This window comes from Diadema setosum, chromosome 6 (genome assembly GCF_964275005.1).
Source record: "Diadema setosum chromosome 6, eeDiaSeto1, whole genome shotgun sequence".
NCBI classification, from domain to species: Eukaryota; Metazoa; Echinodermata; class Echinoidea; order Diadematoida; family Diadematidae; genus Diadema; species Diadema setosum.
In genome coordinates, this window is record NC_092690.1 from 1,988,878 (window position 1) to 2,133,056 (window position 144,179).

The 144,179-nt window shown below is 37.6% G+C and overlaps 2 protein-coding genes across 2 annotated transcripts; one reads left to right on the forward strand and one right to left on the reverse strand.

Annotated features, from left to right (window-relative positions):
* Nucleotides 1-3,319: 3,319 nt before the first annotated feature.
* On the reverse strand, nucleotides 3,320-13,279 carry LOC140229960 (uncharacterized). The gene is made up of 10 exons (XM_072310160.1): nucleotides 13,037-13,279; nucleotides 12,401-12,567; nucleotides 10,515-10,584; nucleotides 8,579-8,619; nucleotides 7,560-7,650; nucleotides 6,799-7,145; nucleotides 6,233-6,249; nucleotides 5,556-5,770; nucleotides 4,238-4,351; nucleotides 3,320-3,440 (listed from the first exon to the last, which is right to left on the reverse strand). Exons 1-10 carry the CDS (start codon nucleotides 13,260-13,262, stop codon nucleotides 3,343-3,345), a joined length of 1,386 nt encoding a protein of 461 aa, XP_072166261.1. The 5' UTR covers nucleotides 13,263-13,279; the 3' UTR covers nucleotides 3,320-3,342.
* Nucleotides 13,280-53,568: 40,289 nt separating this feature from the next.
* LOC140229398 (uncharacterized) lies at nucleotides 53,569-54,605 on the forward strand. Its single transcript, XM_072309653.1, has one exon. It carries the CDS (start codon nucleotides 53,595-53,597, stop codon nucleotides 54,603-54,605), a length of 1,011 nt encoding a protein of 336 aa, XP_072165754.1. The 5' UTR covers nucleotides 53,569-53,594.
* The last annotated feature ends 89,574 nt before the right edge of the window (nucleotides 54,606-144,179 follow it).

Here is a 144,179-nt window from a genome sequence, read left to right on the forward strand (position 1 = left end):
GCTTCGTAGTTTCTTTCTTGTTTTTAGTCCGTGGGTCAAACTTTAATAAAGTAAAATGCATGTAACAAAGATTCCTTTGTGCACTAAAGTGTGTTGCACCATGCAGCTTAGATTGCTCTTCTATGCCTATTAGTCTCCTATAATATTTACGCATGTCATGTCACCGGAATATTAAGTTTTGACGAATGTCTCCTGGTTGTTTACTGAATAATCCGCTTAGTGTATCTCATCTCTTGCGTTGTTAGTATTTCCTCCTATGCAAAAATAAACAAAACATACGCACAGACAGACACACACACACAAACAAACAAGCAAACCAGTATATACATCTCATCAATACTTACTCGAAACAACTGGCTATATGTACGTAAAAAGTATAGACATGGGTATGAATGCATCACAATGAAAACGCATCCAATCATGATGATAAGAAAATTATACATAACAGATTTAGTATTGGAAATAATGATAGTACTGGTAGTACTATATTTCCTATCATTGTCATTAATATAATATAATTGTCATTATAATATAAGTAGTGCATAATATAATATAAGTAGTAAAATTTCATTTTACTACTACTACTACTACTACTCAAATACCAGTACTTTTATCATTATCATTATCAATCATCATCATTATCATATTGAAACAACAGTTATCAAGAACTACCATACAGCTGCACATAAACAAGTTTGTTGTACACAGAACATAAAGAGATCAAAAGTGCACTCTACGGACCAATGTGTGAACGATTGTGTGTGTTGTGTGTGTGTGAGTGTGTGTATGTGTGTGTGTGTTTCTGTGTCTGTGTAGAACTTTTCAATTATCCATCTGAAGTTAAAGGTAACAGAAGACAACTTATTTTGTTTTCCTGTTGTACGTACTTTATTAACATTATCAAAATGAAAGATCATTTCACTCTTGAATGCATAGATTGATTAGTAAGAAAATAAATATTCGATACGGTGAGTGTGAAAAAAATTGCAATTCATATGGTCACAGTTATTTATGATCTCCCAAACAAACTAAACAAATGGAATGCAATATAAAGCACGTCAACATTAAAGCCAAATGACGCCAAAAAAAAAAAAAAAGATTCACTATACAGTATTCATGGAGTTTGTGAGTTTAACGGTCTCTAACAGAGTAATGATATTGACATAACCTTACAAAAATGGATGCAAGAATGAACGAAATTCCTCAAAATTTTAGTTCTATTTGAAAATGCATTATCCCTTTAATTTGTTGTTGACATTTTGTTCTTAGTACATGTAATATAATTCCCCTTGCCAGCTGAATAATGAGAGTCAATGATCTTTAACTATATGCTAGAAAAATGACAATAGGTGACAATGCGATAACGGCATATGGATTTAACCAAAACGTTTAAACTTCATAATTTTTCAAACCTAATTATGGGATTTGTCCTCAAAACTTCATTTGTGTGTACTCATATTTTGACTTTCACTGAATCCAAACATAATTATTTTGTGGGCAAATATCCCTTAAACCTTGGTGTGTTTCTAGTGCCAATTGTAATTGAAAACCCCAAAGCATCGTACACACATTCCAATGTCTGTGGCACAGAAAGGGTTAAAGGAGAGAAAAGATGATCGACTTTCCAACTCAGAAGGGCATATACCTACTCATATAACAAGCTGCAATCCGTGCAGAGAGACATTACTATGGGTTACGAGTGCCTCGGAGCCGATTAAAAAAAAAATGATGTCAACTTCAACTGATCGACAACAAAGATTCAGAAGGCCAGTTACACCGTCGTTATTTAAAAGCCAGTTCGGAGTTAGCTCATGGGCACATTGGTCCAAATGACCTTCTTCTTTTTTTCAGTCGGTTAGGAGCACTTCACTCGTTTTTAAGCGTAGGCTAATGCATAAGCTTTACGTAACAAATATTAGGCCCTATGGATTATTCATTGAACATGTCCTGACAAACAATTAACTTGGGTAGACCAGATTGATCCGTCCATTAACACATGGGGAAAGCATCCCTTTCATTATCTTGCATTGAATATAAACATTCTCTTCCTATTGATATTGCCAAATACCACTTTTGCTGTCAGGTGGATGTGCTAGCAAGCAGCATTTATTATTAAGGATTACATGAATAATCATTACATCACAGATGCTCACCCCAGTGAATTGAAAAACCAACATGCTTATTGGTACGAATGACCGTTCTTCTGCTCATGCACAAAGTGGAACTGCGAACTGGCTTATACTGCGGCGCCTTCGCTGGCGAACATTCTTCCTTCTTTGTCAGATCCAAGAGCAAATCTCGCTACACTGTCAGAGTGTTGGCAACTTGAAAGCTTTCTTAATGTACCACGGCTACGAAAACCGTTTTGAGAAATTGAATAGAGGGTTGATGAACACGAGTGTACAAAATTGATGGTTAAGTTGTTAGTTAAAAAAAAAGAAAAAAAAAGATATACATAATGGTAGATCATATTACAAGGCTACAAACGATTATTATAAACCGATTTTATTACGAGCGTTTCCCTCCTATAAAATATACAATAATGATATCGTAAGTATAAATGACGTATATATCAAACACAGCCCCTCAACTTTTTGTGTCTTCCCTGAGGCGTGTTTATTGCTGAATCTCGATAATATCATATAGAATAATTACACCCTTGCTAACTTTTCATCTTCAGCTTACACAAAAGCTCACACGAATAAACATCGGAACCTATGGGCTCAATATTGTATTGCAACACAATCAACTGTGTGACAATCTGTTGCAGTAAGTCCCCTTGATTCTCAATACGATTCTCAATACCTTCGAATCCCAGCTCTTCACGGGACTCTACACGCGCCACTCATTGCACAGCGTCGTTATGGAGAGGATGGTTACCCGACTCGTCATACGTTACAAGACGAAGCTCAAAGTGTTTTAAACGAACTGAAAGTATTCATCTGGCATTTATTTTTTCTGTAATTGTCCCTCTTTAAGTATAGGACAATGCAGGAACGATTGAGTACGGTACACACACTTCACTTGTGTGGAGCGCACCCATAATCACAAGGTTAGACTTCTTTTCAGGCGACCGTTTTCTGTCGTGATATTCGTGGGATAATCAAAATCTTATGGAGTGCATCATATTATGTTATGGTTAAGGAGAATCGCCTTGAAGGAGGGGTAAAACAATATGACTAAAATAACGTTGAAACGATTATGCATATTCTCGGAATTTATTGTGATACTTCAGTGTAGCCAAAAGCGTTGTGTCTGAATCCCTCAGAGCATAATCATATCACACTGCAACAGAAATTGTTTATTACGTACATATCATTAAGTTCCTATTTCCCGCAGGAGCTATCTAGGTATCTCTAGCAAGCGTTGCCCGCTGGGTGGCCTCAGCGTCTCCTCCAACAGAGCCCCCGACTTGATGACTTGGTGCAGAGAGCCAAAGGCTGGTGGCGGGAAGAAAGAGAGAGGGAACATGGGGGAAGAGAGCCCTTGGTAAGGGGAAAGTTTGTCTTACATTTATGTTTAAAAAAATGCAGAAAGATTAATCAGGGAGGTATCACGTTACCTGCTTCGAAAGATAAAACAGTCTACTAGTATTCAGAATTTGCGGTCTTTTCAATGTGTCGTCCTCACAAGTTGAGAACTCTACAACAAGCTGCGATGTCATTATTTTAGAACAATTTTTTCAAAGAGCTCATATAAAGAATTTCATAACTTTTTCCGACAATATTGAAAGAGCGCTTGACTACATTGTATATGGGCCCCTCTATCAACAAAGCATAGAGAATGACACAATATTATTTGCTTCAATATAATCGTATCTCAGGAACCACCGAGAACAGTTCAAGGAAAGTAAATGCATTTTGTCATCCTTATAATCTATGTATCATTCTGGTTTTGTTTTGTTTGTGTGTTTGGTTTTTTTTTTGTGGTTTGACAATTCTATGTGTTCTTTTATGAAAGTAACTCTCAGTTTTTGTCGGTTAAACACTATGGACACACGGACACATAAGCGTAGGCCTAAATACAAAAAGCTTAAAAATTATGTAAAAATAATAACTCTGCGACGCAGATTACTTTGTTCGATGGAATTTCAACCCTTTTTACAACCCTGTCTAACCCGTCGTGTGATTTGAGTTCCTATTAGCACAGAAAACGCAAAGCATTGTACCCTGTCTGACCAACGTCTCTGGCACAGAAAGGGTTCAGATTTTTGGTATAATAGCGCCCTCTTTCTTACCTTTCTTTCCATTGACTGCACCCTTTCTAGGCCGTCGTGGACTGACGTCAGCTAGGGTAAAACTCCTCGTGATGTCATCTGCTGATTGTCGCGGACTCGTCGCTTCTTTAACGTCTAGAGTTGGAAGAGAAAGTAATGTCATGTATAAACAAGCGAGCTTACTGAAAGGGTTGCTGCAGAATTATACATTAGTTAGCTTTAGATTTTGACGCGCGGACGTTTGTGACGACGAGTGCGCTGGACGTTCTCCTCAGTCTCCCCTGCGTCGTGTAGAAAAGTAGCTTTAGATTACGCTGGGACGCAACGTATAAAGAATAAAATGGCGCCCCATATGATCGGTGCATGAAGTAGTTCTCTAAGTTGCAAACTGTGCGGACGTAAAAATAGCCCAGTACGCGTAGTGAAAAACTCTGCTTCAGAACCTTGTAGATGTAGATGCCGTAGCTCTCCTACGACGACGCAAGCTACAAATAGATCGACTTGATGCGCGCTTCTGCGCATGCTCAGAACATGTTTTTTTTTTTTACCCATCTGAACGTCCACGCGTCAAAATCTAAAGCCTTCTATTGTGCATTGGCAGACTTTTGATTCGCGACCCATCCAAAGAGTACTACACCCAAGAAAAATACACCAAAAAACAGCAATAACAACAACAGCAAGAACAAAAAACGATCAAAGGCTATGTGTACCTGTCAGCTGCAGCTATAGCATTCTGTGCCACTATTACATGTGCCTTACTGATAGTTCGAAAGGTATTAGTGGTGCTGCTAATCACCATAGCATCATTCCAGCATCATCTTTTCCATCCCAACATGAAGATCATTTACCGGTGACTGCTGTTCACTGCCCAGAACAATATAATAATGCAATCATTACATTGTATCGAAAATGACACAAAAGGGCAAAACGAATAAATTATGGACTTTTCAATTTCGTGCGAAGTCGGCCAAACATCAATTCTAACAGAAGGTACCACGATGGAACAGTAACGACACATACGAAGGCTACATGAAAACACAATGATGAGCAAAAATGACGCAGGATAAAGGAAATTTTATTCAAAATTGACTCTGATTATATAAACATAAAATCGGATCGGGCATCTAAAAGCCATCGCACAAACGTCGGGTTAAGTGGGAGGGCATGATATTCTCCAAGCCATCGAATAACCGCCTGTGGAGTTTCTCAGGTTTGTAACAAAATAATCGCAATTCTTTTGACTTTTTGGTTAACCTTTTGAAGTTCAAGGCTAGGTTGAATTGATGTTTATATGGTCACTTTGTCACGACAGCCTTAGGAAATAACACCATGGACATACTTGTGCAGAGAAGTTCGTGATGTATGATGACGTCACGACGTCGGATATTCTCTTTCCAGAAGCAGCTGTCGTGGTCGCGGACGGGGATAGCGTGAACGAAGGAGAGACAGTAACGACTCGGGTTGACCGAGCTGTAGCGGAGGAGAAATGTGCCTGAAGGGCGCCCCCTTAGGAGAGACTCCGCATCATCGCGGCTGATATCGCCGTGAAAGAATCTAGCAGCAGTGAAATAGACGGTAGAAAACTTTGATCGTGGATGGTTTGCATGTGAATTCCCTCTTGTGTTTTTCCCTTTCTTGTGTTCTGATACACCTTCATTTCTTTCTTTTCTTTCTCATTTTCTTCTTCTCTGAAGTGCCCTATATCAACTCCCCAATTATTTTTCATCGGCCTTTGCGTCAGAAGAGTAGAGTCAATGGCACATGGTTTGTTGTATATTTCAGCTCAGCTCTTGAAAACAAACATTCGGCGAATCAGTGTGGACAGTAGTTATTCAAAAGGTAGAATGCTTCGACTTTTACACCACGTATAAGAAAAAAAAAAGAACATTTTAGTAATGTTTTCGGTTTTAGAAATAGTCAACTGGTTTCTTCTAAGATTATACTAACGAACAGGAAATAGCGATTAAAGGTCGGGAAAAGAAATAGAAGGAAACAAAGTAAAAATCATTTTCTTACCTGTATATTCGATCCACCTGTCAAGGCAAAGGGTTAGAAAATAAGAAGGTTGTGAATGCAGAATGTAAAGAGCGCATGAATAATTGCAAGGGTTTTGTCTTTTGTCGGTTTTGTCAGTTGGATTTAATATTTTTCCTTTTTTTTTTTTTTTTTACGAAAGCAACCACGAAAGGGTTTCAAATAATGAAAACAAACTTTCACAATGTCGAGAGAGCTAGTTCATTGGTAACGCTAACTTTTTCTTGTATTTTCTTCTAGTCCATTGCAAAATATTTCTTCACTCCTTTAACCTGCCAGAGCGGTAATATCGTTAAATAGTCCATGGAGCTGATATCATCATAAATCCGTCGCCTTGTGACGAGAGAAGCGTAACTCAGATGGTGGGTAACATGTGTAAAGAAGAGCGTATGTGTGAAATGTAGAACCAATTATGGTTATACCTCTTTTGGAGTTTCGACTGAGTTTGCTAGTAGGTGTTGCTCCAAGGAGTGGACAGCGGTAGAAGACAAACATAAACTGTATGAGGTAAGATACTTGAAAGAGCGCTACTTTATCTGTCACCTCACCTCACGAAACCATGTGTCCATCTTTTTCTTGAGCCACAAAGTTCCTGATTGGTCACCCGTTCGTGAGGTCTTGCTTCCGTCAGAGCCGTCACCACGCGGGGAGAAGGGAGACCCAAGCTGCATTTCGACACTCACCGAGCGAGTTCGTGAGTCAAGCGGTCTGATTGGTTCATTTGAGTCCCCCTGAGGTATGGCGTCTCGCAAATGACCAATCCTGATTTGGCTTTTAAGGTACTGAGACACGGAGGCAGCGATTCCCGTGAGGAAATTTTCATCCGCTGCTTTCACGCGGTTTGTGTTTAGTAACGAGGAGAAACGATCGAAGTTTAATGGGTCTATCAGGTCACCTAACACAGAAAAAAGTAATGAAGATCGATAAAGAGAATAATAGTGATGATGATGATGATGATGACGATGATGATGCTAAGGATGATGACGATAATAGTAATAATAATAAAATAATGAAAATGATGATTATCATTATTCACATATAATTATTAGAGTCGTTTAATTCATACACACAGACAATAATACGTTCTACAAGTTTTGCATTGCACTGTAAGTTCCTGAGTTGTTTTTCCTTACCAAATGTTCATTTAGACTGTTGAATATATCTGATATTTGATTGCAGAAAGAACACATCCAGAAAAAAATAATAAGCAACATGAAAACACACTCAGACAAGAATCGAGATAGCACGTAGATGGTTAATATTGCTGGCAAATATTCGAGCGGCCTAGGTATAAGCCTGGCTTACTTACAGCCAAAAAAGGCGGAGAGCTTTTCGGGCGGACATCGCGGCTCTCGACCGAGCACTGTCGTAATGGTTTCGTAAAATTCCCCGAGCTCAACCTAAAAAGGACAAGAAACAACGAGTTGTGGAGAAAAAGAATTAAATTCTTTAAGCAGATATCACACTTGAATGAACTACAGTCGTAGATTTCTTGACACTGTTTGAGAAAGAATATACCAATAGACGTGTAAATTGTTACATTGTTTGAAGTTTTATCATAAAATGTGATTTTGCCTTCAAAATATCTGAATTATTAATATTTGGACACACTGTCGTTCATTTTTACAGCAAAAAAAAAAAATGAAAATTTAACTTTCTACCGAAAAAAAAAGTCAAATGAACAGAACAGAACAGCGGAAGAATAATATCTGACAAAATATTTGAAAAATACTTGAAATTCTACATTTTTTTTTTCGAGGAACCAGGAAGCAGGGGTATCAATCTTAATGTCCTAATTGACTTTGAATTCATTAATACTCTGGGTCTTACGTCAACTCTAAAATAAAAGGCTAAAATCCTTTGAAACTCTGTCACAAAGTTGTCCAGATATGCTGCTCCAGGCCAATTCGCTGTCAATACTATCTCAAAGTGGGCCTGATTTCTATACCGACACATTGGCGTGTTCCACTTATTTAAACTTATATACTTACAAAATATGTCAAAACTATAGTCATGATAGTGCATGGTAAGATTTACTAGACGGACATTGTGTTTATTGCCACGTGTTATCAATGATTCAAAGTTAGAATCTGAAAGAACAAATTGGGCAGTATTACTCTGCGATATTAATGTAATATATGATTATAAAAAAAAAAAAAAATCAACGTCATTTATGCACTATACATCGATAATTCATAATGCACATTGTAACTGCTTGAAACTTAAGCATGACTTTGAAGGTGCAGCCACCTCAGAAAGTGGACTTAATAAGAGAGAAAGACACACAGAAATATTAGAGGATTAAAGAAAAATGAAAACACTCCGTACTTCTTCCCGGCCTCCAAACAGCAGGTCCCAAAAGTTCTTGGCTGCAGACGATAACAAGAATATTGTTGTAAGATCATTATCAAAAGTAAAACCCGGCCATCCTTTTAAGGAAGAAATTATTGTGAACATTAAAGGGGCATTCCAGACGATTTTCATAATTCCACATCATGTAATAGGACATATACATAAATCAACAGCTCCATGCATAGATTTGTGGAAGTTATTGTGGTCTTTGAGCAGAGAAATCAATACTCTAAAAAAATCAAAAACAAAATTACACCGAAGAAAACGATGATATAGGAGCCTCACATATTTCAGAAATGTATAGCAATGCAATTCCTTGACAATGCTACGTGCTTAACAAGTTCACCTGTGTAGAATTTATGCATGCTTTCTTCTTTTGCTCTGCTTCCTGGAGCCCCCACTCATGCATTCTTATAGTGAGGCTGCCACGTCATCATCCTCGTTCATTGTGATTTGTTATAAATTTTGAAAACACTTTTTATACTCATCCGAATCACTACAAATTCTGAGACTCACTACCCAGTATAACCAATTTATAGTTGTTCGTATATAAAAGTCTGAAAATCATCCGGAGGTCTCCTTTATATAATCAAGCCAACACCTACAATGACCTTTAGTTTAAATAGAAGTGTAAAAGCTCCTGTTTGAGGAAGGCTACATGAGATGTAGATTAAGACAACAACTACAACTAACTATATTTTCGGTGCAGGTACAGCCTGCGAGTTATACAGCTCACAAGTCATACAGCTTATGAGTTCTACACTAAGCAAACAACGCTCACGAGACCGACACAATAAAACCCCGTGTTGTATCTGTCGAACTCGTGGGCTGTTCTAGTGTAGGTCTCATGGGCTTTACCTGACTAGTGTCGAACTCGTGGGCTGTAGTACTCATGGGCTATATGACTCGGTGTCGGTCTTGTGGGATGACCCCAAAGTGATAATATTCTCCTGTTGTTTACCCTGCGCTAATGACTGTAGGGCAGAGCGTTACACGCGAAATGTACATAGTAGGGAAATACAATTATGTATAGACATGTGCATAGGCATATTCATGATTATAGTATGTACTTTAACATCGCAATGATATCACTGTTTAGGTCATACTGCGTCGAGACTTAGCCTGTTCGCCCATTCAAGGTTGGACAATACAATGTAATGGATATGAGGATCCGAGCACCATGAATAATAGATCACTTAATTGAAGTTAATCATAATTGTAAGAAAGCAAACTTATGGACGACCAGTTACGTGCGCTCTGGATGAGTTGGCAGTGAGGACAAACGGCCCAAGGGCAGAACCACTTTATTATTATAGTTAATTAATCAATACTCCTTTATAGTCTATGGTAGTAACAATAACAATTACCGTATTTGCCGTCGATAAGGCCGCGTCATTTTTAACAAAAATCAAGCAGTAAAGTCGGGGCGAGGCCTATACGCCAGAACAAGCATATTACTGTATTGTCTTTCTATATAACTCAAGAGAATCACATTCCGGACCGACACTTATAATTATGTATGGGACTATGCAATGTGCAGATTGTTATTACATTACTATTATTATTATTGTTAGGAAACGTATGGAAACATGTACAAATAACAACGTTTCTTATTAAAAAAAAAATGACGTAAAAAAACAACTGAAGTTTTGATCAGAACAAAATCCCTCTGTTTTTGTTTTTTTCTGTCTTTCATCACCAATGACGGGATGCGGCTTATCCGTCGTTGCGGTTTTATAACCGGCATATACAGTATACAGCCTTATTTGTACAGGGTACTTCTAATGCCCGTTATCAATCTGTCTTGAGTGCTCACTTGAAATTCTGTCTAATGGACTAGAACTGCATTTTTTTTTATTATTATTCAGGTATTTATTTCAGGAGAATAAGGATAAACACATATCATTCTCACCATCATCTGTTTGAAGTTGTGACGTGCTGGAGCGACGTTCATCCTTTGACGAGAACTCGTCATGGAATCCCTAAAATGGTGCAAAATGTGACAGTTATTCAGGAAAAAGTCTCCAACTAGTTGTCACATTCATTGATGTGAATTGTTGATACTTCCATTCCATTTCGTGCTTAGTATAATCACATTATCTTTTAAATTAGTCGCTCATTTAATTATGGGTTCTGCAAGTAACAGCATCTTTTTTTTCTGTAGCTTCATTTCAGTTCCATTATCTTGTGATGAAAGAATAATTATGTCGTATAAGAATCTAAACATATTGACGGTACTTTATTGTATTACATACAATATACAATAATTGTCCAACGGGTACGTGTTTTGTGTTCATTCTTTTTTCCCTTCATTCTTTTCATCCCAGAGTTCCGATTCATGTTATTTGATACACATCATGCGTTCCAGCTTTATGTCATAATCAATCGTTGCTTATAAATATTGTTATATCTTTCTCCTTTCTGACGAGACTAGAATATGTGACCCTGCACCTCAAAACAAATTTTTAGTTAAGACCATATTCTGAAAGAGCAGACTTTAAGCTTTAAAATGATGTATAACTCAAATCAAATGGACTCTCCTAACCTATCTAAATATTGGAAAGAAAGCACAAACTCAGGAAAAGTGTGAACTGAGAAAAGAGGCTCTGAAGTACAATGTCTATTCAAGCGCTTAATCTTTACCAAATCGTGCTGGCTGTGCGATGAATGGGACAAAAAAAAACAGGAAGTAAACCACCAGAGTAACAACAATGAAAGGATTATCAGATTAAAGTGAAATTAAGCATGCCTTATTAACACATTCTGTCCACAATTAATGCCAAATTTCAAAGCAGTAGCACTATCCTTTCGAAAGTTATTAGAGTTGAAATTGAAGAGTGTGGACAAGGTTTTTCAGAAATGAAAAAGGGATTCTAAAGACACACCTAATCACACTATTCTACCAAAAATGTTCGAGATAAACTGCTAAAAAAAAACACACTTTCCTGCCCGTTTTATGATACCAAATTTTAGCATAATGTAAAAGAAGACCCACTCTTTCAGAAAATATGAAAAAGTCAAGTTCGGCTAGGTTGACCCATTTCACTTATTTTCAGTCCTCACGCAAAATCAGTGTGTGCGACTTTATGTTCGTTTTGAGGTGCACGGTCACATATACAAGCTTAGGAGTTCCCTCCGTTTCCAACAACCAACACATTTGATTTCCCCATTGTTTAAAGCAACAATAATGAATTCCATATGATTTTGTTTTAATGTTACTACCTTCATCATAATAGTTTATTTACAGATGTAAATATTTGAAATACCTTTACTCATAATGTCGCGTTTAAAATTGTACACAACGTTGTAAGGAATGAAACCTGAATAAAATTAGATAACAGGAAATAAAAAAATGAAATATGCGTGACATGAACTGTAAAAATATGGAATGGGATGTAATAAGGGAGTTCACGGTTGTGATTTGCGCATGCGCAAAACAAACGTCAAATGAAAATGTCTGTGTATTTGCCACTGACTTTAAAATGTAAAGAAGTCTCGAGCAACTATGAGAATCTGAATTATGTAAGTACAATGTATGTGTTTCGGACTTAGAATGTATAGGTGTATGTCATTTATCAACACTGTTTAGCAAAATCTCTCCATGCCTTTTATCACTATTAGTTTAATAGAAGATGCCATGCTTCAACAAGGAATTCTTGATCACAACACATGTCCATGTTATTTCAAAGTCTGTGGTGTAGGGGTCAAATGAGACATGCGCTAAGCATGAACTCCCTTATTGAGTAAGGACGACAAAACAATAAAACGAGAATGAACACAGAGATGGAGAAAGTCTACCTTGATAAGTTGGTCCAATTCCTCCAAACGCATTTTGACTCGTATCGACATGAGATTGTCTGGGAGCAGAAAACTTTCTAAGCTAGCGTCACTGGTTGCCATGGTGAATGTATGTCTGCTGACGTCAGACAAAGCGGTCGCGAGCTGTCCAAGCAGTTGCCGCGACTCTGTGTGAATGACGATGAACATTTACTTTTTAGTCATATTTGACATAGGGTCCTATATCATTACCTCTAACGAATTTCTTTAGTAGCCTCTCGGTGGGCAAGTTGAACGTACGTTGGAAATAATGCATTTTGCCGTGAATATTGTGCATCAATGCTTCGTTTACTCAATCTGTTCATTATTTTTAAGCATGGTACAAGCTTTAGCATGACCGTGTACATCCACATAAAGAAACATCAACAACATTAACATAAATCATTGATACAATAACATTTTGTAAAGTAATCCAAAATGACCATACACGCCCTGCGAATAGCATGTATCGACTATTTTCGAAAGTATTTTGGCCTCTATAGTTAAGCTGGAGATGAAAAAAAAACAACAACAACAACAACAACAGCAACCAGCACCCTGCTTGGAAATACCATTCTTAATCGATATTTTTGATGGTCTCATTGTATCCGGGTTTACCTTGCGATAGAACTTGACCGCCATTAACTTTCCTTCTCCCGTTCTCAATACTCTGACCTAAGACCCTCAGACTGGTATCGAGGGCAGTCGCGAAATCGGGTAGGGCCGAGTCGAGGTCGGCGTAGAGGGCCGAGGTCGATGCGACGAGATCCCCGGCAGCGCTCAGGATTGAGAGAGAACTTTCCCTCTCACTGCGAGTAGCGACCTCACGCAACCGGGACGCCATCTACGATGAGTAACGTCTCTGGTTTGTGACCTAATGTGTGTGTCTGCAGCATCAGCGAGAGATGAGGTCAAAGGTTAGGCCTATGACCCTGACATGCAGTGAAGATAATATTTATTTGATAACATAACAAAAGATATAATATTCTAAAGCATACAAATTGATTTTATTTCATTTATTTTATTTCATATCATTAGAAATACAATGACAGTAAAGATTTTTCATAATGAGTTGCCCACAAAGTTATTTAAAATCAGTACAGCATTTTGATAAAGGAAAATAGCGTGGACGGAAATACAATTTTATGTTGAAACTTTAAAGTTTGTACAGAAACAGACAAAGTTGTTGGAAATGATAATTGTTACAACATATATGTATGATCTGCAATACATAAGATATGTACATCATGACGTCATCCTCATAATACTACGTGCAATGCGTGGTGATTGTTGTACAGAAAGATCGCAATGTGAATGTATTATGCTATGGATCATAATGTTTGACAGAGTTTCCTAATCAATATAGCAAATGACGTGTATTTTGATACACAACTGACTCTCTAAACAAAATAGATATGACTTATAAACACAGCAGTGAATGTCACGTGATTAATGTTGATATAACAAGAGTTTTGAATTCAATCATTGTCTATCACCAATGTTCTTATCTTGTATGATTATCATTATTGAAACAATGCAGACAGCACCCCTGCCAGTTACTGGAGTAGGACAGAACTAAACCTTGTTGAATTATCATTTGTCAGAAATAAAATTAATCACGAAACTCAGTACAAAAGATTCAGAGCGTAACTTAATCTGTTTCGATTATGACATCACAATGAATGCCGACGTATTCAAATGTCAATTACTTTGTGTGCGTGTGTGTGTACACTGTGTGTCCGTGTGTCCGTGTGTCTGTGTGTATGTAAACGTTCTTGATTAATGTGTGCAATTTTCATTTACCCCTTAATCTTGCAACTACACGGTATCAACCCCTAGAGACCATAATGCATGAAAGCAAGGACAGAGTGAAGGAAATTAGAGAGAGAAAGAAAGAAGGCAGACAAACTGACAAAACAGACATACAGACAGAGGCTGTCACCACATGGACTCGCTCGAATACACACACACGCACGCGCACGCACACGCGCACACACACACACAAGTAATGCAAACATCACGCTACAAGTATCACCTTATAAGTGCGACAGAGGCACTGTGGCTGAGATGATCCTACACTAATTCATAACAGAAATATGGATACATAGATCATTATGTGTCACGCTTGATAAACATCAAGGTGTTTTTCATCCTCGTAGAGTGATTGTTGTACTCTCTTCGCTATCGCACTGCAGCAGCAAGTAACAATGTTTTGCCGTTGCTAAGACAACTACGCGAGTTGATGCCGGATATACGAGCACTTTGCTCATTATGCAAAGTGACAACACACAGTGTCAAAGGGGGAGGAAGCTTGGCATATTCTAAGCCCTCGGTAACAATGATCATCGGATGTATGAACATGAGGTGCAATTTTCATTTGACATAAAGACCTTGGAGGACATAAACTAATAAAACATTATTCCCGCTATCAATGCAACGACATATTTTTTTTTTTTTTTTCTAGGCGCGGGTGCCATTGTATGTCAGTTTTTCATTCGATGGTATGCCTGCTTGTCCGCGTTTCAGGTGCAGCGGCTGCGTGAGTGTGTATGAATAATAACATGTCTGTGCATGTGTCGTTTCCTTTACCGATGGTTTTCTATGATAGCATTGAAATGAAAATAAATATAGTTGAATGTAGCAGTTAGAATTACAACAACGATTAAGATACTGTTGATAGTATTGAAGAATCTTGAACATTGATTACTATTTTGATAATTGATATAAATGGCAATGAAGATGAGAAGGAAAATTAGGGGATGAAGAACAAGGGAAAATAAAAATGTTTGATTTTCGCTGGTTGAACAGCATCAGCCAGGGAACTAGCCTTCCAAAGGGCCCTCTTACAATCTTAACCCATCATTGCACCTGAGCAGCCGGTTGTACGCCTGGGTCCAAAGGGACCTCGAATTCGGTGTGATATCTTCTTCTACAAAGCGGGATATGCAGCCACTCTTGAACCTAGAGCCTCTGTAATGTGTACGTGCACAGACTCGAATATCCACAGCACCATAAAGCTATCATAATAGAGGAGAAAAGGTGATCTTTCACTTTTCTTAAGCTTGACTGGGTAAGATTGTGGTGATCTGGATAAAGATTAATGGCTAAAACTGAATGTAAGGTTTTCCTTAACCGAATCAAACTTTCATATGATATTGTTTAAATTTTGAGAAAGCTGGTAGACTAAATTGTTTCTTTTGACTTTGTGTAATTATTCATTACGCACAGACTGTGCATGGATTTTCATAGGATTGTTGTGATGTTCAAAACTTAATGAAGTTAAGGCTCTGGAATCCTAAATTGCAATTTCACAACATAAGCGAGCTGGCTTTAACGCATGTATACAGTGATTGCAAATGGAAAGATTGAACTGCAACATTTAGGTAGGAAAGTTTATAATACGGTGAATAGTGATATAAGGATATGTATTTCATAGCACCAGCCAAGACAACGAATACCATATCTACCACTCTGTTATTCACGCTATCAAATTTCACCTTTAAAGACTGAACACTACAGTTCGACCCCAGTGTGTCCCTTGAAAATCCGACGAGGTCCTGGTGAATAGGATATCAAATAAGTACATCCCTCAAAATCGGGATTAATATTGATAGCTATGCCATGGCCCTCTAAAGCGAATGACCATAGGCAAGTAAGTTCACAACCGTTCATAGAATGACACAAGGCAGCTGTTTCTCATTTTTTTTTTCACAAGAAAACCTTCCAAAATAAGGAATGAAACAGAAACAGACAAACAAAGACAGCCTGAAGAAGACTGAGTTTAGATTTTGCGGGAAGAATAAAAGCCACTTTGGACGGTACGAGATTCATGGGCCTAAACATCACTATATGAATGCGCTACAGAAATCATACAACAATTTGATTTCCCGCATGTTTGTCAAAAAGAATATGTACATATTATGTGTGTACTACGTTGAACAATGCTAGCCCGCAGAGAAAACGTGGGGCTTGACCTTTTCAGTCGGTGCGTGTGTGTATTGTTCGTCAACTCTAGACTAGTTCTAGTTCCAGTGGCTAGATACTGTAAATAGTGACTCCACAGAGACAAGCAATCGGAGGAAAAGAATGCAGACAATTCTGTTCTCGTCCGATTCATACTCATAGGGAACCCTGTTTACTCGTTTACATCAAAACTTACTGAGATTCCGAAATCGCTGGAAATTTACTCTAAATTTTTTTAGTGCGAGAAACTTTCGCAAATTCTGATATGGGGCCAAAATTCGGGGATGCAAAATGCACGCAAAAGTGTTTGTCTACGTACACAGTGCAATAAATCCAAGTACGTAGCAATTTTTGTAACATGGCGGGTTCTAGTTTTTAAGTAACCATGTTTACAATTCAGAAATCGTCTCCTTTCACATAGATTGATATACCGGTCAACCAATGCAGCCTACATCAATATTCCAGATAACGATAAAGGTATATGTGTTCTGATTATCAAAGTGACTAAAGCACAATGAGTAAACATGCAATTAATGCGTTGATCTGTTGAAATGAAAACTCGAACTAAAATCTTTATCAGTATGATGTTCAGTGTGATGATACAACAGGTCCTCTTCCAGTGGCATGAAATAGAGCCAGGACACTGATATCAATATCGCTGTTGACCTTTGGCGACACTTGTATATCTTCGGGACTTTGTAACGCACAGCAACAAGTCACAGAATCATATTGCACAAACCGACAAGATTTTTTTTTCCTCGCACACCCACTGACACATCCATTCACAACTCACGAGTACGACAATATGATCAGATTACATTCACAGCTGCAAATATGTGTATGAAATTTACGCTGTACAGCAGACGATAAAAATGAACCGCACATAAACGTACCGATAATACGGCTCCTATTCTTGTGCGGCGATGAGAGTGGGCGGGTGATGTATAATATCTGCACGGATGAATGTAGGTCGAACACTGCTGTCTGGCAGACGGATGCCTGACATCTGTCTCCTGCTCAACTTAGTTGCAATTTGTTCTGAATCATCGATCAAGTATTGTTATTGCTGGCGATGGACACTGCTCCAGATAGATAACAATTATCGCTATGGGATTGTGTGTGATGACCTCAAGCGAGTGAATACACAGCCCCCGAGATAGTAAACATACACTGAAATGGTAGGCTGAAACATTCGAGATGCAGTTGCCCTGTTATGTTTGAAACTTACCTTTGCTCCTAGTGTTACCATAGTCTCTTTCAAGTCATAATCTTCCATTAAATGTACTTCCCACTGGTATACCGCACTTAACGACTACACTGTGGGGCGCTTGTGAGCTTTTGAATGATGCAAATAGCAGAGACACATCTGACTCAGCATTACCCCCATTGACTTCGGAGCTAATTATAAAAATGAAAATAGGAAAAGAGAGGAACAGTATTCTCCTAAATGGGAGAAGTCTTGATTGAGGCTTGCTCCCTTCGCAGGGAGCAAGGTGTGACAATAGGGGGAAACAATAAAGCCCTGATCGTGTTCTATTCCATTCCTGTGTGTGGCGATTCAATATCGATCGCACGCCTGAATCGTATCGAAGGGATCCCAGCAGTCAATTCAGCGTATCGCGGAGGCTTTAAATAAAATGTCCATAGCTCACCGTTACATCGCAATGACTTCATTAGGCCTACAGCCGTCCTACTTTATCGATCAACTGTTTAATCGATTGCGTCACACTTTGTTAAAGCTATTCCTGCAAACACATTCCTGCGTATTGAAGAAAAAGTCTTGCCAACAATACACTGGGTGTTTTCAATAACAGAAAGCATAATCAGTAATATGTTAATATTGTCAGGTATGAAGTCAGACTTCCCTGGTTTCTATATGAAGTAACAACTAAAATCAGATAATGGCATGCTCCTGGGTAATCATGAGATAACGGACGGTAGGTAATGACATGGTCTGCACCAGCGAGACGAACAAATACAAAACACGAAAGAAAAAATTCCCGACAAATAAAACTAAGTTCATATTCTGGTTTCCCTGGTTACTCATGAAAAATGCTACGGTCATTCAATTGGATTTAATTAGTGAAACTTTGATTTAGCTCTCACTTTATTTCTAATCCCTCCCCCCCCCCCTCCACACACACACACACACACACACACACACACACACACACACAGAGAGAGATTCTCGTAAGATGCTTCAGCCCAGTGATATGATAGCTTACTCAAGGTAATTGGAAAATGTCGCACTATTTTTTTTTGTGCCTCTCAAAAAAGTCTTTTTTTTTTCAAGTCAGATTTATGCCTAATAACTAAAACTACACTTTTTTTCAAATTTCCCAGTTTGAAAAGTGTAAAAATTATTCGTCTGCAAACAGGACCTTAATAATTATACAGAACGGGCATGCGCATTATAATACCCCGTATGGTACCCCTAAGCTGGTCCTAATGAGGGCGCTTTTTCATAGTAATTTGCTCACGTGCACATATGGTACATTTAATGACCTTTTCTCTTTCTCAGTTGAATCTTCCCTTGTTTTAAAACTGACATAATGCATAAGCTTGCCCGACGTCACAATTTATAGAATTTATGTTCAAACAAAGAATGAGCTCTGAACTCATTTGTTTTGCATTGCATGCTACAACAATCTTTTTCTCTTCATCTTGTCAGATACCAGGCATGCTGTCAAGTGGAGTTGCTTTCGAGCAGTATTTATACGGATAACATGAATAATCATTACATCACAGAGGCTTATCTTGATGAATTAAAAAAAAAAAAAAACGATCATGCCTGTTGGCACAACTGTCCTTTACGTAATTTCCTGATCATGCGCAAAGTAGAACTACGCACTGGCTTATACTCGCAACAAACAGTTATATTCTCGGTGTGAAAAGCATCCCCGGTTGACTAGAGAGAAACACTAAAATATCCCCGATTGAAGCCGTTTGCGAGAACACACACACACGCACACACACACAAAGATCTTTCAAACAACTATTACAAAAGGTCAGTGAAATAAAATATTTTGATGGATGTATTGAGATTTCGGTCAGACCACAATGGTAATAATAGATACAAGTAGGATTCTGCTGTTTTGTATTCTATTTTGTTTAATTGCAATTAATTCTTCGCCATTTATTAAATATCACACTGTACATTGCTGTAAATCGAATCCATTTTACAAGAAATAAGATAACTTAACTGTATCTCTCTCTCTCTCTCTCTCTCTTTTTTTTTTTTTTTGGATATCATAAAAATCAAGAATGTATGCTGAATAATGAACTGTCGTAGAGTAGTCGTAGAGGTTTAAATCAGGTACCTTGCAGGGACTTGGCGTATTTGTAAGTAGTTGTTTGTGTAACGCCGTTGTTTATGAGGTTCAGCTGTTGGCATCACTTTTGCGAACCAAAGGAAAATAAAACATCCTAAACACTATGGACTCTTCTTTTTTTTTTCATTAAGCACACCAAAGCGTTGATATATAAGCAATTTTAGAACAACACTTATTTCATTAAAGTTAAAAGAAATAATCAAATAATAGTGTTAACACATATCACGTGTGACTAGCATAATTGAATTTAAAGAGAACAATAACAAATTCCAGCTTGAGTGTTTCTATTAAGCAATTATTAGCTAAACGCCCCGAAACCGCCCGTAAACTTTAACTTGTTTTTTGCTTCATTATTGTTATTATTTTTATATAATGTATAAATACGCAGTGTGAAAGAGGTCAGAGGTCAACAAAAGTTTGGCAGAATTATTTCTGTGACACACAAGTCTCTCAGTAAAGTCTTAAAAGCCTTTCCAATAAACATAACTTATGTATATAATATAAAAAAAAACACGCAGTGATCTGTTTCGCAAAATTTGTAGGAAGTTGTACTTTTACTTTGTTCTATGCATCGTTACGTCATAACACTCTAATAGCAGAGACTGCGCAGACACTTCAAGTATTCATAAATTTTGGGATAGATTTTCCGCTTTTTCTCAACTTTCACTAATGTGTTCTACTGATATTGCCGCATTCACTCAATCCACATGTCTATAAAGGTAGACTTGCCCTTTAATGTGAAATGAAAGTTATGTGGACATAAAGAACATTGTGAAGATATAGGCCCCACATAATCCCCCATACACTTATACACGATACAATCATTCATAAATTCAATGACGATTTGAAGGTATGTACATATCTAACAAATTGATTAGCATTATAGACGCAATAGATTCATCCACTTTCGACAAATAAACGATTCTAGATGATAATATGCATGTTCTTTTTCCTGGACTTACACTTAATAGTAGTAAAACACAGAGTGTCTTTACCCTCTTGTTTATATGAAACTGAAAATTTTGCCTTGAGAAAGTGAATCAGTTGGAGATTACCCAACTTTCAAGACAGGACACATCATTTACACGAAACGAATATGCGAGCCCAGAGGGGCAAGGAGTCAGTTCGAAGGCTCACATAGTCACCTTCCAAATCAGATAGTGGACTCGTCAAAATATCTACTCTCAACCGGCCTTTCTTGATACTAACAACGAATAGCGTGTGGCATGCGACAACCAAGTCGGTTGGATTAATGACGCGATTCCTGAGGTTCACATTCCTATCCCAGTCGAAGAAGGCTGTTGTTGTCACACGTCTGACAGTTTTGCCTTGGATTACGAAAAGGCGCTGCACTGTTTTGTGATGTCACAAAGAGGAATCAATCACAACGAATATATATATATATATATATATATATATATATATATATATATATATATAAAGAACATTCAGGGAAACTCTTACAGCACACATCATTTTGATTTGATCTTTCGCCGAGGGCCCGCTTCTGGATCTCGACATTCACAGCACTCTCATTCTTACTAACAAAGGGCATTTATATTGCGCATCTACTATAATTATTATACTCTACTATCCGTTTTTCTACACGAGACTTTACTGAAAATTGAATTATAACGGCGTGTTAAAGATGACAAAATTGCTATCGATGACAAGATAACATTTCCTTACACTTTAAAACTTAGTGTTAGTGTTATCATTACTCACTATTACGAGGCTCACATTATCTTCCTTGTGTGTTTATCCGTGGACACCATCAAGGGGTGGAAAAAGGAAAGGTCTTCCATCCTCTATATTCCTCCCAGCCAAAGCATGAGTGTTACAAGGTCATGGCAATTTTGGATTCACAGGATTCTTGTCATTTCATGTAAAGGCGTAATCTATTTCGCAAAGTAGAATTTACTAAATGAATAATTACTTATTAGTTGGGACACTTGGGTAACAATGTTTATATTTTTATTTTGGTTCGCTGTTCCTTTTTATAGGTTTATAGTGACCTCGTCTACAGCCACTCTGTCTATTTTCCAATTGGTCTACTGGTAAATCGTCTATTACCGATTCTTCTAATACCCATTTGGTCTACATTTTGTTTTGTCTAGTACACATATTGTCTAATAGTCACTTTGCCCACTACCCGTACTGTCTAATACCCAACTCATCTAAGGAGCATTTCGTCTACTGAGCAATTGATCTAATAGCCAAGTCGTCTATACTCACAATGTCTACTTGTCATGTCGTCTAATATCCATTTCGCCTACTGCCACTTTGTCTACTCCCACCTCGTCTACAAGTCGTCTTGTCTACATTTACTTTGTCTAGTTATCATATCGTCCAACCCTTAGTACGTCTATACCCAATATGGTCTATCCCCATCTTGTCTACACCCAACTATTCTACACCCAACTGGTCTACTCCCAACTGGTCTACACCCAACTGGTCTATACCCAATTGGTCTACTCCCATCTGGTGTACTCCCAACTCGTCTACTCCCAACTCGTCTACTCCCATCTGGTCTACTCCCAACTCGTCTACTCCAAACTCGTCTATACCCTATATTGGTCTACTCCCAACTGGTATACTGTCAACAATTTACCCAAACTGATCATTCCCATCTGGTCATGCTAACAATGAATACACCACTTTGTCTGGAGTCCAGTCCGTCTCACTGTCACGAACTATTCATAAACCTGCCCTGGTACAAAAATCAATAATAGTCTGTTTTTTAAAGTTGTTAATTATCCCGCACATGCTGAATATAGAGACATATTAATGGTGAGACACGACTATCCAGTCAATATCCTGGCCATAAAATAACTAAATAATAATAAACTAGCTCAGTTACAATCCTCCATCACATACGAATTGTCAGTCAAACGAAACAGAATTACATTTCGACCGCCAACCCCGTCCACCTCCGTCCATGCATGCAGCGGTCTTGGCGGGATCCCGAATGAGGAATTGTGCATTATTGTAAGACATGGCATTCAACCGTTTAAAGGCATCAGTACGTGGCAGACAGAATGAAGAATACTGATAATGTACGTCTAATGTGAGCCTTTTCATATTTACCATACTTATGATTGTGCATCAAAGGTGAATGGATGGAGTGTTGAAGTTTGGACATATAAATGCTGCATGATTGCTTCTGGTATAAATGACACATCCAGCACAAATGTAACACAGCAAGTTGTTCACACTGTGACATTATTTTTTTTTTTATAAAAAGAAATAAAATTGTCATAATTAGAACAAAAAATTTAAACCAAATGGGGCACCAAGAGTGTTCGACCTATTTCAATGGGAAAGGAAACTGGATGAAGTAGACTTTAGTAAGGAGTTTGGAGTAGACAAAAAAAAAACACCTATATAATAAGTAAACCAGTTGGGAGTAGACCAGTTGGGTGTAGACGAGTTGGGAGTAGACCAGTTGGGAGTAAACCAGTTGGGAGTATAGACCAGTTGGGAGTAGACCAGTTGGGTGTAGACCAGTTGGGAGTAGACCAGTTGGGAGTAGACCAGTTGGGAGTAGACCAGTTGGGGGTAGACGAGTTGGGTGTTGACCAGTTGGGAGTAGACTAACTGGTTATTAGACTAATTGAGTATTAGACAAAGTGGATGTAGACCAATTGGCTATTAGAGTAAATGAACTGTAGACTATTTCATTCATAGACCTAATGATTAATAGACGAAATGGTCAATAGACATAATGGGTAATAGACGAAATGTGACTTAGACAAATTAGAGATTAGATTAAATGGTTAGTAGACGAAATGGCAATTAGACTAATTGGCATTTAGACAAAATGGTTGGTAGACGAGTTGGTAGTACACGAAGCGAGTTTAGACGAGATGGTATTAGACTAGGTGAACAGTGGACAGTATGGTTGTATACGAGGGGCCAGTTTACCTTTTTATATGATTGTTACAAAACCATTTCAACGGCAAAAGAAAATACATGAATAAAAATAGCTACAAAATTTAACAAATTTTTTGTTGTCTTTTGTATTCTAATGTACTGGATTGAATTGAATGTTTTATTGTCCACAATGCGAATGTGGACATGTGTCTTCCATCAGCGTAAGATACAGGAGATACACACGGATAACAATTGTTCAAAGAACAATATATGCGTGACAAATTACAAATAACACTAAAAATATATATTTTGCAATAATTGTAAAAATGAAAGTGATATCCACTATATTCATAATACATATTACATAAATCCCATTTAATTTAATGGTTTAAAGAGATCTGTAATCATAATCATTATCAGTATCTTATTAAGTTTACACTGTACAAGATACAAGAATTTTCTCCGTACTTAAACAATTCTAGAGAAAAAAAAAATGCAAAGGTAAAATTTGACAGCCGGAAATTTCATTCGAAATTATCAAATGTGGATATACCAAATTTTCATTTTGTAAGAAAGAATAAATGAAGGATTCTGATGATTGAACATTTGTTTGTTCCTAAATAAAGCTATAATGTGGTATCAAAGAGCATTACAAAACTCTTTGGAGGCGGTATTAAAGTGAATCGTTTCTAAAAGTGAATAAGGAAATCAATGCTGAAAAAAAATAATTTTTTCAAAAATTAAACCAGAGAGGTGACAAAACTTCCGTAAGAAACGTTTCCCATTTCGTTAATTCATGGTTTAAATTAGTTCAAAATAAAACCTAGATTCTTTCTAGCAATGTCTAGTAAATATTATTTGCGTGTGTGTTTTGTTTCATGTAAATCGTTTTGAAAGCGCAGATCTTAACTGAGAGAAATGCAATAAAATCCTAATATTGTTAATACTCTTAAAAAACTTCTACCTCTTTGATATCATTTTATCCACACCGTCATACTGATTCTCAGTAGACAATGATAGGTTGGTGTGTCCGTGACATTAGACGAGTGACCATTTATTTTCCTTGCTGCTCCCCATAGACTATAGAGTAGAGTTGTATGACTTCTGTCTTGCATTGTACATCTACCCGATATTTCTGTCATCTTAATAACATCACATACCTTTACCGTCAAAGCCGATGCTTGAGAATTTAAATCCACTCGAGGATTGCAGAAGCATTTCCTTTCGTGAGTCGTAGGTATCAATAGCTTGACGAAATATTGAATAAGTGTTTGTCCAGTAAACGTATCTGTAAAGCGGTAGACGAAAATACACGTTTCTTATTTTTTCTACACGCTATAACTCATCAGCTTCTTTTAGCGCTGTGAGTGTAAATATAGTGTGTTGTTAATATCTGCTTTTAGTTATTCCTGAAATGTCATGTCCATACCCGCCCTTAAGTAAAATGATTGAGACATGAGAATTAATACTTCATGAAAGCCATGTTTTTGTTACACTTTCTTTGGGCAAGACAAATTCAGTCAACTAATAAATGAAAACTGATAACAAATTATACATAATTATTTCCACTGTTAGTATTAAAGAGAGAGTATAGTATTCATTAAGGAGATGATTTAGTCTTAAACTTTTTTACGTACTTAGAAACCATTTTATGAAATGGCAAATAGTATTCAATGGTAATAGGAATTTAAAGTTTATTTGATGAAAAGTGGTTTTGAGATAAATCAGATATAAAAACAGAAACAAAGTAAAACACAATGATCCTGATAAAAGGTACGTCCCCCCTTTAAATCTATTACAATTGCTCTGGTTTGGATATATCAGCAATTTCAAAACCAATTTTTGTCAAATACTAGTAAACGTTGAATCCCTCTTGGAATTACATGATCCTTCCTATTTCATAAGGTATTGCTCATTATCTCAGCAAAGTTTTTTTTTGTTTTTTTTTTTGTTTTTTTTTTGTGTGTTTTTTTTTTTGTTCAAAAACCTGAAATAAGGACTCAACCAAAACTTTATGATCCCTTCAACAATGATTCAGGAATATTACAACCTAAGAAAATCCCCCAATAGGCTAGAATGGGAGAGCTGTGCTCAAACCTTTCCATGTCATCAAGTACAATGCTCGTAATGTCGCCGACATCCTTGGCAAAGTCTTCCAGAATTGTGAAGTCCAGAAGAGAAACAACAATGATGTTCACTTGCACAATAAAAACTGATACAGAGCGAGTTGCAACGAAGAGGGCGCGCTTTGAGTCAGAAAGGGCCAGGTTCAGGCAGTTGAAAATCCCTGATGAGAAAGATGGAGGGAGAGAGAGTCCTCTCGTGTGAAATTGCCTCATGACATTGTGTTAACCAAAGTTCAATTCAACACTATAATGAAGTTGATCTCGATTCCCTACTTGTTAAAACTGAAGGAAATCGAACGGAATCAAGACTTTTCTCACTGTAAGTAGACCTGAATGGATTTTATTTCACTTGTTTTCACGAAAATGACATATCGGTCGTAACCAAATGTGCTTAAAATCTGAACTGAAGATTGTTTATTAGTTTTATACGAGTAGAGAGGACTACTTCCCTGCAGTTCCGTGTTTACCTGCATATGCGAGACTTATTTGCATCCTTTACTAGTGATTACATAACAATTATTATCAAAACTTGAACTTACGAAACACCGTTTCAGGCTGTTCATCGGTAATATGCAACCGACGGATAAAATAAGAAGTCCAATAGACTACTTGATCCTGTCGATCATATGTAAGATCTGTTGCTGCCTCGGGAATTGTACGGTAGATCGTGAAATTCACTTTCGTTCCTTTGGCTAAATAAACGTTTCCTTGATCACTCAAGATTACAAGGGTGTCTTCTGTAAACGTTATGAAAGACAAGAAAAGACAATGTATAACACAAGATTAGATCAACTTATCACAGTTGATAAAGTGTTTGTTTGTTTGTTTGTTTGTTTGTTTGTTTCGGGGGGGGGGGGGAGTAGAGGAGCTGGATGCTTTTGCCACCAATGGAAATGGCCAGCATAGTGACAAATGATATATAAAAAATGTTTTATTTTAATTTTATTTTTTTTTTTTTTGCATGAAGATCCTATAGTGCGGCAGTGGATCTATTTCACTCGACAAATCAAAAACACGAATCAATACCAGGTCACATTCGGTTGTAATTGAAATATCGGACAAAAACTTCATTGCACTTTCTATGTACTAGATGTAAGAGAAAAAAAAAAAAACTATAATATTTGGTTCAAAGGTTCTCATAAAAGTTGGTCAACTGCGAGAGTTGGGGGAACGTCCTGTTGATCAAATTTGTTATATTTGTCTCATTTTGTCCTTTCCTATAAACACGAAACAAGAGTTAACAAAGTTTTACAGAAATGCACTGTCCACTAAAGTAGAAAATTTGAAAATGTCTTTGTTCTGGTCGGTATGGCTTCTACTGTACTGCATGCAAATCACTTAAACAATCCAGTGAACGGCAGCAGTCGACATTGTGCAATAAGCCAGTTCGGGGTTCCAGTTTGAGCATGAGCAGAAAAAGGTCATGTGTACCTAGAGACAGGTTGGATTTTAATTTCACTGAGATTACAAGCCTCTGCAATGCTATGATTATTCATGTAATCCTTATAAATGGTACCTACCAGTACATCCACTGACAGCAAGCCTGGTATTTGGCAATGTTACCAGAAAATTTTGTTAATGTATTCAAAACAGCACAATGAAATGGACGCTTCCCAAAGTGTTTATTGATGAACCATTCTGGGTACGTCATCTACACAGGTTCATTCTTTGTGAGACCCCGTTTACAGTGCGGGGCCGGGCTCGGCCGCGGCTCGGTCGCGGCCGAGCCCGGCCTCAATTGCGCGGCAGAGCCTCGCAATTTTGTCCGTTTACACTGCTGGGCTCGGCCACGCTTTCAATTCAAACCTTTCAATATTTTGTCGTAGTGGCGCTCTGCTTGTAAACAAACGTAATTTGGTATTGTCTGGTTTTCAGACCCTTTGCCAACTGAATTCTGTGGCGACGAAGCCGCCGTTGGGGCAAAGGCCTTTGCTTAAGGAAAAAATCCTTTGCAGGACAAAACCACATTAAACTATACTAGTTTTCGACGTTTAGGGGGTTAATATCCTGAATAGCGGCCGAGCCTCGCACTGTAAACGGGGTCTTAGAGTACGAGTTCCATAAACTGCTATGTTGGGCAAGCTGCTGCATTTTGTCGCTTTATGATTGAAGTGCCTAACCAAATGGGAAAAATGAAAGGTCATTATTTTGTTGTTTTTTTTTTTGTGCCCATGTGCGCATGAGCTAACTCCGAACTGGCTTATTAAGAGGAGGAATGAATAAGCGGGGTCATCCACAAGACCGTCACCTACGTGTAACACAACCCATGTGACGGTCATTATATCTAATGAATCATACAGCAGACAAGTCAAGTCACGCACCCCATCATTTCTACACTAGGGAAATACGGTCCATGGGTTCAACTCGGGATAAAAACAGCTCGCGAGTTCGACAGGCACAACACAGGGATTAATGAGTCAGTCTCATGGGCCTTGTTTGCTCAGGGACGTATAAATCTGTATGACTCGTAGACTGTGTGATTGGTGGGGAGCCGCTGCCGGTCTCGTGATGTGCACCGGAATAGACAGGGTCATCCCACTAGACCGACAACCACGAGTCATACAGCCCACGACTTCGACACTGAAAACAGGTCCTAGGGTCATAGGCCTACAGCCCACAATGAGTTCGGCACAAGGTAAAACAGCCAAGGAGTTCGACAAATACGACACAGTATCCGTCTTGTGGGTCTTACTTGCTCATTGTTACTCTCATAAGTTGTGTGACTCGTGAACTTTATAACTCGATCGTGGGCATACAGCCCATGTTTGGCTCATGGGCTGTATGATTCGTGAGGGTCGGTCTCGTGACGTACACCCGGATAGACACCCTATAGTTTGTCCCAAATAATCAGCTAGCTTTCACTGGATATAAATTTAGATGTTTGACTATTTACCAGCAGACATGTACAGGTCCCCTGGAGTTATGCTTTCCGGGTCATGTCATGCCACGTTCTGGCATGTTCTGCCATGTTAAGGCCTGAGCACACCAAGCATGGTAACCGCATCAGTCCGGTTTATGGTGCGCTAAAAGGAACCATGTCTACTTCTGTCACAATATCACTTCCCCGCTTTAAAAAAAAAAAAAAAAAAAAAAAAAAAAAAAAAAAAAAAAATGGTACAAAAAAGAATCTTCATCTTCTCATTTGTGTGTGTGTGTGTGTGTGTGCGTTGCTCTTGATTCTTACACATGCCATCTACCTCATTATTGTTTTGTTTTTGGGGTTTTCTTTTGTTTGTTTGTTGGTTTGTTTTCAACAGAACCAAATATTGTACCTTTTGGCACTCCATAGCAAGCAAAAAAAAAAAAACCACAACAAAACAAACAAACAAACAAACAAAAAACAAACAAACAAAAACAAAACAAGAAACCGCACCGTTGCCGTTACCGTGCTCTGTGTGCCGAGGCCTCTTGATAGTTTAAGCGTACCTGCAGGTTTTTTTCGTCTTGGTCGACAGGAGACGAGCTCACGATATGGTGGACGATTCATACGCGTTACAACGGGTTCAAAATCACAATCACCACCGTCAGTGCAGGCGACAAGTTGGCATGAGGAGAGATCTGCAACGAGATACCGCACACCCACTGGGTGCCCGATAATGTAATTCATTGGGGAGGAAAACAAAACGACAATCGATCAAATTCACGGATGGTATCGGGCGCTTTCCTCTCACTTAATAAAGCTTCAGGATGGATGCAAAATTGATTCAAAACCCCTGTAGTTATCTTCAAAGGTATGAAGGTAAAATACCGTCTTCTCTATTATTACTAAGTATCTTAAACGTCTATACACGCTTATAATCATTTACCCCTTTATGTGTGTATATTACATGAGTTGCAGAATAGGCAGAGACAAGCCGAATAGAAATAGGAAAAGCTTTAAAAATCGAGGGAAATGTGTTACTGCCCGGTAAGTGTTCTTGTCATAAAAAGAGTCCTGACTGCCAATCCGAATACTTTCATGCACTCGAACAACCGAGACAGTTTCTTTCTATACCACTTTTATCTTCCATATGCTTTTGCTGAATTAGGTGATCCGAGAATTCTCTCGGATCACCTATTGTATCTGTACGGATTCTTTCTTTCTTTCTTTCTTTATTTCTGGACAAAAGTTGTGCGGAGGTTAGCTCAGAAAGTGCATTGCCTCTCAATGTCAAACTTATACCATATATGTATCATGTCGCAAAGACGACAGCGCAAGTAAAATCATAGTGATCAGTCGACCGTAACGTCACTATGACGTGATTATAAGCAAACACATTTTCATGCATATCTCATTAATGGAATGGAATATTTCAATGAAATTTACGTCACGTATATTTCAAGTCAAGCGGATTGTACTCATATTCTCAAAATTCATTTTTCTCTCAAAACGCGCGCGTACGCGCGCGTTGAAATATTTGTATGTTCAAATCGAGCTCAAAATTTTTTTGCACACGTTTCAGACCATTTAGAGCATTTTTTGAAAAATTGAAAAAATTGGACGGACGCGTACGCACGCGCACATATTCGCACGCACAGCTGATATGAAATAGAAATTTTCAATTTTTTCACACTAATCGGATGTCCGAAATGTCAAGGAATATTTCTACCAAGTTTCAAGTCGATCCGATTCAATATGACGTCATAAGGGCCCGTCAAAATTGAAATTCCGCGCGCGCGTCAATGGCGATACGTAGTGCAACTATGCCAAAAAACCGCCAATTTTAAATCGGATTTTACTCGTCAGGATGGACGGTGACCCCCCCCCCCCCCCCATTTTCTTTACATATTCTGAAAGCTGATGAGTTGTACATGTCATTTCATGGGCTGGCTATGCTGACAAAATGATTGAAAGATATCAAATTTCTTAATAAAGTAAAAAAGTAAATTTTCAAAATGACGTCATCAAATTTCAAGTTTACTCGAGCGTATCTCACTTTTCCTTTGCCAATTTTCACCCAAATTTCAATATGTTGTAGCTTATGAAATGTTCTTTCATAAGTGTAATTACGCAATTTTGATTAGATGACCACATCACCTCGAAAAAATGGATTGAAGGTAACCTTGTCAAATTTGACCAGTTTACGTGTAATCTCTATGGGAGTGCAATTTTTATGGAAATGAAAATTGACATGACTATCTTTATCGAGCACTAGCTCACTTATGCTTCGGTGAATTTCTCTGAGATTTTAATATGTTGTAGCTGAGACGTAGGGCTATCGAGAATGTGCCCTTCGTTTTTTCATACGATGTCGGGATCACGTCAAAAAACTTACTTGAAATTAAAGTTTATCTTCGATGTATTGAAATATTTCTTTCTTTTTGTAACTTCATGTGCAATAACTCAAGAAAAACATACCCTATCACCACCATATTTTGCACATGTTTAGTTAATGTCACGAGCATTATTTCATAAAATAACAACTACTTGATCAGACGCCATCTTGGGTATGTAAATTAGGGTCAAAGGTCATAGATGTTTCATCCTGTATCTTGGTGAATACATGTCCTATCTTTCCCATATTTTGCACACGTAAAGACCATGTTACAGGGATCATTTCATAAAATAACCACTTTTTGCTCAGAGGCCATCTTGTCTGTGCAAAGTGGGGTCAAAGGTCATATGTACTTCTTTTTCTATCTTCGCTATGACGTGTTATCTCTATGGGAGGGAATTTTGTAGATGTGAAAATTGACATGACTCTCTTTATCGAGCACTATCTTACTTATGCTTTGGTGAATTTCCCTCAGATTTTAATATGTTGTAGCTGAGACTTTGCAGTATTAGGACTCGAATCATTGATTTTTAAAAAAATTGGATCACCTTAATTTGTCAGTGATGACAAATTACAATCTCTAGTTTCTATTGGCGTTTAACAGAGAAAGGTGACGGGTAGGCCCCTATCTATACACAATCGAAACATATCGGCACAATCCATGAACTGGATTTGAATTTACTTTGTGATGTCTTGGCATATGTGTGTTGAGGTGAGGAGGAAGGGGGGGGGGGTAACAGGAGCAGCTCACCTGCGATGCTGACCATCACAAGAAAAATTGTCGATCTCATGATGGGATTGCTTTCAATTCGGAGGTACACTCTGTGAATTCAAGTGTATGAAAACTGCAACAATTAATTTTATGCTAATTTTCCGCCCTACTAATAAATGTGTACATGGCGTAAAGAATGGAATGTGTAAATATTATATAAATCCGACACAATGTTTTTAATTCTAAACAGTCACATCATTTCACTGATTGTGACAGACAAGATACTTGTCCTGCAAATTATTTGGACAGACACGAGGATTCTCGCTACGAATTTTTCTTGACTTTCCATATTTTTTTTTGTGGTGGTTTTTTTACGATTAGACGAAACGAAAGCAAAGAAGAATACAATTAAAAATTAGCTAACATATTATCCTTTCTGGCCTTAGAACAGGCTTGGCATAATGACACATCTGTTGTTGCCTATGGAGTTCGGAATGCAAGCGTATTTGAGTCTTTAAAGGGATGGTACAGTATTATTGGTGGAGATGGGAATTGGGCTTTTAACTTTTTTGCGAGATACCAAGGAAACACTACAGAGCATACCAATTTAAGAGGAATTAAACGTTTATTTGATGAAAATCGGGTTTGGAATGAATGAAACATCCAAAAGCAAAGTAAAACAAAGTTTCAAGTTTCAAGTTTCAAGTTTATTTTTCATATTTCCATTTCTAAGTGATGGGATTACAAAATGATTGACAATAAAACAAAAGTACAAAACATATACAACCATATCTTATGTTTGAAGAAAAAAAAAAGACAAACAAACATTACACACAAATATAAATGGTCATTTTCATCTGAGGATATCACAAATAAATGTCAGAAATATGATGGGGCCTACATAAAAGCAAAGATGCTTGTAAAAACTGTAGGTTCCCGAGTTTATAGGCGTGAAATTATACGGAGAACGGACATGTTTATCTCGACCAACTTAAATTGTACCAGTGCAAAATCAGTATTAAAAACGAACTATCGAACCACATGAATACTTAAGTATCGCTTAAACGAGACTGTACATATTTCGCCGTGTTTACACACACACACTCACACAAAAAGTGCTATAACGGTATCGTCAAATAACTTGGAGCTGCAGACAAAGACAAAAGACTGGGGGTATTAAAAAAAAAAAAAAAAATGTTGCTAAGAGCCGGGTAGTGTGTATCCACTAAGTAATAGCCGTTTTAGTTTGCGTTTGAAGGTGAATAAGGATAAGGAAGAAGTAATATCTTGAGGGAGGTCATTCCAGTATCTGGGTCCAGTAAACATAATTGTTTTCTTTGCAAAAATAGTGCGAGTACGGGGAAGGTGATAAGCGTCACTCTGACGAGTGGGGTAGCAATGAATAGAGCGATTTCTTTTGAACATGTGAATAAAAACGGATGGTAACTCATTAGTTGTTAGTTTATACATGAAAATTCCAAGATTATACTGAAATAGGTCTGGAATTTTCAGAATTCTGTTTTGATGAAAAAAACAGTTGGTATGAGCAAAATATCCGGCGTGGTTTATAATTCTTATTGCACGCTTTTGAATACGAAGAAGGGAATCTAATAGTAAATTGATTGCATTTCCCCACGCCAAAATTCCATAATTAAAGTGTGGAGATATTAAAGAAGAATATATACTCTGCAAAATATAAACAGGGAACAAATGTTTAAGCTTGTTTAAAATTCCAATATTTCTGGACAAAATTTTACTTACAAAATTAATATGAGTTTTCCAGGATAATTCTCGGTCAATCCAAAGCCCTAAAAACTTTGCGTTGTTGACCTGCGTTAAACATATATCATTTATTTTGATCTCATGTGGGACAACATTCAAAGAATTACTGAATACCATATAATAAGTTTTTTCTATATTCAGGGATAATTTGTTGGCATAAATCCAGGATTGCACAGACCTAAGCTCAGTATTCATCATATCAATTAATGTATTAGGGTCTCGATGAGAACAAAACAAACTTGTGTCATCAGCAAAACAAATAAATGATAAAATTGGCGATGATTTTTGAAGGTCATTTATGTATAAAATAAATAAAAGTGGGCCCAAGAGGGAGCCCTGTGGGACTCCACATGAAATATGTTTTAACTGCGAATCATAGCCGTTAATGTTAACAAATTGCTTTCTATCAGTTAAGTAGTAATAAAACGTGGGTCCCACACTTTATCCAATCGCTCTGTTTTGGATATCTCAGCCATTTCAAAACCAATTTTCATCAAGTTAACGTTGAATTCCTCATGGAATTACATGCTCTTTCACATTTCATAAGAATTTTTCATTATCTCACCCAAAAAAAATTAGAAACCTGATAATTAAGTCTCAACGAAAACTATACAATCTCTTTAACATGTAAAACTTAAAACTTACCCAATAGAGCTTTTGAGTTGGGTAAAAGAAAAAACAAAAACAAATCCACACCACTAGTAGGATTCAGATCTTTTGGACCTCTGTTAACGGCGTAAAGATTTTCCTTTGTCGGCTCAGGATTGGATTTTGAAAGGAAATGAGGACTGAATTTGTACTGTAATTAATGTTGTCAACGAATCTAATTCATAGCAAGTCTAGATTAAATTGTTTTTGTTGTTATTTTGCTTTAGATCAAATGTTATTTTCAAAGTACGTAGTTTCATAAGGAAAGGTTGGAAAAACAAGACTTCGAGGAACAGCAATGATTCATATAATAGTCAAACATATATTATATCAATCATAATTATGATTGTCAACAACGTGACATCATTATATCATACAGAACAATAGGATCGTGGAAAAGGGGGAAAATACGCTAACGTTTTAAGGCCAAATTTTCAAGCTATAAACGAAGCTATAATCTAACATCACGTCAGCTGTGACGGAGGATTCCTCCAGGGAGCGAACCTACCTTCGAGCTGACTCCCGTCATCGGCGATTTTCCCCTTACTGATCATGAAGCTCGAAGAGAGGCTATAAATGTTTTCTACGCTTCAAGTGCCTGTCAACAGTGCTTAAAGCGTGTTTACTTCTTGTTAAAGTTGTTGTTCTTTTTGTCATTTGTTTTAACTAATGTTAACGAGTGTTTGGATGCCGTTACATCAACATTCCCTTGTTCATAATTTACATTCATAGCCGACCTGCATAGGAGCCAGACATTTCTCGTTGCTATTCATGAGCGCGTTAAGTTGATAGAGTGACACGTTCCTTCATAAACATGGCACTTAGTGTATGTAACTTTTTTGGTGAAGCTCTCGAAAGGGGTTCATAACTATTTGTCACTGTAGATACCACTTTCAAGTGCATGTTGTTGTGTGTGTGTGTTTTTGTGGTCTTACATCAACTTCCCTTTTAGAGTGACACGTTTCTTCTTCAGCATGTCATACAGTTTTACTTTTTTTGGTAGATTTGTCAAAAGGATTCATTACTTATCGTCCCTGTAGACCGCATGGAGCCAAAACTTTACTCAACTTGGAGCTATATGATGAAACAAAGTGTGTTATTTCACACACTCCTTCCTCCTTTAAAAGCGAAAATGTATAGTGTAGCTTTGTTTACGCGTAAATCTAATGAATAGTCAAACAAAAACTAGTCTCATAATTCGGCAAAATACAGAGTTCAGCTCGTTACAACTCTTGTGGATACAAAGTACGTTATGCAGAAGTTGATAGATACAAGTTGTTCCTTTTCATATTATCGAGGTTTTTTATACTTGACAATTTCTATAAAAAATGAATTAAGATGAATGAATTAGTTTACGTCGAGAAAGCCGCCAGGGAACTTCATTATCGATCTATTATTATGATTATGATGATGATGATGATGATTATTATTATTATTATTATTGTTATTATCATTATTATTATTATTAGTAGTAGTAGTAGTTGTAGTAGTAGTAGTAGTAGTAGTAGTAGTAGTAGTAGTAGTAGTAGTAGTAGTAGTAGTATGGGGCTGGGGGTTCGCTTGGTAGGGATGTACCCTTTGTCTGGGCGTACCATTTCCTACCAGAAGTTTCAAGCTTGCGGCAGTGATTAATAACATAATTTTAGAATGATATAGGACATGCATTTTTAAGGGAAAACCCCACATTAGAGCACAATCAGCGTTGTCATTCTACACTGATCGGAATACTCACAGCAAAACACAAATGCATAATTATGCCATTAGCTCCCTGTCAAAAATACAACATACTGTTTTATTTGTGGTTATGGGTGCGTTTCACTGTTTATGTCTATGACTTACAACAACCATACTTAAGTAAACATATCAAAAATAATTTCGTATGATGTCTGTCAGTGTATGTTTGTAGGGAAATTACGCTAAAAGTATATACATTTCTTTCTCTTTTTTTTTTCGAGGGGTGGGGGTACCCGCATGGTAACGAAGAATATCAGAATGAAATTCTTCTTTTTGATCATAACAAATACAGTTTTGCGAACAAGACCAACATCGCACTGCTGATTCAAATTTTGAATCCAATTAAACGAGTAAACAAATTTCTATAATTCAGGGTGGTTTTGACACCAGTAAGAAGAAAATGCCATTGCAGTGGCGGATCCATGCAGGGAAGACCGCACCGGGCGCACGACCCACCCACCCCCATTTATTTTTCGTCGAAACAAAAGAAACAAAAAACAAAAATGAGGGAGGGGTGCTTGCGCCCCCCTCCCCCTCTTATTTTCGGTACATGCGCCCCTCTTTACAGAATTGCTGGATCCGCGCCTGCATTATAGCACACACTAATCTGTACACATTTTATATTGCAATCGCAAGGAACTACATTTGGATCAATTATGGTAACGAATAGAAAAAAAAAGCAAAATAAAATCTTAGTGGTCTTTCTTTCTTTTCTTAACTTTTTTTCTAGCATTTCTTCAATTCCTATATATAATTTTAATTTTGTTCTAATTTTGAAATCCTGATCTGCTCTCCATTTTGTCTATATGCAGGTACATATGATTTTTTTTTTTTAATATCATTATAGAGGTGGGTTTACAAATCATTTCTGTTTCCGTCAATCATGTTGTGTCATGCTTAATTTTTTCTTCAGAAAATAGTGAGAGAAATCCTTACGGAAAGAGCATCGTACAATGCCTTTTCTATGTATACTATTATAATTCTCTAATTCTCTGTTAACATGTATGATCTTTTCATAAAATTTCTATCGGCAATACCCTTTTCTTACAAGAGGCCAAGTTTCCACATAAAGTGAAATGATTATAATCTGTTTCACAATGTTGGGCATAAAACACGTCATTTTTTTGTTTTGCTTTGTTTTGTTTTAGCTTTCAACTGAAAACAGTACCTTCGATACCCGATCGGCGCCTTCTTTCTACTACACTGATTGCAGAACTCGAAGAGAGACGAAAATGCATCCGGTGTCATTATCTCTCTGCCGAAAGTTAAGACATGTTCTTGTCTTTCTTTTTTTTTTTTTTTTGCTTCGTTTTTACCATGTTTATTTGCGTGCCGTTACGATTTCTGTGTGTGTGTATGTGTGTGTGTGTATTCATATTTTACATTCACTTCCGACCTGATAGGCGCCAGACGACGCTTCTCAATAGCATTTCATGAGTCCGTGAAGTTGATAAGAACTTTCTCTGTCTAATGCCCTGGCATGAGTACGTGCAACTTTGTCGGTATAATGCACGAGAGGATTTGCCATTTTCTTTTTCATATTTGTACCTCCCAGATGGCGTCAGGATCTCTTTTAACGCGAATTCCGATTCTTGCCATAAACGCAATAGCAATTTTGGTTATAATACCAGGCAATAACTGACATTGAAATTTGGATATAACGTAAGAGAGTAGAGCAATTAGTTAAAACCATTATTTCATAATAAATCTAGATTCGTTTGCAAGAAACACAGCTGTCAGACACCGTTCTCATGGTGTCCGTTCTGCATAAACTATGCACGTGTTTCTCTTCGCGGCGTCCCGCTATACCTACTGCCTCCAAGTATTGCAACGGCCTTTCCATACGTTTATTGTCCCGTTTGCTGGAGCTCACTCCGTTTTGTGGCTCAGGCTGTAGGTTTCTAATTTTAAACAGTGACTGTCGTGGCAAATCTCTTGATAGTTTAAAGTTCCGACATCACCCAAGGTAGTCACGGCCTGCCATGTTTGCACATCTATTTCTTCCACGTTGTCTCACGTCAAGCCCGTTTTGTCGATATGAATAGCCTTGTGTGATTGTTGTAACAGCTCGGAAGACCGTATCAACGTAGCATTAGGAATGTAAAAAGATGAAAAAAAAAAACGGGTTTGTGTCACAGTGCTATGCAAAGTAGACAATGTGATAATGAAAAGGAGCCCTAAGTATCTGAATGACATACAGACTCTCTGTATACACTTTTTTTTTAATATTTTTTTTTTACTGTATAATGGCTATCAACCTGAATAAATACGATCGTGATCTATACTCTTGGATCCATTACGGCACACAATTATGGTGATCCATATCGCCCAGTCTACTCCGACCTGATAGATGTCACTTTTACGGAAAATCGAAAGTGTTGTTTGTTTGAAAAAGTGTTTTCTTGTTGTCAGTCACCTCACATCTCTTTAATCATATTATAGATAGGGCAGACAAATCTTTAAAAAATCTAAAAAATCTTCTTAAAAAAAAAATTGATGGCAAGACCAGCACCATGATATATGTTGATGTTAGGATTGAAATTAAGATTGTAGAGGTTTAACTGTTCATATGGCAAGTAATCATTACTATGGAGACGAATCGTCATTACAGAAATTAATAATTCAAATCCACAGTGATTCCATTTCACCTTCTCAAATCAAAAGACGAGAAAGAATGTGTGGTACGTGACAAGTACCTTCACTGTTAGATAAAGATTCTTTATTAAGTCTGCGTTCATCTACAGTGGATCTGCACTTTATCGTCGCACATTGGGAAGAAAATGGTATTCAAGACTTAAACATTCAGAGCCATACTCAATAAAGCTTTGATATATTATGATATGAACTCTCCCTCTGATTAAAATGTATAAAGCCGCCTGAGACTGATCACGATGTAACCCCCTCCATACCGAGATGTTTTAATGCTGAGCATCATTTCGCTTCTGTTTGAAACCATTACATAGCGGAGAAGGCAGACATTTCTATACCTCCGCGCGAGTTTGTATATGATATATGTTATGTATACAATTAACAATGTGTGTATAAGTATAATGCAAAAAGAAAATCCAAATTGCCTTACACACACACACACACACACACACACACACACACACACACATACACATGCACACGTATACAATAATCATCATAAACGTGTATATCGCTATGTTCAATGAAAAAGCACAAAAAAAAGGAAGAACCAAATCAAATATCCATAGGGAAATACGGCAGTCATCAATTCATGTTTTGACATTCATAAGAAGTGGTGTTTATGTCTGCATTTAAATTTCATTTCAATATGCAAAATTCACACTGTACTTTACTTTGATTATGTGCAAATGTCATATTGTATACTTTCGTCGGAAATGAAATAAATTGAAATTAACATGAGATGAAAATGTCTTCACATTTAAACTCTGCATAATATCTCTCTTTCTTCCTTTGTCCTCCTCCCTCTATCTACATGACTTATTGACTCAAACTTTATTTTTCAAGTCATGTAGTCATAACAACGGTTGCATACTGTGATCTAATGCCATTATTTAACTCTACTAGCTCTCTTCCTTTTTACCGAATCATAATAATATGTTTTTCATTCACTTTTTTGAGCATGCACCTCTGAAAGTTATGACTGGAAAGAAATCCTCTATGGATGCATAGAATTTGATTGATGTTATCTTTTAATTTCATCTGACATATACCCTAGTTTATCAGAAGCTCCATTGCAAATTGTTTATCAAATCACACATATTTCATTTCAATATTACAGAGGACTGTCATGGATGATCAGCGTGATGACATTAGCAAAAGAGAGCATTATTCACGAAATTACCTACATTACATTTCAAGTTATCAAACGAACTTCTTGATACGTACATTTCTTTTGTTTTGTTTTTGTACTAATCCAGCTATACTTGCGTTTAAGATACTACGCTTTGTGCTATAATATATGCAATAACTATTACCGCATTTGATTTATGTGTCATTTAAATGACGGCGATACTTACAATACCCGGCCTTGCCTATATTGTCATAATCTTTGAGGTTCATGAAAAAAAATCGTCTGCCGTGTGGCTGTATTGAAATCAATGCAGCTTCACAACATGCTAACGCAAGTATTATATCTTGGTAATAATGCTTTCACCTTCGTATTCATACAAAGAAAATTTTGAATGCAAAGCTAAATGCATTAGTACGCAAAGTTTCCATGATTGGCAACTACCTCCCTGTTACCAACATAGGTGAACAGAAATGTGGTGCGAAATAGGTAGCATCAGTGATATGCTCATTTATGCACAATGCTCTTGTTGTGTCTTATCTTAACAATGACATCGACTTCAATGTAAACCAGCATGCAGATCAAGCTTTCCCGAATAAAGATATATTAATAAATGAACGAACAGATACATAAAATATTCACACAATTAACAATAATAATATAATCTAATATTTTGCTATCATATGATTCTAATCTGTCCTTTCCAGGATCACACATTTCCAACAGGCTTCCACAACTTTTCCTATTCACTCTTTATGTGCCATGGTGGAAACCCCCTGTGTGCCACGTTATTCTGAGACACGAAGGTAGTCATGCTTTGAGAAAGAAGTCTGTTTTTCCGATTTGTATAACTTCTACAAATTTCTGTTAAGATGGGCATAATAGTAGGCAAAGTCAAAGAGGAATGCCAAGCTTTATTACGATATAAATAGTATGACGAATCTATTTTCAATTTTTCTTTTGAATGACCAGTTGCTACATTACTGTAAAGGCATGACTTTTGCACATAAAACCGTGACAGAAACGTAGAATGTACGAGCAAATTTAGTTGGGAACATCGCTTGATAGTCGACCACTACATAGAATGCAAGTCGTATATGAGAGGAACAAAAGCACGAGAAACGCTTTCATTGTGCCGCGGGATTAGCAGTAATTAGCGGTTTATTGATCGGTCTTGACGGCTTTGTTTGTTGAGCAGAATATGCGAAGTTGGCACGCCGTCGACTGAGTCGGACGTGCGAACGTTAAAAAGGAACTAATCTTCTACAAAATTGTAAATACATGTATTATTCAGGTGAATATAAGCTTAACACTGGTGGCTCCCCGGATCTATTACAGTAAGTTAAAACGAATTAATATCAAGACGTTCTCATAGAAAATCATATTACACATGTACAAATTATGTTGTGATGACAGCATGGCTTTATTAAATGTGTAGCTGAGCGTTTATAGAGATGAATGTCACTTCTACTTTTTTTTTTTCCTTTTGTGCGCATGACAGTTGTTATAAAGAAACGTTAATCGTTAACTATTTTGATTCTGCAGTTGGAGTTGATTGAAATTAAGAGTAGAATTTCTCTTTAATGTGCAACCAAATAGGTATTTTGTTACTCTATTGTATAGCTACTCATATTGTTTGGTATTGCATGGTTGAATTGTGTCCACTATAGTTAAAGGAATAATCAAAGTTCTAATTTTCTGGTGCTTTTGTTTAGGCTGCACGGCTCTCATTCATTTATTAATTCAAGCATTCAATGTTTCTTGCCACTCTTCCTGATTACTCTGAGAGATCGTAGTAATCTTTTAATGTGGCAAATGAAATGAAAGGAATGCCGCTAGGCAACGATGACAGTATTAGAGCTAACTACACAAAACTGGAAAAAAAAAATGTACCGAGCCATTCTAAGGCCGTCAACATGCAGAGACTTCCTCACGCTTTATTCTCAGACAATACTAGATTTTTGCGTGTGTTTACATTGACACGTCACCTATAGATTTTTCTTTTTCTCTGTTACAGCACGGTGGTACTTCCAGTTCCCCGAGAGTCCTGCATGTTCAATACACGGTCAAATATATAAATTCTACTACAGAGAAAAAAATATAATAAATATGATTCATCTACAGCGTAAATCACGACCATGTTTTAGACACGCCATATTTGAATATTCAGTGTTGTCCCTCCTTCATTTCATATCTATGTGTCCCCTTTCCGTTGTTGTTATTACAGTTGAGCATAAAATGAAACTAACTCATATTATTATAATCATCAGTATCTCTAGACTCCTGCGGAACACTGAAAACACTAGCCGTTATTATTCAATTGGTCGAAGGAGTTCTGTGACACATGAAGGACTGTTCCAATGGAAATGTTAATTTCAAGACAGAATCCAATGGAGAGCACTTAAGTCACTTTTGCTAACAACCTAACGACCCGGAGGGGTAGGGATAACATGCAATTGGAAGGCTGACCCACTCGGCTGTATCATTGGGGATGCGCGTAACAAATTGTTTACTAGTTTTATCATCGGTATCTGTATGAATAGAAAACATCCGAAAAATAAAAGAAATAACTCATCTGGAGTCGAACATTATCGATGAGCCTACTGTGCTTCAGTAAAATACATAATTTGCTAACGGGCAAATCTATTCCACTGAGCAGGCCAGCATTTTCATTGAAGCCAGGTGGACAAAAACTAAGGGGTGCTGTTCGTTATTCCGAAGGTTTGCTATTCCGAAGGTTCGTTATTCTGAATGTTCGTTAATCCGAAACACACAAATCCCCTATACCTAGAGGTTGGTTAATCCGAAAATGAAAAAGGGTTCGTTAATCCGAACATTTGTGGCATTATTTCGAAGGTTCGTTATTCCGAAGATTTGTTGATCTGAAAATGAAATTCGGAATTTGGAATACATGGCTTTAATGGAATTAAGTAATATAATAGCACAGTCTTTTGAAAATAAGAAGTTTTTGGTTGGATTATTTTTAGATTTATCTAAAGCTTTTGATTGTAAGGATCATAGTATTCTTATCAAAAAGATGGAAATATATGGTATCAGAGGTACTGCACTGAATTTGTTTCGGAGTTATTTATGTGATAGAGTGCAATATGTGTCCATAAAATGTCGTCTACATATCGTTGTGTAAATATTGGTGTTCCGTAGGGATCTGTTTTAGGGCCTTTATTATTCCTTATATATGTTAATGATTTGCATTTTTCAAGTAAGTTACTTCACACTATTGCTTTTGCAGATGACACTAGCTTATTTTTTTCTGGTAATGGTATGAATGTTCTTTTTTCAACTTTTAATCATGAACTTTGTTTAGTTAATGATTGGTTTCAAGCAAATAGACTTAAATTAAACGTGGATAAAACATGTTGTATGCTTTTTAAGCCTAGAAACAAATATATTGTAAATGAAGTTGATATATGTATTGATAATTGTAAGATTTCTTTTGTTAAGTCAGTGAAATTCTTGGGTGTAGTAATTGATGAAAAATTAATGTGGAAGGAACATATTGATATGGTGTGTGTGAAAATAAGGAAAACAATCGGTGTTATGAATAGGCTAAAACATATTTTACTGTTCAACATACTCGTTAGACTTTATCAAACCTTGATCTTGCCGCACCTTACCTACAGCAATATTATTTGGGGGAATAGTGCAATATGCCATTTGAATCGAATTTTAGTTCTTCAGAAGCGTGCAATAAGAATCATAACGAACTCGAAACCATATTCGCATTCCAGTCATCTGTTTGAAAATTAAATTTTCTGAAAATATTTGATATTAATAAGTCCCAAACTGTCTGTTTTATGTATCTGTTTAGAAATAATATGTTGCCATGTTAATATGATTTTGATTTTGTAAAGAATAATGAAGTATTAAGTAGATATCGTACAAGACGGGGGGGAGATTATAGTAATATTAAGCAGTGTGTCTCTATATCTGCATTCAAGAGAAAATATAAAGAATATGTTGTAAAATCATATACGTGCAATAATGTCTTCTTGTAATAATTCCCTTTATGTTAATATATATATATATATATCAGTAGTTTTCGTTTTGTCTTGTTTTGATTTGTTTTGATTTGTTTTGTTCTTTTTTGTATTTTGTCATAATTGTTACTGTTTACTAGGGAGAAGCCTTGACAGGTCAATGGCCTTTGCTTCTTCCTCCACACCCTGTATTGCATATGATTGACATGTTGTCCTGTATTGTTCATTCTTATTTTTTAACCAGTTGTGCAAGTTGGGGAAATAAAATGAAATGAAATGAAATGAAATGAAATGAAATGAAATGAAATGAAATGAAATGAAATGAAATGAAATGAAATAACGAATCTTCGGACTGAAGAGCTTTCGGAATAATGAACCTTCGGAATAACGAGCTGTAACTAAACTAAGATCCATTCAATCGAGTCAACCTTTTCGCCTTACGCTACTGGATCTTTTATCATCAATGTTTTTACCTGAATTCGTTTCAGCATCAAGAACGAGATAACCAGTTTCATCCACCTCACATTTTGTTTCAACATCAAGAACGAGATAGCCGGTTTCATCCACCTCACATTCTTGTCTTGGCCTGCTTACATAGATAGATTGAGAATAAAAGGATCATTCATGTCAAAGGGCGAAAGGCCAATATTATCATTGGTATCTTTATCCCTCTGGTGATATTGCGCTTCAGGAATGGATGGGGGCTGGTCAAAAGTGCATGGAATTTCTTGATAGTTTGACGATTGGAGGTTTCCAGAGGTACTAGCGTCACCTTTAGCAGCTCTTGATAATTCTACGCGGGTTGAGTTACCGCAGGATTGGACATTGTCACTGTCAATAGCTTTCATCGTAGCTCGTTTTGTTTGAGGTTGGCATCTCGTACCATCGGGCAGATTGACATTGGGAAGCGTGTAGCCATGTTCATCCTTATCCTCTTCATCTGTACTTGTATCCCTGGATTGAACAAATGTAACGCTCATCCGCATCTTCACAGCACCTGACATGTCCATGTAAAGTTCTTCCTCGTTACCTGCTTTCTCAGAAACGCCTTTATCTTCTTGGTGTATGACGTCGTAGAAGGATCGTGACCTGGTGTCCGCTGAACTTGTAGCATCTCTCTCGCTGCTCGCCTCCGTTTCATGATCATGGCTCTTTAAAGATAAAATTAAGAATTAAAGAAAGACTTGTAAAAGTCCAGAGTTGATAGCCCTCATAATGACACGAGTATCTTTTGGGACATACAGTGACAGCGAATTAAGAATAACTATTTGTGTGTTTGCCGATTTTATACCAAGTACTGCATAGTGTGTCTTAATATCGGGATATCCACATCCTGGTGTGAAAAGCAACATTGTTTGCGTTATTTATACATTGACGTAGTGTAACTTGAAGCAAATGGTTTAATTATTATTGCATGTTTTAAACTTGGCAAGTGTGGAAACTCTGAAATTGAACAGGCATTTCACCACTACATGTGATGTGTTCTGGAAGATGTGACGCGCGTATTCTGGTGAGGTTGTGACGTTGCCAAATTCGTTGCCCGGAACTTGAGGCACAGAGTTTCCGACTGCATGGGGATCAATGCTGGTGGAGTCTGATGACGTCACAGGATCCCTTGTGTCAGGTATAAAGTTGGTTGAAGTGTCTAGCGGGTATATTTGCAAGCGCCCTCTATCGGAGTCAACATTCGACTGACTTGAAGTTTCCATCCTAGGCCTACAGCAAAATCTATTAATTTACGAATGAGGTAAAATAACGGAAGTCAAAACATTTTGTCCAAAACATTGTGAAACATATTATTGTACGTCAACTTATGGAATAATGATAGGTAAAACGTAGTTAAAAAGAAAGAAAAAAAAACGTTTTACTTAAATGTTCCTTTCTGTATCGCTCAACACAAGTATAGGTAACGAAATGGCTGCTTGTTGGTTTTAAAAGTGCAACGTGTAAAGATCCAACACTTTGTAACTTTCTCTCTGTAATTACTTTTATCAGCTATTACATTTATATTTGTCAACATTGGAGATGATTATCTAAAAGTAAGTCTAAACTTGAATCCGTATACAAGCTGCTCATAAAACTATTATAACAATAGATGCTAATGCACTGTTTCCTCCAAATGCATAATTCATATATTGATAATAATGCGTTTAAAAGGAAATGGGATTTTTTTAGAAGGCTCACCTTTTCCCGACAACGGCCAGAACGACGAGCAGTGTAATAAAAGCAACAAGTACAAGAAATGTTCGTAGTATTATACCACCCGGTGGTTGAGCTTTTTGATAGAGAGAGATAATGACATTGCGTTAAATGCAGCAGGAATTCACGAAGATTTTTCACTGAAAATGTTGTAGCTGCAAGCATAACTTTACTTTGTTTTTAGAGAAGTGTTTGTCTTCTTCACACACACACACACACACACACACACACACACACAAGCACACGCACACAAGAAGGAAATTGCGATGCTTTAGAGACTTGGTATCATGGGGATATCATGGGGTGGGGAGGCTGGTTCGGCCCGGATAATTCGAGAATTCCTGTAACGAATTTCTATGAAAGTATATAATATGTTTGTGTAAGTACACCCACAGCCAGAGGATTCCTTACGCTTCGGTGCACAATATTCGCAGTGTGCTATTTGTGGTTTCCAACCTACCCGGGGGGGGGGGGGGGGCAGGGAATGAATCGGGTCACCCATGAGTCCACATGGTACCGAGTCTTAAAGTGGTGGAAAGTGGTCCAAAATGAGTTGTCTAGAATAGTAACAGAATTATGGTAAATGGCGTAATTACATTGTGCAGCTAATGATTATACTCTACTGAGCATTACAAACCCATTACATTATAATTCATACCCAAATAATTATCATCATTTGGTAGTTGCGTGTGCGTGTGGGTGTGTATGTTTGTTTTTATGTTGCGTAGACAACATGAATTAAGCAAATACAAGACACACACGTGCACACACACACACAAACACACACACACACAGAGCATTGTCTTTCGGCTTTAAAGGGGAAATCCAATCCAAATATAAGTAAGTCTTATTAAAAAAAAGACTAATATCTGACGAGTTCAACGGAAAAACTTTGATCGAAATTGGGTGAAAATTAGGAAGTTATGACATTTTGAAGTTTTGCTAATTTTTCAGGAAACAGATCATGAACGGTCAATATGGATATGCAAACGGCAAAGTGAGCATGTCATCCCCTCACAACTTGCCATATAGTTTGTTCATAAAATTTTGAGGCTCAAATCCTGGTATATCTAATAAATTACTACTCTGAATATTCAACCACGAATAGCATAATTTTTCAGTCTTCAATGACAGAAGCATTGAATTTTCGTATCTTTTGTTTGTTTGTTTTTTTATTGGGGGGAGGGGGGAGAGGAGGGTATGACATGGTTTGCTCACTCATTTGCATATTCATATCCACTGCACAATAACCGGTTTGCAAAAATAAAAATAAAAAACTCAAAATGTCATATCTACCTTAATTCTGATCCGATTTCAGACAAATTTTTACCGTTGAACTCGTAAGATTTTACTCTTTTTTTTTTATCAGACTAACTTGTATTTGGACTGCATCTCCCCTTTCCCATCCCCACACTCAAAAACAAAGAAACAAAAATTTGATGGCTCCTGTACTAGTAATAAGTGTGAATAATCATTTCAAATTCAGGACAGTATAGGCAAACCAGGCATGAACACTGACTACGCATGGACAATGAAAAGGATGTCAGAGAGAGAAAAAAAAAATAGGACTTAACATGCTGAAAGTTGTTTATCTGCTTAACTCACCTGGTTCAGGATAAAAAGATATTTCTGTTAAGAATAAGAACAGAATAAGAAAGACTGACGAAAGTTTTAATATTATTGTCGAAAGACTTGTCGATTTAAGCTCTGTACGAGAACTGAGGAGAAAGATATAAACAACTAAAGAGCAGTGCACTCCCATTATTGCGAAGTCATTGAGACCAACAGTTTCCTTTCGTTAGGTCGAAATTCCGTTACAACCAAACAAATTATGATAAAAACACTCAAACCATGCCTATATTGTTTGCTGTTTACCGAATACTCATCAAACTCTCAAAAGCAGTATTAAATGCTATTCTATCTCATCGATGCTGATTATATTTTATATTTTAGAGGGAGCGTAATGTAGTCTGTGCTTTCATGCTTAGTTTAAATAAACAATGTTTCAAAAGTGATGGTTTAGGATTCGGTTGCATTTCATTTTTCAAAAGATAAATAAATCGTTAATTCGAAAATGAAATAAGAGTCGTTATTCCGAAGTTTCGTTAATCCAATGACTTGTTAACTTGAAAATAATAGTGGGTTAGTGATTCAAATAGTTCTTTTTTTTTCAGTATGCTCACTTTTCTTTCACTTTCGGATTCAATCATGAAACTTGTTTATTTTATGATCAACGGATTATGCTCCGGAATAGCCATGATTCCTCTCATTTTCAAACTAACGAACCTTTGTCATAACAAACCGTCGCAATAACAGCACAAATGTTGTCATAACGAACCTTATTTAATATGCTGATCAATGAACATCTATTTAATTTGTGTGTTTGGGAATATCGAAACTTCAGAAGAACAAACCTTTTTTCATCTCGTATAAACATTATGATAACGCAAGTAAAACTCCTGGAAAAAGGTATCTGCCACAGGGAAATGAAAGCAAAGCGATTTATTTTTAAACAGGCTGAAGTGTGAAGCGTTGGATCTTTCCGTGCCTTTCAAGATTTGATAAAAGAAAGAAAATAAATCATGATACTTGCTGCAAGATGGGACTGTAGCGTTCCAAACGGGGAGGTAGGTCGACTTTCCAGGTAGTGCGACACACTGTAAAGTCTCGCTGAAATAAGTGCCGTAACCTTCGTCACAGTTGAGATTTATTTTTGACCCGAAGTTAGTGAAATTGGAGTCCAACTGGCTAAAGATTACGTTGTCAGGATGATCACAAAACCCGACTGACACTATAAAAGAAGAGAAAATCCGACGACAAACTGCAAGATATACGAATAGGGGAAGCAGGTATTATGGGGGGGGGGGGGGGCTACAAAATACGCATTGTGCATGTCATCTCTCATTGGGTCATCGAACCCTCCGTATACCGTTTTGGTATTGTGCAGTAATGTTTGTTGATGTTGAATCCGCAGACTTAAAAAAAAAAAAAAAAAAAAAAAAAATCTTTTCTGCCTCGAATATTGCGCATGGTCTAATTTTAGTATTACCAAGTGATTTATTACTGAGCAACCATAATATTTATATTGCAATCATAATCAACAATAATTGACACCTGACTTGCACATTTTAAGGACTACTATGATTGCTGTGACACGACATTTCACGAGATTGTTAATCACGATGCATCGGATACCGAACGAATTCATTGTAATCAGTAATAAATCTCAAGATTATGAAACAAATATCATCGTCAATACCTTACTTGCCACCCTCCCCCCCCCTTCAATTTTATGTACCTTTTTATTTTACATTTATATAAAAGTCATATTTTTTTTTAATCGGAAACTTACCATCAAATGCAGAAAAGAAAAGATATCTGGAGTCCTGTTGAGCGTGGATGATGGGACAGGTCCAAGTGTGAGAATAACTTCCAGCAGACATTATGCTTGCAAATGATTCTAATTGGAGACATGCGCACGATCTCCGATGTATAACAGCAATTTTAACGACTTGGTTTGAAGATTTGCTTTTACAGGTAGATACGCACTCATCATCAGAAAGAACGTCAACTCCATTGTCAATGTAAGACGAGAAAGGCTGAAGTGTTTGGTTTAAGCCTTGATAGCAACCAAGAAATCCAGGTTCTACATGTACATGAACACAGAATTGCAAACCAGCAGGGCGATATGACACTACGACCGGGAATGGGATATCATGATAACTAATAAACACACGTCACGTCCTCGTCCTCACGTACTACCAAATAATATGACGGATACCAACTGAAAGGCGATTCAGATGCACTCCATGAGCAACCATTTATTGTATTGCAATAAACAAAAACAACAGGGCATGCACATGCATGCACATTTTTATCTGTGGCCATGGATCACAAAATCCAAAAAAAAAAAAAAAAAAAAAAGAAATCAAGATTACAGTTCTTGGCGAAGTTTGGCTTCTTCAAGACAATTTATTGTTCATCAAGGTGTTTAACGAACGGAAATTTAAAATGAAAGAATTATCAGTTTTCCCGAAAAGTTGGTTGCATTCCTAAATAACATTCTAGTCATAATCATGTCCAAGTATGATAGCTAGTAGTAACTTTTTTAGTCTGTGTGTGTTTTTTTTTTCTTTTAGTGTTCTTTTTAAATGAGCCCCATGCGGTGATGGACAATTAAGAAGGACCACCTGCATCAGAAGTAAATTGGTCTATAAAAACTATTGAAAACACTAATTATTGTTCACGTTATGTTTCCAGACTTAGATACTTAGAGAGAAAAGCGGCACTAATTCAGGAAACACTTTGGTCTAATGGACCTAATTCGCATTTTGAAGCTCATCATAATTATACCTGTAAAGATATTAACAACACCTTTAGGGAATTTGATGTTACACACTCTTCAAAAAATAAAGCAAACACAAATTGACATAAAAATCAAAGAAGAATCAAGAAATAATGTATAAAAGATCAAACATAAATGGGGAAATGGTTAAAAAAGGCGGGGCTTTATAACTGATGAGTCTTTTAAAAAAAGATGCGCTAATACACACTTTATTTTGTATTAAAGAAAACGATCCTAACAGCGGCGAACGTACTATCAGATTAAACTTCAGTTAGAATAAAAATAAAAGTAAAAACATACTGCTATACAAATACTTCCTTTATTATGTCAGAGTAACAAAGTTACATCTGGTTGTTTTCAAGTTTCCGTTATAGGGTTCTTATAAACACTTTAAAAAACCTCAATGAAACAAGAGAAAACGAAATTGAGATTGAGTACAAACTTCAACAAAATACTCAGCAAACACTATCAATTTTTATTTGTGCTTCCAAATATTGGCGGGAAAAACTTTGTCGCCAAACACCAGGTCCTCTTGTGTAGAACATACTTAACTTCGGGGAAAGACTTACCTCGACACTTCAGCCTAACACCCTGGTCGAATGGACATCCAGAGGCTCTCACTGAACACTCCATATGGCGTTTGTCTTCATGGTCATCGATTTTGTAGAAAAAAAAATGTAGATAATTATATTGATATATAATGATAATTTGTAGCAGGTAAAAGAATAGAATGGGGAACAAAGATAATTTGGCGAACTACATAAGATGATTTTTCCCTACTTTTCTTTTGCTGTTTGAAGTCGATTGTAATGATCAATTGTGTCTCAATATCATACAATTCTATTTCATTCGCTCTTAAAGAAATCCAGGTCAAACATAAATAAACTGTAAATGAAAAAGAAAATAGTCCCTAAAGACTGATACAGTAATGGCAAAAATCGGATGAGAAATAATGAAAATATGACCTTTAGAAATTTCACATTTTTCGGGAAAGAATTCTTTACCAGTTCTTTATATGAATATTAAAATGAGCGATTTGATGATGTTTTATTATAGTACCCTCACATTTTTTTCATGTATGTCATACATGAAATTCGGAAAATTTTTATTTTTAGCTATGATACAAGTAAAAGCATGTTCCCATAAAAGATATGCCAGAGTTTACAATTGTTCTCTTATTTTTTTTTTATATAGTTAAGGCAATCTTTTTTTTATATACCATTGAGATGCGAGTCATTTATGCATGGTATTCAAAATGAATAAGAAATTGTGAGAGTATGACATCGTCAAGTTGCTGATGTGAAAAAAAAAATGTGAAATTTAAAAATGTCATACCTTCCTTATTTCTTATGCTACTTTTGTCATTTTTGTATCCTTCTGTAGGGAATATTGTTTGCTATGTTTTGAAGTTTTTTTTTTTTTTTGAGTGGATTTCCTCTTTAATTCTTTACATGCCAGGAAAAAATGCTGCTATATAGGATTAGGTGTGAAAAATGGCTACTTTGACAAGCTAAGAGTTAATTCCATTGGCTCTTACCGTGAGCACATGATAGCTGCCTAAGCCCGTTCCCTGTAACAATGGTAGGCAAAGTCTCATTCCAGTAGTGCTGTACCGCTGGAAAGCCGAGCTGTCCGCAGATCCAGTCAGCAGCTCTGTCGTTAAATCCATCAAAACACACATATGTGTCTGGCTGGAAGACTATTAACCCTTCCAGTGGCGAAGATCCATTGATCAGATTCACCGATGGATTTCCTCAGAGAAAAAAAAAAATATATGAAGACGCATATACACATAATGTGCGTTTGACTCCATGTTTATTCAAAATAAAAATGTATATTCATACCCCACTAGACAAACCAATGAATTCCATTTACCATTGTTTCGGACGATTTTTACAAAGTGTATATTCGCCTTCGCTGGACCTAAATTCTGGAATTCCCTTGACAGCAGCATAAAAGAATCTCTAAGTTTCAACACTTTTACTTTGAAATTAAAGAACATGTTTATTAATTCTTATATCAGTGGGGATTTGCATTTTGAAAACTGCTTACTGATTTCTTTCCTGCAAACGTCTTCACTTTGTTTAATTTATTTCATAACCGTTATAATATATCATTCATATATAGTCCACTTCTCGGTATTAAAGACCAATGTGCCCTGGAATCAACCCTTGAACGCTTCCTGTTTTGCCCTTTCCTCTGTCTTCCTGTCCCTTTCTGGCCTTTGACCTCCTGTTTATTCTTTCCACGCGTATGTAAGAGAGCTGCTTTGTTTCTGTCTGTGTGTGCGTTTGTGTTTGTACTCGTTTTATGTTATATATGTTTCCCAAGGATTATGTCAAAATGTCTCGTTGCATTATTACTATAATTTTCACGACTCACGAGGGGACTGCATTCTACTGCCTGGCTTTTTAGCAGTCCCCTCCATTTCCGACCTTTTCTTTGTTATGATTCAGTCACATTTTGTCCATGTATTTCTTCAACTAAAGTATTTTATTGTTTCATGTAAACAAATAACGTGTATTTAAATTTCATTTGGATATGTACAAGTTACCTTGTACTAATTTGTTTATATGCAATTGTCATATTATATGCTTTGGCCGGAAATGAAATAAAAATGAAATGAAATGAAATGAAAATGAGAGAGTGTGTGTGTGTTTGTGTGTGTACACACAAAATGTATGGTGCCTTATGAATAAATTTAATAACAATCACTGGATTTTGTACATCCTGCTCCCAAATGTATTTTCATATATTCTGTATTAAAATAATTTTGTGTGATTATTGTATTTCATCCCCCCCCCCCCCAAAAAAAGTGATATTTTCAAAATAGAATTTGAATGGCATAAGACTGAATTGAAAAAAAAATAACTCTCACTCTATTTGTGATGGTGTCGTAAATACACTTATTCTGGCCTCCTGATTTACAGCTGTATATGTTTATTTTGGGGGGCGGGAGGGGAGGTAGAGTACATTACAGGAACAAAATTTAAGGGAAAACCAAGAACGCTTACTAAAACTTTCCACGGGATGACTCAACGAAACTAAAAGTTATCGGAATGCATTTTTCACATTCACATGCGAACGTGCCAGATTTTAAATAGCAAGTGGGAAAGAAATATCCACATATTATTTTCTACGTTCTCATGGTAAAAAAAAAAAAAAAAAAAAAAAAAAAATATATATATATATATATATATATATACATATTTTCTAGTTTACAGTGTGCAGTTTGATAAATCTTACAAACAAAAGAAATTCAATTCAAACGGTGGTAAATAGAGAGATAGAGGGCGCTATGGACTGAGACGCACGCGGCAATTTCGTTTGTCTCGCAAAAGTAACAAAATTTCACCAAATTGGGACGTCTACTTCATTTTTTCGGGTCTCACATTCTAACAAAACGACAAAGTTAGAAACATCGCCTGAGGATGGACCAACAAAAATCTGCTCGGCCGCAACGGTTAGCCGCTACAAAGGCAAAAAACTATGGTCCTTCTGTGAGAAAACCCGCAACCCAGGTACGTGCAAACAGCCCGTCAAGTCCGAACCCGAAGGTCACTAACCCTGCGCCCATGACTCCGGCCGCTTCCCAGCGAGAGTCGTTGGAAGGCCAAACAGCCAGCGATGCGGAATCTGTTGAACTGGTGCCTGATGACGTCACAAATATGGCTGTCGCATCCACGACGGCAACCAACCCAACGCACCCAGATCGAGGCACCACTATGCCCGCCGATAAGGAAGCACTGGCCTCTGCACCTCCCAATGTGCAAACCCCTGGAAGCTTGGACGCATATTTCAAGGAAGCTACCAGCGGATTCAATAAAATGATCCAAGACGCTGTCGACAAGTTCCTTGGGAAGTTGAGCGATCTTGAGGCCAACATTGAAGCTTCTATCCAATTTGAGAGCAAACGGGTCGATGATCTCGAAGTCAAACAAAAGGAAATGGAAGGTAGAATGAAAAGAATGGAAAAAGAAATTGCCGAACTCCGCTCCGAAGTATTGAAGAACAAAGCGGAAACAAACAAAACCGAAAGAATATCTAGGAGGAATAACATCCGCATCGTGGGAATCCCTGAAACACCAAATGACCAGAGGGAAGACTGCGCCCACATCGTCGAAGACATCCTGCGGTCCAAATTCAAGATGACCACAAAGGTGGAGCGAGCTCATCGTGATGGTCGCAAGGTGGAAGGTCGTCCCAGGCACATCTTGATAAAGTTTCTCTCATACAGAGAAAAAGTAGATGTCATCCGTCGTGCCAGGGAAATCCTAAAGGACGAGCGATATTTCATGATCGACGACTTGACGCAGACTGACCTGGAAGAAAAACAGAAATGGAAGAAACAAGTCCAAGAAATGTACAGCAAAGGTACCAAGTTGAGATTCTATGCCGGAAAATGGCGCCAAACCGGAGGCGCTCCCTTTAATTTCGAGTGAGTAGTCATCTCCTATATACATTTCTTATAACTTCAACTGAAGTTTTGTGTACCCTACAGAGAAGATCAGTAACATTGGCCCAGTTGTACATGATTATGATATGATAGATACCTGTTGTCCTGCATGAGCAACTCAGAAATTATATTTTAGGTATATCTATTGCACTCAAAAATTCAATGATGTTGGTTTAATTAAAATCTGCGTATTGGTTTTTCATTAGGTATACCTATTGCGCTCAAAAATTCAATGATGTTGGTTTGGTTAAAATATGCGCACTGGTTTCCTTATAAAAACACACCGGTTTTGCATGATTACAAATATTCCGGTTTTTCATTACACTAAATTGAAGTGGTAGAAGTAAATGAATCCAAAGTTTACTAGAATTGTTGTCAACGTACTGTGCCAAAATTAAGATACTAAAGTGAAATGGTAGAAGACAATGAATCCAAAATTTACTAGAATTGCTGTCAACTTGCAGTGCCAAATGTATATCAAGATACTGTATTTTTCTTTTTTTTTTTCTCCTTTTGTTCAGGATGGCATCTGCAAATGGGTACCATCCGAACTGAATACAATATCAGCCGAGTATTATATTTTCTCTACTTATGCAATGAACCGGCTGCACAGTGTATTACAGCAGGTGTGACTTGCTCAAATTTGGTTTGTGTCTTGAACCAGCTGCACAGTGTATTACAACCCTTCAGCAGTTAACGTACGCAAGCTACATTTCACTATCATTAATGAAACACGCTTAAGCATGACTATTCAGTTTGTATAGTTGCCCAGGGTGAATTATACAGTCGGATCTTTTTGTTCAGTATGGCATCTGCAAATGGGTGCCATCTGAACTGAATTCAGTATCAGCCGAGTATCACATTTTTCTCCACTCACGCAATGAATCGGCTGCACAGTGTATTACAGCAGGTGTAACTTGCTCAAATTTGGTGTGTCTTGGTTACTAGTGTTGCCCCTGGCAACCTTGTTCTTATCCGAAATCATGTAAAGAGTTCCTCAGTGTTAGTCTTGTTGGGGCATAGGGATTGGGTGATGTTTTGCTCTCCAACTGTGGGAGAGGAGAAATCCGTATTGAATGAATGATAAAAAAACCCGGTTTACTTATAGATGTTCCTGGTAAACAAGTCCATTACTGGTTTCCTCCAAATGGATTCCTTAAGTATAGGTTTCTTTTTAGGCTGTAGGAGTTTTACCTGGCCGACATGACGGTTGTCAAGTCACTTCATTGTGATTAGAGTCTGCACGATGTCATGATCCATCCCAACCAAATCTAAATGTATGAAGTGATAAATACATATATATATATATGTATACACATATATATTTCAATCAATTGGTAGCTCAATTCAGAACCTTAACAGCCGATGTTTTGAAAATAGAGCTATTAGTATGCTCCCAAATTACCCAACCTTTTAGCAGTCAACGTACGCAAGCTATACACACTTCATTATCATTAATGCAAAACGCTTAAGCATTTTATGCAGATTGTTTAGTCAACTAGGGTGAATTGTCCAGTCTGTTTTTTTTTTTTTTTTCTATTCAGAATGGCATCTACAAAGGGTGCCATCTGAACTGAATACAGTATCAGCCGAGTGTTATATTCTTCTCCACTCATGCAGTGGACCGGCTGTCTGTACAATGTATTTATAATATGTTAACCTGTATTTTGTTGGAATTTGGTGTGTGCTTTGTTCGCTATAGAGTTATCTTTGGCAACCGTGTACTTGCACCATATAGTGATGGTTGGCGGTCCCAGGGTGTTGGCCTTCTTGGGGCATAGGGATGGGGTGATCTTTTGCTCCGTAGTTATGGAACAGGAGAAATCCGTATAAAAGATAAAAATGGTTTATTCATAGATGTTCCTTGTGAACAAGCCCGTTGCTGGTTCTTTCCAAATTGATTCCTCGGGCAAGGATTCCCTTACGCTGTAGCTGCCTGAGATCTGTACCCTGCAGGCATGATGGTTGTCAGATCAATTTATTGTAATCTAGAGCCCGCACGGGATTAGGATTCATTGTAGTCAAATTTATGGTTATATCATAGTGTATGTGATAAATATATTGATATGATTGCCTGAATTTTATTGCGATTAGATCCAGCACGGGATATGGTCCGTGACAACCAAATCCACGCCTACCGCATTATCCATGTGAGAGATATTTGTTATGATTCTCAATATTCATCAAACCCACCTGCAATTACAGTTTTTTTTTTTGTTGTTGTTGATAAATACCCTTATGATATAATGATAGTAAGTTATATCCTTTTGTTGAGATATAGTTTTTTTTTCTGATTAATTGACATCAGCCAAATGTTATATTTTTCTCCACTCACGCAGTGGACAGGCTGCACAGTGTATTATAATACAATTGGTGTGACAATAGGCCCTACATAATTCTGTTAACCTGCATTTCGTTCGAATTTGGCGTGTGCCTTGCGCTTTAGAGTTGCCCTTGGCAACCGTGTACTTGCCCTATGTAGTAACTATTGGCGGTCCCAGCGTGTGGATCTTGTTGGGGCATACTAGGGACGGGGTGATCTTTTGCCCTGCAGCTATGGGAGAAGAGAAATCCGTAAAATAATAAATGATAAAAATGGTTTATTTATAGATATCCCTTGTGTTCAAGCCCATTGCTGGTTCTCTCCAAATTGATTCCTCGGGTATGGGCTCCCCTAGACTGTAGCTGTTTGAGATCTGTACCCGGCAGGCATGATGATTGTCAGGTCACTTTTTGTAATCAAGAGCCTGCACAGGGTAATGGTTTATTGTAACCAAATCTGTGTTCATACCATAATTTATGTGATAAATACGCTGTTATGATTCTCGGTATTTTATTGTGATTTGAGTCTGCAAGGGGTTATGGTCCATGCAACCTAATCCACGTACACATTACAATACATGCGAGTTGTTATGATTTTAAATATTTACTAAACCTACCTGCAATCAATGTTTTGTTGTTGTTGTTGTTGATAAATACCCTTTATGATGTAATAATAACAAATAAAACATGAGTTTTGGGATTTTTTTTTTCTCTTTCTCTTCTGGTCGAAATATTTTTCTGATTAATTGGCATTCTCAGTCAAAACTCCAACAACTGATGTTTTTTTAAAATTAGAGGTATGCTCCCAAATTACTCATTTTTTTTAGCAGTAAACGTATGCAAGTTACATTCCATTATCATTAATGCAACACGCTTAAGCATTTGATGCAGGTTGTGTATGGTTACCCAGGGTGAATTGTACAGTCTCCTCTTTATTGTTCAGGATGGCATCTGCAACGGGTGCCATCTGAACTGCATACAGCATCAGCCGAATGCTATATTCTTCTCCACTTACGCATTGGACCGGCTGTACAGTGTATTACAATTCAGTAGGCCCTATGTTAACCCTCATCTTGTTCGAATTTGGCGTGTGCCTTGCGCTTTAGAGTTGCCCCTGGCAACCGTGTACTTGCCCAGCGTGTGGATCTTGTTGGGGCATACTAGGGACGGGGTCATCGTTTGCGCTGCAGCTATGCATGGGAGAAGAGAAATCCGTAAAATATTGAATGACAAAAATGGTTTATTTATAGATATTCCTTGTGTTCAAGCCCATTGCTGGCTCTCTCCAAATTGATTCCTCGGGCATGGGCTCCCTTAGACTGGGAGTAGCTGTTTGAGATCTGTACCCGGCAGGCATGATGATTGTCAGGTCACTTTTTGTAATCAAGAGCCTGCACAGGGTAATGGTTTATTGTAACCAAATCTGTGTTCATACCATAATTTATGTGATAAATACGCTGTTATGATTTTCGGTATTTTATTGTGATTTGAGTCTGCAAGGGGTTATGGTCCATGCAACCAAATCCACGTTCAGATCACAATACATGCGAGTTGTTATGATTCTAAATATTTACTAAACCTACCTGCAATCAATGTTTTGTTGTTGTTGTTGATAAATACCTTCATGATGTAATAATAATAAATAAAAAATGAGTTTGGGATTTTTTTTTCTCTCTCTCTTTTGGTCGATATATTTTTTTCTGATTAATTAGCATTCTCAGTCAGAACTCCAACAACTGATGTTTTTTTTTTTTTTTTTTTTTTTTTTTAAATGAGAGGTATGCTCCCAAATTACTCAAATTTATTTATTAGTAAACGTATGCAAGTTACATTTCATTATCATTAATGCAACACGCTTAAGCATTTGATGCAGGTGGTGTATGGTTACCCAGGGTGAATTGTACAGTCTGTTCCTTTTTTCTTTTTTTCTTTTTTTTTTTTTTTTTTTTTTTTTGTTTTTTTTGTTCAGGATGGCATCTACAAACGGGTGCCATCTGAACTGCATACAGTAACAGCCGAATGTTATACTCTTCTCCACTCACGCAGTGGACCGGCCGTATATACAGTGTATTACAGTACAATGATTATGTTAACCTGTCTCTTGTTCGAATTCGATGTGTGCCTTGCGCTTTGCAACTGTTACTTGTCCTATATAATACAATGGCGGTCCCAGCGTGTGGATCTTGTTTTGGCATAGGGATGAGGAGATCTATTGCTTTGCAGCTGTGGGAGAGGAGAAATCTGTATAAGAATGAATGATAAGCACGGTTTATTCGTAGACATTCCTTGTTTTCAAGCCCATTGCTGGTTCTCTCCCCTGTTCTCTCCAAATGGATTCCTCGGGCATGGGCTCCTTTAGATTGTAGCTGTTTGAGATCTGTACCCGGCAGGCATGATGGTTGTCAGGTCACTTTATTGTAATCTAGAGCCTGCACGGGGTAAGGGTTCGTTGTAACCAAATCTATGTTTGTATCATAATCCATGTGATAAATATGTTGTTATGATTTTCGGCATTTTATTGCGTTTAGAGCCTGCACGGGGTTATGATCCATCGCAACTAAATCCACGTCTTTGCCATAACCTATGCAATTTTTTTTTTCAATATTGACTAAAACTGACTGCAATTAATACTTTGTTGTTGTTGTTGACATATACCCTTTACGATAACGACAATAAGTTAATAAAATGTGTTTGGGTGTTTTTTTTCTCTCTCACTCTCTCTTGGTCGAAATATTTTTCTGATTAATTGGCATACCAATTCAGAACTCAATCAGCTGATGTTTTGAATTTCTAGGTATGCTCCCAAATTACTCAACCTTTTAGCAGTCAACGTACACAAGCTAAATTTCATTATCAATATTGAAACACGCTTAAGCATCTTATACAGGTTGTGTAGTTATCCAGGGTGAATTGTTGAGTTTGTTCTTCTTGTTCAGGGTGGCATCTGCCAACGGGTGCCGACAGTATCAGCCGAGTATTGTATTCTTCTCCACTCACGCAGTGGACCGGCTGCACAGTTTAATACAATTTATTACAACATACTATGTCAATTTGTAACTTGTTCGAATTTGGTGTGTGCTTTGTTCGCTATAGAGTTGCCCTTGGCAACCGTGTACTTGCCCTACATGTTCTTTTTGTCCAGGATGGCATCTGCCAACGGGTGCCATCAGAACTGACAGTATCAGCCGAGTATTGTATTCTTCTCCACTCACGCAGTGGACCGGCTGCACAGTTTAATACAGTTCATTACAATTTATGTCAACTTGTAACTTGCTCGAATTTGGTGTGTGCCTTGTTCGCTACAGAGTTGCCCTTGGCAACCATGTATTTGCCCTATATAATATACTGGCCGTCGGCGGTCCCAGCGTGTTGGTCTTTTTGGGGCATAGGGATGGGTGATCTTTTGCGCTGCAGTTATGGGAGAGGAGGAATCCGTATAGAATTAATGATAAAAACGGTTATTTCTTTTTTCTCATTTCTTGTAAAATTGATTCTTCGGGTAAGGATTTCCTTCCTAGAGTTGCCCTTGGCAACCTAGTATTTGCCCTATATAGTGGCGGTTGGCGGTTCCTATGAGACTTGAGATGTCTTCTCTTCTGTCATAACACAATACGTATTACATACATGTGTTCCTTCTATTGATCGGATAAAGAACAATTAACGCAGTTTTATTATAACTTATTTTGAATATTAGTATTCATGCTTATGACAAACTGTTCTCTTTATGTTTGTGCCTACTTAGATCGTATTAATGTTATGTATAGGACGATCCTATTTTCCTTTGTAGACAACGTTATATTAAGAGACAACGATAAAATGTGTAACTGCAATATTGCAACAATCTCCACAGTCAAATTGTTCTCTACTGCCCTCTACAGGTGCCCTCGTGGACTCGAGCAACGGACAACACGCTCACCCTTTAATACGCAATTCTATAGACACAGCATTCAATTCAATTAATGATGATGACTTTTTTGATTTGGCAGGACCTTCTTTTGAACAAAACGAATCAAATATCAATCAAAATGACAATTTTTTTGATAATTATGTTTCTGACAGTTTTAATTCATCGCCGCAAGAATTAGATTATGATTTTGACACAGAGAACCAATTGCAAAGTCCGTCTTCTGAATATCTTACTCAATCCCAATTTACCAATGTTGTCAAGGAATATGATAGTACTACTTTTTCTCTTTTACATTTTAATATTAGAAGTATTAATAAGCATTTTGAAGAATTGAGGTTATTTTTAAATAGTCCCATCATGCATAATATCTCGGCGGTAGGTTTAACCGAAACCTGGCTCTCTCATGACTCCAGTCTTCCCTTCGCTCTCGACGGGTACGATTTAGTGGTTAATAACAGACAAAATAGGGTAGGTGGAGGCGTTGCCATATATGTTAAACAAAATTATGATTATGTAGTCCGCGATGAGTTCACCAGTATGACTGATTTTTTTGAGTCTTTATTTATTGAAATCACAGTTCCAGGCAGCAAAAATATAATCATAGGTGTAGTATATAGACCACCAAACGCGAATACTAAATCATTTTTAGATTATTTTTCGGATCTGGTTAAAAACCCACTTTTTATCAATAAAAATTGTTTTATAATGGGTGATTTCAATATAGATTTACTAAAACAGAACAATATGTCGCAAGATTTTTTGGAAATATTTTTGTCTGCCTCTTTTTTACCCTTAATATCTAAACCCACACGTATAGTTAATGAATCTGTTTCTTTAATTGATAACATTTTTTGTAACATTCTTCCTCCTCCTGATTCTTTTGTAGTACTCTCAGATATCACCGATCATTTCCCCATCTCGACTGGTTTTTCTTTAAATGAAACAGTTAATAATAAAAACAACAATATATTTAAACGAAGAATTACTCATGAAAGTATAGCTAGGCTAGGTGCTAGCTTAGACACCGCAGACTGGTCCTGTATCTTTGATACAGATGATGTTAATTTGTCTTATGAATATTTTATGAAGATTTTTATCCAACATTTGGACATTTGTATTCCAAAACGTAGAGAAAAATCAGCTAATTACAAAAAAATACCCAGGCTCCCATGGATTTCAAAATCACTCCTGCGTTCAATAAATAGAAAGAATAATTTATATTACAGATTTAAAATGAAACGTACTGAGCAATCAAAGTTGAAATACACTAGTTACAAAAATACTTTGACGAAAATTATACGAATAGAAAAGAAAAAATATTATACTAATCAGTTACAATTTTACAGGCATGATATGCAAAATACATGGAAAGTTTTAAAGCAAGCCATGAATATATCAAATGTTAAGTCAAATATTACAAAAATTAGATTTGATGGTGAAATTGTTGAAGATTCTCAACAAATTTGTGATATTTTGAATAACCATTTTTCTTCAATTGGGGAAAGCCTGGCAAGTAATATTCCTCCCTCCACAAAACATTTTTCCGAATTTTTGGGTCCCCCAAATTCTAGTTCAATATTTTTTAATCCAACATACACTCAGGAGATAATTAATATTGTCTCTGATTTCAGTTCCAAAAAAAGTGCTGGACACGATGACATCAGCAATTTTCTTTTAAAGGGGGTAATATCGTCAATTGCGGATCCCTTAGCTCATATATTTAATCTATCCCTTTTTAATGGCACCTTCCCCGAAAGTATGAAAATAGCAAAAGTCATCCCCTTGTTTAAAAAAGGTGACAAATTAGATGTAAATAATTACCGACCAATTTCTTTGTTAAGTGCATTGTCAAAAATCCTTGAAAAAATTATTTATAAAAGAACTATTAATTTCTTTAAATTTAATAATATATTTACGAATTCTCAGTTTGGATTTAGGGAGAAACATAGCACCACACATGCATTATTGAGTTTTATAGAAAAAGTGGCACATGCTATCGATAAATCTTCTCATTTGATAGGTTTGTTCCTGGACTTCTCCAAGGCCTTCGACACCATCAATCATGATATTTTACTTAACAAATTACACCATTATGGAGTGCGTGGGAAGGCCTTGGAGTGGTTCAGGAGCTACCTCATGAACAGGAAACAATATGTTTCTTTAAATGGTTGTAATTCACAAATATTAAATATTAAATGTGGGGTGCCACAGGGAAGTTTATTAGGTCCACTGTTGTTTACTGTTTACATAAATGATTTTTGTAGATCATCAGATGTTCTTTCTTTTATTCTTTTTGCAGACGACTCAAATCTATTTTTTTCACACAATAATCTTTTTACCCTTGTTAATACAATAAATTTAGAATTAGAAAATGTTGCCCAGTGGATAAAAGCAAATAAGTTATCTCTTAATCTTCAAAAAACTAAATATATGCTTTTTAGCAATTCTACTGAGGCATTACCTGTTGATATTGTTTTAGATGGTACTCCACTCGAAAATGTTTCCCATATAAAATTTCTTGGAGTAACAGTTGACAATAAGCTGTCCTGGAAATTTCATATTGACAGTATATGTAAAATTATTTCACGTAATATTGGTATAATTAATAAGCTTAAGTTTTGTTTTCCTTTGTCGTCCCTGCTCGTATTATATTCATCCTTAATATTGCCATATTTAAGTTACGGTATTCTCGCGTGGGGAAATACATATAAAACATTCTTAGATAAATTACTTTTATTGCAAAAGAAATCACTCCGTGTTATATGTCATACTGCATTTTTGTCCCATACTGACCCACTATTTTATGAGCATAAAATATTGAAAATTAATGATTTGTATTTGTTTAATCTAGGACAATTTATGTATAATTATAATAAAAATAATCTCCCAAATATATTTGAAACAATGTTTCAAAGAAATCAATCCATTCATAATTATCCAACACGGCGATCAAATGATTTCCATTTGCCATTTCTGAGAACTTTGTTGGCTCAAAACACATTTATTTACGACGGGCCAAAGTACTGGAATTCACTTCCCAGTAACATTACTACAGCTCAATCTCTGAATTCCTTTAAGAATAAATTAAAATCATTTTTATTGAAACTTTATAACATCCAACAGAGTTAGTTTCCCTTTATCATCTCAGTCAAGTCATCATTCTTTTTTTGTCCCTGTTTGTGTTCTAAATATAACGATGTGGTTTTTTTTCTCCTGCATTCTTACCAACATAACTACGTATAAAAAATGTTTTGCATTACATTCAATCCAGCTTGTATTTTATCACTTATTTTACATTATGAAATCCAGATTGCTTGCGTCCACGATGGCACATGCTGTAGTTCCCTCTTTTTTCTCCCTTTTTTTCCTCTTTTTTTCCTCTTTTGTTTTCCTTTCCTTTTCTCTCTTTTTCCTCTTCCCAATCATTTTGATGTCAGTTGACATCGGTTCGTTTATTGTGTTTTATATTGATGTTTTGTGTATTTTTCTGAGGGTCCCATATCGTACAAGCTTTGCTTCTTAGTGGGACCCTCCACTTCCATCCTCATCCTTAGTTGACTTGTATTATACGCTTTATGTATTTAACAAAGATGTAATCACATCTACTTTTCATTTTCATAATTTTCTTATGTACCTTTTCAAATTTTGTTCTATATCACAAATATCCCGTGTATATGCAATGTAAATAAATTTCTTTGTTCATTTTGATGGAGGTGAAAATAAAGTTGAAATTGAAATTGAAAATTGAAATCACTTGTTTCTATATCTTTATCGCATATCAGTATATGAATATTTGTTTTGTCAACGCAGCACATTAAGCGAAAATCAAATTCAAATTAAATGGGAATTTTCGGAATTTTAAAACTCGAGGATAGCAAAGGGGAATTTTGTGATTCTTTAAACCTTCAACTACATGATAACAGCCCAAGAGAGTAGAAGTAAGAATGTGTGACTCCTTTTGCCTTTAGAGTTTGCTCTTTCAACTAAAAATTGAATTTTTGATCCATGTGAATAAGTATTCCCGCCGGAATAAGTTAGCAGTCCTGGCGAACTCATTTCTGCCTTTGGATTGTTTGAGGGATGTAGGCTTTTTATTCTCGTAATTTTTCATCCTGAGGTGTATGAAAAATAAAGTTCTTGAAAATTGATTCAAACTTTTCAAAGCAGTCATCTCAGGCGTTCCTACGCATAATATGATGTTTATGTGTATGAAGTTGTTCATGTAATCATTTTTTAACAGTGGTCTGGGTGAAATTTCAAACCTCCTATCATGTGCAACATGCAATGACGAGTAACAGAAAACAGTTGCTTTATCAAAAGTCACTAGAATTAAACTGCAAATCCTTAATCTTAATCTAAAGGGCAGCAATCTTACATGTTAACTTTCAACCTATCGACATTCAACTAAAGAAAATCGATGATACGAAATTGCAATAAAATAAACACATCCGTATTCAACATACTATACCCGGTATATAAAGCTGCGGCGATGATTGAAACCACCGGAACTATAGAACTTCATTTATTAAATCGTTATGAAATTACCGCATGATTATGTTTATGAAGTCAGATTATTTCTGCCTATCTCAATCTTGATGTTCAAGACACCGTTTAAGTAGCCGGCATGCTACTTACCCTCGTAGCACTTCACGTTCGTTGTGAACTTCACTGGGGTGTTATTTATCGTATACTTTATCCGTAGCTTCATCTGATGGGTCAGTGATAAAGTGGGGGATGTTTTGGCGTCCTGTATCATCACAGTCAAATACGATTTGTTTGATAGTTCATCCAGATATTCAAATCCAATCAGTGAGTGATTAACAGACTCAATTTCAGAGAGAATTCGGCGTCCGCGAGGTGCCTGGAAAACCCAACTATCGCCGTTGGCAAGACAGCTTTCATCACACAATAACTCCTGCTGTAGTGGATTTCCCGAACAGTTTACAGTGAAGTCTGCACGAGATTTGAGAAGCGAACAATACAAGTTAAGGGTGTGATTTCACGGAGCACGCAAACGATTTGCGAAGGAAGCGAATAGACAAATCTAATATTCGGAAAAGTTTTTCTCCGAATGTGTTCCGAAAATGAAGCTGAAAACCATTCTTGCGCAATTTGTGCCAAGTTCTCACGACGTATGTGCGAATGTCGTGTGTAAGGTGTGATTTCACGGAGCACGCGAACGATTTGCGAAGGACGCGAATGGCAAAATCCAGCATTCGTATTTTAGTCTGCAAAAGATCGTCAAACGAACGTGATAGTTCGGAAGCGTCGTCAATTGTTCGCGAATGTCGCTTTTACTTCGGCGAGAATTTCAAAATATTTTGAATTTTTTGCGAACCGTTTCTGCACACTTAGTCGTGATTTGCTCGCGATCTGTTCTCGAAAGTGTGTTTGAAGCCTCGTCATATGCGCAAGACCTTCGCAAGACACGCGCGATGTTCGCAAAATGTTCGTGAAACCCCAAACAGATTCCGAAACTTTGGAGAATGTCTCGCGTATGTTTCGCGAAATATGCGGAGTTTTTCAGATCATTTTACGACGTAACCGCAAACTGTTCGCGTACCTTTTGAGACATTCTCACGAACGTTTAGCGCATGTGTGGGGGATGTATGACCGACGTTTTCTACAAATCAAAATCGTAGCATACATCTAAACATCAAACATTATTATTAACAACTATTATAGTATAAATGAAATTAAACACTACCAAAAAGAAAAAAAAAAAATGATATGCAAAAAACAAAAACCGCAGAATACACTTAAATGAATCAAAAGTATGCCAAAATTGCATTTGAAACTAGAGATTATGTCTTGGAGAAACTGCAAAAAAAAAAATAACAATAAATAAAAAATAAAAAAAATAAATATGCCTTAATAATAGTAGAGATAGGACCTGGTTCTCCAAAAAAAAAAAAAAAACTGTAGGCACGCACACAATGAGAAATGAGAGAAAAAGACTGGAGAAATACAGGAAAGAAAAAAACAAAACAAAACACTTCAACTCAAGACATCTCCCACCTCTCCTTGGGTACATTTTCTCCCATGATTATTGAAAAAATTGCGTTGTTCACATTTCCGTCGCGTGTTCTTCGTGTACGTAATATGCTGTTCTTAAGGGTGGGATTTCACGGAGCACGCGAACGATTTGCGAAGGATGCGAATGACAAAATCCAACATTCGGAAAAGTTTTTCTCCGAATGTTTTTCCGACAATGAAGCCGAAAACTATTCTTGCGCAATTTGTGCGAAGTTTCCACGACGTATGTGCGAATGTCGTGTGTATCATTGCTAAAGTACAACATGTTACGTACACGAAGAACACGCGACAGAAATGCGAACAACGAAAAATCTTCAATAATCATGGGAGAAATATACCCAAGGAGAGGTGGAAGCTGTCTTGAGTTGAGTTTTTTTTTTTCTTTCCTCTATTTCTCCTTTCTTTTTCTCTGATTTCTCTATCGTGTGCTTGCCTACATTTTTTTTTTCCTAGGACATATCTCCACTAGTAAAGCCTCTGATCTTTTTTTTTTGCAGTTCCTCCAACACATAATCCCTATAGTTCAAATGAAATCTGACATACTTTAGATTAATTTTAAGTGTATTCTACCATTTTTTGTTTTTGTATATCAAACATTTATTTCTCCTTGCTAGTCTTTAATTTCTTTTGTTACTATGTCGTTAATAATTGTTTGATGTTTAGATGTATGTTACGATTTTTATTTGTAGAAAACGTATAGGTCATACATCCCCCAAACGTGCGCTAAACGTTCGCAAGAATATCTCAAAAGGTACGCGAACAGTTTGCGATTACGTCGTAAAATGATCGGAAAAACTTTGCAGATTTCGCGTAACATACGCGAGACATTCTCCAAAGTTTCGGAATCTGTTTGGGGTTTCACGAACATTTTGCGAACATCGCGCGTGTCTTGCGAAGGTCTTGCGCATATGACGAGGCTTTAAAGATACTTTCGAGAACAATTCACGAGCAAATCACGACCAAGTGTGCGGAAAAGGTTCGCAAAAAATTTCAAACTTTTTTGAAATTCTCGCCGAAGTAAAAACGACAATCGCGAACAATTGACGACGCTTCCGAACCCTCACGTTCGTTTGGCGATCTTTTGCAGACTGAAATACGAATGCTGGATTTTGCTATTCGCGTTCTTCGCAAATCGTTCGCGTGCTCCGTGAAATCCCACCCTTAGCAATGATACACACGACATTCGCACATTACGTCGTGAGAACTTCGCACAAATTGCGCAAGAATGGTTTTCGGCTTCATTGCCGGAACACATTTGGAGAAAAACTTTTCCGAATGTTGGATTTTGTCATTCGCGTCCTTCGCAAATCGCTCGCGTGCTCCGTGAAATCACACTTTTAAGTTCAGCATGTTATACGTACACGAAGATCACGCGACGGAAATGCGAACAACGCAAATTTTTAACAATCATGGTAGAAAATGTACCCAAGGAGAGGTCTGAGCTGTCTTGAGTTTTTTTTTTTTTTTGTCTTTCCTGTATTTCTCCTTTCTTTTTTCTCATTTCTCTATTGTTTTTCTTACGACCTATCTCCACTAGTTTGATTTTTTTTTCAGTTTCTCCAACACATAATCTCGAGTCTCAACATGTAATTTTGGCATGTTTTAGATTCATTTTAATTGCGACTTTTTGTACATCAAACATATATCTTTCTCTTTGCTAATCTTTAATTTCTTTTTTACTATATAGTTGTTAATAAATGTTTAATGTTAAGATGCATGCTGCGATTTTCATTTGTACAATTGTAGATCATACATCCCCCAAAACATGCGCTTAACGTTCGTGAGAATGTCTCGAAAGGTACGTGAACAGTTTGCGGTTACGTCGTAAAATGCTCGGAAAAAAAACTTTGCAGATTTCGCGATACATACGCAAAACATTGTCCGAAGTTTCGGGGTCTGTTTGGAGTTTCACGAACATTTTGAGAACATCGCGCGTGTCCTGCGAAGGTCTTCCGCATGTGACGAGGCTTTAAAGACACTTTCGAGAACAAATCACTAGCAAATCACGACTAAGTGTGCGGAAAAGGTTTCAGAATTTTTTGAAATTCTCACCGAAGTAAAAACGACGTTCGCGAACAATTGACGACGCTTCCGAACCCTCACGTTCGTTTGGCGATCTTTTGGAAACTGAAATATGAAAGCTGGATTTTGCCATTCGCCTCCTTCCCAAATCGTTCGCGTGCTCCGTGAAATCACACATTAAGTGATTATGTTTGAGTAAGAAAGAATAGTGTCAAGAAAAAGAGTGTTACAGTCCATATTATTTGGAAATCTCCCTTCTCGCTCAATACCAACAACAGATGCTTTTGGATTCAAGAATATTTTTCTTTTTATCTTTCACCATTGTTTTCACAATCTTTTTTTTAAGGATCTTCTTCCACAATCCGCCAGCTAATATGGAGTTTGCACTTTAATTTTGTTTAAAGTACTTGATCGAAGACGGCGTTATATCTTAATCCAACAGATATCGAATATTAACCCCTATCCCACTGTCAATTTGAAAATCATAAGATGAATTTGAAGTCTGATATTTTTGTAGCAAGGAAAATACCTATAAACAAACATCCTCAAGTAATACTTTAATTCTTTTTCGATAAACGCAGTATATTGATAATGTGAATGAAGCAGAACGGAGTCTTCAAAAACACACAGGATTCGCGACGGCTGTTGTAATTTTGATTGTTTAACATTGTATCACGTAAGCCTTCCTAGTTTGGGGGTATTATGATAGGACCAAGTCCCACCATAGGCTATATGGCTGCACTAATGCTTGAAATACCAAATTTGTGTCACGCGCAAGTAACATGGGTGCACTTGTGAAGACCCATACCATCCCTTCGGTTTACTAAGAACTCGCATTTCTATCATAGTATACGTGATAAATAATCCGTTGCTATAGGATTACTGTGTGCTCGGAACATCAAAATTTGAAGGTTTATAAACAATTAACTCTACTGGATTTTCTTTTCCCCGGATATCCCCTCCTGGATTTTGCTTATTGTAAACAAATAAAAATGTCTTCTGCTAATCTTTGTCATATGTGTAATGAAATATGAATAAAATCGTAAGAGAGAAGGAAGTGATTATACGTACTAGTCTCATGGGCGTCTAGAGTAGAAAAAACGATGAACAGATTGTGATTGATGACACCAGCCAACAACCAGACTAAAAGTTTAATTTTTCTCTCCATCCGGTAATTCCAAAATCAATCGAGCATCGGTAGAAAAGCTGAGATGCAGATTACTAGGCTACTGGTCAAGGTCTGACAGTAATTTCATTCCGAGGAGAAGGAAGTCTGCAATACTGAGTTAACAGAACTACACCCAAACAAAGCACTTTCTATTCTTCTATGCCCGTGACGACTCTGCGCGAAAATAGAGCCTTTGTGCGCACAAACTGTGCAACGACGTAATGGCCTCTCCCTGCACGGATTTGAGTGCAACTTCGTTAAAGTAATTATCTCGCAAATTGCCAGTGGTTTCAAGAAAGCAATAAGATAAAAAGGTCTTCAATATTACTTCAGAATACCACTCGTATTTCGTTATCTTTTTTTTTTTTTTTTTGGCTTTACTTTCATTTCCGTGACTGTAATGGTTATTGAATGTTTCAAGGAATAGGCCTTTCCTATACACTGGGCAGATGGGGGAGTATCTCATCACATTATTTTCGCCAATAATGCAGTATGCATTCTTCAACTTTAATAACTTCCAAGATCATGTAGTTATGTAATCAAAACACAATAATGCATGATGAATAAACTAACGCAATGTGTATATACACATTTTGATTCAAATAAGTGGAAGGGCTGGTCAATGTTTTGTATGTTGCCGTTGATTTTCTTAGCAATATTTGAAGACAAAAATATGGACGCACGTCGCAGTTAACATCGACGAACAACGTCGTGCCTTGAGGGCCAAAAAAAAAAAGTGTTTTATTATCATTATAGTAATAGCCATCACATAGAATCACATATTTTGGTACACTCTGTAAAGTGAGCTACTTTAAATCACTCTTTGGAAAAAAAAGGAACGATTCATTGTTGCTGGTAAATTTTTTGTTTTGAAAAGAAAAAAAAAAGGAGTTCAACTACGCGTGATGTATTCTAAAACTACCCTGCCTTTATTTGAATGAGTTGTGTGAAACTAAAAGTTCTTCAAAGCAGAATTTCAATTCAATGACGACTTTGTAAATTCCCAGACATTTGCATGACTGCAGCGCAGCGATATAATAGGGCTCTTATCAACCACTTTAAGATATAATTCACTCTGGATGCCTTTTTGTTCTGACATAACAGAAATGTAGTGTATATGTATAAACACATTTTGTGCATTATTATGTATGCCTTTCCTCACGATCATAAGCCCTATCATACCCATTACCATAATATAATATACGTTTCATAGCAGTGGACGAGATTCGTAAAACGTGGAGACGCACATGACGCACATGAAATAGAATTAAAGAAAAAAACACAAAACGATGAAAGTTTGGAAACGAAAAAGAATACATGATATTAATCATATCATTTTCATTTTAGTGTAGTACTTGTAGAATGAACAGAGAGGGGTTTGTGTATTGTATTTTTTTGTTGTCTTGTATGTACTCTTTCCACTCTAGACTCTGAGAAAAATAGGTTCAACTTTGCAACTTTCTGATATGAAAGGTGCAAAATTGCACCAGTAAAGGTACAAGTTGAACCTATTAATTGAGTGTAACGTTAATTCCATGAAATCATATCTCTTGCCCGTTGCTTATGATAAATGATTCATATGCACATAAAATTATATAAAGAGACGTAATACATGTATTGCAAGATGAGTGCTCCCCGATTCATCCTATATGTATAGAGCGATTCAAGCGACTGTTCATGGAAGTGCGCCCTCTTAATGCGACGCCATAACTGGGGGCCATCCAGGCCGGGTCGGCAAGCGCCGTGCGTGCGTGGCAAGGGTGCCGGCAGCGGCAGCCAGGGCAGCTTTTACCACCCGGCGCCAGCCGGCCAGCTCTAGCTATATCTGGCGCTGGCAGCGATCGACGCATCTAGATTTGTGACAACTAGAGTTTATTATTTTTTTTTTCGCTAGCTAATTAAAAAAAAAAAAAAATCAAACAACTTATACCGACTATGAGCGAATGGGTAGATGACGTACGGCTGTAGCCAAAACTTGAATTTCAAGGTAAATATTGGTACGGTCCGTGAGTGTTTGTAGATTCTATTTCTTTGGCGATGACCCGGGTACTCGCGTATCGTAAAGCCCCATATACATGTATTCACATTTGTGTAATGGAATAAAAACCGCTGGGGAGAACTATGGCTAGGCGCAGGCAGATGTCTTGCTAGTAAACCTAGACTGGTGAGAAGTTAACTGATATAATTAGATACAAATAATGAATAAGAATCTTCAGCTAGATATGGCGCTATAAATTGCAACCTATCAGTTAATAACTTAAACGTTTTTAGGCTTGCTTGGTGGGACAAAACTTCAAAATTGCGTTAAACAAATACATACTACTGAACGTTTTCGACGTGCACTCTTCTGAGTAGAACCGCACGTATGAAACAAGTTTACTCTTGAGAAGGAGCGGGAAGGCGCGCTTCCGTTTCTTGATGTTCTGGTTGAGAAGTCTTCTAGTTGTTTTACCACTACCATCTATCGTAAACCCACGTTCACTGGTCAATACACGCGCTGGGATTCATTCAGTCCCACCCGATATAAGATTCGTCTAATTAACGTGCTTGTTGACCGTGCGCAGCGAATCTGCTCGCCTTGTCATCTTTCTACTGAAATTGACCGCATTAGCTAGATCCTCTATGAGAATGGTTACCCTGATAATGTCATCGAGGTAAACATAAGACCCAAGCTCAACGCTCCGCCCAAGCAATTTGGACCCCACAAACGTCCCGTGTACCTTAAACTTCCGTGGAAAGGGAAACTCTCTCAAAAGTTTGAGCAGCAACTCAAGCAGGCTGTCTGTTCAACTTACTATGCTGTTGAACCACGAGTGATCTTTACAACTCGACGCATGCTCTCCGCAGTATACGCAAGGATGCTATCCCTATCACTCAAATGAATAACGTCGTTTATGAATTTAAGTGCCGTTGTGAAGCACGGTACATAGGGCGCACATCACGACTTGCGGACCGCATTAAACAGCATGTGCCAGCACACATACGTAACAAGCAGCTAGTTGATCGCGCACAGCCTTCGCGCCAGTGTAAACGCCCCGCTGACAGTGCAGCCACCGCCGGTAACCCTTCTTCTGCTATTGCACAGCACTTACTGACTAGTCGCACATGCGCTGAGCATTTCACCTCGTCACAGTTTCGCATAGTCAGTAGAGCCCGGAGCGACGCTCACCTGCGTATGCTTGAGGCTACATTCATTCAGCTGACCAGTCCTATTCTATGCAGGCAAAAGGAGTTTGTACGTACATTGGCGCTCTTTTGAGTTAGATTCTGACTCATGTTGACGTCAGCCAATCAACGAAATTTTTAGGCTTTTGCCTTTACTCGGGAGTCTCGGGCCAGCGGGGTAGAATCTGTCTAACGTTAGATCTTGTCTAGAATTCTAGGCAAGAGTCCAGACTTGATCTAGACCTATTGACTTCTAGTACCCCACATCCTATATCATTTTCGGTTGTCGATAACTTCAGGCAAGCCTAACTAAGTAAACCAAAAGGAATACAAATCTAAGCGTTTCTAGCCGTATAAACTTAATTTAAGTCGCCTGATGCCAACAATCAAAACTTTTACTGTTTTAGGTCTAAGTAATCCTGCATAACATCACACTAACGCCTAATATTATAATCTACAAAAGTGATTTTCAAGTTATGCCAGTCTTAATATGATTATGAAACGGATGTTTTTGGCACCATCCGTTGTTTAATATTTATAGGTATCACTTTATCAAAAGTCGTATTCAGAGCAATATAATGATCTAACGCATCTTGAAACATATGTTTAGCTGTAGTGTAGGCTGTAAAATGTTTGTCATAATAATATAGCATAGCCATGAAGTGTATTCTAACTTTGGCAATAGTGCACCAAGCATTCAAAAAAAAAAAAAAAGAGATCAGTGAATTATCAGAATCTTTGATCAGAACTTATCCTCTAAAATGAACAACATATTTTACGAATATGCAGTGATAGCCTAATTAAATAGATAATCTAGTTGGCATAGTTTGTTTCGAAGTCTGTGAATGTTTTATACCGTTGTATTTCACTGAATAATGCGTCAGTGGTGTCTCAATTTCACACACTGCCGTGCAGCTTCCATTTCCATTTTGTGCAACAACTGCACAATATGTTTTCCTGATCTTTCCTTTAAAGCTTTCATTGTAGATCAATATGTCTGAATCACTCAATTTGTCCAAAAGAAAGGCATTAAAAGCCGCTGAATGACTTTTCTACGGTAAGTAAACAATCACAATATTAACGCGGCGGTCGCCGGCCGCGGCGCAGCGGCCAGGCCCGGCTAACTATGCGCGATGGTTACGCTAGGCTGCAGCTAGCTGCAAGTGCAGCTCGCTGGGTAGCTAGCTCGCTGGAAGCCCCCGTTGGCCGTTGGCCCCCAGTTATGGCGGTCTTTATAGCACCGCTAGCGGCGGTAGGTGAATAGGTCATTGAAATTGAATCGGTCTATACTAAAATGGCTTCATAACGCCACTTAGTTTAAATTCCATCCATGTACCACACCTGGGCTTGCTACAATTGCGATGCGTGGACATCCTGACCATCAGTACTAGGAAGTAGAGACGTGGAGATTTGTGTCAGAGATGTTTTTAGTTGTGGTTATAATGAACTATAAAGGCAAGGAACTGTATTCTTTAAAAAAAATGTTTGCAAATCTTTCATGAATGAGCGTAAAATAAACGTGTCTAGTTTCGACACGTAATGCAATATCAATAATTAATGTATAACTTTACGTGCAATCATGATCAACAAGATGAATAAGACAATAGGCGTTTTATTCTTACTCTGGTTAGAAAGTATGGAGGGGACGGAACACGGTGAAACAATATTATGGCTACCAATCTTATTCTGAACGGATGATAAGAATGCGCATGTCGGGCCCACTGTATCCATACATAACAACACGAAATTTATGATTTTGTCAGTATGTACCTGCTGTTTGAATTACAGCAAAAAACAATATCTGTACTGTTCACCGTGATCTCAAACACAACAAATGCAATTAAGAAGAGTCGTGTAAAGTTGTACAACAATAACCTTACAATGAAACATTCCCCATGACAGACAGGAACTTTTAGTCATTGATGTCTATATCCGTAAATGTGTTGTATTGTAAGGCGCGCCCGATGTAAACTGTGCTTTTGGTGGTACGCCTACTTTAATGTACATTAATTTCCATTGTATACAAATATTCATTGTAATGATTTTTGATACTGAAGAAAAGAAATATAACATTGAAATTGAACTGACTTTGATCAAGTTATCCCATATGTCGAGGAATTGGGGCAGCTTTATAGTGGTATAAGTGTTCAGTACGGTATATCATTCATTGATATTATTCTTTCTTAGATCTCCCAGGAGGAACACTAAAACATGGAGTACCATTAGACCTCTACAACCAAACGTCCCCACAAATAAAAAAAGAAAACTCCAAAGGACAGCTTTATCTATGTTGAAGAGTATACTGCATTAAATGTTACGCAGATATCTTCAATCGTTAACGTTTAAATGTAAAATTAGTTCATATTCATTGCAAATTCTGACGCTTATGATAGCTTTAAACAAGTGGTTTTATTTCTTTATAAACATAATATAATACGTCAATGGAGTTTGAAATAGATTGTATTCAACTAAATTTTTTATTTTATAATTCAATGAAGCCTAAATACAATTGTTTGTTTCCTTTCTTCATAATTAAGAAGCAGTCTTTCATTCTCATTGTTCATTTTCATTTTATTTCTTTTATATCTTATTTCCAGATCCAAGCAATGTACATGTACATTGCATTCTATTTAATATAATAACATAGAAAAATACATTTTGCTTTCATAAAAATCTAGAAATGAAAAAGAATGTAACCTATAACTCTGTGTCTCACCAGTATCATGTGCATGCCTTTTACCCCTTTGCCAGTTCAGGAGGTAGCTTTTTTACCCACTTGCCTTTTACAATCTCCCCTCTGCATTCCTCTATATCCGGGTAACTCTCCGCCCTCAATAGACCTACATTGGACTAAATACTGACATTGCCCCATGAAATATGCCACAGTTTTGTGCTGTTTGACTTATCAGCTGGACTACTTTCTGCATTTCAAGTGTTGTAAAAATGTAAATGCATATTCTTAATATACAAACAAAATGTACATGTGCACACACTAACTTGTATTTTTCCTTAACAGACAAAGAAAGGAAAGCAAATGGGCAAAGACATGCTGAATAATTCACAATCTAGTATGTATTTTACACTACATATTTTACGGTATCCAAACAAAAGATCCAACAATAAAAAGAGAGAAACTGTCGGAATGCTGTTAGCCCAAAACAAAAGAAAAGTTGGATTGCAAAGTGAATGTAGACATTATGATGATGTAACAGACGGACTAGATGATAGAAATTATAGCCGAAACAAAAACAAAGTGGATGCATAATGCCTATTACAATGTAATATAAACGTATGCACAACATGCATTGCTTATGGAATTTCTACGCTTGCTCAAGGACGCTCTCCATTGTTTCATCCACTTGATTGATTGATTGATTGATTGATTGATTGATTGATTGATTTTATTGGTTCCTGTATTATATCATAGCTCATGTAGATACATACAAATATAATATACATTATTGGTGCCATACCGGTGTACATATACATAAATATTAATTGTTAACAAGATAAGTTTCTTCATTGCCTTTACAATGTACAACAAAACATTTAACTGATGCAATGAACTAACACAGAAGGTCTACAGCTTAAAGGGTGTGTACAGTTCTGGTCGAGGTGAGGATTTAGCTTTTAACATGTTGTGAGATATTCAGAAACCACTCTATGAGATGTCAAAGAGCATGCAATTCTAAGGGGTATCAAAAGTTTATTTGATGAAAATCGGTTTTGAAGTGGCTGAGATATCCAAAAACAAGGTGAAACAAAGAGATCCTAATAAAGTTGTGGCATGTCGCCTTTTATTATTTTTACTTTTTTGGATATCTCAGCCATTTGAAAACCAATTTTCATCAAATCAACGTTGAATCCTTCTTAAAATCACATGCTCTTTCGTATTTCATAAGAGGTTTCTCATTATCTCACTTAGGAATGTAAAAAACATGAATCCCCACCTCAACCAGTTCTGTACACCCCCTCCATGCAGCCCTCATGAATAATACATGACATATAGGAACACAGGAGGGAGGGGTGACTTGCATATAGTGGGGGGCGCAAGGGATTTTTGGTTCAAATTTTTCCAAAAGCACCAAAATTTGGCACACATGTAGCCCAAACCATACTATTTCGATTTTTGATGGGCGCCAAGAAGGGCGCCCTCTGGGGCGGCCATATTGGCAAAATCAAATATGGCCGCCATATAGGTTTAAAGGTCATCTGCATTTGAAAACATAAAAGGGTTACAATCATTTAAAGTCAGGTTAAGAGGTTTTCTGGGTCAAGGAATTCGAATCTGAAGTTATTTTTGTGGTTTGAAGTCAATTTTTCCTTATAAGGTCACCTTAAGGTCATATAGGGGTCAAGCCATTGTATTCATAACAGTTTATTGAAAAACATGGCTTGCCCATGGTCAATATTCCAGGAATGCCAGCCTTAGTAATAGAATTGCAGTTGTCAACGGCTGAAAAAAGGCGTATTTCTTGTGAGGGGCGCCCTCCAGGGCCGCATATTTGCAAAATCCAATATGGCTGCCACTTACGTTTAAAAGCCAGTATAACAATTAAAAACCTTTAAAGTGTTACAATGATTCGAAAAGTCAGCTGTAGCAGTTTTATGGGTCAAGGAATTCGATTCTGAAATCATTTTTATGGTCTGATGTCAACTTTTCCTTATAGGGTCTCCCTAAAGGTCATTTGGATTTTATATTCACAATAGGTGATTTAGACTCTTGAAATGGCTTGCCTATAGTCAATATAGGAGGAATGCCAGCCCTGCTAATAGAATTGCAGTTGTTGAGGGCTGTGAGAGAGGGAGAGGTGGGCATTCTCTCGAGTAACATCAATATGAATTATCTGCTTTCGTGTTAAGATTTCAAACACTAGGTATACACTCATGAATTATAATAAGAACCCCTTTCTGAGAGTAATTAGGTTTAAGGGATCTTACTCAGATCCTTATTTCACAATTAAATTTGAAGACTTGGTAACCCTTCAATTTCATTTTTAATGATTACTTACGGTAATTTTTTTTTTCTGCATCATTTCAATTATGGCCTGTTATAATATGGCTACACAAGCTTTGAAGTAAGGTTCTGTACAAAGCTATGGAATATCATAGTTCATGCCACAATCATTTCAATAATTATTTTTACATTACAGGCGCTAAGAAGAAATGTCCTCACGACTGGTCATATTTGCGGAATTCAATATATTTGCATTTGCTTTAATGACAGCCAAAAGAGCTAGTTAGAATTATGGGTAATGCCCTTTCAAAGAGTTTTCAAGATTTGATTATTGGATTATTATTTTCATCTTCATCTGCAAGGAATGCAATAAAAACATACAAATATGAAAAATAGATTCCTATTGCTACCTAATATATCAGTAGTTTAGCAATAAGGGGAGGTGGCTACTCTCTATATTACCAGCGTTCTTGACGTTGCCACTAAAAAGAGAAATGTTTTTATTTCTCTGTTGCAGTTCAGGGATCCTCAATCACAATAGATATTCATAATTCAGATTCAAATTCAGTGGAATAATAATTATGAAGATCACTCCTAATCTGGATGAAAAAAGGAGAAAAATCTGTCGTGTTTAAGGGAGTTTTTAGTACATCAGGTAGGCATCAATTTGCTATTTTCGAACTTGTGTAAGAAAGTTCGACTCTAAAGTCCTTACAGGAAATGTTATGTGCCTCCACAGCTAAATATGCCGTTCAGAGAACATGAAGGTCCTGGTGACGCCATGTAGGGAACAAGCATATTTCACAGGTGCCACAGTGACACCATTAACAGGGTACAAATTAGATATGCTATAGTACAACTTCATGACACCTTCTAGGGTCTATTGAGATTCTATCCAAACTGCTTGGACGCAAATTGTATATCACAAGACTTTATAAGTTGGTACTCGTTGGTCTGAAGACTATAGGTTGCAACTCTACGCATCTGGAGACGAGCCCAATCTCCAGGATTTGCCGGAGAATCGAACATTTTCGATTTTTTGCAGACTATTTTCGTCTTCTAGCTTGTCTCCGAGACGTCTACGAGACGTCTCTGAGAAGTCTCCATCACTGTGGCCATGTCGTGGGGACTAAATTTGTCTGCAACATCTTCGAGATGTCCCCGCATATTGTGGAGGCCGTAATAACGTAACGGCGACGAGATGGAGAAGTCGCTGAGAAAAGACGTCTCTGATAAGTCCCTGTGCCAACATCCCCGTGACTTCCAAGCAAATAAGTTGTCCCTTTGTTTGAAGACGTCTTGAACGTCGACCTGGAAATCGGTTTAGTTGTGATAGCGAAAATAATTTCTTCGAGACGCTGGCATTGCGACAATGTTCCTCCCGTCAGATAGGCCCTCAATTCCCTCCCCCACCCCCACTTTAAGTTTGCAGCAATATCAAACTACTGACCATGGCTCATCTGACAACTGCTCTACGTTGTGCATTTTCACATTTATTCATTCATTCGTTCATTCATTCATTCATTTCATTATTTTTTTCCATTTCCATGTTTTCCACCTCCCAATGCATGACTTGAAAAAACTGTGGTGCAGAAGAATGAAATTTGGTACTGAAGCATTGCGGAGAGTGGCTGATAGTACTAGCACAATTGCCATGTACCTGTGCCATCTTTCCTCCAACTCCACTCCCTGAAGTCAGGGATCACATCATGACCCATGCTGTCATGATTCCAGTAGAAACTCACTTGCAGCAGCACTCATCTTCGAAATGTTGATACAGCGCCTCTTGAGCAGATAGGGTGGTTTCTGATGATCTGCTCCCACGTTATGACGAGATGATGCCTACCCTCGTTGACGCGGGCTGCCCCATAAACCTTGTTGCTCATCAGTCCTTGCTGGACATGAGCACGATTACTAAAGTAGTTAATGTGTCAGTGAGCTTTGGTTTGCTGACCCATACTACTTAGGCATTTTGCATTCCACATCAAAGCAAGTCTGAAGTAATGTCGCACCGTGTCAGTGCCTGATGCTGTGCTCTGGAAGAGAGGTATGCTGTACAGGAAAGACCACGACCCACCAGTAACTCCCTCAGATCAAAGGGATTAAAAAAAGCACACTACCGAAAATGTGATGTTATGCTCATCCGTGCGACTGTATACTGTTTTCAGAAAATGCTTTCAGAAAACATTATGTCATCCTTTGTAAGGATGTCTTTGCATAGATCGCATCTAAGATGTTGGAAAGCTGAATTGTTGTGAGATCACAATTCCTGTTGGATATTTCCGTCTCGAATCAGGTGCTCAGGATGAGTTGTCCGTCCAATTTATTCTTGGATATCTGTGCGCTGATAAATGAGGGCAGTTCTTTATTTTTCAATCGTAATTTTCAGGAAGACGCTACGCTCTTCCAATCATAACTTGAGATTTGAGTGGTGCCATCACCATCTCTTGTCAGAGGACTGCACAATGTTGCTGCACAAAAATGTTAAGATTATTTTCTTCAGGATCAGTATCCCATACAACATCAATAGGTGTTCAGTCTCCCTAGTCATTTCAGTAAAGAAACGGTTCCGTTTGATAAAAAGAGAATTTAAAAAAAGATAAGAAAAAACCTTCAGCTGAATTGTCTTCACCTACTCTGATAAGATACTGCCATTAAAGGACTTTAATGATCGAATTCAGTTAAAGAGGACCGCCGAATGATTTTCAGACTTTCACATTTGAACAATTAAAAATTAGTTCAACTGAGTACAGAGTTTCAGAATTTTTAGTGATTGGTATGAGGAATGAGAATGTTTTCAAAATCTATATAAATTGCAGTGAACAAGGATGATGACATAGCAGCCTCACCATAAGCATGCATGAGTTGGGGCTCAAGGAAGCAGAACAAAAGAAGGCATGCATAGATTTATCACAGGTGAACTTGTTGAACAAGCGGTATTGTAATTGAATTACGCTGCTACATTTCTGAAATAGATGAGGCTCTGATGTCATAGACACTGTTCAGTGTAATTTGTTTAAGATTTTCAATTTATTGGTTTCTCTGCTCAAGGACCACAATAAATTCAACAAATCTATACATGGAGCTGTCGATTTATGTACTACATGATGTGGAATTATGAAAATCGTCCGGAATGCCCCTTTAACTGCCCCTATAGAATACTGGTCTGACCTCGATTGAGGAGCTCCATTCCCTGGAAGCTTCGGCCATTGCTTCCTTCACTGAAGAAGCAGACACTGTCTTGTCAAGGGAGAATAGGCATACACCAATTTCAGCAGGAGGAGAATCATATCGCTTGCCAGCTGGAAAGTTATGTAATTGACCATGAAAGGTGACGAGGTGGATCAGTCGGTAGCGTATGACTTGCAGTCTAAAGACTTGTGTTCCGGCACGGGTTCGAATCCCACTTATCTCAAGTCTAGCTGAGCAATGGTGTGTGTATTACAGGTACAACACTTTGCACCCCATCACTTGGATATAAAAAGTGGAAGTCCCTTGTGTGTAAGAATCACAAACCCAGACAGATGGAGATCCCGAATCGGCATTCCGTTATCGGAAAACTCAAGGTGCATAAATCGGTAAAGTGGTCCAACCCAAGTACATACAACTGACCAGCTAGTTGTATATACGGGCTATGCAGCTATCTCGTCAGAAGGAAAAAAGAAGACAAAATAAGATTAGGCGTGTTATTACCCTCTTTGCCACTGCACCCTGATTCAGCACCTTGGAATAGGATGGCGGCCGTATTTAAGCATGTATATATATATATATATATATATATATATATATATATATATTATATATATAATATATTAAAACAACGAAAGGAAAAACTGACCAGAAACAATTGATAAATAGTGAAAACTTTGAGCAAAGAAAATGAGAAAAGAAAACGAAACCAATGGAAGCCCGTTTTCTGTGCTCAAAGATTTCAATATATGTATATATATATATATATATATATCTTGACTATAATTTTTTCATATTTGTCATAATCATTATTAATATGTAGGGGATGGAACCGCTCTTGGCCCTAATTGACCATTGAAGGAGTATGGAAGGGGTGACAAATGGGACAAAATAGGGGTACCAGTGAATTGCAGTTGAATGCATTTCGAAAAATGCCTGATTTGACCCTTATTTGACCTTGAAAGTGACCTTGAGAGGTGAGAGTGACCTTGAATTGCAGAAATGATATTTAAAATCACATTCTCTAACCCCGTAAAATCTTCCACATTGGATTCATAACATTAATCAACCTTTTCAATTTGTAACTGCAGTTGACCTTTAACCCGGATGGCGGCCATATTGGATTTCACCAATATGGCGGCCCCAAGGGTCTTTAGTCTTGGCGCCCATCAAAAATCGAAAGAGTATGGTACAAGGGACCTATGAGCCAAATGTGGTGCTTTTGGAAGAATCTGAACCAAACCGCCCATTTTGAGCCCTTAGGCCCCCAACTAATAGAGATATAATAGAAGAAAGGAGAGAGGAGAGGTCTGTCTGCTTTCGCTAATGCACAAAGTTGGATCACCTGGATCACTGAATAGTAAAGCATGGCAAAGAATTTTCTCACCAAGGTACAGGTGAACAGTTACAGGTCATGGTCGGTTACATAACATTGCGCAATAAATTCAAAATGGCCATATTTCCACGAGGCAATTACATAAACAATACAATTACAATGACATTATAAGCTCACTGATATCCGGAGAGCAGCATTGTCTTTACAACTTTCTTAAAAGAATACATAGACTTTAACGTTCGAATTTCAGAAGGAAGAGAGTTCCAAATATAGGGTCCAGAGTGTCTGATAGATTTCAGAGCCATCTCCGCTTTAGGATTTTGTTAATGAAATTTATCAGATTGCCTAGTGGGAAAAGAATATATATATGTCCTTGTTTAGCTGAAATAATGAGAAAAAAGAAGATGGCAACAGACCGTTAAAAACGAAACAAAAAACTGAATTTTGGAAAAAAAAACAAAGTCATTCACCTTTAGTGTTTTTAATTCTACGAACAAAGGATATGAAAGGTCCCGATAATCTGAATTAGTACATATACGCATAGCTTTCTTTTGTAGGAGTAATATACTGTCAATGTGACCTTTTACCTCTTCGCCACTTCCCCTCAACTGTTACCATGCCAACCAGCGGATACTGTTAGACTGTGCATACATACAGTTTTCTGAATAGGGTTGGCACATATATTACAAGTACAGACCCAAAGACGTGAAACATTACAATCATGGTACGTACCACTAACGTTCCTTGCGACACTACTCAAAAGATAAGATGCTTCAATGTGTTTATTGTTGTGATACTTTGCATAAACCTAGTGTTATATTAGTAGCCAAGCTCGGTGGTCTAGTAGAGACGTCGCAACGCCTTTCCGGAGATCAGGAGGTCGCAGGTTCGAATCCTGCTCGAGTATGTACGTCTATGTGTTTTTTATCATGGTTACAACTATTAAAAAAAAACTGATCAATTCAGTGATTATTTAGGTCAATACAGGGCAATTTGCAAATCAGTTGCAATGTACATCTTGTTCATTCGTTGACGTGTAATTGAATGTTATCGGTGAGCATATAATTTGGTAAACATAATTATCTTATTCTACTCCCTTGCAATTCTATTCCAGAAGGCAAACGCTTGTCATGGTTTTCGAATAGGCCCAGGTGGGCATCCATTCAATCGAGTCAACCTTTTTTACCCTCCTCTATTGGGTCTTTAATCGTCGATGTTTTCATCTTAATTCGTTTCACCATCAAGAACGAGATAGCCAGATTCATCCACTTCACATTCTTGTCTTGATCTGATTTATACATAGATAGATTGAGAATAAAAAGGATCATTCAGGTCTAAGGCCGAAAGGCCAATTTCATTGCCATCGATATCCCTCTGGTGATATTGTCCTTCAGGAATGGATGGGGATTGGTCAACGGTGCAGGGAATTTCCTGATAAATTGACAATTGAAGATTGTCACCACCTTTAGCAGCTCCTTGTTCTACGCGGGTTTGGTTATCGCAGGATGGGACATCGTCGCTGCCAAAAGCTTTCATCGTAGCTTGACTTGTTTGAGGTTGACATCTCGTAACTTCGGACAGACTGACATTGGGAAACATGTAGCCATGTTCATCCGTGTCCGCTTCATCTGTACTGATGTCCCTGGATTGAACAACTGTAACGCTCATCGGCTTCTTCACAGCACCTGACATGTCCATGTAAGGTTCTTTCTCGTTAGCTACTTTCTCAGAAACGCCTTTATCATCTTGGTGTATGATGTCATAGAAGGGTTGTGACCTGGTGTCCGCTGAACTTGTAGCATATCCCTCGCTGCTCGCCTCCGTTTCGTAACCATGGCTCTTTAAAGGTAAAATTAAGAATTAAAGAAAGACTTGAAAAAAGTCCAAAGTTGACAATCCTCATAAAGACACGAGTATCTCTTGGGACATACACAGTGATAGAGAATGAAGAATAACTATCTACACTCAGCAAAAAAAAAAGAAAGTAAACACTTTTTCAAGTTTATATTTCTTATAAAATATTTGGCTGAAAGTTAATGTATTATATACCATGCTGAAGGTTATTTAATTGGCTATCAGCCTAGTAAGACAATGAAATGGAAAACTTTACGCATGAGTGAACACCTTCGTTTTTCTCTTCCAATGCACAAAAGCAAAAATTGCAAAAATGAACAAGTTGTCATTCATGCGCAAGTGCTCCTCCATATAACAATAAGAACAAAAGACAAATTTAAAACAATTAGACCCATAAATTGAGTTGCAAAAATTAACCTTTGATCTCTATATCATCTTTGAAGCCCAAAATATCAACAAAGGCAAAAAAATAAGGGAGAAAAAGGAAGAATCTTGGGTCAAGCCCAAATTCAAATGAAATAAGAGACGAAGCAATGTTAATAAAAATGGTAGAAATTTCAATTTGTTTTTAAATCAGGAGAATTTTAAATTATATTTGGGTCTTAAATTTATTTCAAAAATCCTTGACTTACTAAATAAAAAGAGTAAAATAAAGACATTCTGTTTATTTAATCATCTTTATGTGATTACTCCCTATGTCGTTTGAAGTTTAAGCTGACAGGAAATTCTTATTTCCACCCTTTAGTTTCCCATTTCGTTTCGGTTTGAGGTTATAAAGAAATAAAGAGAACGAAAACTTGTTTGTGCTATTTCATTAATGTCTCTCATTGTGTTAAACTTGCTTTTTGTTTTCATTGTTATCTTGAACAGTCCAAGCAAGTACCCTGTGAGGGATAAACCTGAAATACCCTCTCAGGGCTATTCAGCGGCTCAACGAAGCGTTGCGATCGTTATCTCTATTCTCATTGCCGGTCGTTCCGATTTATGACTAGAAATTCTGCGGATGTTGCTGGCTCGTGCGAGCGCTGCACGCTCGCCATGAGCTGGGTGGCCTTGTACACCCACATGCAGGCCAGACGAGTCGCAGCGTCACATACCAGCCGGGGAGATACCACACAGTCTTCACACCCACCAAGTATTGTAGTAACTCGCGTCAAGATGGGTTGTAACAATTTGCACAATAAGTACACATAGTCGTTGCAGGATGATAGCAGACAAAAAAAAAGAAGAAAATACACAGTTCCCCCACACTCACGTACGCACACAATAAGCACAAGCACAAGCACCCACAGCAAACACAAGGGTGTCAACAACATCAAAAGCAAAAACATTCAGAAAGTGTTGAATTCGAGTATCTTGTATGTTATCAAGATACAGTTGTGACTTGTATCTTGAGAAGAACGTATAACCAGTTTTTCCCTTTTCAAATCATGTTCATGATGTATCAATTATTAAATCTGTATTTAATAGTCACATCCAGTATCAAACCGTATCACTCTGTGACTGAGAAAACAGCCATCTGCAGTGTGGACATATCAATATAATATACGCATCTATGATATAAGAGTAAGAACATCTTCTATAGACGATCAAACGCAATTTCAAAACCCAGTTTTGGCAACTGAATGGATTTCGTTCTCCTACCTGCCCGTGGCCGATACACTTACCGAACTGTAAAGACGATGGTATCACACATCTCCTCAACTGGAACTACAGCTGTATTTTCAGTTATGATTCTCTCACAGTCCCAAGTAGATATGACACAAAACGCCATCTTAGTCTTCAAAAAATGTTATCGATGCAGTCATGGCAGCGTATATTCCATAATTCAGCAGGGAGGTGGAAAGAGAATTGACTAATCATGCCTAGTTAGTGCACATGGAAGGTTACTGTACCGTGCTAATGCCAGGTCTCAGTGGCAGCTGACTGGTATCGAGGAAACCCCACTAAGGAATTAAGATAAAAACGCAAAAACAACATCACTCCCTCACCCCACCGAAGAACCCTGGCTGGTATGTGTACGTAACTTTCCACAGCAGACACTGCCGAGCGAGACTGCCTTTTCAATGTCACAGCACTTTCCCAACGAAGCAGGGACGTGATCAATGCACATTTGATTTTTCTGATAAACTACGTTGATACCATCTTTTAATGTCCCCTGAAGATCATACTATAAAGATGTAAGCATTGATTTCATCCTACATAATGTACATGTTAGATGTATTTCAAAAATTTACAGTTGTGATTATATGTACATGATACCAAATGTGATATGCGAGATGAGTGTGGTTTCTTCGTACAGCAGCGAACAGCGGCAACCAAGCAAGCAACGCTAGCCAGAGAGCAATACGATCACCATTCCACGTGGGCTAACTGCACGGAGGCACGCGGTGTGTGCGCGTTTTTCTCTGTTTCAGTAGAGATAGCCTGACAAATTCAGACCGGATTGAATGAGGCTAAGTGGACAAAATTTTCGAACATGTTGTGCTGTGACAGAGAGCGTGTGAATTTTGCTCACAGCGGATTATCCTACAAAAGGGTCTATGAAAGGAAAGACTAATAATCTTCACTCTGAGAGAAAAAAAGCGCAATCCGCGGTGAGCAAACTACACCGTGTGTGTTTAAACACACGCATGTCGAAGCGGTTTTGTCGGTTCCCATAGACTTTACACGTGAAGGCGATTCGCTTGGCACTGAGCCAGGTTCGGCGAGCTCGCTCGGTCATCCCGTTTTATCCTCTATAGGGTATTTCGGCGTTATCCTTCACAGGGTATTTGCTTGGACTGTTGAAAGACATTGCCAAATGAAATACAACTTGTCAAATTTTGCAAATTTTACTTTTGTGTCTAGGCGGGCAAAAATGAATGTGTTCACTCATGCGTAAAATGTCCTTTTGTATGAACCTACTAACTTGATAGCCAATAAAATTGCCTTTGAAATGGAATATAATAAATTGATTTTCATCAAAATCCTCTATGAAAAATATGATCTCGAAAAAGTGTTTATTTTCTTTTTTTGCTGAGTGTATATAGGTTTGCCGATTTTTTTATCTGGTACTGCATAGTGTGTTGATATCGGGATATCCACATCCTGATGTGAAATGCAATATCGTTGGCGTTATTTATACATATGCATAACTTCAAGCGAATGGTTGAATTATTATTGCATGTTTTGAACTTGGCAAGTGTAGAAACTCTGAAATTGAACAGGCATTTCACCACTACCTGTGATGTGTTCTGGAAGATGTGACGCGCGTAGTCTGGTGAGGTTATGACGCCGAATTCGTTGCCCGGAACTTGAGGCAAAGAACGACCCAATGTATTGGGATCAATACTGGTGGAGTCTGATGACGTCACAGGATCTTTTGCGTCAGGTATAAAGCTGGTTGACGTGTCTACAGGATATGTTAGCAAGCGCCCTCTATCAGAGTCAACATTCGACTGACTTGAAGTTTCCATCCTTGGCCTACAGCAACATCTATTATTGTACGAATGAGGAAGATGACAGAAATCAAAACATATTGTCCAATTCATTTTGAAATATAATGGCATATCAACTTACAGAATAATGATAGGTAAAACATAGTTAAAGAGTAGCCATGGGATACATTTTACTTAAACGTTCTCTTCTGTATATCTTAACACAAATAACAGGTAACGAAATGGCAGCTTATTTGTTTCAAAAGTGCATTTTGTGTCTTTCACTTTGCAATTACTGTTATCAGCTATTGCATTCATATTTCTCAGTGTTGGAGATGATTATGTTGAAGTATGTCTGAACTTGATACGGTATGATATTGAGTGCATGATCATTTATCTATACAAAGTATGGAGACGCTAATGCACTGTTTCTTGCAAATACACATTTGCATATTGATAAAAATGGGAAAAAGAAAGGAAATACCTTTTATTTTTCAAAGACTCACCTTTTCTCGACAATGGGCAGTACGACTAGCGGTGTGATAATACCAAGTAGAAATGATAGTAGTAGTAGTAGTGGTACAAACCACATAGCAGAACCTGTTTCTAGGGAGAGATAATGAAATTGAGTCCAGGCAGAGGGAGTTCACGAAGATGTTTCACTGAAATGTCGTGGCAGCAAACATAATTTTACTTTGTTTTAAGGGGAGTGTCTGTTGTCTTCTTCACACGAAAAAAAAAAAGAAGAGGAAATTACAATTCTTTAAAGACTCGATAGTGTGGAGATGTCGTAGAGTGGGGAGGCTGGCCCGGGTCGGATATATTCAAGAATCCCCCTAACGAATCTCTATGTAAGTATATAATGTATTAGTCTGGCTTCCAGACCCTCTGGTCGTACTATTTTGCTATACATGATATTGACGCTCTCAACGTCAAAAAACTGCAGCATGTTTAGGTGGATTTGTCCTGCAGAGGCATTTGCCGAAGGCAAAGGCGCCGACTTCGTCGCTGCGGAGTCCAGTTGGCAAAGAGGTGTGGAAACCACACTATAATGTATTTGAGTAAACACAGCCATAAGACTCTCGACTGGAATTAACTGTTTATAGTGGCAAGTGTACGCTTCGATGCCTAATATTCGCCGACCTGTACGTGCTCGATTGGTGGTTTTCGAATGTACCCCGTGAGGCAGCGAATCAATCGGATCACCCTTGAATCCACACGCTACCTGGTCTTTAATTGGTGAGAAGTGGTGCAAAATGAGTTGTCTGAAACAAAAACAGTAAAAGTGGTAGATGGCATAATTACATTGCGCAGCTAACATACTCTCCTGCACATTACAAAATAGAAGCCATGACATACACAATTGAAACCTACGTAGCATTATTCACAACATTGTAATGCATGCCCAAATATCATTTGGTGGTTGGGTGTGCGTGTGTGGGTGTATGCGTGTTTTAAAGTTGCCCAGACAACATAAATTAAGCAAAATGCAAGGAACACACACACACACACAACAAAGAGTATTGTCTCTCGACCTTAATACCACGGGCTCGAACCCTGACACCCCCTTAGGTGCGGAGGTCATCAGCCAACTGCATTCACACTCACAAAACAAACATACAATTACAAATGAAAGGCGGCGCTATACATAGTCGGGGGGTAATTAAGCCTACCAGTATTCGGTCACCTAAACCGTAATTTGGTCACTTATCACTAAAAGCCCGGTCACACAGCGCTTTACGGCTGAATCACGGCCAAAACACGTTAAAAAGTGGTCTCCTGGGAAGCAGACGATGTTGTTCGCGTTGATGTCGAGTTTAAGACGAGCTACGGTTGGTTTATAGACGTTGCAGGATGCGGGGAAAATCAGAACGGCGTCGGACGCGGTAAAAAGTTTTGAAATGTTCAAAATTTTATTCCGCGGACAACCACGGGCGGCACACGTGGTAAAGACGTGCAACACACGTGACACACACGTGATAATCCGTGTTCCGGGAGTGATTAAAACTTGGGGAGAAGCGGTTAGGACGCGAAAGTTTAGCGGTCTGTCACGGGCAGAGCACGGTCATCTGACGCGTGTTACGCGTTGGTATCACGGGAAATAGCGTGTGTTTAGCGGCTTATCGCTGACAAATGATTTTTTCCCGCGTACACACACGTGGCTGGACGTGGTTAGCCGTGGCTAGGCAGTACTTCAGCAGTGGAACAGCCGCCAACGGCCATACCCCGTACAAAGCACGGCCAAACCAAAATTGACCAAAGTGTTACCACTTACGTCCACGTTCACCAGATTTTCAGAATTTTTTATAACTGATTTGGACGTGGTGTGCTGTGTGACCGGGGCTTAATCACCAGCCAGTGAGTTCTACCGTCACAACACTCGCAAATCACATCATTTCACATACTGGCACACTCCTTCACAACAGGAAAGTCCTTTAGTCCCCTCCAGATATCCATCGAAAAACCCAAATTCCGCCTTTCAAAATCGAAGAATCGGCGCGACTTTTCCAAAATAAAAGCGCAAAAAACTCGAGAAATGCGCCGTTTTCTTGCTTGATATTTTGCTTATCGCAAGCTGAGAGTGTCATGATATCATAGATCGTACGAGTGTACAATCTTTGATGGTATCCGAAAAAAAAAAACCGCAAAAGAAAAACAAAATGTCATTACGTGCCGATGCAGTGATTCAATGTGCAAGGGCTGAATGCAAGTGCCGATTCCCCAGTATTCGGTAACCAACCAGCGCCGCAACGTCCAATTTTGCGCCAACATGGTAGTGTGCGGCGCATTTTCAGCGGCCTTGAACACGCATTGACTTTGAACATACATATCGTGCAGTGTGATTGGGACGGAACAAAATTCTTCTCTGATTGAGGAATGTTCCTCCAACGAAAAAAGGAATCAATATTGATATGAAAAATCACCAAATACTTGCCATTTTTTCACAACGGAAAGCGAACTTTCACAATATTTTCACAAATTCAGAAGGACTAGTCCCTCAAATAAACGTAAATTTACGAACATTTGAGCAGCGAAGTCCGTCGTCTTAGAGTTCTGTTATCGTATGGTAGCGGAAATCGCAAAGTAAGAAACGGAAAAATGTTCAGAGTTGTCACTATACTATGGGGTCAAAACTACAAGGCCATAGAGAATTTGCAGGGGTCAACCAATTATCACCAAAATTTAACTATCCAAACATTCCCTGAACATTTACTGCAAATCTGTTAACCCGTTCTCTTGTTGTCTTGTACACAAACAAAAACAAACAAACAAACAAATATACGGAAGCCTTTACATAACCCCCTGCCGATTTCATCGGCGTGGGTAAAGGCCGAGTCACGCCTTTCCGGGCAGCGTATTTTTTATTTACACCACTGCTTCGCCAAAATTCCCAGAAATACGAAAGAAACGGCTCGCGGGCAAATCTAATCTGTGCGCTCAGGGCGATATTTTTTTTCCCCAGTATGGGAAGTCTTTGACTTTATTACTCTCTCTAGCCTTGAGCCTGACGGAATAAACCGTTACAAACTTAATATACTTCAAGCGGGGTTCCCACTATCGTGCGATCCATTGCGAACGCCACGATTGGACATTCGTAACTGATCGTGGAACATTTGTTGAACTCATCTGAAATTTCACGTTTGGATAGGAGGTTATGCGAGTCAATACGTGTTGGTACGCTTGGATGCGATATGGTCACGATTGGTCTATTTCAAGCGATACGATCTGTCACGATCTGGCCTGCCGTTCAAATACGATCCGACAGGATTGTCCTGATTGAGTTCACGATTGGTACCGATTTAACATGACCATTACGATCAGGATCCCCGATCTGGTACGTGCAGCAACGTACTGATACGTTCCAATACGAATACCGCGAACCAATACGGGCTGCTGAGATAAGATACGATATCTTTTACGATCGGGATCAGAAGTGACTCCCATTTAAGGCGCGATTGGACCCGAATGGGAATATTATAGTCCGGCTGACGATGAATTTCATTGTTTCCCTTAAACTATGCAGAGTGATTAGGCCTATTAATACTTTATCCACAACCATTGATGATGGCAAGGCTTGACAGGTTGACGATGATGACAACGTAACCTTTGCAGTATTGCTAATGACGATTATGTTATCAGAGAGAAAGCAGCACCCAGGCCAGCCATAACCTCAGATATTCCCTCGTCTAATATTAAACGTAAAGAAATAAATAGATTATTAAATCGACATGCTCACCCTCACCCTCACAAAAACAAAAAATGAAATAACGAACCCGAATACTTGCCCCTCTTCCCCAGAAAAAAAAAAAAAAAAAACAGCAAGACAAAAAAAATGACCTTTCTCTCCAATACATGAAGGAAATAATTATATGATGAAATGGAAGCTAAGAAAGAGGATGGTATCATTTTGAATGTTATGTAACATAGTATTATGTGTTATATACGCTCGATATAAGAAAGTTGGCCGAATGGAGAGTATTGCTTATGTGTTCGATTTCATATTCGCAAAGTGTACGTATCATATGCCTTTTTATTTCAAAATGTCGTTATCTCATGGGTTATTAAAAGTTTGGTTTATTCGGCTTGATTTAGTGTTTTACTTAACAATGTTTAACATAACTGATACACACACATAACAGAAAAGTGACTCCCTAATCAAAATTATGTCATTTTTTGACCAAAAAGGAGGTTTTACGCTAAATTATTTCGCACGGGTATATTGCTACACTCATTGAATAACTAACTGTGAAAAATAATAAGAGTGATCTTCATTGTCATAATCATACGAGTGATCTCACATCCACGACAATGGTCACTTCTATACATTTGCAGTAATAATGAGAGTTGAAAATAACCATTTTCCTCTAAAATTATGTTCTACCAAACATACAAAAAAGACATTGAAAAGTGTCAAAATAGATGTAAAGGGGTCAAACGATGGCTGATGAAACAACAACTCTTCATTACTATGTACAATACACAAACAGCAGGATACTGCACCCCCCAAAAAAAAAATATTCTGTAATATACTTTTAAAAATTAACCATTTGCCTTTGATATGTACCCATTCAAGCACGATTCATTAAATTATTCTCATCTTTGTACTGACGTTAGTCAATACGTGCAGACATACAATTGCCATTTTATTTTTGCTCATTTTTTGTTTTCGTTACAAAAGTTATCCCATATCCTGTTTTGTGTTCTGTATAATGGTAATAGCAACTCATTAATGAAACCATCATTAACATAATGTATGAAAACATCTAAAAATCTGTAATACAACTTTCATTTTATGAAATCATTAAAAAAAATGATTTTGATAATGCACCTTAAAAATTACGACAATTAAACCCCACACCGCCATACAATTTACCGTTTGGAAATAATAATCTAAAGATCGTGGCGCCAATCGTGATAGTGGGAACCCCGCTTTAGAAATTAAGAGCAAAAATGAAAACAAGATGTTGAGCAAGACCCCGAATGGGAGTCGAACCACCAGACCTTCTGATTATCAGTCCTAGCTCTGACCGCACCGTGCCAAAGCGAGGCGATGCCGACAACAGTGGTCATTGTGCTTAAGAAGTAGGCCCTATGCGAACACAATTTGTCTTAGGTAGAGTCCCCATAGTCTTTAATAGGGCGCGAGCCGTTTCTGTGTTTTGTTTTGTTCTTTTTTTTTTATATAGTGGCGGAGCAGTGGTGTAAATAAAAAATACGCTTCCGGGCAAGAATTGCGTGCGACTTATGAAGAGCAATTTTTACTACCCGAGGTCCTCGCAGATGATCTGCACATGACAGTACCCAGCACGTATCTCACTCGTAGTCGCCCGGAGGTGTGCACGCAAATCCTTTTACCCGCACAACCATGTTTAGGCCCTGTCACGCCTTTCCGGGAATGCGACGTGGGCCTGTTGTGTGTGGGGATTTTCCAGCATACCGGAAAATTTCTGAGAGCGGACAAGGATTTGGGCGAGTCAGAGCATGTGTCTTAATCTTGCTGGACGCGTTCTGCTTAAATTCTACTTGCGGGTATACTGTGTGACCTGTGTACAGTTGCGTGGGAGCTGACAACTCAGTGAAGGGATTCCTCTGAAGGAATGGCAGAAATCGCACAGAATGTCATTATCTTTGCTGCATACGGGGACTGCGAAGTACCTGCGTTGGAGTTGCCTGCGAGGTGCTGCCGCTAAGGGCCTCCTACTGGCGTTCTGCGTGGACCTCTCCGGGCATCCCCGCGACTCTGCCGGAAAAAAAAAAAAAAAAGTTTTGGTCATGCTCAAAACTTGGCCGCGGTTAAATGGGCTTTGCGGGCGCACCTCCGGGCAACTACAGGCGAGATACGCGCTAGGTACTGTCAGGTGCGGACCAACTGCGGAGAGCTCCGGGTAGCAAATTTGTTTCCCCGCAAGTCAAGCCGCAAAACTTCCCCAGATACGATATTATGACAAGGCCTTGAGCATGCTCAAAACTTGTTCCGAGAGTGTCGTGGGGGTTCGCTCGCAGAGGTACACGCAGAACACCAGTAAGAGACCCTTACAGGGAGCACCTTTCATGCAACTCCAACGCAGATACTTCTCAGTACCTATAAGTCGCTCGTACCAGAAAACGGATCGGTTTCAAAGCTCTCAGGCAGGTCACACGGAATACAAGCAAGTAGAACATAGGTAGCCCGCGTCTAGTAGGTACGAAGCAATTGCGAAATTCGCAAACATTCTTGTCCGTCTGCGGAAATTCTCCTGCATGCTGGAAAATCCCTCCTCGCAACAAGCCCGAGTAGCTTGCCCGGAAAGGTGTGATACGGCCTTAAACAAACAAAAAACAGACGATTTGCGGCCCCTGTACAAGTGATAAATGTGATCGCAACAACTATTTCAAATGTAGGGCAGTAGAAACAAATGGGGTATAATCACCGACTGTGCATGGACAATGAATAATGTCAGAGAGAGAAAAAAAATAGGAATTTACATGCTGAAAGTCGTTTAACTCACCTGTTACTGTATTAGCATCAATGTCTCTTTCTGTAATAGTTGTTTGGTTAAGTTCTGTACAAAAATTGACGAGAAAGAAATAAAAGCTAAAGAACAGGGAACTCCCGTTATTACGAAGGCCCTGAGGTCGTCAGTCTTCTTTCGTTATATCGAAATTCCGCTACAACAAAACAAATGCATTATGATAATAGAATGTAAACCATGAGAATATTGTATACTGTTTACTGAAAACTCATCAAACTATGATACGCAGTATTAAATGCGATGCTATCTCATTCATATTGGTTTTATTTTACATTTCAGAGAGAGTGTTAAGCAGTTTGTACTTGCAAGGAAATCATGCTTAGTTTGAAAACACATGTTTCAAAATGATTGTTTAAAATTCGGTAGCATTTCATTTTCCTAGAAATTAGTTTATTCCAAAAATGAAAAAAAAAAAGAATCGTTATTCCGAATTAAGTTTCGTTAATCCTAAAGTTTTAAAAAAGTTCGTTATTCCTAACACTCGTTTATTTGAAAATGATTCAGAAAGTTTTTTTTTTTTTTTTTGTATGCTCACTTTTCTTTTACTTTCGGATTCAACTATGAAACTTATCTATTTTCCTCTCATTTTCAAACTAACGAAACATCGTCAAAACGAACCGTCGGAGTAACGGCACAAATGTTGTAATAACGAACCGTCGGAGTAACGGCAGAAATGCTGTAATAACGAACCTTATTCAATTTGCCGATCAATGAACATCGATTTCATTTGTGTTTTGGGGAATATCGAAACTTCAGAATAACAAACCTTATTTCATCTCGAATAAACAAATGATAACGCAAGTAAATCTCCTGGGAAAAGGTGTGTGCCACAGGGAGAGAAAACAGAGCGATTTATTTTTTAAACACAATGACATTTGAAGCGTTAGACTTTGCCTTGCATATCAAGATTTAATAAAAGAAAGAAAAGAAATCATGACACTTGCGGCAAGATGGGACTGCAGCGTTCCAAACCGGGAAGTAGGTCGACTTTTCAGGTGGTGCAACACACTGTAATGTCTTGCTGGCAAAAATGACGTAACCTTCGTCACAGTTGAGCGTTATTTCGGTTCCGAATTTAAGAGTAATACTAGAGTTCCACGTTCCACTTAACACGTTGCCAGGATGATCACAAAACCCAACTGACACTATGAAAGAAGAAGAAAAACGGCGAGAAACTACAAGAAATATGATTAGAGGAAGTAGAAATTATGGACAGCTGCAAAATACGCATTTGTGCATGTCAACTTTCATTGGTAACTTTTTGGGATTGTGCAGTAATGTCTGTGGATGTTGAATTCGCAGACTTAAAAAACTGTTTCAAATATTTTGCATAATCTCGTTATACTATTACCAAGTAATTTGCCAATTACTGACAATCTTTATTGCAATTATAATCAGCAAATGACACCTTTGCACATTTTAAAGACGATTGTGCATCTAGTAGTAAAATAGGAGTGATTCCTGCAGCATGAAATTTCAAAAGATTATCAATCGGACACCGATAGGATTCGGGGTAACCAGTAATAAATCTCATGATTATGGAACGAATAATATCGTCACTCCTTTGCTTGATCCCCCTTCAATTTTTATCTTTTTTATGACATTCTTCTCTTCTTTTTGTTTTGGTATCAAACACTTACCATTAAATGCAGAGAAGAAAAGATGATTGGAGTCAAGTTGAGCGTGGCTGGGACAGGTCCAGGTGTGAGTATAATTTCCATCAGAAATTATGCTTGCAAATGATTCTAATTGGAGGCATACGCACGAACTTCGATGTTTAACAGCAATTTCAACGTCTTGGTTTGAAGATTTGCTTTTACAGGTAGATACGCACTCTTCATTAGAATGAACGTCAACTCCATTGTCGATGTTAGACGAGAAAGGCTGAAGTGTTTGGTTTGAGCCTTGGTAGAACCCAAGAAATCCTGGTTCTACATGAACACAGAATAGCAAGCTAGCAGGACGATATAACACTATAACGACCGGGAATGGGACATCATGATAACTGATAAACACACGTCACATACTCGATGAGCAAGCATTTACTGTATTTCAATATAAACAAACACAATAGGGCATGTACATGCATGCACATTAATATCTGTGGCGATGGATCACAAAATCAACAATAACTCTCCAGATAAGAGTTCTTTGCGAAGTTTGACTTCTGAAAGAGGAGATCTACAACTTCAGAACAATTTATTGTTCATCAAGGTTTCATGTTTCTAGCTCATCAATAAAAACACAAAATGAAACAAAAAAAAAGAAGTAAACCTAATTTTAAAAAAAGGGGTTTTGAACTTTATACGCGGATACATTCTTAGTTGTGTGTTTAACGAACGGAAATTTAAAATGAAAGAATTATCAGTTTTCGCGAAAAGTTGGTTACATTCCTAAATGACACTCTATTCATAATCGTGTCAAAGTATCATAGGTAGTGGTGACTTTTTTAGTGTTTTTTCTTGTTTGTTTGTTTGTTTGTTTTAGTGTTCTTTTTAAATGAGCCCCTTGCGGTGATGGACAATTAAGAACGACCACCTGCATCAGAAGTAAATTGGTCTAAAAAACTATTGAAAACACTCATTATTGTTCACGTTATGTTTCCAAACTTAGATGCTTAGAATAAAGCGGCACTGATTCAGAAAACACTTCGGTCTAATGGACCTAATTCGCATTTTGAAGCTTATCATATACCTGGAAAATTAACAACACTTTTAGGGAATAAAAAGCAAATACAAATTGACATAAAAATCAAAGAAAAATGTGTAAGTTGTGTATTAAAGATCAAACATACAAGGTGAAAAAGGTTTTAAAAAAGGGTTTTGTAATGAAGAGTCTTTTTGAAAAATGCGCTAATACACTTTATTTTGTATTAAACAAAACGGAATTCACAACTCGACGCTTACGACGGCAAATTAGATTAAAAATTAAAAGAAAAACATACTGTTAAACAGAAAACCTTCCTTTATGTCAAATTAATAAAGTTGCCTCTGGCTGTTATCAAACTTCCCGTTATAGGGTTTTCATAAACACTTTAGAAGACCTCAATGAAACAAGAGAAAACGAAGTTGAGATTGAATACAAACTTCAACAAAATACTATTAATAAACAAACACTATCTTTTTTCCTTTATATGCTTCCGTATATTGACGGGAAAAACTTTGTCGCCAACCACCAAGTCCTCTAATGCAGATCATACTTAAATACAGGGAAAGTCTTACCTCGACACTTCAGCCAAACACCCTGGTCGGAAGGACATCCAGAGGTTCTCACTGAACACTCCATAAGGCGGTCGTCTTCATGGTCATCGGTTTTAGAGATAAAAACAATATAAATATTCATATTAACATATATAATGTTAATCTGTAACAGGCATTAAAAATAAAAAAAACAATGGGGAACAAAGATAATTCGGCGGACTACATAAGATGATTTTTCCCTACATTTCCCTGCTCTTTGAAGACGATTGTTATGAATTGTATCTCAATACCATACAATTATTCAAGCATGTTAACATACAAGATATATCATAGTTAACAATTGTTTTCTTTTTCTTATTATTTTTGGTGGTTTTAAGGCAATTTTTTCTTATATTCAGCTTAGGTATGATATTTTTGTCAATTTTTTTATACATGGTATATGAAATGAATAAGAAATTGTGAGAGCTGCATGACACCGTCAACTTGCTGATGTGAGAAAAAAAAAATGTGAAATTTGAAAATGTCATATCTTCCTTATTTCTAATCACACTTTTGTCGTTTTTGTATCGTTCTGTAGGAAATATCGTTTGCTTTCTTTTGAAGTTTAATTATCTTTTAGAGTAGATTTCCTCTTTAACTCTTTACATGTCAGGAAAAAAAAATGCTACTCTATAGGATTAGGTGTGGAAATGGCTACTTTGACAAGCTAAGAGTTATTCCAATTTTCAATGGCTCTCACCATGAGCACATGCTAGCTGCCTAAGCCCGTTCCCTGCAGCCACACTAGACAGAGTCTCATTCCAGTAGTGCTGTACCGCTGGAAAGCCGAGCTGTCCGCAGATCCAGTCAGCAGCTCTGTCGTTAAATCCTTCAAAGCACGCATATGTGTCTGGTTCGAAGACTATTAACCCTTCCTGTGGCGAAGATCCATTGATCAGCTTCACCGATGAATTTCCTCATAGAAAAAGGTATATTATGAAGATGCATATAAATATATTTGTGTGTGTTTGTGTCTGTGTCTGTGTGTGTGTGTGTGTGTGTGTGTGCAAAAACAATGTATGCTGCCTTTGAATGAGTACATTCAATTACAACACTAAATTTGGTACATTTCACTTCCATTAATGTATGTTGATAAATTTTGTATTCAATCATCTTTTTGTACTCATTTTATTTGAACCAAAAAATGTGACATTCAAAATGCAGTTTGAATGGGATAAGACTGAATTGAAAAGAATCAATCTCACTCTATTCACTTGTTATCTGTGATGGTGTCTGAAATAAATTTATTCTGGCCTGTTGATTTACAGCTGTATACTATGTTTTGTTTTGCTTTCTGTTGTTTTGATTTGTTTTGTTTTGGTGGTGTTTTTTTTTTTTGGGGGGGGGGGTTGGGGGAGGGGGTAGCTATAGTACATTACAGGAGCAAAAAGATATGGGAAAAACTTTGACACCAAGAATGCTTACCTTCACACGATGACTCCGCGAAACTAAAAGCTATTGAAATGTATTTTTCACATGCAAACATGGCAAATTTTAACTAGGTATTTGGAAAGAAATATCCGCAAATTAGTTTTTAGGTTCTCATTGTACAACATGTTGTAATAAATTATTTTCTAGTTAGCAATGTGCAGTTTGATAAATCTTAAAAACAAATGAAATTTAAATCAAAAGATTGAAAATCGCTTGTTTCTATATGTGACCGTGCACCTTAAAACGAACATAAAGTCGCGCACACTGATTTTGCGTGAGGACTGAAAATAAGTGAAATGGGTCAACCTAGCCGAACTTGACTTTTTCATATTTTCTGAAAGAGGGGGTCTTCTTTTACATTATGCTTAAATTTGGTATCATAAAATGGGCAGGAAAATGTGTTTTTTTAGCAGTTTATCTCGAACATTTTTGGTAGAATAGTGTGATTAGGTGCGTCTTTAGAATCCCTTTTTCATTTCTGAAAAACCTTGTCCACACTCTTCACTTTCAACTCTAATAACTTTTGAAAAAATACTGCTATTGCATTGAAAGTTGGCATCAATTATGGATAGAATGTGCTAATGAGGCATGTTTAATTTCAATTTAATCTAATAGTCCCTTCATTGTTGTTACTCAGGTGGTTTACTTCCTGTTTTTTGTCCCATTCATCGCACAGCCAGCGCGGTTTGGTAAAGATTAAGCGCTTGAATAGACACTGTACTTCAGAGCCTCTTTTCTCAGTTCACACTTTTCCTGAGTTTGTGCTTTCTTTCCAATATTTAGATAGGTTAGGAGAGTCCATTTGACTTGAGTTATACATCATTTTAAAGCTTAAAATCTGCTCTTTCAGAATATGGTCTTAACTAAAAATCCATGTCTGGCGACTTTTTGTTTGTTTTGAGGTGCAGGGTCACATATATTTATCTTGTATATGTGACGGTGCATCACAAAACGAACAAAAAGTCTCACCCCTTGATTTCACGTAAGGACTCAAAAAAGGTGAAACGGGTCAACCAAGTCAATATTTAGTTTTTCATATTTTATTAAAGAACTATCCTTCTTCTACATTATTTTAAAGTTTGGGATCATAAAATCAGTGGGAAAGTGCATTTTCAGTAGTTTTCCTTCAACTTTTTTTTTTTTTTTTGTAGAGTATGACATCAGGTTATCTTAGAGGTCCCTTTTCATTTCTTGATAACTCTTTGCATACTCTTCACTTCCAAGTCTGATAACTTTGAAATAATAACGCTACTGCTTTGAAAGGTGGCATTAAATGGACAGAATGTTTTGATATAACATGCTCAATTTCAGTTTAATCTGATAATCCCTTCATTGTTGTTGCTCCAGTGGTTTACATCCTGTCTTTTTGTCCCATTCATCGCACAGCTAGAAGGGTTTGGTAAAGATTAAGCGCTTGAATAGACAGATAGACCGTGTACTTCAAAGCCTCTTTTCTCGGTTAACATTTTCCAGAGTGCGCATTCTTTCCAATATTTAGATTGGTTGGGAGAGTCCATTTGAATAGAGTTATACATCATTTTAAAGCTTAGAGTCTGCTCTTTCAAAATCTGTCCTTAACTAGATATCAATATCTGGCGACTTTTTGTTTGTTTTGTGGTTCAGGGTCACATATGGACATTGGATTTGTCAACGTTGCACATAAATAAGTGGGAATATTCGAAATCTTTAAAACTCGAGGATATGAAATAAGAATTGTGTGACTTTTAGAACTTTCCACTGAACAGGCAAAGACACTATCGATGTAAGCATGTGTGACCCATTTTGCTTTTAGAGTTTGCTCTTTCAACTAAAAGTGGAGTTTTTTAACAATGTGAGTAAATATTCCGGAAATACTTAGCAGTTGTTGCGAACTCATTTCTGCCTTTGGATTGTTTGTTTGTGGGTTGCAGGCTTTTTTCCCCTACTTTTCCACCCTGGGTTGTATGAAAATGTTCGTGAAACTGTTTTTAAAAGTGGTCTGAATGGAATTTCTCCTATTATGTGCAACACGCAACGAGGAGTAACAGAAAACATTTGCTTATCAGAAGTTAAAAGAACTGCAAATGAAATCCTTTTTTATGTATCTTTCTTTAAAGGGCTGGAGTCCTACATGTTAATTTTCAACCTATCGACATTCTACTAAAGAAAATCGATAATACGAAATTACATCGAAATAAACACGGCATGATATATAAGTAGCGAACTTTAGAACTCCATTGATTAAAACGTTATGAAATTACCTTATGATTATATTTATAAAGTAAGATTATTTCTGCCAATCTCAATCTTGATGTTCAAGACAACGTTTATGTTTGTTGCGACACGGATTGTCGCCCCTACACGGATTGTCGCCTCCTGCTCGGGGCGACAATCCGTGATGGGCGTTGGCGGCACGGATTGTCGCCCCCTACACGGATTGTCGCCTGGCGACAATCCCCGCCCTCGAAGCAAATTTTGCTGGGTAATATCGTTCTGGACATAATCATTGAAATACTAACACATAACTTACATGGCTACATCCATGCAAACATGCCATGTAAAAACTCATGGTGAGGTTTCAAGGAAGTGTGTATGTGCGCGTGCACATGATAATTTAGTGTCCGTTTGTGCGTGTGCGTGTGTGTGTGTATGTGTGTGTGTGTGTGTGTGTGATGGAAGAATGTGTTTATTATGTCAGTTTTTTGCGTATGTGTTTGTTAGCTGCGCGTGGGGAGGGATACCTAGTAAGCTGTTGCTGGCATAAACATTGATATTGATTTTATCAGCAGCTTTGAATTTGATGAGTTTGTTTGGCAGATTTGTATATCAATTCGGAGTGGAGCTTGCGTGCGGGCGGATGCTGCTTTTCTGCATACGGTCCATTATGTCTTATTTATCAACATTGGGAAATCGTTTCATCAGGAAGGATGTGGTATCGGTTCGGGTGTGCGTCGGTATCTATGTGGGAAGGGGGTTACATTTCGTTATTGCAAAAGTGTGTTATTCTGAAGGCTCATTCGTCCGAAGGCTCATTCGTCCGAAGGGTCATTATTCCGAAGGTTCGTTATTCCGAATTTCATTTTTGGATCAACGAACCACTAGGTATAGGGAATTGTGTGTCTCGGATAAATGAAGCCTCGGAAAAAACGAAACTTCGGAATAACAAACCTTCGTGTGTGTGTGTGTGTGTGTGTGTGTGTGTGTGTATGTATGTATTTGGGTCGGTGAATGTGGGTGTGGGATGATTTAGGTTTTGTTTAATCAGGGGTTGGCGGGTTGGGGATTGGATTTGAAGAAAGATAGTTATATATGGTATGACGGATGCTGGTAGGATTTAATATTTAGGATAGATGTAGGCCCTAGATTTGTTTCGGTTTGGGAGGGGAAGGGGTGGTGGGGTTTTTTATGACTGATTTCATTCTAGATTTGTGTAATATGTTTGTGTGTGTGTTTTTTTTTTAATGTATGCCCTTTTAAGTAAGAAGGTATTACATGATCCAAACCAATATATTCAAGGAATATAGGTTTGGTAGGGCCCTACACGTGTCAAAACTTTCTCGTGAAGAAATTATTAGTAGGGTTGGTCTATAATCGAGTTATCTATGTTGAGGTGAGATTATTTGTGGTATAAATTGACACATGGATTTGCTTTTGTTTCGAATTGCCATTTGTAACTTTTTTTGTTCATGTTGCACCCAGAATGGGTCGATTTATGAATGATTTGAATGAAATCAATAAATATCAAGGAAAAAAAGTGTTGAGTTGGTTTGTTTGCATTATGACGTTTGTTTGAGTGTTTGTTAGTGTTTGTTTGTATTACGTATGTATTAGCGGTGTGCAATGGCAGTTGTTTGTGGTAATTAATCAAGTAACGATTGACAAATTTTTTACGGCGTGTGGAAATTATTCGCTCATGCATAAAGCATGCCAAACCTATTCTGGGACAAAAAATAGTGGTATGGACGTTCTAGTTTATAAGACTGATGGAAGAAAATGACTGCAAGGAAAAATGAACAAAGACAAATAACATATGGGGAGGGTACCTCCCTCGTATGTATTTTCTCTCGGTCTCTCTCTCGCCTAGCCCGCCTCACCGCTGATATTTGGTTGACACACCCATACTATTTTTAGATCAACGCTGGTGTGAATTCTTTAAACACGTGCTCATACACTCTGAAGCATCCAGTTTAACCCGAATTGTACATTATCAGTTTGAATCTTACACCAATAGAGTGCAAATATTCATTTAACCTTTTTTGCATAAATACAATGATATTCACGTCGTCTTATAGACGGAATTGTACTTACCCTCGTAGCACTTCACGATCGTTATGAACTTCACGGGGATGTCATTTAACTTATACTTTATCCGTAGCTTCATCTGATGGGTTAGTGATAAAATGGGGAATGTTTTGGCGTCCTCTATCGTCACAGTCAAAAATGATTTGTTTGATAATTTATCCAGAAATTGAAATCCAATGAGTGAGTGATTAACAGAGTTAATTTCAGAAAGAATTCGACGTCCACGAGGCGCTTCGAAAACCCAACTATCGCCGTTGGCAAGACAGGTTTCATCGCACAATATCTCCTTCTGTTGTGGCTTTCCCGAACAGTTTACAGTGATGTCTGTACGAGATTTGAGAAGCGAAAAACACAAGTCAAGTGATTAATGTTTGAGTAATGAAAAATAGTGTGAAGAAAAAGAGTGTTACAGTCGATACGTGGTAATTTTCATACTCGTTCAATACCAACATCAGATGCTCTTGGATGCAAGAATATTTTCTCTTTCTTTCATTATTTCATTACTTTTCTGCGCCTCAGAATAGGATACTAGATCGAAGGCGCATTACAAATGCTGTACTTATTATTATTATTATTATTATTATATATGTATTTCTTATATAGGATCTTCTTTCAAAATTCTCTAGCTAAAATGGAATTTGGTCTATATCTTTCTTAAAAGTACGTTAACAAGGACTGCAATGTTTAGGCTATTTCAATCAAACAGATTGAAACATTTCCCTTAATCCAAAAGTCTATGTTACATGAAAATCTAAAGAGGAATTTTAATTTTGAGAGTTTTGTAACAAGGATAATGTCTACAAGAGCCATAATTATTTCCTTTTCCTCCAGTTGCTTTCCTTCGTTTTTAATCCATGTAGTACATTGATAGTGTAAATGAAGCCCTACGGAGCATTTAAAAACAGGCTGTGAGTCAGTGCTATTATTTAAAGTGTACCTTTGATATTTGTCATTATCATGAATAGCATAAATACATGGCCCTGTAGACCTACCTAGTTTGGGGCTTTAATGATAGCACCTAATCCCATCATAGTGGATGCAGTAATGCTTAAAATACCCGATTTGTGTCACACACAAGCGACTCAGCTGTACTTGTTAAGACTCATACCTTCAATTTCTCAGAATGTACTTCATTTATTCTTAGGGACGGATTATTTTTTTTTTTATGTTATACTAGCATAAAAATAGGCTTGGAACATCCAAATTTTAAGGATTATAAATGATTTGTGCATTTCTTTTTTTTTTCTGTGAATGTCCTCTTCTGGATTTTGCAATAAACAATACTAATATTATCTGCTAAACCTTTCTCATTTGTGTAGTGAAATACTACCTGTGATCTTTAAAGACAGAAATAAGAGAGTATACGTACAAGTCTCACGGGCTTCTACAGAAGAAAGAGCGACGAACAGATTGTGATTGATGACACCGGCAAACAACCAGACTAAAAAAGTTACTCTTCTGTCCATCTTCTAAATCCAATATCAATCGCGCATCAGTAGAAAAACCGAGATGCAAATTATCACTGGCTATAATGTCTGACAATAGTTTCACTCCAGAGGAGATGGAAGTTGGCAATACAGAGTTTTAAACATTGTAAAGAGATCTACGTGGTTTATTTGTGCGTTGTACCGAAAGTAACCACTTCCCATACCTGTGATGACTCTACGCGAAAAAGAGAGCCTACGTGCGCGCAGTGAAACTGCTCAAAGACACGTGATGGTCACACCTTGCCCGGATATCAGCGAAACTGCATGAGCGGGTATACAAACAAAATCAATCTATTGACGTAATTATCTCTCTACGTGCATTGCCTGTGGCTTCGAAAAAGCCATGAAATATAGGATCTTCAATAAACACCTGAGAATTTAGAGATTACCACTTGGTTGTCAAGATCTGTGTGTACATCAGACCGTTGAAAATGATGAGTATTTCAAACAACAGCTTGCTTTAGTGTTTTTTTTTTTTTGTTCTGGATGTTATTGTTTGTTTCTTCAGACTATTTTCATTTACTTTACTGCTTTTGTGCGTTAACGCTTATGAGTAACACAATGAATGTGACAAAAGGGGCATAATTCCATATAGCGGCAATAATTAGGGCATTATCAGATCAGAAGAAAAGTTTCTCTTTCAGAAAATATGGAAAACTTAAGATTGACCAGGTTGACCAGTTTCACTTATTTAGGGTCATCGCATAAAATCACGCACAGTCACATTTTTCATCTTTGTAAATTATATCATATTGAGTTTTAGAGATTTCAAGTCTAGCATGGAAGTGTATGTCGAGCTAGATTTTTAGATTAAAAAGAAAAAGAACATGGATGCACATCGACTAATTGCGTCGTACTTCGAGGGCAATTTGCTCAAAGCTAAATGATTTACTTGAGTTGTAACAGAAACCGCTTTGATTCGCAAATTTTAAACACTTTGTAAAATTAACGTCTTTAAGTCACGGTTACCCCCAAAATACATGCACATGCACACACACACACACAAAATCCCAAACAGTTTATTGTTGCTTGTGATACCGTTGTTTTGTACTTGGAAGCAGTAAAAGAGGCCCTATGCTGCACGCAAGTGATATTGCAAAACCATCCGGCCATTGTCTGGATGTATTGCGTGCAAATAAAACTTCTTCAGAGGACATTATTCTATCTGAGTGGGTGACCTCAGCGAATTCCGAAGGGTTTTCATCGCAGACGCTCAGCGATTTAAATTTCAAAGTGGTTTGATAAGAGCCCTATATTATATATATATATATATATATATATATATATATATATATATATATATAGGGCTCTTATCAAACCACTTTGAAATTTGATTCACTCTGGATGCCTTTTGTGTGAACATATCGGTAATAAAGTGTTTGTACAGTGCACGTCTATATAACTATGGATCTATGCATGCGTGTATTATATCTGTATTTTTCACGTCCATAAGCCCTATACCCATTGCCGTAATAACGGATCATAGCACCGGACGAGATCTGTGAAATGTGGAGGCACATATTATTATGATCCTCAAAAACAAACAAACTAACAAACGCACTACAAAAATGTTCAAAAACGATGAAAATTAGAGAACAAACAATGAATGATATTAGTGTTCTCACTTTCGTTTTTATTTTCACCTTTTAGTGTAGTAGGTACCTACTCGTAGAAGAATTGAGAATGATCTTTTTTATAATGATAAAATGATTGTTTTGTTGTGTTCGTTGCATATTTACACTGTAAGAAAACAAAAAAATAGGTTCAACTTTTGCACCTTTACGTGTGACACAATTGTAGCACCTTCACTGGTGCAACTTTGCACCCTTCAGACTAGTTAGCACCTTTTGAGGGATAGTGTAGCATTGGTTGAGGTGAGGACTCAGCTTTTAACTTTTTTTTAGAGATACTTAGAAACCACTTTATGAAATAATAGAGAGCACACAAATCTAAGAGAAATTTAAAGCTTACTTGATGAGAATCGGTTTTGGATATATCCAAAACAAAGTAAATCAAAGCAATCCTAATAAAAGGTGGGCACAACCTTTCATTAGGATTGCTTTGTTTTGAATAACTCAACGATTTTGAACCAATTTTGATCAAGCAAACTGTGAATTCCTCTTTAGTTTATGCTGTTCTATTTCTTAAGAGTTTTCTCATTATCTTTAGAAATATATATCATCAAACGAATTGGAAACCTGAAGCCTTATTTCTCAACCTAAACAGTGCCATCCCTTTAAAGGGACTGTACAGTTCTGGTTGAGGTGGGGATTAATGTTTTGATCATTCCTAAGTAAGAAACCTCTTATGAAAATATGAAAGAGCATGTAATTTTAAGGATTCAACGTTTGTTGCGACAAAGAATGTTGACCCGTCATAAATTGTCGTCTGCCGACAATCTTTGATGAGGGCTGGCGGCAAAGATTGAAGCACATTTTGCTGGGTAATATCGTTCTTGACATAGTCATTGAAATACCAACACATAACTTACATGGCTACATCCATGCAAACACACCATGTAAAAAGTCATGGTGAGGGTTTCAAGGAAGTGTGTATGTGCGCGAGCACATGATAATTTAGTGTCCGTTATGCGTGTGTGTGGGTGTGTGTGTGTGTGTGTGTGTGTGTGTGTGTATTAGTGTATATGATGGAAGAATGTGTTTATCATGTCAGCGTATGTGTTTTGGCTGCGCGTTGGGAGGGATAAGCTGTTGCTGGCATAAACGTTATATTGATTTTATCAGCAGCTTTGAGTTTGATGAGTTTGTTTGACGGATATGTATATGAACTCGGAGTGGTGCTTGCGTGCGGGCGGATGCTCCTTTTGTGCATACGGTCCATTATGTCTTTAACATATGTATCAACATTGGGAAGTCGTTTCATCAGGAAGGAAGGTGGTATCGGTTTTGGTGCGTTTGTGTGTGTGTGGGGGGGGGTACATTTCGTTATTGCGAAGTTTCGTTATTCCGAAGGCTCTTTAGTCCGAAGGTTCGTTATTCCGAATTTCATTTTCGGATCAACGAACCTTCGGAATATTTCCACGCCACAAATGTTCGGATTAACGAACCCTTTTTCATGTTCGGATTAACGAACCCTTTTTCATTTTCGGATTACCTATTATGAACACTAAAAAAACAAGCGGTGTGTGTGTGTGTGTGTGTGTGTGTGTGTGTGTGTGATGGATGGAGCGCTGTGCGTGTTGTGGGAATTGTGTCGCTTGAATGTTTTCGTTCTTATTATCTCATGTGGGCATAGGTAGACACACGAACGCTCACACACAACACACATACGTAGGGCCTACGTAGCCCACGAACACCAAACCCCTCAGATATACACCCATGCAGGCACAAAACTGCGCCCACAAACACGCATCACCACACACCCTTTGATATACACATACGCCACTATATACCCACATGCACACGTACGCATACAGGCACACGTATACACACAGACAAACAAACCACTATCACTATACAACACCACACATGCACAGTTTCTACATATTGTATAATTATACTCAAAACAAACACACACAAACACATACACACACACAGATATACACAAACGCATACATAAGTCACTTATTGTACGCACCTACAAATCATATACAGCACATACCATTCAGCCCCCAACACACACACGCACACACACGCACACACACAAACGCATAACTTACCAGTCATACCCATCCCACCAAAGCATAACACCGGAGCAACCACCCCGAGCCGGGGGGCGACAATTTTTGACGGGGTGACAATTTTTTTTTTTTTGCCATCATAAATTGTCGCCATCGAGGTCAAAAATTGGGAACTGCACAAGCGTCAAAGATTGTCGCCAGACGACAATTTATGACGAGGCAACAATCTTTGACGCCAACTCCGTCAAAGATTGTCGCCCCGAGCCGGGGGCGACAGTCTTTGACGGGGCGACAATCTTTGTCGCAACAAACGTTTATTTGATGAAAATTGGTTTTCAAATAGCTGAGATATCCACACACACACACACACACACACACACACACACACACACACAAATGATAATAATAAAAGGCGACAGTCCACGCCTTTTATTACGATTTCTTTGTTTCACCTTGTCTTTGGATATCTCAGCCATTTCAAAACCGATTTTCATCAAATAAACTTTTGATGCCTCTTCCCGTGGCCCTCTTCCCGTGGCCCTCTCGTTGTCATGAGCACATGTGTTATTTCAAAGCTACAGGTTTTTCGCAGCCTGGCACTGGGAGAGCTTAGACGTTTGTTGAATGTTACGTTGTGACCGTGTTAGTAACAAAAAACAACATTAATAATAGGAAAAATATTTATTAATGTATAGAATTGTTAATGCCCACGTAAAATAACCCATTATTAGTGGTATAAAGGAGTACGATGGTAGGAAATAGTCTTAAGCTTGCGGTAAGGGGAATATGTATAATTTTACATCATATGGAAATGGAGTAATATTTTGAAACTGTTTAAACACTGTATGATATTGTAACTTTCATATGATATCACGTAGCAATGATGCATTTAGGGTCGCGGATAGGTCCCTTACCCATTACTGGTATAATTGCACACTGTAAAGATGTTTCGTCTCATTCTGCTCAGGTATCGTTTTTCTTTTTTTTTTCTCTCTCTCTCTCTTCCTTTCACTTTTCGCAATAGGCTTATTATACTACAATGATGAACAAAGTTAAGTATAACAATGAGTGGTTAAGATATTAGTGAAGTTGATTGAAAAATTAATATTCTTTATGAAAGATATTTTGTGTACCGGGATAAAATAGTGACACATTTGCAAAAATATCTCAAGTTGTTGGTTATCCGTTCTCCCGCTTAAAAAACAACAACACTATTTAATGTATGACAAAACTTTAAAGTCACTATTTTTGTTTGCAAACCGTTTTTTAAGTACTCTGTGGTAGGTATTCCCACGGAGCTTCGTTTCTTATTTTTTTTATTATTATTATTTTTTATTCGTTATTGAGAGGTCGCATGAGACTCTTCGGGCTTTGGTTAGCACGCCCTCTTCCGTGTGTGTTTTGCTATTTGTCTTTTGTAGTCTATTGTGTATCATTCATTTGAAAACTACTTCCACAGGTTCTTTCGCACGTTTCTTTAAAATATATTTACCTTATGCAGGATAATGTAACTGTTTATTTCGATGAATTGTCGTGGCCTAGCGAGTAGCCAAAAAGGCAAGATGTTCAGCCTGTCCTATCTGAAGTTAAAAGATATGATGTTTGCTGTATTCAAGACTCTCATTTTATACCGAGCTTTGAGGCAGAAATCAGTAAGGAATGGAAAGGGGAATGTTTTCTTTCATGTAATACCTCATATTCAAGAGTTGATGCCATATTATTTGAAGATACAATCCCAGTAAAAGTTAATAGAGTTCAGACAGATAAAACAGGAAATTTTGTGGTATTAGATTTGAAATTATACGAAGAATTTGACGTTTACATGTTTATGTGGTCCGAATTCTGATAAACCTGAATTTTATGTTGATTTTCAAAAGATTATACTAAATTTTGAAAACTCACATACTATAATTTGTGGCGATTGGAACTTAGTTCAGGATACCACCCTCGACACATTTAATTATGTACATGTCAATAATCCTAGGGCCAAAAAACAATTAGACATAATGAAGAATGACTTAAGCTGGAGAATATGTAATCCGGATGAAAGATGTTATACGTGGCGGCAACCAAATGCTTTAATCAAGCTAGATTAGATTTTCTTTTTATATCCTTCGAATTGCTTTCGTTAGTTCATAATAATGATATTTCTTTAGGTTACCGTACTGATCATGCTAAAGTTTTTTTTTTCAGTTTAATTTTAAATGAGTTTAAACGGGGACCAGGGTTTTGGAAATTTAATAATACTTTGTTGAAAGGTGAAACATATGTCCAAAAAAAAAAATAAACAAAATCATAAAAGATACAATCATATTTTATGCAAAGGGAACTGTTCAGTTTGATCACAGTGATAATGTAGTTGGTGAATGTCAGTATACTGTTAATGATCAGTTATTTTTTGAAACCTTAATGATGAAAATACGTGGGGAAACTATTTCTTACGCTTCTCATATCAAAAAGCAAAATATTAACAGAGAAAAGGAATTGGAGAAAAACATAGAATATTTAGAAAAAAATATTGATATGTAATGATAAAAGTGGATTAGATGAAAATAATAAACAGAAAAAAAAATTGGAAATATTTCGTTGAAAAGAAAATGAAAGAATCGCAATGAGAAGCAGGATTAAATTGATGGAACTAGGAGAGAAGCCCTAAAAGTATTTTTAACTTTTGAAAAACAGAATAATGTTAACAAATTTGTCAGCTCTCCTGTGAAAATGATAATATTACGAATCAATGTGATATACAGAAAGAAGTGTTTAATTTCCATTCCTGTTTGTATGAAGTAAAAGAAACTACAGATGTAGATTTAGACTCATTATTGTCATCTTCTGACATCCCAAAATTATCACGACAAATGTCGTTATCATTAGAAGGTCCCTTAAATGAAGAAGAGGTATACTTTGTGTTAAAAAATATGAAACGTAATAAATCTCCCGGATTAGACGGTTTTACCGTGGAGTTTTATCGTGTTTTTTTTTTTTTGTGTGTGTGTTTTTTTATGGAAATTAAATCTTTTCTGTTAAATTCTTTAAATTATGCTTATTTTTCGGGACAAACGTCGGCCGCACAAAAATCGGGAGTAATCACATTAATTCCAAAAGCAAATCAACCCCGACAGTTTTTAAAGAATTGGCGTCCAATTTCTTTATCAAATATAATATATAAATTTGCATCTGGCTGTATAAGCAAACAGATTTAAGAAATTTCTCTCATATTTAATACATGAAAATCAAACCGGATTTTTGGAAGGTCGGTACATTGGTGAAAATATTCGTTTACTGTATGATATACTTTTATATGTGACCCTGCACCTCAAAGCAAACAAAAAAATCGCCAGACATGAATTTTTAGTTAAGACCATGTTCTGAAAGAGCAGACTTTAAGCTTTAAAATGATGTATAACTCAAATTAAATGGACTCTCCTAACCTATCTAAATATTGGAAAGAAAGCACAACCTCAGGAAAAGTGTGAACTGAGAAAAGAGGCTCTGAAGTACAGTTTCTATTCAAGCGCTTAATCTTTACCAAACCGTGCTGGCTGTGCGATGAATGGGACAAAAAACAGGAAGTAAACCACCAGAGTAACAACAATGAAGGGATTATCAGATTAAACTGAAATTAAACATGCTTCATTAACACATTCTGTCCATAATCAATGCCAACTTTCAAAGCAGTAGCACTATCCTTTTAAAAGTTATTAGAGTTGAAAGTGAAGAGTGTGGACAAGGTTTTTCAGAAATGAAAAAGGGATTCTAAAGACACACCTAATTACACCATTCTACCAAAAATGCTCGAGATAATTTGCTAAAAAAACACACTTTTCTGCCCGTTTTATGATACCAAATTTTAGCATAATGTAAAAGAAGACCCGCTCTTTCAGAAAATATGAAAAAGTCAAGTTCGGCTAGGTTGACCCATTTTACTTAGTTTCAGTCCTCACGCAAAATCAGTGTGTGCGACTTTATGTTCGTTTTGAGGTGCACGGTCACATATACAGAGTTACATGATATACCCGGATTGTTACTTTTAATTGATTTCGAAAAGGCTTTCGATTCCGTGTCTCACAAGTTTCTGTTTAAAGTCTTAGATTTTTTTCAACTTCGGCCAATCTATGAAAATAGGTTCAATTGTTTTATAACAATGCTTTTTTCCAGTGTTTTAGTGAACAGTTATTTTATAGATAGATACAAAAATAGAACAGGGCTATCGGCAAGGGTATCCCTTATCACCGTATTTTTTTTTTATATTGGTCAGTGAAATCCTCGCAATTATGATTAGGCAAACGAATTCTGTAGTTGGATTGCAAATTAATGAAAAAAAAATTGAAGTATTACAATACGCAGATGACACACTATTAACACTCAACGGATCAGATCAAAATCTAAAAGAATGATGTCTTGAGATTTTCCATAATGTTGTTAACATATCGAATTTACGAATTATCCAAAGAAAGACTAAGATAATATGGATAGGAAAGAAACGGAATTGTAGAATTAAATTATTGGAAGTTTGTAATTTTGATTGGATTTTTCAGGATAGGTACTTCAGGTACCTGGGAATAGAATTTTCAGTTAAATTACATGAAATGGTTGAACAAAATTATTGTGAAAAAATGAAAGATATTACAAACACAATGACATCCTCGTCTAAACGATCACTTACTCTTTTAGGAAGAGTATAGTTAAATCATTATTGATGTCAAAATTAAATTATTTGCTGTTATTACTTCCCGAACCAAATTTGAAAACATTGACAGATATAAATCGTTCTTCTTATTCGTTTATATGGGAAAATAAACCCGATAAAATGAATACAAATTAAATGTGACAATTATATTGTCATGGTGGTACAAAAAAGTTAGATATTTTTATGCATGCCAAATCTCTTAAAATATCCTGGATTAGAAGGCTTATTTGTGATCCGCAGACTGAAAATTACACGTTACTCATATTATTCCGTCCTTTCTTGCCCCAATCGGTATCATTTCATCTATTTATGGGATCATCCTACTACAAAATAAAAAATTTGCTAATATAATGCTTAATGATTTTTGGAAAGAGGTACTTCTGGCTTTTTCAGAATTTTTAGAAATTAATACAAATGATGATTTGGCAAGTCAGCCTCATTGGAATAATCCTTTGATTAAAATGAACAACAACACTGTATATTAAGTCTTGGTGTGAGAAAGGTGTACGTTTCATAAATAATATGTTAGATAATGACGGAAAATTTCTTTCATCTTTTGAATTTCAAAAGAAGTTTGGTATACAAACAAACTTTCTTCAGCACTGTAGATTGTGTACTTCTATTCAATCATTTGCAAAAAAAAAAAAACTGCATGTCGAAGGTGACAGAACCTTTTGTTCCTCATGGCTTAAATATAATAATAAAACACAAATAAAGGTTATTCTGATAAACGTTTCTACGACACACGTCAAAGCATTGTAACAGCTTTGTAAAATGGAGTAGTATGTTGAATTTTGATGATGAAACATGGTCTTTATATTGTTTAATTCCTTTTCAATCAACTATTGATATTAATATGAGGTGGTTTCAATTTAAGATTCTGAATAGAATATTATAATTATATGAAAGACGCTCTTTTAAAATTTGGCTTTGTAACATATAAAAAGTGTACGTTTTGTAATGATAGTGAGGAAACTATAATGCATATTTTGTTCATGTCCTTATTCCAATAATATATGGAATAAGTTTGAGCGATGGTTACTTTTGAAGATAGATAAACAAATTGTATTTACAAACCAGCATAAGCTATTCGAATTTTTTGGTTTCAACAACAGTGCATTAAACTGTATGATGTCTGTTATAGCAGGAGAAATTTTTGAGCGAAATAAAAAAAAAAATGTTCCGTCATTCGAACATATCATATCTGAGATAAAATGTTATTTTCAGATGGAAAAATGTATAAGTCAAATGAATTGTAGAGAAAAGAATTTTGTGAAAAAAATGGGCTTTACTTACGAAGTGTTTTTGAACATTTAATCAAAAAAATTATATAATACCAAAAGTATTTTTAGGGTTGTTTCTGCCAATGAAAAAAAGAATGATATAAATTATATGTTAAAAAGTTACAGAAATTTTGTTATATTACGTATAAGTGCAGTAGGCCAAATTTTGTCGATGATTGAATTATCATTTAATTCTTATCCTGTTTTGTACTAAAATATGTGTGGCGCTCCGACAAAATGAGTCATAAGTCGCACGGGGAGTTTTCCCGTAATGAGCCGAAAATGAAGGGGAAGCACTACTCGGGTCGAAATTTTTTTATGACGGATTTTGATTCCTTTATGTTTTATCTGTTTGTACAGAAAATTTCATCGTGTGAAAATGAGTACAAGTGTCCCAAATCACCGCTTTTCTGAGACAATTTTTTTCGGTTACATTTTTTTCGAACGCTCGCCTTTGCGTTGCGTTTCGCACCTATTGTTCTTGCCAGATCAAGACTCCGCCTCCGTTGCTAGGGTGTATGCTAATGAGGCATTGCTCTTGACCCCTTTGAAGACAAAACAAAGCATGGGGCGCGCGGCGGCGTCGGCGGCCAAGCGGCGAGGGCTATAGAATTACGCAATAATAGTGAGCTGACCAAGGCTATTGATTGCATGACCAGCGAGTTTCGTTTGATACATGCACTCCATTTCAGTGAGTGGTGATTGACATGACGCACAAATCGCACTGAAAAAAAAAAAAAATCCAACGAACGATCACGCAAAATTTATGATACTTTATCTATGAGCTAATACAATGATCACATATCGAACTCGAAACCTTTTTATGCGTGTGCGTACTTTTACAACGGTTATTAATTGGCCTCATTAATGAATTTGTTCAAATAATCATAACTTTCGTTCCCTGGTATGTGACTTGCTGTTTAAAGTTCATCTCTGGAGATATAGTAGGGCCTAAGTTGTCAATTATTCTCGTTTTTATAAAGTCGACAATTTGTGTGATAATTCGCCAAATGTATGTAATGCGTACTATTAATTCCCTGGTTAATGAAATTTATTGCCTTATTTCTTATGATGGTTTGGGCCGTGACGGCATGGAGAGAAATCGGAAGACAAACATTATTAATGCCCAGATAGCTCGTGTTCCCTTTGAAGGATATTCTGACTCTAGTCATCTGTGTATTTTTTAGAAGTAGGACCTATTTGAGAAAGGGACAGAAAGCTGTGTCGCTACTCAAAAGTGTGCTTCTTCATTTTGTTTTGTTTTTTAATCAGAATGTTTGTAATGATAGCTGTTTGCCGTGTATTGCGTGTAGCTGACATGTGAGAGGTCAAGTCTGCAAAGAATTGGGTTGGCTAACAGCTTTGCCAAGTAGCAGCGCTAATTGCCCATTGAATTGCGTATTCTGAGGAATTTCGAATGAAAGAACTCGGACGGCAATGTTCACGCCTTGTATCCGAGTAAACCCCGCATCAACGAAGCCTTAAACAATGAAAGGTAAACTTCCTTGCTATCAAGGGGTGGATAATCACGCAACCAGTATTCTTTCTTCGCCATTGATAGCAGAATCAGTGACGGAATGGAGCAACAGTGTTGGAGGATCGGCATTATGTCTGCTAATTTGTAAAGGAATTTTTCAGTCTCCTTTTGTGTTCAGAACCACAGTCAGTGACGCTAACTTACTCTATCTCCTACAAGCTATCGTTACCATCTTAAAACGTGAATTTTATGAAAGGCTAAAAGTGATCACGGAATCAGTTCTTCCGTGTAACACATGCAGGCTTTTATAATAGTATTCCAAGCTTAAATCGTGTACCTGTATAGAAAGGGCGGGGATACACACTTATCGCTATCATCCGGATTTGAGAGTGATACACTCTACTACTTTTCTTCATCTTTCCCCCGACAAAGACCATGGTAATTCAAAACAAACAAACAAACAAACAAACAAACATACAAACAAACAAGCAGTTGATTTATATCAGAACGTAGAGATTTTTTGTGTTTCATGTATATATATGTCATCTCTTGATGTATATTAGGCATTTGTTGTCGTTTTTACAGCGTTTCCTAATAAATGCCTATAGCGAAAACCCAACAAAACTTCTATCAAGGAGGGAAGGGAACTTAAATTTAAATATCACATAGTTTACAGAAATCAGACATGTAAATAAGGCAATCATATACATCCGCACGGCCGATTGTAATCTCTTACTTTGATTATCAAACATGATCGCCTGCATTTACGTGCTTTTTTCTAATTTCTTGAACTTTGCCTGATTTTCTCTCTTTTTTTTAAAAAATTGCTCGAAACATTTAAAAATCGTAACACAGTCTGCTATCCCACATAATAATATTCCATTTGATTTGTCACTTATTGTTGGTCGGGTGACGCCAAATGTTGGAATCTCGAGCGATGATACACGGCATTTTGTTTGTTGGTTTTCGTCTCATCGCTCAAAAGAATTTTGACTACGATTACAAGACATAACTGATGGTTTACAGAAGTGATCATCAATTCAGTAATGATTAGTCAAGTAATGAATTCACTTTACCCATCATGACTGTCTAATCGAACTACGACATTGTTTGGGTAACCGCGCCTTTTTATTCTCATAGTTCAAACTAATTCTTGACATAATCGAAACAAATAATTCTTTATTAAATTTCTCAAAATACTCAAAAGACGGCTTAAGTCAAAACTTTCTACAAAGATTGCCTATACGGCAATCTTTACTAGCCTAAACAAGTTTTCTAGAGCTATCAGTTCCCCCTATACGTATGACAATGACTTCGATCGCGTTTTGAACTTGCATCGAACTACTTTCAAAACAGCTATTACCTTTGTAGTTCAATTAATAAACCAGCCTTTTGAATTCATAATCAACATTCGTAATCGTAACAATACAGTAACATAGTACTGCATGTCAATAAAAGTTGGAAAATGTAAATGCTATAATAGTAGCGCAAAAAAAAAAATGAGTAACGATTATCTTCATACATTCTAATTCCTAGTGATGTCGCTACGAAAATGATACATGGTTTGGTTCAAACAAATAAAAGTAAAAAGGAATGGAATATACTTCTAATGATAGTACCACACCGTACAATGCATTTCACTGTATTTTGTAACATTTGGTTACGTTTCTGTGCGCTTTTCGTACGGAAAATAAAAGGCAGATTGGTGCTATTATCATGCTAACACTCAACGCATTCAAAATGTTTTTTGAAATACACCGTATACAATATAATGTTTTAGTATACGGTTTGAAACTTTGAATTTGAGAGTCCTTTATGAAATTATAAGCAGGGTTATTACATTATCAAGCAAAATTAAAGTATTTAGGGATTCGGATTTGGGCAGGAGACTAACAGTGCTATATATGGCGATCGTTCGCAACAGAGACAATCCTCTTCAATAGATATACAATGTAATTCTGTTTTCATGAATTGAAAGAGAAACGAAAAGAAGTCAACTTTTTAACTTCATTTAGCTTTCTCACCAGTTGAACTTGATTTGATCTGCCATGCATGATATTGCTGTGTGCTCTATTAATTATATTAAATCATTTAATAGGCGTGCTTGTTTTTTATGCAGAATATCACAGGTAAGTTTAATTCATTGAAGTTCATAATGTTTGTACATATGGCGTGTTCGTTGTTTTCTATTTTCATTTTTATAATATATCACGTGTCCATTATCTGATTCTGACCACAAAAATATGGCGACTGTTTAAATGCGGAGCATGTACTGGAAAACTGTAATGTCTCCTGCCAGTATAGACAAACTAATTTCTAGTCTATCCCCGCTTAAAATTGAAATGAAATTGAACAAAAAACAAAAAAACAAAACGAAGTTCGACTTTCAGTAGATTTCAACCGTTTTGTATAGTGCCTGATTCATGTAATGGACACAATTCTTTAGCACATTGATAAGCAAGCACACAACTTTCGTGAATAGATGTGTCGTAATGATTGCATCTCATGGAAGAAAACTCGTCTCCTTGCCTGAATTTTAGCTTCTTCCTGTTCAAGCTCGCGTGAAAGAAATAGTTGAACATCAATCGCAATCATTAAGAGAGGCACATCCTTACAAATAAGCACAGGAGTACCGAGACATACTACGAAATAAAAACGGGCCTTTTATCGCTATTGACAACGCATGACATTGAAATGCTTTTTTTTTTTTTCCTTGGGGGAGGGGGGTAATACAATTGATTATTCTGAAGGTTCGTTAATCACACAATGAAATATGGTTTGCTATTAGCTTAGGTTCGTTAACAAGAAAATTAAATGCGGTTCCTTTCCGGTAGTTCCTTTACCCGAAAGTAATCAAGCAATCATTTTTTTTTTTCTGATAAGGTTTGTGAATACAAAACGAAGTGCAGAAGGCCTAAGTATTAATTCCGAATATTTTTCAGTATTATCATTTATGATCCACTTCTCAAACGCAGAAAGATTGTAACTGCACATGTGATGTAAAAAAAAAAATAATTCCGCTTAAGCTACAAGTTAATTGTTTTTTATATGCTATGCTATTAGAAAAGTGACTGAGAATCATTGTAAACCCAACGTGAAGCTGTCAAGCCTACATCAACCTTTGCTTCTGATACGTATGATATGTGCAGCATTGGCAAGCGTGATAAGCGATAATTACTGTGCACGCAACGCCTATAAAGGAAATGTGCCTTTAATATGGTGGGAATTCATAATGTTACGGCTGTATACAGCTGCAGCAGAAAAGACGCGAAAGCGGTTTTTGATGCTCTGCAACATTACGACCATGTGCGTAATTTGAGGGTTTTAAATACACGCAAAGAACACGATCTCAAAAGACGAATATCGTTAATCAACTTCATTGACTTTTTCTACCGATGCTGTCTTTTGAACCCCCGCCTAGAATAGGTTCTCAGGTTCTATTTAATAGATATTGGTACTTGCTAAACGCATCCTCTTTAGTTTCCATTGACAACAACATGGGAGGAGAATGGAAGCGATGAACGCCCTCGCTAAAAGACGCTTCTCGTAAGACGCATTGCGTGCCAGCCTACAATAGGTTCTCAGGTTCTATTTAGGTATTGGTACTTGCTAAACGCATCCTCTTTAGTTTCCATTGACAACAACATGGGAGGAGAATGGAAGCGATCAACGCCCTCGCTAAAAGACGCTTCTCGTAAGACGCATTGCGTGCCTTCTTTTCTTTCTACTGTTTCCTATTGTTTGTGAGTTAAAAACTTGCGGCAAACCACAACGCAGCCGACACACAACGCGTACCGACTCATTCATGCGGCGGCAGCGGCACGGACACAAACGCGCCGAAGTTTACATTCGGGCTGCCGTATTGGTCAGAATCGTTAATGATAGACCTGTCCTGCGATTGGTTGATTATCTTTCATACCCAAGCTATCGCCTTATACGGTAGTGCGTGCGATGGAGCGTAAACGCCGTCGCTAAGCAGGACAGTTGTATTGTTTCGTCCCGTGAAAGAAACAGGTTGTGAGCATGAACTTTGAGAGCGATTTTCTCCGTTATTTAGAAAATCAACTGACATACCAAACGTGGTTAATATTCGTTTTTATGATCTATAGGGATGTCGAAATGAGTTGTATTACATATCAGTGTAAAGCTTAGAGTCTGTAGAATTCACTTATAGGCATAACTACGATTTCATTTTTTGCGACTTTTGACTCATTCCGACGGAGCGCCACACATATTATTCGTAAAATGTCACTTTCTGGATATGTGTATAAATAAAACACCCTGTGAAGGGAAAAAAATTGATATCCTAGAATTGCATGCTCTTTGACATCTCAGAGAGTGGTTTCTGAATATCTCGCAAAACATTAAAAGCTAAATCCTCACCTCAACCAGAACTGTACACAAACTTTAAAGGTGCAGCTTTGCACCTTTGTGGTCTGGATGGTGCAAAAGTTTCACCTGTTGAGGTGCTGTAGGTAAGGGAGCTCAATTTAAAGTCAGCCCATGTTCATACGGTCTCGTGATTGTTCCGATAGACGCGCAATAAGTCATGGCATTTTGAAAGTTTACTGTATTACGAAAATTATATTTTCGTAATAATAACATCATTATATAAATGAACAATTTTGTTTTCTCTTTTCAAAATCAAAAAGAAGTTTTTTTAACACCAATTTTTCATTTTCAATTTTATTTCTTTTTATTTTTATTTCCATGTCTTATCATTATGCATTTATATTGCATTAAATATACCGTATTTACAGGAGGCTTGAAACAAAAAATGATGGGATGCTGGACAGCAAAAATATTTGATAAAAGTCACCTTAGCTATTCTGTAAGTCTTCAAGTGGTAGGCCTACATTACTACGATATATTTAACAAAACTTTCAGCATAATACAAAGTGATCATGAAGACTGAGACTCCTCACGTCATCAATCTTGTTAACACCTTCAGCACACTTTCAAAAGTACAAGTAGCTAGAGTGAATAAAAAACACGAAGAAGAAGATACATGTACAAACAATACATCGTGTGTATAAATTTTGTTTTCATGCAATGTTGCCAATACTCTTGGCGCGGTTTCCGTTCTCTTCTGTGCACAGCACATTGTATATGAGACATACTGAACACCGACAGCAATGCTACAAATAGAGGAGGAACCTGGAACGAAGTCTTCAGGTGCGTTGCAGTAAATGGTTCAATTTCATATCTTTTTCGGTCTCCATTAGCAAACAATCTCTTTACTCTCCCAAGATGTATAAAGAAGAGGAAGAACAGAGAGACTAGAGATAGATATTGAAAAAAAAAAGTCCATTGAGTCATAAACCCACGAGTCATATAACCTACGAGTCATACAACCCACTAGTCATACAACCCACAAGTCATACAACCTACGAGTCATAGGCCCTACAACTTACGAGTCATACAACCTACGAGTCATACGACCTACGAGTCATACCACCTAAGAGTCATACCACCTACGAGTCATACGACTTACGAGTCATACGACCTACGAGTCATACGACCTACGAATCATATGGCCTACGAAGGAAGAAACGAAGTAAAACAGGCGAGCGATATAGACACTATTAGATAGGAAAATAAGGGACCACTATGTAAAAGAATGATTTACGAACTCGACGCTAAAATCGGTTAAATTGGATGGTAGATGGCTAAATGTACGTTTTATCGAGCTTGTGGGCCTTATGAATATCCTTGCCTAGTGTGTTTTACCCATCTCAGTTGGCAATCCTCTGCATTTCCGTCCTTGCATATCCGCCCCTCACAGATCTAAACACGACAGAGCAGATATTGCCCCACGAAAACGTTTTGAATTAAAAGCTTTGAATTATACCCTTGCCTAGTGTGTTTTACCCATCTCAGTTGGCAATCCTCTGCATTTCCGTCCTTGCATATCCGCCCCTCGCAGATCTAAACACGACAGAGCAGATATTGCCCCACGAAAACGTTTTGAAAGCTTTGAATTATAAATGGGAGTTTGTCAGCGAGACAGTTTCTCCATGCCAAGTGTTGTAACACATTTTTTCATGCATTACATTGTATTAATGTATAGGATCTACGTGTATACATGCACATACTTAATTTGATAAATGTTATAGGAATATTAAAGCAAAATGGAGCGGGATAAGTGCCGTTTTAATATATAGAATTTTCAGATTACTAAGGAAATGAAAATAGAAAATGAAATTGAAAATCTAATAATTATTTTGTAATCATTAGGTAATTATTTGGCGAAATAAATTGCCCCCCCCCCCCAAGCAATTTCATACTTTCTAAAACATGATACGATCCCTGAATTGTTGTTTTTGATCCCCATAAATAAACAGGAAGAGTGTAATATGATAAAACAATTCAAAAATAAATGCAGTTCTGGTTTTGGCAACATTTCAAATAAGTTATTAAATGATGTTTCTTTGCGAATGATTAATACTTTGGTATATAATTCTTAATTTGTCAAAAGATAGTGGTATTGTGCCATCAACGATGAAGACTGGCAAGGTCATACCGATTTATAAAAAAAGAAGTCCTTCAATTTTTTTTTCAAATTATAGGCATATTTCTTTACGTAAATCATTGTCCAAAAATTCTTGAAAAATTATTGATAAGAAATTTAATTAAAAATAATACGTTTGTTAAAACGCAATTTGATTTTCGTGAAAAAAAACACTCAACTTTACATGCAATGTTATGTTTCATTGGAAAAAAAAAATGCTGCAATGGATAGATATGAACATACCGTGGGTGTGCTTTTGGACGTCTCCAAGGCCTTCGACACAATTGACGACAAAATAAAATTTTTATTCTTCTCTACAAACTGAATCATTATGGTACACGTCGGAAGACCTTGCAGTGGTTCAGAAGCAAGATGTATGTCTGGCAGGCAGCAATATGTTTATGTAAATAATTATGAGTCGTCTTAAAAGAAATCATGTTTTCCCCAAGAATCTTCATTAGGGCCTCTTCTCTTCCTTTGTTTTATTGATGATATAACTTATTCTCATAAACTTTTGACTTGTACTTTTTTAATTTCCAGGTGATTCAACTGCCTTTTTGAAAATGTTAATTAAAAAAAAAAAAACGTTTTTTAAGACAATCCAATTCATAATCGTTTGATATACAACAACAAAAAAAAAACTCATTTCATGTTATACCAAAAAAAAAATGATTACATGTTATTCAGTAATTCTCCAGATTTCTTTTTGAACAAATTGTTTTTAATCAAACACTATATGTAGTGTACACTCAACAAAATTCTTCAGGCTTTTTGTTGACGATCATTTTGAATTGGGACACTCATCTTGTTTATTTGAATAAACTTATTTCATAAAATGAAGGAGTTATCTATATTTTTTCCAATTAAAATAATGTTGATGTTATATTCAACTATGATTTTGCCATATGTGAATTATGGAATGTTAGCGTGGGGAAGCTCAGCCGATATAGATATTGATAAGTTATTGGTTACTCAAAAGAGAGTTTTAGGATGTATTTATGAACGTAATTTATATTCACATACTGATCCACTTTTCATAGATAGTGAATTTTCAAAACAGATGATTTGTATTTAATGAATTTAGGAATTCTGATGTGTAATTTGGATAATTGTGTTTTGCCTGACGTTCTGGAGTTTGAATTAGAGAAAAAATAAAGAAATACATGGATATCCAAAACGACAGAGTAATATGTTCCATATACCAAAAACTAGATTAAGAATATTGCAGAATATTTTTACTTACAATGGCCGTAAAAAACTACGAACTCCCAGTTGGTATTCATTCAAACATAAGCTTAGAAATAAATTTCTTTTGCAATACAAAAAAAAACACCCTAGGATTAAATTATGAATACTGATATTGATTATTCGGCATGGTTGCAGAACAGTTCCACATGGTTTCATTTTTCATTCTTTTCTTTCATATTTCTTTCCTCTTGCAGCTGCAGGTATGCCGTCATCGGTACTGTTCCTATGACGGTCTTGTTGGTGTTTTCTCCTCTTCTTCTTTCTCATTCTCTTCTCTTTGTTGTGTGTGAGTGTGCGTTCAGGGTGTGTGTGTGAGTGTAACAGCTTGTATTTGACTTTCATTGAAAGTGCCCAAGAACGACACGTATACAATATTGCACACATAAAAAAACATTAACAATTCCACAATCTGCCAAAATTGAATTAAAATAGACGGATTCCAATGATCTACCTCATGTCCATTTGCTGACACGTTAAACATTATCAAAGGGGGCTAATTGATTACTTATCTCTATATAAGTACACACACAACAGAAAATTCTCGACTGGAGTCGAACGTTACGAAATAAAAGCATGCTATTGCGAGCATAATATTTGCTAACGGGCAATTCTATTTTAACAGGCCAACACATTTAGTCATGATTTTTTAATGTACCCAGGTGTGCAACAAGAAGATTGATTTAAACGATTCATTTTTCCCCAGCCCACTCTATACTGGGTCTTTAATCACTAGTACTTGCTTCAATATGTTCCAGAACGAGATAGCCATTTTCATCCACCTTATATTCTTCTGTTGGCCTGCTCAAGTAGATAGAGTGGGACGTCTGGACGTCCCCAGTGTTACTAGCCTCACTTACAGATCTTGGCTGATTTGATAATTCTACGCAAGTTGGGTTATCGCATGATGGATCCACCTCACATTCTTGTCTTGAACTGCCTACATAGATAGATTGACGGGCCATTCTCCGATAAAGCGTGCAATTACCGTTGTAGAAATGACAAAAAATCAACATCAGAGATTTCATTTATTTTTCATCATTTCAGAAACTTTAATCCCTTAGGAATACAAAACAATCAATGGGTGATTTTTGAGAGCCCATACTTTTCCTAGAAACATTTCCAAACGTAGAGTCCTTTTTTTGCGTAATCACTATTATTAAAACCAAATATCAGATACGTTACCAGAGGTAGCATCACAAAACTGTTGATTGTCTGCTTATTTCTTGCTTTAAAATGGCAATGATAATGTAAAACTACAAGCTTAAACATCTGCAAGCATCGTGGAAACATTTTGGAGTCAGCTTTGATCTAATCTGTAATAAGAATGATCGTAATCTGTAAAATGAAGGCTAAATAAAAATCAAGAACGTGTACATATTTCGGCTTGAAATATATTTCCCTAATCCAACTTTTTACCTGCATTTGAATTACAACAGTAATCTCATTGATTACGTATGCAACTTTATGAACAAGTATTATGCCTCTCATAAATAGCAAATGCCAGGTAACGTCTCTGTCAGATTAAATACATTTCGGATCGAGAGAAGAACGGTGTGTGGTAACGTATCTGACGCACTAGACGTTCCGTTAGTATACAATTTTAAACCCAACACCAATCATGCTAATATGTTCATTTTAACTTGTAAGAACATCATAATATGATTATTTTCGTTAAAACACCGCACTTCTAAACGTAAAAAAAAAAATATTCTCGTCATCGATAGAAGATTAGATCATTCTTCAATAAAACTTTGAGATGTACGTAAATACGAGTCAAGCAGGCACAATTCCACAATGCTTCTTTTCTGATATAGTTCCGAAATTTTTTTTATTATGATACACGGAAGACGGTAAGAATGAAATTGGAAAAGATATAAGCAAGTGATAAATATAAATTCAAATTCCATTGTTCCTGTCTGTAATAAATTAGGTCTGAAGAACCAATAAGCGATGGTAACGTATCTGACAAAGTATTTATGTTTATTGACATAATAAACTACCAATTCACATCAAACCCCGATCACTCAAACATATGATTCAAAAACCTGATGCAAAACGTTAGAAATTGTTAGACATCAAATCCTATCGATATTTTCAGAACATAAACCTGCAACGAAGGGAGTGATCTTGACTTTAACCATAATACTAACCCCATTTTATGTAAATAAGACGCAACATTATGATGAAAGGTAATAATGAAAGGTAGACCGTCCATGTAGTTGCGTTTGCTGTGAAGTTGAAACAAAAAAAGATGGGTACCAAAACTCAGCCTCTAAAGTCTTTCTATGTTATTGTGGAACATAACACGCGCACAGGCACACACACAAACACAACAAAGCAGAAAGAAAATGAATTTGTAACATGTCTGACGGCACTTTTTGTAAATGCCACAATAAGTGATAGTACATTTCTGCTTTAGATGAGTATAGGTTTTAACCTTTTGCAAGATAATCGAAATCCACTTACACGAAATACTTTACAGCATATAACTCTTTGAAGAATTAAGTATTTACTTCATGAAAACGTCCCCGAAGTGACTGAGATGCCAAAATAAAGTACAAGAAAGATGTCCAAATAAAAGGAGATGAGCCACCACATTTTGTTTGAAACGTATTCTTTTACTTTATAGACATATCGGCCACTTCAAAACCGATTTTCTTCAAATAAACTCCTAATTCCTCTTAGAACTATCCTTTTAGCAAGTCATAACAAGAGAGCCCGTTGTAAACCAGTTAATTCCGCGCGCAAAAGCGCGGCGCGGATAACCTTTTATTTTGTTGGTAACGTATCTGACACTTTTGATGGTAACGTATCTGACGTGCCGTTACCGTTCTCATACTATTATCTACTAAAATATCCATTTTCTCAAAAAATTTTGTTGTGTGTTTAATCATTGCCTTAAGTATTCAAAAGTATCTGAGCTTCGTTTCTATTTACAGCATACTTTTTTCAAAATGAATCAAAGTTTAAGTAACGTATCTGATGTCAGCTTATCGTAACATGAGGCTTCTGCGGCTTCGGATCAGTATATTTATTTTGTAACAAGAGATTCAATGAATAAATCATGGTTCCATGTATGCGTTAGGTTGACTTTGTTTAACACATGAAATTACACTGGCATGCGGCATTTCTTTGATCTTCTCTCAAGAGTCTAAAAAAAGGTAACGTATCTGACTGCAATTTGGCGACATAATATAAATTATCTCTTAGAAAAATATCAAAACATCATATTGTTATGTAATATTTTTTTTCATTCAGGCACTCGAGGGGCAATATAATGAGGTACAAAAGATTTGATCTGAATGATATGTTAACAAGTAACAACTTGTTATATGAACACTTCCTGTCCTGGCGAAATGGGGTTTTTAGGGTTACATCAAACTTCGGATCGTATTTCTAATATTATCCCGGACGTCCCAACAGCTTTATTGGTATTTATTTTACAGGTCCGACCTCTCAGATGAATTTAAGCAAAAAAATTGATTTCTGAGGGACAAAATGTGACCGGCGACGACGGTTTCAGGCAAAAGTCGGAAATTTTGAAAATTCATTTTTTTACTGAATCACATTGCCTATTTCCTAAGCTTTGCATTGATATAAAACACTTGTATTCTTCGGCACCATAAGTGGGCATAGAAAGAGAAATAAGATGCACATTTTAAGATGTTAGCCTGACAAAATTGCGAGAAAACAGGCTTTGAAGATTCACCTCTTTCTCAAAGACAATGTCGGAGCGGCGATGCGAGGGGAGAATCACCCATCCGTACGATGGTGCCAATTGATGTTCAGCTCCGCCTCTAGCAACCACATCGCCTTCTGATTGGCTCACTGAGAGAGTCAAATTTCCCGGGCACCTTCCTCGGAGCTCAGCGTATTAGACCGGGGTCCCAGAGAATTTATTCAGCTGAAAAGGGTCACATTTTTTGATGGTCTCATCATGCAGGGATGTGGCCATGGGTCAATAAAATGAATTGCTGGCAAGTCACATCCTGTACCGTTGTTGTTGTTGTTGTTCATTTTCCATCTGTGAAGATGGCTGGATAGCCCATATTCAGCTACACTAAGCTGGTCTTCCATGGGGTCCAGTAAGCCTAGGGACCACAAAAGGGACCCGGAAAATGGATTTATTCAGCCGAAGGGGGTCACGGACAAAAGTTGGTGGACATTGTTCCTTTGGGTGTACTTATCATGAAAACAGTAATGCCAGCTATTTCATCCTGTACGGGGCCCCAGACAGTAGCCCCAAAGGGCCCCACAAATATGGTGTTACTCAGCTGAAAAGGGTCACGGCTAATTTTCTTTTGCAATGGAAGTAGTTCCCATCAGAGATATCCAAAACACCAATGCCAGCTATTTTATCCTGTACGGGGCCCTAGACAGTAGCCCCAAAGTGCATAATGTCTGGGAAAGCGTAGGAACAGCGTAGCTAAAGCGGCCAACAGCGTTGTCGAAGCAGGAATGAAGCGTCGTAGGAACAGGCCTTGATTTTATACGAGAGTAGAGAACTTAGTGAGAGCGTCGTTAAAGCGGGAAGGTCGTGCTTTGATCAAGAAAGCGGCGCAACAGCGCGACCATGTCGTCGGTGTCTAGTTTAGACTATATTTCCCGTTCTTGTGCCGCTGTTACTACGGTCAGAAAAACCTGGAATTGTTACGCCTATTCCGCGGTATTTACACTGTCACTGCTCTCTCCCCGTTTGAGCTATGATTCAAAATAGGTGAATCTTGATGGGGAGATGAGGAAGAAATTTTGAACCAGTTCAAAATTTCTTCCCGATCTGTAAAATTGCCAGATCCAACCCCATCACCCAAACGCTGCTGCTACGATGCTCCCGGTCCCCGTACATATCACTTTTGCCGCTCTATCCCGATCTGACAGATTGAATAGATCGGGATGCAGATCTTGATAGTGGAATTACATGTGGGGACACTTTAGGAACACTCCGTGGGGACCCGTACAGCCATATAACTGGTTTCGGTGTTTTTGATACCTCCTTGAGTACTACTTCCATTGCAAAAGAAATCATAGCGGTGATTCTTTTACACACACATTGACTTTATTCAGCTGATAAGACTAACGGCTAATTTCATTTGCAATGGAAGTAGTACTCATCAGAGACATACAAAACACCAAAGCCAGTTATTTTGTCCTGTACGGGGCCCCAGACAGTAGCCCCAAAGTGCCCCCCCCCCCCCCCCCAACACACATACTCACACAATAGTTTCATTCAGCTGAAAAAGGGTCACTGCTAATTTCTTTTGCAATGGAATTAGTACCCATCAGAGAAATCCAAAATACCGAAGCCAGTTATTTTATCCTGCACGGGGCCCCAGACAGTAGCCCCAAATTGCCCCCTTACCCCCTCCCCCTCCCCCCACCCCAAACACATTGATTTTATTCAGCTGAAAAGGGTCACGGCTACTTTCTTTTGCAATCGGAAGTAGTACTCATCAGAGATATCCAAAGCACTAAAGCCAGTTATTTTATCCTGTACGGGGCCCCAGACAGTATATAGCCCCTAAGTGCCCCCTACACACACACACACACACACACACACACACATAGATTGGTTTCATTCAGCCGAAAAGGGTCACGGCTAATTTCTTTTGCAATGGAAGTAGTATCCATCGGATATCAAAATACCAAAGTCAGATATTTTATCCTGCACGGGGTCCCGTACAGTAGCTCCAAAGTGTTTTGCTTTATTCTCTTTATTGTTTGCATCTCTTCTTCTTAAATATGCGCTCCTTCTCTCTTAAAAAAAAAAAAATCGAGTGAAAATATTCACTCTTGAAGGAGCGAATACAAAAAAGAGTGAATTTAGAGTGAAATTGGAGTGAATTTTGAGCGAAAATGTTCATTTTCACTAATTTTGGAGTGACCTCAGGGATCACTCGAAGATTTGGGAGTGATCCCTGAGGTCACTCTAAAACGAGTGAAAATGAACATTTTCACTCAAAATTTACTCCAATTTCACTCTAAATTCACTCTTTTTTTAATTCACTCCTTCAAGAGTGAATATTTTCACACGATTTTTTTTTTAGAGAGCGTCTTCATTTTCGCGACAACGACAACGCGTCCTCCTCATCATCAGTTTTGCTGTTCTGGCAAACATTTTCCAGCGTATCGGCTACGTTCGATTTTAGAGCGGCGAGAGCGGAATACGCGCATAATTGAGTCTGGGAAAGCGTAGGAACAGCGTAGCTAAAGCGGCCAACAGCGTTATCGAAGCAGGAATGAAGCGTCGTAGGAACAGGCCTTGATTTTATACGAGAGTAGAGAACTTAGTGAGAGCGTCGTTAAAGCGGGAAGGTCGTGCTTTGATCAAAGCGGCGCAGCAGCGGGACCATGTCGTCGGTGTCTAGTTTAGACTATATTTCCCGTTCTTGTGCCGCTGTTACTACGGTCAGAAAAACCTGGAATATTGTTACGCTCATCCCGCGGTATTTACACTGTCACTGCGCTCTCCCCGTTTGAGCTACGATTCAAAATAGGTGAATCTTGACGGGGAGATGAGGAAGAAATTTTGAACCAGTTTAAAATTTCTTCCTGATCTCTAAAATTGCCAGATCCAACCCCATCACCCAAACGCTGCTGCTATGATGCTCCCGGTCCCCGTACACTTTTGCCGCTCTATCCCGATCTGACAGATTGAATAGATCGGGATGCAGATCTTGATAGTGAAATTACATGTGGGGACACTTTAGGAACACTCCGTGGGGCCCCGTACAGCTACATAACTGGTTTCGGTGTTTTGATACCTCCTTGAGTACTACTTCCATTGCAAAAGAAATTATAGCAGTGATTCTTTTCACTTAGAATAAGATAATACGGGAGCACTTTCCAGCTACTGGCTGGGGCCCCCTTAACTGCATGGGTTTGTGTTTTACGTATCTCAGCTGTTAATTCCACTGCCGAGGTAAATAGGCATACATGACTCTTTTCACCTAAAATCAATTAATTCATAAAGGGTGGGAATACCTTGGGGCTATATCTGTCAAGGGCCCTGCATCCGGGCCAATATCGCACCTCTTTTAATCGAATTCTTTAATGTTGAATTAAATTTAGCAAAAATTTCGCCTAGATGACATGGTAGTTCAATGTCATATTAATCTCTTCATTCAAATTTATTTTGAAACATTCACATTACCTGTTGCCTTATTCTAAATAACACTTTTTCAACTGAAATCCATATATATAAGACAAGTACCATTCTACTGTCCGTTCATTCATAAATTCATAATGATATAGTCACGTGATTACCTGCTGCGCTCGTTCATTCAAAGTGATTTCTGGCCATCTAATTTAACATGTTCTGCAGTCAATTAAACAGATATATTCATGCTTGGCCTCTTTCCTTATTTTCTTTCGTCGTAGTTATTGTTTTGTAAGCATCATAGCATTTCATGTTTTCGTATTCGTTTAAGAGACTTTGACACCATTTTTTTTTACGTGCTTTTTGAATCCAAAGAAGTAAGAAGCCACAAATTATCTGGCCATTACGAGCGCTTTATTACGAGCGGCCGGCCAGTTCCAAGAAGTCAAGGTTATGATCCTCAAATGTTTTTTTTTTTTTTTAATATATATATATATACTTCTTTCTATGTCTTCTAGAGACATACGTCTGTATCTATTGTGCTGTCATGACTATAAAAAATGAAGTTAATCTGCATTACTGGTACACGTATAGGCCTATAATGACATGTATATGAAAGAGAAGGAGCGTTACCAGTCTGGTTACAGCACAACCAAATCCAGTTATACTAGATAAGAAATATGATACTTTTACTGCTTTATAACAGTAATTTATAGATGAAACGAAAACACGCATAGAAAGACATGTTAAAAATGATCTGAAACAAAGAAATAGCATGATTTGAATTTGAATGAACACGTTTGGAATTTGACTGTCTTTCGCGAAATTTAATGACTGAAATACCCTTTTCGGCAAGTCAAGGCGAATTTGAATGAACGTAGGGTACCAGCCAATTTGAATACCCATTTTACGAATTCGAACCTTCTACCAAATGAACCAACAAAAGTGCGAAATTGGCTGTGAAAACCTAACTGGCTTTGATGTTTTGGGTATCTATGATGTAAACTAAGGCCTACTTCGATTGTAAAAGAAAAAACAACTATGACTCTTTTCAGCTAAATGATGTCATAATAATTATGTGGGGGAGGGACACTTTTATGGCTCCTGTAACCTGGGCCCAGTACAAGATTTTCGTAATATGGTCATCTTGGTTGTGCACTATACAGAAGTATGCTTCCTTTGCAAATTTCTTGAGTGTTTTGCTACTGTAACCTATGGGACCCCGTATACAAGATAAGATGACTTGCTTTAGTGTTTGTGACATCTCTGTTCAGTAGGCCCTGATATTAACGTTACAAAAGAATTTGTAAGACCATTTTCAACTGATTCACAGTACATGTATAATGGATGGGACACTGTGGAGCTACTGTCTGGGGCTCTGTGCAGGATAAAATAACTAGCCTTGGTGTGTTGAATATCTCTGATAGGTACTTCTTCCAGTGCAAAAGAAAAATTACCCATGTTTGGGGCTATACTGTGCGGGGCCCCATACAGGATAAAATAACTGGCTTTGGTATTTTGGATATCTCTGATGGATACTACTTCCATTGCAAAAGAAATTAGCCGTGACCCTTTTCAGCTGAATGAAGCTAATGTGTGTGTGTGTGTGTGTGTGTGTGTATGTGTGTGTGTGTGTGTGTGTGGGGAGGGGGGGGGGCACTTTGGGGCTACTGTCTGGGGCCCCGTTCAGGATATAACTGGCTTTGGTGCTTTGGATATCTCTGATGATTGGTATACTTCCATTGCAAAAGACATTAGCCGTGACCCATTTTGGCTGAATGAAACTAATGTGTGAGTGTGTGTGTGTGTGTGTGTGTGTGTATGTGTGTGTGTTTGTGGAGAGGGGGGAGGGCACTTTGGGGCTACTGTCTGGGGCCCCGTTCAGGATATAACTGGCTTTGGTGCTTTGGATATCTCTGATGATTGGTATACTTCCATTGCAAAAGAAATTAGTGTGACCCATTTTGGCTGAATCAAACTAATGTGTGAGTGTGTGTGTGTGTGTGTGTGTGTGTGTGTGTTGGGGGGAGCACTTCGGTGCTACTGTCTGGGACCCCGTTCAGGATAAAATAACTGGCTTTAGTGTTTTGGATATCTCTGATGAGTTTGCCTACTACTTCTACTTCCAATTGCAAATGAAAGTAGCCACGACCCTTTTCAGCTGAATAAAATCAATGCGTGTGTGTGTGTGGGGGGGGGGGGGAGAGCAATTTGGGGCTACTGTCCGGGGCTCCGTACTGGATAACATAGCTGACTTTGGTGTTTTTGATATCTCTGATGGGTACTCCTTCCATTGCAAATGAAATTAGCCGTGACTCTTCTCAGCTGCACGAACGAAATCAATGGCCTATACGGGGGGGGGGGGGCACTTTGGGGCTACTGTCTGGAGCCCCGTACAGGATAAAATAGCATTGGTGTAGCAATTATATTTTAAATAATATTAGCAATAGTATTGGTGTTTTGAATATCTCTGATGGGAACTACTTCAATTGCAAAAGAAATTAGCCGTGACTCTTTTCAACTGAATAAAATCAATGTTTGTGTGTGTTTGTACGTAGGCCTATGGGGGGTGGGGCCCTTTGGGGCTACTGTCTAGGGCCCCGTACAGGATAAAATAGCTGGCATTGGTGTTTTGGATATCTCTGATGGGAACTACTTCAATTGTTTTTAGTTGTCTCGTCTCTTTATTTGTATTTCTGCTTCTTCCCTTTCCCCCTTTCCACTTTTGTTTTCATCCCGCACATATGTAGTTAAGTTTTCACTTTTTTTTTCCTCCTGTGAGGTGCCCACGTTGTACAAGCATAGTCTTTTGAGTGGGTACCTCCACTTTTTTTCGCAGAATGTATGTCTGTATGAAAGATACCTAACTTTGTAATGATTATTGACAAATGTTATTCTTTGCTATGTATCATTCCTTATCAAACGCATGTCGAATCTATATTTTTGTACATTCTGTTGAAAGAAGTGAAAATAAAACATTTGAATTGAATTGAATTGAATTGCAAAAGAAATTAGCCGTGACCCTTTTCAGCTGAATAACACCATATTTGTGGGGCCCTTTGGGGCTACTGTCTGGGGCCCCGTACAGGATAAGATGGCTGGCATTGCTGTTTTTATGATAAGTACACCCAAAGGAACAATATCCACCAACTTTTGTCCGTGACCCCCTTCGGCCTAATAAATCCATTTTTCGGGGTCCCTTTTTGTGGTCCCTAGGCTTACGGTACAGGATGTGACTTGCCAGCAATTCATTTTATTGACCCTTGGACACATCCTTATATGATGAGACCATTAAAAAGTGTGACCCTTTTCAGCTGAATAAATCTTCTGGGCCCCCGGTCTATATGGAGCCGAAAAACAATGCGTTTCGCTCGGGTTTGTTTACAGTACGTCTTTCAAGATGGCGAATATGACAATTGCACATAGAGCTGTATGGTGTACACGTATATGTGTATTTGGTGCACGCATTACGCGATGGCATTCAGTCACGCCATGACCGTGTCCATGTCACAGGAGCGATGGCGAATCCACACATTTATAAATCGCGTTTTCATTGTGGTTGATTTGTCTATATCATTGGTGACCCTTTTGAAGGCAGAAAATTGCCAGTGCTGGCAAGGGTCACGCTTCCTGTTTGTTTTGCTTTTACAAGACATGCATTGATTGCTTTGTTCGGTGGTGCTAATTAAATTAAAACAAACAAACAAACAAACACGACTAGTTAGTTTGGTGCGATCTTGACGTGTAGTATTTGAATATAATTAGTCGCATGTGACCGCTCCTTTCCTCTCATCTCCCTTCCATTGAGTCAGTCTGCTGTCATAATCTTTAGTACATGTACAAGTAGACAAATTTGAGAATATCTCGTTTTCTTTTCACATGGTTATGTCATGCTACATGATTTTTGTTTCACTTCCGTTGTCGAACATTGCGGTAGAATAGTTTGGATAGAAAGCCAAACGAAGAGCACGCACTACAGAGCGAGGGTATATAGATCACTATAGCAAGAACAATGGAGCATGTAATCGTGCACGCGTGAACCAAGCATTCCCCAAACGCTGCAACGGGTGTCTAGACGTCTCCGAAAGCCGAATTATGTAAATGTATGCGACGCACCAGCCAATCGCATGCGAGACCTTGCGCCGTAGCAACGCTTGGGATATTGGCGCGGCGTTCGAAAGAAGCTCAAAACTGACGAGTGCGATCTAACATAAGGTGTGTAAAATGCCATTTTCGATAGGAAAAACTTAGTCTTATGCTGTGAAATTTAGTGTAGATGTAGAAAACATATCAAAGATTCGATTTCTGCAAAAAACCTAAATCGACAAAAATAATGGTCAAAATTTTTGTACCCCGCCTAGGAGGGAATATGCTCTTGCGACTTTTGCCTGAAACCGTTGTCGCGGGTCACAAATATCGATTTCAACTGTATAAACATGCTGGGGACTCGAAAATCGCAGTTTTGCACGCTTTATCGGAGAATGGCCCTGACAATAAAAGGGGTCATTCAGGTCTAGGGCCGTAAGGCCAATATCATCACTGCCATCAATATCCCTCTGGTGATATTGTCCTTCAGGAATGAATGGGGATCGTTCAACAGTACAGGGAATTTCCTGATAGATTGACGACTGAAAATTGCCATCACCTTTTTGTAGCTCCTAGTTCTACGCGGGTTGTGTTATCGCTTGATGGGACGTTATCGCAGGATGGGTCGTTGTCGCTGTCGAAAGCTTTCATCGTAGCTTCACTTGTCTGAGGTTGGCATCTCGTAACTTCGGTAAGATTGACATTTGGAACCATGTAACCATGTTCATCCGTGTTTTTTATGCCTCCGCCACGAAGTGGTGCCGGAGGCATTATGTTTTCGGGTTGTCCGTCCGTCCGTCCTTCCGTCCGTCCGTAATGAATTTTGTGGACAAGGTAACTATCAAAACCTTTTGAGGTAATACCCTAATGAAACTTGGCATGTATGTGTATTAGGGGGTGAAGTTGTGCCTATCAACTTTTGGGTGCACATGCTCAAGGTCAAAGGTCAAAAGGTCAAGGTCAAATACATAAAATTTCACTATTTCCATCATATCTATGCAATGCCAGAAGATATTTTCTTGAAACTTAGTGTATACATGTATTACCCGATTACGATTCTCTGGTGAAAGTTTGGGTCATGAGTTCAAAGGTCGAAGGTCAAAAGGTCAAGTAAAAACATTAAAACTTCACCTTTTTTCTTTGTACCTTCGAAATTGTTCAAGGTATCTTCATGGAACATACATGTAGTATATTTACATGTACTGACTGGCAGTGATTATCTAGAGAATTTAGGGTTCATGGGGTCAAAGGTCAGGGGTCAAAGGTCAAGGGCAACATTTCAGAATTTTACTATTTCCCTCTTGTTTATGCAATGCCAGCAGGATTATTATTTTTTTTTTTTTACACTTGGTGTATGCGTGTATAACCTAATAGAGATTCTCTGGAAAGTTTTTTTTTTTCTTTTGTTTTTGCCTCAAAGGTCAAAAGGTCAAAGATCAAGGGAAAGTGCTGAACTAAGTTTTTCCTCCATATCTCGGAAGTGGCTCAGGCTATCTTAAAACGTACTACATGCATGTTCTGCCTGACAGTGATTATCTAATGAATTTTAGGGTCAAAGGCCAGATGAAAATGATAACAATTTACTATTCAATACAGACATTCCACTTTTTCTCCATACCTTGAAAATTACTCAGTGCATAAACGTTTGAATGGGTCAAAGTCAAGTTACAGTCGTTAAATCCCAAATACATGCTCTCCTATTCATCCAATTAAACCTAGGTCAAGGAAGGTGAACATTCAACACATTCGTGACAAACTTGTCATTTTAATATTTTGCCAATTTTGTGAAAATGTAATCACACAGGCCCGTATTCTGCTAAAAACTTAGACCCGAGTTTAAACCCACGTCCAGCTGTGGTCTAAATAGGGTTTAAATTAAACCTACCCAGGAGGAGGTTTATTTCGAGTTTAAATCGAGTCTATTACGATGACTGGTAAAGGTACCAGCACACAGATCAATGCCAATGGCACAAAACGAGTGGCTGGCTGGATACAGCAGCAGCTGCCTACAGCTAGCTTGCCGGCCACACGCGTGTACACACGAGATACGCCTAAGAGACTACGTACTAGATCTAGTACTTGTAACTTAGAAGAGACTCGAGATCTAAATGTTAGAAATACTAGTCCTAGTACTCCCTGTACTAATAAGTATAGTCTAGACTTTACGATGAAAATAACCTGAAGACTAGACCAAGAACTCAATGTAGGACTAGAGGGTAGAGCCCGAGGTCGATTTGGCATAGCTAGACTAGATCGAGAACCTAGATCGTAGGACTAACGTTAGGACTAGGAGTAGGGTCCTACTAACGTTAGTAGAACGTATTCGAATAGCTAGAGTACATTATTGTAACGTTAGGACTAACGTTAGATCTATTAAAAGTTAGGTTAGTGTGGTACGGTAGGTAAAATCTACTTCTAATGATAATATCGAGACAGGGTTGATATAGGCCTAGATCTATTTCTAAATTTTAGAATGGTTTCCATTTTTATAAACTGACAATCTTAAGAGAAAAGCTTTTATTCAATTTCCTACCTCAAAGTCCTGGTTTGATCAATCACCAATCCATTCCGAACTCACGATTCAATCGACATAAAAAGCCATGTCCCATCCAGCGCACACGGCAACCGTGCCGCCGGCCGGCGCGGCGCGATGGCTCTGCTGGTACTGAGCATTCAAAGCTAGCCAGGAATATATAGCGCTACGCTATACGCTTATCATGTATCCTGTGATGTGCGTCGCACACGTACACAAACTGTACAGTAATGTACAGTGCTTCACGAGTCGTCGCAAGCAAAAATACAGCATGCCCTTATTCGACATAAATACCCGTAAAAACTATTCAAAATCAAAGAAATTCACGCTCATGTGGCTGATACACTGCCAATAATAAATTTAAGTGGATTTGTGGAGAGAAAAGTACTCAGTCAGAGAGGGAGAATTTCTTCTTCCTTAGAGGGCACCATGGTGGCTTGACCAAAGACTATTTCGGGTTTAATTTAAACCCGAAATAGACTTGGGTTTAACTAAACCTCGCTATAGCAGAATACAAAATTAAACCTCGGGTCTAGCTAAACCATAGGTGAGTCTAAAATGGGTTTAAACCTTGGTCTACAGTAGAATACGGGCCCTTGTGTCCACATGTATGGTAGCCCTACTACATATCGACCACCCTTATTGAAACCGACCGCGTATAATTCGCGCACTGAACACTTAGTACGCACTTCTCTGCGCGCAAAGCACATAAAAATGGATTGGCTTTGAACGTAGATTAGGATGGTGTGGGAAAACGCGATAATTCACTGTTCATTAATGGTTTTAATCAAGGACAAAATTTCGAATGAATATTTTCACCGAATCGTAATGACAGCACAATGTAATGTCTATGGAAGTTTCTAAAAGGCTTCTAAAAAGCTTCGTACAACACGGTGTTCAATACAACTCGGTTTACGTGCATTTGAATGCAAAATCAGCGGTCGATCCTAAAAACGCGATTTATTGCGGGGAGCTGAAACGAGGCCACGCAAGTTCGTCGGCGATATTTTTGCACTGAAACTTCGAATCAAAAAGGGAACAACGGCATTTAATAGAGCTGGATTTTCTCAATCACGTAGGTCAAGTTTTTTACGTGAATTTCAGTGTTAAATATTCTTATCAAGCAAATAAACATTAGGCGGTCGATTAGTACTAGTAGGTCCAACCCTACTATCTAGACCTATTAGGAGAATCATGCATTGTGGTGGAGGCATACCAGTCGCCATAGCGACATTTCTAGTCTGCATCTGTACTGGTATCTATGGATTGAACAAGCGAAAGGCTCCTCCTTCTCATCTTTACAGCACCTGACATGTCCATGTAGAGTTCTTTCTTGTCATTAGCTGCTTTTTTTTTTTATGAACGTCTTTACAACTTCGGTGTATGACGTCATTAGAGGGTAGTATCTTTGTAGTATCTGTCTCGCTGCTCGCCTCCATTTTGTAATTATGGCTCTTTAAAGACAAAATGAAGAATTAAGACAGGAGTTTACTCTTCGGACATACAGTGATTGAGAATGATGAATAACTATTCATATAATTATCTGTGGGGAAATTACAGAATACCGGTTTTGCGTCATATAAATTAGCATATTGGTGCGTATAAGAGCGTAATTACGCTTGCCGATAGCAACCATTGAAATATTAATCCGATCCGCGATACGGTCCGTGATTCGGCTGTCGACGATTGCATTTGTTTACGTGTGTTTTCTTTGCTCTGTGCGGTGAAAAGTGTGGTATTCATACGTTGTTTACGGGGGTTTCGGGGGGTGTCCCCCGATAGCGATAATAATGTAGTTCTAGATCCTGACGATGCTAGTCTAGACTAGCCGTTAAAATTTACCCGAATTTACGATGTATACTCACGTTTTTAGGAAGCTCCATAAGAAATAATAATTATTAATATCATTATTTGTATTTTTTTCATGTAAATATAGCTTTTTACAATGTTTAGTTTTATATTATTGAAATTGCTTTTATCTGCGTTATTGTTGCCCTGCTTTTTTTAAAACTGTTTTGTTTGTCTTCCTTCTCTCTTTCCTTCTCTCTCTCTCTCTCTCTCTCTCACTCTCTTTCTCTCTTCTGCATGGGTCCTGCACCATTCTGTATATTTTGTATATTTTGTAAATATGCAATTTTCTGTATATATATGTAATTTACAATGTATTAATGTATTAATTAACTGATTTTATCTGTTACGGTGTTTATTTTTAATTTTCTTCAATACCCTGACGTTGGGTGACATGAGAAAATAAAAAAAAAAACATTGTCAAACCATTGTCATTGTCAAACCATTGTCATTGTCAACCATATGTGATTGTATCGTGATGACTTGTGTCGAAAAGAGATGAAGGAAGAAGGGCTGCCAGCTGTGATTACGTCATCACGTTTAAAATAGGTCCGTCAAAATCGGGTCGATTTTCTTTATCGTCGATTTACTCGAGTTATCTTGATTTAGAGCAGTTTTCCTCCGAAACCACTCAATTTTCATAAAACTTGTGTGGTCAACCTACTTTTTGACGGCCGTTCCGCTCCCGGGCTTTTTGGGGGCCCCAGATGACCGGCTCTTATACGCACCAATATGCTAATTTATATGACGCAAAACCCGTATTCTGTAATTTCCCCGATTATGTACATGTCATTTATAAATGACAAACAGTATATCGACACATAGTTTTTAGTACAATTATACAAGACTTAAACAGAAGGGTCTCCAAAATAAGCCGAGCCTTGACGGTATGGAGACTATATGCTTACCTACTCTAGATAGAATAGGGAAGGGTAGGGGGAAGAGGAAAAGTTACAGGGTGTATGATATTGTGTACCACTCCAACTACTTTATAATAATAGTAATGATGATAAGTACAATATGATAATGATATTAAAGTTTACACGTTCAGTTGCCTTTGCTGGAGTAATGACCGGATATGCACTATGAAAATAGTAATGTGTGAATACAAAGTATCCTATACATATTGTTATCTGATATGGAATGAAATATATCGTGCTTATTTTATGTAAGCAGTAATGGTAAGGCACATCGTACTCATACATATATACATGCTCATATAATATACATGATCTACCTATCCTATACATACATATATATTCATATTCATAATATGGATTGATAAATAAATCGATATATGTATGCACACATACATGCATCATGTACCACGTACATATTCCTATACATTTGATTATAATACAATAAAGGAATCAGAATGTTATTATTAATTATTAATTATTAATAATGTGGAGATGGGGATGGGTCCTGGGGAGGGGCTCTGTAGACACTATCAGTTTACTTGGAATATTCTTAAACTCTCCAAAACTCGAAAACCTTGCTGATTAGAAATCTTTTCTCTTTTCAAACCTCAGCATAATATAAGCATTTTCAAGTAATTACAAATTTAACAACTTCCATAATTTTATGGCGATGTGAAATACCTACAACGTTTTTATTGTATCAAGCACTTTCTATATCTTTGGACGCCAAGCGCAATCAACAGCTTGTAGAAGGAGCTAACTCAGTCTTATGTGAAAAGTAATAGCGAAATATCGGAGTCATTTATGTGATATGAAGCGATCGGCATGTTCTGGACTTCTGAACACTAAAAGAGGTAATCTTTGTTTCACTACCTGTGATGTGTTCTGGAAGATGTCACATGCGTTGTCTTCTAGAGTTGTGACATCACTGACTTTGTTGCCTGAGAATTGAGGCACAGTGTGGCTCAATGTTTCAGGATCAATACAGGTAGAATCAAATGGAGTGACATGATTTCTTGTGCCGGGTATAAAGCTGGATGCAGTGTCTTCGGGATACATTTGCAATTGCCTGTCATAGGAGTCATCATTCGACTGACTTGAAGCATCCAGTTCCCCCAGTCTATTTTTTGCACAAATAATGAGAAAAAAACCAGCACAAATCCAAAGAAATTGTCCTATTTACTAGGAATTTTGCATCATACACCAGCCTGCATGTGATAGGTAAAACATTGAAAAGTTAGCACAGAATATATCTGCAGTAAATGTTCACTTCGGGCAGCTCGTGCTGGATATTTTGTATAGCCAATAGGCAACCACATAGCAGCCTTATGGTTTTAAAATTGCCAACTACAAAGTTCGAATATTTCTCGTCTTTTATTTTCCAATTTCTTTTATCAGCTATTGCTTTTGCATATGTCATCGTCATATAATTGGTATATTAAAGTTGTTTATATTACCATTCTGTAGGATCCTATATCTCAGTTCATACCCGTGTTTAATATACTACTTATTACTTATAAAAGGAGCCCATGAACGGATGTCAGTGAGGGGTAGTACTCCTGACAATTGCACCTGCAGGTAGTTTGTCCGCTGTGGTTCCAACCGGCACTCCACTCCAACATGTTGCTCCTACTAGTAAATGTACGCCTCTGGTGGCCCAACCCTGACCAAGTAGCTCTTGGAGCTATTCCAGTACATGTGGAACCAAGAGAAAATCCTTTAAGAGCTAAAGGATGCTTCTATTGTCCACTTGTACTGGCATAAAGAAAATCGACAGACGTACAGCCACCGCTGGATCTCCCTACTCTTCATCAATTGCCTTTACAAGGTCATGGCCAGCGTCCTGCTGAACGGCCCGACTGACCACTCTATTGCAGAAAGGCTTACTATACTGGAAAGTCGATGCGGGTTGGGGCAGGATCGCACACTGGACATCACTTTCGCAGCATGTCAACGCCAGGAAAAGTGTCAGAAACAGAATGTCGGTCTCTACAAATCTTTGGGATAGACCTAACGAAGCCTTTTGACACCATCTGCCGAAAAGGGCTCTGGAAGATCATGGACAAGTTGTTCGACTGCTCAGCAAAGTTCATCTCACTGGTCAGGCAGTTCCTTCACGGTATGCAAGCTAGCACGCAGGAAGACTGAGAACAATCAGAGCCCTTCCTTGTAATACAAACGGCGTGAAACAAGGACGTACCTAGCTGAAACCTTCATCATGTGATGTTTACAGCCATGTTAACAGAAATTTTTCTCATGGGTGACGAACGAAGTCAACTTAAGATTCAAACAGATGGAAAGTTATTCAATCTAAGGACAATCTATGGGCAATCTATGGACAATCTGCAGACAAAACCAAAGTCTAGGAACACATTCCTCGTGACTTTCTCCTTGTTGTTGAATGCGCACTGAATAGTAGTACCCTATCTAACATGCAGGAATTACGTATGGACCAATTCGCCATGGATTGTGACGATTTTGATCTGACGATAAGCGCAAAGAAGACCCATCAGGAGTGATGGAACAGCCGGCTACATAAATTCACCATTAGAAAGAGTTATCCATGACGGTCAACAATGGGAAGACGAAAGCGACAGAGAAGTTTGTTTACATTAGCACAACGCTGCCACGAAATTTAAGCATCGACGAGGAGATATCTTACAAAATTGCCATGGCCTGCTCCGCCTTTCGGCAGACTCAGAGACATCAAGGGTTTGGGGGAGACGAGGAACCAGCCTTTAGACCAAATCAAAGGTATAGGCCGACCGCGCAGTCCTTCTACCCTCATTTTGTACGCCAGCGAAACGTGGACGGTGTACAGCCGGCATGCCATGCAGCTGAACTCCTTTCACATTGAAATATCTCCTAAACTTGCTGCACAAATGTCAGGACAACTACAGAACAAATTGTAGAACAACAGAGCCAGACACTGAGGTACTTCAAAGAGCCATGACTGATTCAAGCGATGCTTTTCAAGCTCAGATGGGGTAGGGCATGTGCTGCCAATGCCCGACTAGCGTCTGACAGAGAGACTGATCAATACGGTGAACTGAAGGAAGACAAGGACTCTCATATACAGATGTCGGGGAAGCGCAAACAACACACACTGAAAGCTTCCGTGAAAAGCTGTAGCATCAGGCAACCCTGACACCTAATAACATCACAAGACCCTCTGACAATCTGTGGTCAGCTTGGGTGTGTCAGGCTACGAAGTGAGGAGGCAGATGTTTGGAGGAGCAGGAACAAAAACGCTAGCGAAGAAAAAGCAGACCGAGCATCATTTCCTATCCTAGTTTACCCCGACATTTGCATGTCCACACGGCACCAGGCACTTTAGAGCGAGGATTGGATATATCAGCCATCTTCGCATTTCCAATATACGAAGACCCACTGATATGAGAA

What these genes read in the sequence shown, in the direction of transcription:
- LOC140229960 (XM_072310160.1), bottom strand. Translation starts at nt 13,262, where the DNA reads ATGGCGTCCCGGTTGCGTGAGGTCGCTACTCGCAGTGAGAGGGAAAGT. An exon ending in ACAACTTCAAACAGATGATG is followed by an intron (nt 8,620 to 10,514) that starts GTGAGAATGATA and finishes TATCGTCTGCAG; the next exon opens with CCAAGAACTTTTGGGACCTG. An exon ending in TCACGAACTTCTCTGCACAA is followed by an intron (nt 4,352 to 5,555) that starts GTATGTCCATGG and finishes TTCCAACTCTAG; the next exon opens with ACGTTAAAGAAGCGACGAGT.
- LOC140229398 (XM_072309653.1), top strand. Translation starts at nt 53,595, where the DNA reads ATGGACCAACAAAAATCTGCTCGGCCGCAACGGTTAGCCGCTACAAAG.